Source organism: Arachis hypogaea, chromosome 18, assembly GCF_003086295.3.
Source record: "Arachis hypogaea cultivar Tifrunner chromosome 18, arahy.Tifrunner.gnm2.J5K5, whole genome shotgun sequence".
Classification (NCBI taxonomy): domain Eukaryota; kingdom Viridiplantae; phylum Streptophyta; class Magnoliopsida; order Fabales; family Fabaceae; genus Arachis; species Arachis hypogaea.
The window spans coordinates 9,339,131-9,483,309 of NC_092053.1; the positions used below are offsets into that span (position 1 = coordinate 9,339,131).

Consider the following 144,179-nt stretch of genomic DNA (forward strand, 5'->3'; position numbering starts at 1 on the left):
CAAACCACCATATCTCCTTCATCCGAGCTCCGATCGCCGTACCGTTTACGGCCACGCGTCCAACGTATCGAGCTCTACAAACCTATCAGAACAATTCCATTGGTAAGTTTTTCTATCATCCATGTTCTTTCACCCCTTTAATTTTCAAAAATTTTGAGTGCCCAAGTTGAAGAATTTGTTAATTTTGGTTCTTTAGGTTCGAATTAGCTTGCGAAATTCGTTGAGCTTGGCTCTCTTGATCTGTGGGTACAGTGCGGTCTCTAACCCTATCCAATCCTTGTTCTTAGTATGTTAAATTCTGAGTTTGAAGTATATATGTATGAAATATGTGAATTAGGCTTGTATAGGTGTATATTGAAGTTGTTTGAGAACATTGGGATCTTGGTGGAGTTTGGGAGACTTTGCCTTGGAGAATTTGAACTTTGAGGATTGCTTTTGGTGCCTTGGGGATGTCTCGGTAAATACGTGGAAATCGGCCAAGGTATGGATCAGGTTTCTTGTATTTAATATATAATGTTTTGTGAAAACTTAGGCTAGACGACCCTAGGATAGGTTGGAATGTAAAGGAATGCTTAATGCTTAGTATCCTTATTGTTGAATTGTACTATGAGTTGTGTATTGGATTGGGTAATTGCTATAGATGATAATAATAGGATGTGAATTGATGAATTCATAATTATGGACTTGTTGACAAGAATATATGAATGCCTAAGATAGGTGGATGACAAATTTGTTGATATATTTGAAAGATTTATGCATGATATTGTGGAATTGAGATATGGTAGTCATGGAAGGATTATTGTGGTGATAGCAAGCTGATGTTGTATTGATTTTGGTGTATGGTATATTAGGTTTGAATTGGATTCTTTAAGGAAATTGAGGTTTTGAACTTTGTGAGAAATTTGGTTTTTTTTTTGCCGAACTTCGGCGAGCCATAACTCGGCTTCCGGACCCCAAAATTATTTCAAATTTATTTTATATGAAAATTGGGTTCGTGAAGTGTACGCCATTTAAAGAACAGGTGAAAAATGTTTTAAGACGAAAAAGTTATGCGCGTCGGAAGTTTGGGGTTTAAAGTGACAAATCTGCAGATTTCAGACTTAGTAAAATTTTTGGAAAAGCCTACACCCACGCGTACGCGTGACATGGGACTTTTGCATACGCGTAACCTTCATTCGCATATGGTAGCTACTGCCTCGCGTGCAGGCGTGCGCGAACGAGTCTATGCGTACGCGTAAAGTGCCAAATTGCATGCCCACGCGTACGCATGGCCGACACGTGACTTGGAGTATATGCGTATGCAAGTTCCTCCTACGCAACCATGCGCTACTATCTGGCAAATATGCGTGCACGTAATCAGGGAAAGCGTACGCGTGACTCCTGTTTTCTGCAAAACTGGATTTGGTGTTTTTAAACCAAGTTTCAAACTTCTAAACCTCTATTTTCATTCTTTTAGTCATAAAATATAATAGTAAACCTAATAATAATTAGCTGGAGCTAGAAATTTGAGATGACTTGGGAGTGAAGTAAAGTGATAAAAATGATGAATTAAACATGGAAATGAGTATATTTGGAGTATATATATGATATTTGGCTTATATGATATGATTATGCAAAGATTGCAAAGATTATGAATATTATTTGGCTTATATACTCGATTGATCTGAGATACGAGTTTTTCCTGGGTAAAGTACCGTGGTTGCCACCACGTGTACTAGGTTGAGATTCAATACTCTGTTGACCCTACGACGTAAGTGTGACCGGGCACTTATAAATTCCCGGGAATGTTGACCACCATTGAGTAATTTTATATATTTGAGAAAAAGCTATGCATAGACTCTTGGGGATGCGCGTCGGGGGACAGTCCAAAGGTTTTAGACTTGTCGAGTTGGCTTGATAACCGACAGATGAGCCTCATCAGCCATAAGACAGGCATACATCATGTACATTTTGTTTGTTTGTTTGCTATGCCTTATTTGGGAATGCCTAACTGAATATATTATGTTAATTATAATAATTGCTACTTGCGCTACTTGTTTCCTACCTGTGCTTGCAATTGTTTATTTGTCTGTCTTTGTAAATTCTCCGGAGATGGAGGAACAGAGGAAAGGGGGACAGGTTGGGTATTAAGTTTAAGTTTAAGTTGAGTTTAGAATTCCCTAGATACCAACCCTCTGTTTATGGTTTCTGTTAAATATTTTTAAGCTTTTCAATCTGAGTGTCGACATTCTAGGATTGCCTCTAGCATTCCCAGGACCTTATATATTATGTGTGTGGCACCTTTACCATGCTGAGAACCTCTGGTTCTCACCCCATACTGTGTTGCTGTTTTTCAGATGCAGGTCGGGAAGCTCCTCGGTAGCCATCTGGACTTCTGAAGCGGAATAGTTTCTGGGTTTCTTTTGCTATATAGTTTATGTATATATGTATGCACTTAGCTTTCTTTCCGAATAACTTGTTTATTTTGTTCCTCTTAGAGGTTTAAGGAGAGTTAAGGTTTTATCTTTGTATTTTGGGTTGATGGGAGATGTATATATGTATGTAAATATTCTCTGGCCAGCCTTGGCTTCACAAGCTGAGTTAGGAGCTAGATATTCTGCATCCTTGACTCTCTATTCTCTCTTTTTGTCTATTTATACCTATGATCTTTAGGTTTCTTCGCATGCAAGTTATCTCGTTCCCTGAGCGTTGCGCTTTTTATTTTGCGAACTTTGTTTCACCTGTTTTTTAAGGCTCCTAGTTATTATATTCTTTCTATTACTATATGTATATATTTTATTTTAGAGGTCGTAATACCACACCACCTCTATTTTACTACTTAAGAGTAAAACTCTGTGTGGTAAGGTGTTACAGATAGCGGGTTGCTGAGCGGTTGGAGTCATCACCGTAGACGGAGGGACGTAGTTGGGGTTAAAGACCCTGATGAATGGCTGGTCCGCTAAATCCATAATCTGTGACGTCACCAGGATAGTCAGAGTGGAGGGAGAGGATCCAAAATTCCCAAGAGTACTGGAAACCCCCCCCCCTCTATCACGACTACGACCACGTCCACGACTAGTAGCCTGATCCGTTGAACCTCCACTTATCGTCATGTCTGCAAATAGCATACCAATTAACTATGTTAAACTTAGTTCAGAAATCTAACAAAGAGAACTAAATTAACAATAATCAACACAAATTAACAACAAATAACACAATGATAAACAATAATAAAAGATTCAGAACAACAAATTAACTTTATAAATTATAATAATTAGTTCAAAGCAAATCAACAATAATCAAATCATCTTTTAATTAGAATTGGAATAAATTAGAAATAAGAAACAAAAATCAGAACATGTTCTAATTAAAATTGAAACTAAACAAGTTCAGTAACCTAACTTTAGAATTTTAGAAAATTCTAAGTCTAAAACAAGTTCAGTACCCTAAGTTCAGAACTAAATAAAGAACAAAAATTAGAACCAATTCATTTCAATATTTGAAATTCATTCCTAATATAATCCAAAACCAATTAAAAATACAAAGTTAAGCTAATCAGGTTAAAAAGAACCAACTTAATTAACCTTGTACTATTAAATAAACGCCTCAATCATTCAAAAATTTAAAAGTTTTGATCAATTAAAAATAAATCAAATTCCATTATCAATGCATAATAACAATCATAACATGCAAACGAGCATTGATTTTCAAGAATTAAACCAAAAATTGCATTAAAAGCTCTGAGGCATATTGACGAATACTTGGCATGCACAAATAGTAAACATGCAAAATTAAGATCAAATAGTATAATCTAAATAATCCAAACATTTTTCAACAATTATTCAGAACCTAATAACCTAATCTAACTTATCCTAACCATTTAACATCTACTAAAAAAATAATTCTAACTAACTAACTAACTAGAAATAAGATTAATGAAATTAAAATTAACTGAAACAGAAATTAAAAAATGAGTTGTAACTTGGGTTGCAAAAACGGAGTGAAACGAAGAAGATGAAAGGAGTTGCAGTGACACTATATGATGTAGCCAGTGTGAGAAGCAACAAATGAACGGTCCACGGAGTTGGAAGCTAGACGGAACGAGCTAGGAACAGGGGCTCTGTGACAAGTGCCGAGTTAGATTGGGTTAGAGAGAGAAGGGGGAGGGGGCAGCTTAGGGTGGACAGTGGCAACAGGAAAGGCTAGAGGGTTAGAGAGAGAAGGGGCAGAGGGGCAAAGGAGTAGAGAGAGAGAGAGAGAGAGAGATAGATAGATAGAGAGAGAGAGAGAGAGAGAGAGAGAGAGAGAGAGAGAGTTCACGCTTTGAAGTTGCCGTCGGATTTATTGTCGAAAAAATTTGACGGTAAATCATTGCGGGTCACCAAAACACAGCATTTCACTAAGTGAGTTTACCGTCAGATTTTTCCGACGGTAAATCCGACCCTAAAGGACGTGCCAATTTATTTTTTGTTTCCCTCCAAATATTATTGGCGAATTTATCATTGAAAACGTAAATTTGCCAGTAATTACTTAACTTTACGAATTCGATGCCATTATTGCCAGTAAATCCGACGGTAACTTCGCTACTACTCCGCGACGTTAAATCCGACGATAAATCTGTCGGTATTCAATATTTTTCTTGTTGTGAAAAAAATTTGCAGGTCATATAGTAGTGCTCTAATAAATTATCTAAACTCTAAAACACTAGTTCACAAGAAAAAAAAATTATATAACAAGAGAGACTTTATATACCAAAAAAAAATCAGATAAGCCAATTTGTGTCTACTTGATCCAAACCTATTTAATACACAAGTTATTGAGTCGAGCAAAATTGATCCGCTTTTAAATAAGTCATGATTTATAGTTCGACTTGCCCATTTTTATGAGTGATCCGAACCGACTCATAAGCGACGACTTTTGTGACCTACACTGCACACATAAAAAAATTATTTAATCAAATTAAATTTAATAATTTAATTATTTTGATAGCCAAATTTAATCGGATTAATGTAATGATTTATTGATACAATAAAAATTAATTAAAAAATACATAAAAAATTTTTTATTCAATTTGATTACAAAAATAATTTTCTTTACCCAAAATTTCTCAACAAGGCAATAACTCTTGGGCACGACCTCATGTGTTAAATGTGTTTTATACGTAGATATATAGGGCAGTCATATAGTTTAGATGTCACATATGAGACATCGGATTGACCATAGCAATTTTGATAGATTCGTTTGCTATGCATGTATGTGGACTCATGCATTAATTAACATGGCAAGGTTTTCAATGGGTAGATCGTGTTATGATATAGTTTAGAGAGAATGTGATTGGGATGTGTTTGAAATTTTTTAATTTTTATTTTTTACTCAATTTTTTTATATTAATAAAATTTTATTGACTAAATATGGTATGGTATGCAGTGATATAATAGTTATTATTAAGAAATAATATATAAAAAAAATTTAAACAAGAAAAATAGATTCGAAACTAATTATTTATAATTAATTCTAATTACCAAAAAATAAACAAGTATTTTTCGTAAAGAAAAATATTAAGTGATTAACATTTCTTTTAATCGTTATTTAATCTTGTATTTGAACAAACATTAGTAAAGTCTTTACTTTTTATTACTAAAAGTGTTGATTCACTAATAATTTTTTTAATAAATATTATTAAAAATCAATAAGTAGTTTTATAAATCTGATGAGAGGTCATCAAATCATAATTTATCAATTCCAATAAATCTTCATTTTAAGTGAAGACGTTAGAAATATTTCTCAATCTAGCTATGATAGAAAATATTACTTTAACAACCGAAGGCAAACCTAATTAGCATACATGGTGACATGATTATTGTTTTGGGGTTGTGATGTGATGTAAGTGCTTGTATCATGACCTAGTATGAATAGCCATGGGTTTTAAGTCCTAATATTCATGGTCATTTTTGAAGAGTATTTACAAATTTAGAGTATTAATATTATTAATATTAAGTTCATTTTTTTTATTTTTAAATTTATTGGCGCTTGATTTTACTGTTTCTTTTAATATGTGTAGTCTAAATCATTGGATTGTGAGGCGATGATAGCAGAAATCTTCAAGTATATTCACACGCTGAAGGAGAATAATAAGAGATTTGTCGATCAACGATCTGCATATTATTATGTGAGTAATCGTCATAATTTATTTCATAACTTATAATCATTTTCAATTAATTGTCGTCCTAATAACATTTGCATATCATGTGGCAGGAATCATACATGCACAATTTGGAGGCCGCGACCCAGCAATCTCAACAGAGTTGGGAGGACGGCAACAACTCCTCTACTTTCGTCATCGATCCTAATGCGGTGTGGCATGAGACCGCATCCAAGCCGTACAAGAATCGTGTCTACGAGTTGGGGTTGTTCTTCGCCAGCAACTTTTGCACCTCCACTTTAATGTCTTCGTCCACCTCAACCACCAACCTTATAGATCTCGACGACGTCGATTTACGTGAGCAAGCTCATAGCCTGACCCAGAGCCTTTAGGACCAGAGTCACCAGCTGCATTTAGTTGAAGAGATGTATAATGAACTCCTCGCATGCATGGCAGAGAGGGAGATGCTTGTGATGTCGATGCAGAGACAGGATCCCTGAGGCAGGAGCTTAGACAAGAACTGGAGCATATCTAGCGGATGCGACATCAAATGGTGGTCTACTATGATCAGATGTGCGCTGGTGGCACCACCGCTACTGGAAAAGGCTGCTCGTCCTACGCACAAGCATCAACACAAGCACCAACACAACTATCTAGACCACCGACTCAGCAGTACCAGGAGGATGACGATGACGATTATATCAGGCGGACTTGTAGTGATTATGATATAGTTTTGCTTTGTTTGATAGTACTAGTAGTTTATTTGTTTGATTTATTCTTCTGCACATTTGTTATTACATATTATAGTTGTATATGTTTAAAATACTATTAAATTTTTATTAATTGTGATTAGACTATTAATTTTTGACATATTGATAATGATATATCAGGTTATTTCATGTATTCTGTATAAACATTCAAAAATAAAAAAAATAAAATTTGCCACTGAATTTACAGTCGGTTGAATTCACTGATAGCTATTAATTTAATTATTAATAAAAAATATATTACCGTCAGATTTACCAGAGATAAATCCGATGGTAGTAAACGTGTGAAAACCTAATCTATAGTGCCAAAATTACTGCTGAAAACTTTTTTATGGTAACAACTTCCAGAATTTCGGTAATTAAAAGTTTATATCCATCGATAATTAGCAGGAGACAAAAATTTCCGCCGATAAATAATTACTGACAAAGTTTTTATCATCTGATTTACTCTTTCACTAACTTCGGTAGAAAATAATTTACTGACAAATATTTTTGATAATTTCCCAAGTAAATTTGATGGTATTTGATAACTTTCTTGTAGTATGATGGATATATCATTCTTGGCATGATTTAATATTCAATGGTCACATTTAGTAATGAACCATTACAACCTTTGAAAAACTAGAGAATCAGCGCATTCAGAAAAAAGTCACAGACATTAATGGATTGTGTATGTTGTTCAACATGAAGGGTTGTGTATGTTCAACCTTATATATATATATATATATATATGAAAAAGTCAAGGGAACTAACTATGCGTTCAATCAACTTGAACAACTTTTTAAAATTATTTCTTTTTTTAAATTCTGAAAATTAGGATTACACATGCCAGTGAAAAAATTAACCCGTAGAAGGACTTCTCCCATCGGCGACTCCACATAATCCCTCTGGTATTCATCTTGAGTGCCCTCAACGTGAATCGACTGTCATCCGCCGTCGCGTCCTCCCCAAACTGCTTTCTCCGCTGCGTCATTTCCCTTCGCATCCAATCGTGTTCGCTCCAACGCGGCGCGGCTCTTTGTGTAGCACCTCTCCTCACGTTGCCGCATCACTGTTCAGTTCCGCATCCAATCCTGATCACCACGTCACGCGCGGGTCTTTGGGTCGTACCTCTTATCGTGCCGCCAAACGCTCAACGTCGGTCGCGACTAACTGCTAGACCTACGAACTGAGCAATTTACGAGGTCCTAGAAAAGAAACATCCCCCAATACAGAAAAGAAACATCCGAATGAGAAAAAAACATCCACTAAAGCACAAAAGAAACATCTACTAAAGCACAAAAAAAATTCCAATGAGCCACAAATGAACACCCGATTCCATCTCAACCTAGAAATATCTGATAACGAAAAAAATCATCTGAAAAGGACACAGGCGACATTAGCTTGTTGTTGCAATCAGCGGCAAGGGAGTTTTTGTGCACCTTTCACGGAAAACGAGAATTGCATGGGTGGGGGTGGATGAGGGGTAGATCGAGGGTATGGGTGGAGTGCGATGCAGTGACAACGCTCCAGAGCTCCCATCGTAGGGGTTGGAGTCTTCATCTTCAGCGGGAGGAAACATGCCTCCTTGTTGTGATGGAGAGTGATTGGCACCGGTTGGGAGGGGGGACGGCGTGATTAAAGCGGAAGAGGAAGGAGAGGATGAACAGTGGGAATGGGAGTGGGAGAGGGAGAAGAGAAAAGGTAAACCACATGAAAATAGTGTTAGATTTGGGTAAGGTCGTGGGATGTTTTTTACCTTTTGTTACGGCTCACATTGTAGTTGCATTGGTTGGAGTTGGCTGATGCCCTACTAAATTACCTAACAAAATTCTTATCCACTATTTCAAGTGCAATAACAAAAAATATGATTCTAATTAATTTTACTTGTTAAATAAAGTAGATAATTTGTTGTTATTGTTAAGTAAAAAATTTGTAAGTTTCATTTGTATTTCTAGAAAATATTATCCTCAATTTAATAATAATTAAGTATAGGGATAAACTTATCTCTCTAAAAATAACAATGTAATTGTGTCTTGAAATCACAATAATTAAAGAATTTTATATTCGCAAACATTTAACGAATAATACCTATGCTCACTGTCCTATCTTCATTTATTCATGAGACCGAATTTTCATTTAATCTCCTGTCACGAGGGTAATTTTGGATTTTTTTCATCTCTAGTCCAAAGAAAGTCCTAACCTCATTCTCTTTCACCCAAATGCTTTTCCAGAAATGATGTTGGGGTGCTCCTTCTAATAAATAAACTTTAAAAGTGACCCAGTCATCTATTAGATTCTATATACAAGTCTATGTTAGATTCAATTTATGAAATTCAAGCATGTGGAAGCTAATAAGTTAAATAGGTATACATGCGGCTAAAGAATTTTAATATGGAAAAAAGAGGTGAGTTTTTGTTGGAAATGGATCTTTTTGGTGTATATACAGGTGGATAAACATTGCAAAAATAGCAGCACAACACACAGGTCACGTGCTGACTCAGCACGCATGCTGCGTGTGGACACGTAGCGTAATCTGAAGCAACACGCACCCTGCATGTTGGACAGGTGTCATGCATACAGGCAACACGCATCATGCATGTTGGACACGTGGCAAACGCTGATTGGATGGCTTTGCAACACGAAACTTGCAAAGTGAGTCCTCTGCCTATAAAAACCAGAACTCGTTATTATTTTATTGCATTGTGAGAGAGGTGAGTCCTCTACTGTTGGTATCATGGAGGGCACTGCAAATATAGTGGTTTACTGCAACGGTGAGGTTATACGTAATACATATGAGGGCGTGAGCTTTTCTTGTGAGAGTACGTTTTTATTTGTGGTTCCATACACTATAACGTTCGCAAAACTATACTACGAGCTTTGTCAGAGCATAAAGAGTGAGGGTGAGCAACATTCTCTACCGGAGTCTAGTTGTCGTATTTGGCGGCTTGATATAATTTGAGGTTATGCCGATCGTTGACGAAACAAGTATTTAATGGATGTTTCATATTCACTAGCAAACTTAGGCGCAATATCCAAGGATTGAGTTGTATGTTGAGTTTGAACATATAACGGCAGATGAGGTTCAACATAACCCAGACGTGCAAGATGATAGAACTGAAGTGTACGAAGGAATGAACAATGATAGCGACGAGGAATTTGAAGCTACGTATGAAGCCAATGATGAGGATGAGGATGACGATGGGGGGAGGTGAGATAGTTACCAAAACTTTAGTGGTTTCACCCACAGTTCGTTAACTGATAGACATTCCACCTTTTATGAGTAGTTTGGATCTTGATGCCATGCATGCATCGGAATTTTCCGAATATGCGAACATAGGTATATGAGCAGTGGGTAGTATGTTTCCTTAATTTTGTTTTGACGGATCGATGAGCGACAATTTATTCTTATTATAGGTGTTGTTGACCCTGAGGACAGGAAGTTTAGGATTGGAATAGAATACGGTTCTAGAAAATCAGTCTTTACGGCAATTCGGCACTTACAGTCATGGATAATGACTCTACCTGCAATACACAATGATATAATAGAGTTTAAATTACATCTTTTTAGTAAAACATAAATAAAACACAAGTCAAACTCCAATAAACTATGTATTATTACAGTGTTAGTATATCAGCAAGTGCAAGCCACTGTCTTGGAATGGGCACAAGAAAGGGCATTCGCTCCCACGCCCAAACAAACAACAAATCAAGTGTGTCGTCCATCTCCTTGTAATCGTACTGCGATGCACAGCACTGTGCCCTGTAAAAATGTGCAAGAGTTGCTGATCCCCAATTGTAAGTGCTGATCTGCTCAAAATATTGGAGTAGTTGTAGGTACCTTGCGTGGGCATACGCTATCGACTTATCCGCGAAGAGGGTGGTTCCTAGCAGATAGAAGATGTGACACCTAACGCTGAACAGACTCCCAAGTGTCTAGAGGTTGTGTGTCTCTAATATGGAGAACCCAGGCCTGCTTTATGTAACTTTTATATGAACTACTCACGACAGGTTCGCTGCCAAAAATTGCCATGCTCTGGTTGACCAAGAAGTCCTGACTACTATCGGTCCAACCGGTCACAACCTCTCCATCAATCGGTAGGCCAAATATGTGTAACACATCCTCCAGTTTTACTGTAACATTACCGATTGACAATACGAAAGAATGAGTCTACAGCCTCCACCTTTCCACAAGAGCAGATAGTAAGGCAGAATGCGGTTCATAAGTTCAGGATTGGAATAGAATACGGTTCTAGAAAATCAGTCTTTACGGCAATTTGGCACTTACAGTCATGGATAATGACTCTACCTGCAATACACAATGATATAATAGAGTTTAAATTACATCTTTTTAGTAAAACATAAATAAAACACAAGTCAAACTCCAATAAACTATGTATTATTACAGTGTTAGTATATCAGCAGGTGCAAGCCGCTGTCTTGGAATGGGCACAAGAAAGGGCATTCGCTCCCACGCCCAAACAAACAACAAATCAAGTTTGTCGTCCATCTCCTTGTAATCGTACTGCAATGCACAGCACTGTGCCCTGTAAAAATGTGCAAGAGTTGCTGATCCCCAACTGTAAGTGCTGATCTGCTCAAAATATTGGAGTAGTTGTAGGTACCTTGTGTGGGCATACGCTATCGACTTATCCGCGAAGAGGGTGGTTCCTAGCAGATAGAAGATGTGACACCTAACGCTGAACAGACTCCCAAGTGTCTAGAGGTTGTGTGTCTCTAATATGGAGAACCCAGGCCTGTTTTATGTAACTTTTATATGAACTACTCACGACAGGTTCGCTGCCAAAAATTGCCATGCTCTGGTTGACCAAGAAGTCCTGACTGCTATCGGTCCAACCGGTCACAACCTCTCCATCAATCGGTAGGCCAAATATGTGTAACACATCCTCCAGTTTTACTGTAACATTACCGATTGACAATACGAAAGAATGAGTCTACAACCTCCACCTTTCCACAAGAGCAGATAGTAAGGCAGAATGCCCTCTTATATGTCCCACTCTCGATACATGGTAGAATCCTGTTGTTTGTAAAGCCTGGTCAACCGTCGGATGCTATTGTTCCGGTAGATTAAGCTTACGCGGAAGAATATTCCTATTAGCCTGAATACAAGACAACCGAAATACAAATTACAAATTATTAAAATTAAAAAATAAAAATTACAATAAAATAAAAATAACATTACAACATAAATTAAAAATAATAATATAAAATCCAAAAAATTACATTTATTATATTTATATTATTTATTAAAATTAATAACTACGAATTCGTACAAAATAAAAATATTATAAAAAAATAAAAAGTAATAACAGAAATATCGTATACGTATGATTTATTAATCTTAGTAATTAATAAAATTATAAAATATCATATTATAACCAAAAAAATAAGAAAAATAATACTATAAAAAATTATACATGCTAACAACAGGAAAACAAAAAAAAAATATATAATCATTTTATTTTCAAAAAATCACAAAATATTATTAATTATATTACACATTCATATTAACAGAAATAACAGTACAACTATACTAATATAAATCTAATACATAAACTACTAAATTAATATTAATCAAATAAACACTAATAAATTAACAAAAAATTAAAAACTTACAAATTAGAATGTCCTAAATAATTAATAATATGATTTTCTGGAGACGTATAATCACGTACTAATTTCACTTTTAATTAAAACCAACTTATTACTCACTCACTCTCCAAACCCTTGCATTCAACCCTTACACTCAATCCTCTCTAAACCCTCACTTACTCTCCAAAATCCTTCACCACAAACCCTCACCCACTCTCCAAAAACCTTCACCACCAACCCTCACTCACACTCTCCAAAACCCCACCAGCCTACCTTTTATATCCGCCAACCCTTCATCAACCCTCGCAACATTACTCCTCCTCTCTTTCCATTGTATGCGATGTCTGATCTCTTGTATGGAGACACCTCGGGAGGAGCAGCACTACAAAAAATTAAGTTTAAAATGGCATTGATATTACGGCGGTTTTAAAAAACCGCCGTAATACCCGGTTATTATGGTATTTTTGGTTGCTGCCATAATTAATTTTGTGTTTGGTGGCGGTTCTGGTGATTATGGCGGTTTTGAACCGCCATTTTCACACATATATAAAAGAAAACAACTGCAACCATAGCTAGCTCATTAAAACGAAACATTACGGCGCTCTCGTTCTCCCTTCTCTCTCTCCTTCGTCTCCTCCGACAACGCCGTTCTTCCCTCTCGGCTTCTCCTCTCTCTGCCTGTTAAGATTTCTCTAGGTACTTCTCCCTCTTCCAAGGCTTCCCGATCTTCGCATAGAATTCTTTGCTGTTCTTGAAAGTAGTAAGATCGTCAATTATCTCCTTCTTCTTCTCTGGATCCATGGCAACCGTCTCGAACGTTGCAGGGTGCTCGAAAATCATGTGACTCCACTTGCCAATCTTGTCCGAATATTCTCCACCGCCATTGGTGTAAAGTTTCCTCTGCCTCTTCCCCATGTAAATAGCCTTTCCTTCATCAAGAACATACTTGAAGGAGAAACCGAAACTGAAATTACATAATTTTTTCGTTTTTGCTCGGGTTATGGTTTCAAAATTGTTTTTGTTGCTGATTTTTGGGGGGTTTTTGTTTCTCTGCAGCTCTGCGATCGGGTCTTGTGTTGAAGCATTCGATTGACGTTGGTGCGGGGGTGATTGACGCCGATCGGGTCTTGTGTTCAACCAGTCGACGATCTCAGATCTTAGATCTTGGATCTTCCTTCCTTACATCTGCCGCCGACACTGCTTGCAAAGCCGGCAAGGTTGTTTTCATAACCTCTCTCTCTCTCTCTCTCTCTCTCTCTCTCTCTCTCTCTCTCTCTCTCTCTCTCTCTCTCTCTCTCTCTCTCTCTCTCTCTCTCTCTCTCTCAGATCTAGTGCCAATGTCTAGTGTTCTGAACTGGTTATGTTGATTAAAGACCACTTGTTATCTAAACTGGTTTTGTTATGTTGATTCAAGTATCTAGTGTTTTGACTTGTTTAAATTTACATTTGTATCCATTTCTGATTTAAACAAGTTTGGGTTTGTTAATTGAGATGTATTAAATTTTATATATCTTCCAATTTAGGTTATCATAGCAACTTGTATTTCAGGCTACACCAAGACTTAGCGAGGATAAAGTCAAGCAGTGTGTTGATCCGAAACTTGGAGCAGAATATCCACCCAAAGCAATTGCTAAGGTGTTACTCTTATTGCTGAATGATTTTTATTTATTTATTTTATTGGTTTTGGAAGTAGGGGTGTCATTTTCTTGTGTGGATTGAGCATGAGTTTGAATCTGAAAGCTTCGTATGATGGTATATGCTTCTTGTCATTCTTCTTTTAGTTGGTTTGAAAGATTTGTGGTGGCTTGTCTAGGTTTTAGGTTTATGAATTGTTATGCTTCTCTTGCTGTTGCGTGAAATTTTTATTTGTTTATTGTGTGATTGTACAGTTTTTCTTATATGACTATTAATGGGAGAAGGGTTAGTGAAGCTTGTGGGTACGATGATTATTTGTTCTGGAGGTAGGAAATTGTTCTGGGTACAGTTTAATTTGGACTTGTGCGCTTATGGTGTGCAATAAAATATTTTTGATATACAGCTGGTTATTCTTATTATCTTATAGAAGAAATTTACTAACTACTCTCTGCATAGAAACTGTATATAAAAAGCTTTTTCACAAGCCTCACTCACATCCTGAATTATCTGCGGATTTCAATGTCAAATTCAACATGAGCTGCATTCATGATGGCTGAATTTATCTTTGCTGCAGTTTTTGAGCTTATTAACTAGTTAAAAATTGACATTGATTATAGTTGTTGCTGTTGCACTTAATTGCAAACTGATTTTAATAACTCACTGCAACTTGAATGCTTTCAAATGACATATTGTAAAAAGGAAAAAAGAAAAATGAAATAACTAACTTATTTTTTTTATCTCTAGAGTCAATTTTAAAGTGCATTCTATTTAATTTGAGCATCTCTCTACCTAATTAGCTTCACAACAACAACAACACACACACACCCTGTGTTTTGTGTCTTGGAGATGGCAATGGCAATGGCGCTTCTTCGCAGGCTTTCAACTTCCATGGACAAGCCTTTACGTCCTCTCTTTAGTGCAGGCACAATTGTTTACTACAAGGTCTTCTTTAATCAAATTTCCAACCATATATGCTTTATATTATATTATTATCTTTATAATAACAAATATTCATATTCATAATGTTCTATGCTCCCCTACCTTAACCAATTAACTACTTGCCATTCCTTTTCCTTGCTTTTGAATGTAGTCCTCTTTACTTGATGAAGTTGTTTACGACAAAGAAAAATCCAGAGTTTCAGTAAGCTTATTATATAATTACAGTTAATATTATGCATATCTAGATATACATATTGTTTCAACTTTCAAGCAGAAAGGAAGAAAAATCAGACTTTTATCGTAATATATTGATTTGCCTTTGCAGTGGCCAAAGCAATTGAATGCTTCACTTGAGGAAGTTGATCCTGAGATTGCTGATATAATTGAGCTAGAGAAAGCTAGACAATGGAAGGTAATATATTAGTTTATTATTACTTGCATCTTTTCCAGGGATATAGAAAATCTTGAAAAAAATTATCCAACTATCTGAGTTTATGCAAAACATTTGATATTGCTGAGTTTATGCTGCATGATATGATTCTTCCTAGCCAGGGGAAATATTGGATTGAATGTTTTATTGCCTATCATATATGATGATTGATGAGATGATGGTAGAGTTTTGCTTTTCAGTTTTCACCACACATATGGATTGACTTCTTGTTTTTGTTTTTGTGAAGGGGCTGGAACTCATACCCTCAAAAAATTTCTGATCTTTCTTATTTCAAGTATATTGACATGGCTGAAACACTATGCCAAAAGCGTGCCTTGGAAGCATTCCGGTTGGATCCAGCGAAATGGGGAGGTAATCACACAATACTAACATAGTACCTGATTTGTTTTTCATTGTATATGGACAAATTTGTTATTCTGTAGTCTCTATATTTTTTGAGACAATGCCATACTGACTGAATGAAAGCACAAGATATATTGACTATGACCAGGTACTTTTGCACATTGCAGTCTTGTATCATGGTCTCTGTATAACCTTCAATTATACTTTTCACTTGCTGAGTGATTGAACATTTTCCAATCCCCATTTGCCTCAAATTAGTCTACTCTCGATTTAAATATTTGTATACCACTTGTGTTAATAAGAGTTTATTTAAAGGACTATGACATTAATTACTTTTTTCCTGTGGAAAAAAATAAAAAGAATTAAATAGTAAGAAATGCAGTAATTGCTTCTGTTGGTTTCTATTAATTCTTTTATTTGTGCTAATATGATCTTTCTAATAGGAAATACCTGCAGAGGGAACTTCTTCAACAGGTGAATGATTTGGAATATATTTGTTTTTTATTTAAGAAAAAAAAGTTGAATTTTAGTGAGTAAAAACTAAAAAGCAATGGTTAATTTTAGCTTTAGGTTGATTAACTTTATTATTCAGCTTTGGATATTGATCACTGCATAATATCAGGTCATGTTGTTAACGGAGTCCCTGCACCAAGCAACTATCATTCAATTAGGACAAATTCTGCAAATGGGTGAGAACTCATTCAACTCCACGTGCTTCTTTTCTTATTTAATCAATCCATAAGGGTTTTTACTTTTTATTTGTACTCTAGTTTATTGAAGATCAATAAATCACTGTTAGTCAATTTATAATGTGTTTGGTGGCTTGACTCATACCTTGTTTCTAAAGTTTTTGTTCTATACAATTATCTTCCTGCCATTATAAGTTTTCTATTGTAGTATACCGCACAACATCCTGTGAAAAATTTCCTCCATCTAAATTTATTACTTATAAAGATATAAAACAAATCATATGCCTTTAGCTAATAGCTTGAGCTTTAAGGAAATTAGGCCAAATAAAAGCATAATGGCTCAATGGCTTAGTTGTGGCTCTTTCAAGTTTTTCTCCTCTTTGTGCATTATGCTTGGAGTATCATGGTTTTCTTGTGCTTAAATGGTAGTTAAATTGGTGGAAAATTGAGCAGCATGTTCCTATTCCTCTATTTTAGTAATTTCCTTGATAGAATTTTTGCAAATAAGAGCTGTTTTTGTCGAACTTGGGAGGTAATGGCTTATTTTACTATGTGATCAATCCTTAGATAGATATTACTATTGTTATCACGTCAAAGTTAAGCTTGTTGGAGGTCTCGAGCAAAATGTTGGTGTAAATATCTCATATGTTATATACATGGATATATAAACAAGATTACTCTTTGGTTGTTTTTAATTCTCATTTTTTGTTTAAATTTATTTTGTGTTGTCCAAGTTAATGGTTTATCTATTTATTCTTTTTATTTTGTTTTTAAATTATATTTTTGTTGTAGGAATTGGATCAAGAGAGTGAGATTCCATCGCCAAAAGAATTAGAAAGTAGATCTTTTGAAGCGAATAATAGAGCAGGGTGATTTTTTTTTATGATAGAGACTTGATGTATTAAGAGTTACATATTAAGACTTCCAATACTTTATTTGTATAGGAGTTATTATTTTTTATTTCTAATACTAAAAAATTATATACTATGTTTAATATTTTATTTATGATTTATGTAATATTTTGTTGATGAGTTATGATTTCTTGTTATTCTGAAATTTTAAACAAAAAAATTATTTGTTTAACACGATAAAAACTATCTTTTTAAACGATAAATTTTTTTTAACAGGGTAAAAATGGCGGTTTCAAATGCCATTTTAACCAATAAAAATGACACTGTCAGGGTAAAAACGGCGGTTCAAAAATGCCATTTTAACCAACGAAAAGTCACTCTGTCAGGGTAAAAATGGCGGTTCAAAAACGCCGTTTTAACCAACAAAAACACCACTCTGTCAGGGTAATAATGGCGGTTCAAACCGCCATTTTAACCTAGCCAAAAACCGCCGTTTTAACCCAGGAAATAATGGCAACCGCCGTTTTAACCAACAAGAAAATGTTTTTATTTGGAAACAATGGCGGTTTGAACCGCCGTTTTAACCGATTCAAAAACCGCCGTTTTAACCTAGGAAATTGTGGCGGTTTTCAGAAAACCGCCGTAATAACCAGAATGGCGCCCAGAATTACGTCACTTTACAAAACCGCCATTCTTGGTAATAATGGCGGTTCAAACCGCCGTAAATACAAAAAAAAAACCGCCGTTTTTACCAGATTTTTTTGTAGTGCAGTCAACACGCACTTTGTTTACTACATGCTGGGGTTGCCACGTGGCCTAGAGACACTACTCAAGCCTCTAGAGAAACAACGAGGACCAATGAACACGCACTTTGCATTTTGCTAGGGAGTTATCACGTGGCTTGGAGACAAGAATCACACACCATGCGTGTTACTGTGTAGCTGCTATGTATCGAATCTCTGCTGAGAATTTCTGGTAAAATTGTCTCAGAAATGCATACGAAATTCCTGCAAAAGTAACACGCAGGGTGCGTATTGAACGAGGATACGATACGTGACGAATTTCTGTTGAGAATCTCTGGTAAAGTTGTTTCGAATCTCTGTAAAGATATCACGCAGGTTGCATGTTGGATCAGTATTTCTAATGCATTCACATTTCTGTAAAGCACTTCAAACATCAATGTTCAATAAAAATACCAATTTTTTTTATATCTAAAATAATTTTTGTATATATGCATGCTTTAAAATTATTTAATCAAACTGTATCTAGTTTGTGATTGGAGTTCTAGCTAGAAGCTAGGGCCGCGTGTTGCATGCAACTAATTTTCTAAGGGTATTTCGTGAAACGCATTGAATTGTTAGTCCAATTGGCCTCTGGGGATCGGAAATTAAAGGAGCATTTTCTTCTTGTTCAAACTCATTTTAATTTTATCGTTAGCAAGTAAAGGAAAAAGCAGACATACACTCTTTTTGTGGTTGAAATTAAAGAATTTTCGAAGAAATCAAAACATGACCCACCCCCGGCCCGTCCCCAAATCACTTTTGTTTTTTGAGTTTACGCATCTATTATATCTATTATCTATTACATATATAAAGAGGATACAATGCAAGAGGAATTCAGTATACAAATTTTATTTTCTAAACTGTTTTTCATTATATAATACTTATAAAAAATATTTTTGTTATTTCAAAAACTCAAACTCAAAACCTCCTAGTTAGAATATATATAAGATATTTATCATTTTGATTAATTTTATATTTTTTATTATTATTTTTATTATTTAATTTATAAAAAAATTAGATTAATAAACATATTAGTGCCTATTACATTAGTGTAATATAAATAAGGTAATACGAAGTTGTATTTTTTTTTATGAGGAATAATAGAAAATTGGTGCAAACCTATTTATAAATAGGATAGTCATATATATATAAATCCGTAAAAATAGGAGTGGATATGATCGTCATAATGTTTTAATTTAACATAAAACTCGTCTACGAATATTTACTATTATTTTATTAATTTCAAGTTATAGCTTAATATTTCGTATTATGTAACAGATTATATTTCAGATGTGAATACAAGATTGTTAAAAATAAAATAGAAAAGATAAAAAAATATTTATTCTTTAATTACTACTAAAGAATTTATTTTAGAAAAACACAGATCTAGACTTTTAGTCAAAGTGCCTTTTTCGTAAATATTTACATTGCATGAAAAATTTGACCGAATTATCGAGAGATCAGACTGTAAATTGCCGAAGTTGCAATGACAGGAGTAAAATTATTTTTATTAATCGAAGCTTAAACAAGAATTAACGTGTTTCTCATCGAGTCGTTTTTATTCGGAGTGATAGAGGCAGTTGTTAATTAAAAGGCGGATGTGGTCATTATTAAAAATGAAAACATATTAAATATTATTATACGTAGTATTGTGGTTGGTGGACTTAGACACTAATATTAATATATGGTTCTCGCTCTAGAGTAGGGCTGGCAATTCATACTCTACCCGCGGGTATTCAACCCGGTCCAACCCGTTCGGGTAGGGTAGGGTACGGTCCGGGTATGCCTGCGGGTAGGGTACACCCTAAATTACCCTACCCACACTTCATATATAACACATATTTTATTAAAAAATAAGTATATAATGAAAGAAGTGAAAGTTGAACCCACAACCTTCCTTATGTAATGACTTACAATAAGTGATCAACCACTAAATTAGGTAGTTAATTTAGTAATTTAGAGCATTAGTTTTTTATTTTTTATGTTATTAATACGTATAAAATTTGAAATGATTGAATTTTATATTTACTTTGAAAAATTTTGATATTTCTACGGGTAGGGTAGGATAGGGTAGGGTAGGATAGGGTTTAGAACTTTAGGGTGCAGGTAGGGTTAGGGTTGCTCAACCCGCAAATAGGATAGGGTAGAGTTTTAATAAAATTTTCAACCCGCGGGTAGGATTCGGATAGAGTCCAAACCCTACCCTATCCTACCCATTGCCAGCCCTACTCTAGAGGTTAAGTTATGAATGCATCAAATACGTTCAAAGTTAGGTATAAATATTTGATATTTCGGTTTCATAGAAGGCTAACTAGTAGTGAAGCCAATTTTAATTAATTAGTTAAAAAATAAGTTTATTATAAAAAAAAATTTACCGTCTTAATTTTTAGAATTTTAAAATAAAAAATAAAAGAAAATATGAGGAACTAATGTAATTAGTGTATAATAGGAGTATTTTTAAAATTAACATTAAATGATAATTAAATTAATTAATTACAAAATTATTTTCAATTTCAAATACAAAGCAAATAAGGATTACAAACAGTTACGAACACCTCCAACCGATCTCTCTCTCCCTCTCCATCCTCTCTCATCGGTGCCGCGTCGGCACAGACGCCAGCCGTCGTAGCCCATAACTTCGGCTGACGCCGACGTGCGCACCACGAACGCCCATCAGCACTGTCGTCGTTCTCCGCTAATGTCGTTCAGATGCAGTCGAAACCTCGCTGCCTGTGCACGCTGCCGCATCCGCACCTTGCGTCGCTGTCCACCCCGCAACTGAAGCCGACGCCGCCACATCCGCATCCCACCCCGCATCCGCATTTGATTGGATCATGCATGAATCTCGTCTTGAAACCGATCAAACTGTGGCTGCTACTCCTCACGAAGAAGAAGGATGGGTTGTGTGTATTGTTCAAGAATAGAGTAACTTCCATTATGCGTAAAATTAGTTATCATGATTCCCTTTCCTGCACTTAGTATGATGACTCCTCTTTCATGCACCAACAACCAGATCACTTTAACAACTCTTGTTCTTCTTCATCAAAGCACCAACTAATCCCTAATAGTAATAATAATAAGGGATAAATATTATTTTGATCCCTAACGTTAAGGGTCAGAATCGAAACTGTCCCCGATGTAATTTTTTTATTTAGAATCGTCCTTAATGTTGCATTTCATTTTAAAATCATTCTTTCTAATAAATTTTTTTCTAAATGACAAAAATACCCTTTTTTCACTATTTCATTCTTCTTGTTCTTCTTCTTGCAGAAGAACAAATTCTTCTTCCATTAACAAATTAAAAATACAGATTCAACAAAAAAAAGAACAAACAACTCAAAATCAGAAATTAGGAAAATCCAAAAATAAATCAACAATAAATCCAAAAACAAAAAAAGCAACAGCAATTCAGAAATCAAAACAAGAACAAAACCAACAATAAAAATTAGGAAATTAGGGATTATGATGAATAAATCCATTATTCAAATCTAGATTCAACAAATCAAAATTAGATTCAACAAATTAAATCTAGATTCAACAAATCAACATACAACAATGATAAAATCAGAAAGTAAAAAATTCAAATCAGATTAGAAGTAGAAGCAGAAGCAGACCCAGAAGATGTAGAAGCAGAAGCACTCAAGCAGAAGCAGAAAGTAGAAGACGAAGCAGAAGATACAGAAGTAGAAAGTAGAAGACGAAGCAGAAGATGCATAAGCAGAAGCACTCAAGCAGAAGCAGAAGTAGAAGCCGAAGCAGAAGATACAGAAGCAGACGATGCAGAAACAGAAAGCAGAAGACGAAGACGAAGATGGAGAAGCAGAAGCACTCAAGCAGACCCAGAAGAAGCAGAAGACGAAGCAGAAACAAAGATTGAAGCAAGAAGCAGAAGCGGCGAGGTGGCGAGGAGCAGCGGCGAGGCGGCGAGAAACAGTGGCGAGAACGCGGCGGTGAGCCAGTGAGGAACAGCGGTGCAGAAGCCGAGGCTCTCTCCCTGGCTCGCGATGGTGACGGCGACGACAGCTCCAAGCTTCGCCGGCGCCACCGTCCCCTCCCCCTTCCCCTTCCTGCGTCCTTTCCCCTTTCCCCCTTGTGTCTCCCCTCCCCCTAGTGTCTTTTCTTCTTTTTTTTTTTAATTTTATATATTTTTTATTTAAAAGAACTATTTATAAAAAAAAGGGTATTTTTGTCATTTATAAACAAAATTTATTAAAAAGGACGATTTTAAAATGAAATGTAACATTAAAGATGATTCTAAATAAAAAATTACATCAGGACGGTTTCAATTTTGACCCTCAACGTTAGGGACCAAAACAATACTTATCCCTAATAATAACAACTCTTTGCTAAGGGAGCTTGGTCATGGTTATTTCTTCTGTTCATTTATTTCTTTTTTTTATTTTAATGGTCAATTTATGATGATTATTTTAGTAGGTATACGGATGATTATTTTAATTTTCATGTAGATGATTATTTTGACTAAATTGAGTTTAGTTATATATAATTAAAATAAGTTGGATGTTCAATTCATTAGATATGCGGATGATTTATTTTTATTATTAAGTGGATGGTTATTTTTTATAAGGGTTAATAGCGTGTGACAAGTCAAACAGCGAATGTGAAGTGGGATGATTATTGATGAAGGTGGGGTGACCGCCGGTTAAAAAAAAAGAGGGTATTAGAGTGAAATATTTTGGTAAATTAAAATTTTTAGATAGTTATTTTTTGAAATAATTAATTGAATTTTTTGAAAATTTAAAATTTAAAATTGAGAAATTTGAAATTTAAAATTTGATAAAAAATAACTAAATGAGAGTTTTTAAATTTAGAGTAATCTGTGAAGTGATTTTTATTATTTATCCTTAATGGGCTAAATAAACAGCCCATTATACATATTGTACAGATATTTATTAGAATCTTAAAGAGAGTTGACTTATATTGTAATGGAAAAGTATAGGTAACCAACAACATTTTTGAATAATGTGTGAATAATGTGAATTAATAGGGTTAAAAAAAGTAAATTTAAATTAGTAGCATTAAATTAGAGTATAATGTATTTTTATTTGATTGGTAGTTGTTCATATTGTTCAAAATAATCATTGTTTACCTAGCATTCCCATTTGTAATTGACCCCTAAATTTTTTCTTAATATTTGTATCGTGGTAAGTATTTTTTTGTGGTTATAGTTTGGCTATGAATATTGCTTTCATCCAGTGTATTTAATTGACGAGGTCAGCCAAAACGTAACAAGTTCGTCAGCCAAAACGTAACAAGTTCTAGTGTTCTACTAGGATTGTTTTCCTTCGGACCTCAAGTTTTAGATTTTGGGTAGTTTTTCAAGATTTTTCTGGTTGAGCCAGGATCCCATATCCTATGTATTCACATCTTTGAAGTTTCATTATTTGAAGCCAGACAAGCAACATTTCAAAATCACTGGACACTGGGTGCCAAGTGCCAACCTAATTGAATGATGTGATATGTGAATAAGTTAAGTGGTCATCCAGCTTATAGTTTTCTTAGTGTGTTCATGTTAAAGGAAATAAAATAGACAAAGAAAAAAAGAAGATCGTTTACTTAACAAAGGATATGAAATTAAACTATATAGTATGTGTTTGGATTCATGTTGGCCAAACTGAAGTTTGAATAAAAGTGATTTTGTAGAATTGATTTTGAGTAGAAGTGAGTTTATGCCAACAAGATTTATGTTTGACAATTTTTACTAAAATTGATTTTGATAAAATAAATATTATTTAGATAATATTAGTTAAAATTATTTTTAGATAAATAATTAATTAATTACAAAAAAATATAATATTAAATTATAATATTATTTTTTTAAATATATTTAATCTTTTTATATTTTTTTAGTATTTTTTATATAGTATTTTTTTAATAGTACTCTATTTTAATATATTATAATTTTTTATTATTATAATAAAAATTAATATTTATTTATGAAATTAAAAATAACATATAAAAATAACCAATTTTTTAAGTATTTTTTTTTAGTAAAAATTAATATTCTTTTTAAGTATTCTTATTAATCTTATTTTTATTATTATTTTAGGTTCTAATTTTATAAGTTATATTTTTATTATTTATAATTAATTTTTTATTTAACTTATCATTTTTAATAGGAACAATAATATGTATTATAAAAAATTAAAATAATAAACAGTGCACCAAAATTAGAATAATTATTTTAATATTTTTAGTATTTTTTATTTAGAAAAAAATTATAGAAAAATCAATAATAGCTAGCAACAAACCTAAACTTACGTTAAGTAAATGGAGAAGCTATAATTTCTTGCTTTTAGTGAACGAGCTTTTGGAATGTAAAATCACGTTGGCGTTCAGAAAAAAAAAAAAATGTCAAACATCAAAGAACAGTATTCAAAGCACTTAAACGCACTTTTATCCTCTTCAACGTGTTTCACATACACACCCATAGTAGTTCAATAAAAGTTACGTACATTCTTAGCAAACTGTCATTTTGATGACTATATATCAAATAGCTAATACACCAAAAAAATGTCCCTCGAAATCCAAAATATTAGTTCCATATACTTGACAAGTTTAACCCACCCAAAAAAAAAAAAATTGTAAGCAAACTAATATTTTGAAAATGAAATTGCTGTTTACTATTTTGTTTATAATAGTTTATAGCTAGCTTATTATAAATTTAAACATAGTATCAATTCAAGTTTTTTAAGAGAAATAATATTATATCATAGTATCAACTATCAAATTTAAACTTTTTAAAAAAATGTTATTATAACTAAGGTAGAGAAAATCGAGATTTTACGTGAAATCGAACAAGTAAATAAAAAACGTAAAACGTAAAATCTTAACAAGATTTAAATCGTAAAATCGTCAGACTTAGTATAAATTTCGTAAAATCGATAAACTCATTTAAAATCGTAATATCGGAAGATTTTAAGAGTTAAATCGAGATTCTAGCTACTATAATTATAACAAATCTTATTTAGCTTTAAGGGACTATTTCATAAATGAATAAATCTTTCATCATCAAGAAAATTAAAAATGGTAGTAATTATTAACTCAAATGTTAAACTTTTTTTAATCATCTCAATTAATCTTGTCTAGTTTTCCGCACCATTAAATGTTAAAGTAGGACAAAAAATAAAAAATGTAAAAAATATTTTATATGATAAGAAATTACACTTAACAAGATTAATTAAAAAATCAATCAAGAGAATTTATTTTCCAAAGTTAATACGTTTATTTTTTTGGTGTAGTCCAGAGTTAATACTTAATAGTTAATACCAACTTTTGCATCATGTTAATTCAAGAATATATTTAGCCTTGAATATCTTTGCAGGTTAACCTGATTTGGGTTCGTACTTTGTGCTTGGGCCTGGCCTAGTAGCATTGTTTCAAAATTTGTGGATGAACTTCGTTCGCCGACTTGGGTCCTCACAAAAACAGCTACTACTAATAAGAACCACCTAAAAAAACAAAGCACAACTCTTTCTATTATTGTCCGAAAACTTTTTTTTTTGTTTTTCTTTTTTTAAATTTAGCTGAGAATAACACATGTTAACATTATTATTAAGAAATCAAGTTGGGTTAGTCCAGTTGTTAGTTCACCTATCTACTTAAACAAGTGTTGAGAGTTTAAATTTTGCTTTATATATCACTATAACAAAAATGAAATTTAGCAACAATTTTTTAAAGGATTTGCAACGATTTTAAATCGTTGCTAAGCAGATCAATGACGCTTACAAAACTGCCATCCTTTAAAGTGCTGATAAATAGATTTACAACCATTTCTAATAACTACTGCTAAATAAGGAGTTATTTTGCAGCGATTTTTAAGCGTCGCAAAATTATGCGAGCTTTTTAAAAAATTACAGTTTCACATGAGATTTAAAAAAAAGTTTGATAAGCTATAGAGTTTAGGATCATATTTTTTACTACTATAACCTATTTTTTTTATATCATAATTTATTAAACTTGAAATATTTGCATTAAAAAACACTAAATAAACAATACTAATTAATAATAAACTCATAGGAAGTTAAAAAATGTTAAAGTACATGTTAACTATTTTCTCCCTTAAGATTCTAGGATATATTGGCACAATAATCTCATTTTCCAGATTATTATCTATCTTCTCTCCTTGCAAAATAACGTTGCATGTACCTCATTATTGTTAACAATAATGTTATTTATAAAGTTTATTGTCAACAAATAAAGAGATTTTTCATCAAAATTATTCATATTCTTTCTATTCATCTCTCGTAATTTGACCTTACATATCTATGACCGATATATTGGATTTCTATGCTCATCAAGGTCATTGTGAATATTACAAAACCCCTATATTATCAGTCAATAATTCATATATAATAAACTCTTATTCCCCCAATTAATTTCCCACTACGAATAATGTAATATCTACACGGAGATCGATTACTTAGGGCTTGATGCGTATATAGCTTATGAAACTTGTGCAACGAAAAATTCGATCATACCATTCTAACTAAACAAAATTAGTGCAATATGGCCATGTTTTTTTATAGTGGTTTTGTTATATTATGTGTATTACACACACATATATATAATGTCAAACATTGGACGAATTCACATGTATCTATCTCGTTGCATATATATATACATAAACAAAACATTTTTTTCCTGGGTCTTAATAAGCGCTGATGATAATCATGGTTGAGCACAACATGCATGGAGACAAGGATAGAACACAGCTCGTATTTATTGAGGTTGGAGGCTTATCATAATGTGGCCACGATATCAAGTGTCAAATATATATATATATAGTCTTGCGGTTCATGTGACTTGAGGCAGGTGCTGGGTTCCACGACTTTAATTGCCACTGAATTTTTGCATGCATGTTGCCCTAGCAAGACAACTCAATACCAACAAATGCTAAAAAGCTTATACATATATACAAATAAACTTTTCATCACCCATATGCATATGCTTCTGCCACTGCATTCATTTTATATCTATATATGCGTGTATATGCTTCCGAATTGACCAATGGATTTCTAGTTTTACCTTCTAATAATAATAGGTTGACTCAGACTGTAAAGAGATGTAATATTAGTCAACTCAATTATGATAAGTTAGTTATTTTGGATTCCGGTTAGTTAGGTAGTTTTTCCTTTCTCTAATTAACTCTAGTTTGTTATAGATATTAACCCTAGTTTTTATTTTTCATACATTGTTCATCACTCACTTGAGTTTGTTGTAGAAACCTTTACACACATATATGTGAAATAATGTTGGCATGGTGTTTGGTAGAAATTAAATGCACCGTAATAATTAAAAATAATTAGTTAAAAACTTATAAATTTAACTAACACCTAATATGTATTTTAAGGACACATATTAAAATTATTAATTAAAAAAATTATATAAAAATTTATAATAAAATTTAAATCTTCAATATATTTGTTTTGTATTTATTATTAGAATAATTATCTAAATCAGTCTTCAAAAATTTTAAAAGTGAACATTTTAGTCTCTAAAAAAATTAATATACAGATCAATTTCTATAGTTTTACAGCAGACAAATTAGTCTCCAGTTCATTTTTCGACAGAGTAATTATCCAAATCAGCCCCAAGAATTCTAAAAGCAAACGTTTTAATCCCAAAAAAATTAAAATACAGATCAATCCCCAAAATTTTATTTCGACAGATAAATCAATCCTCATATAGCATATTTGGTATTACTTTTTAAACTTTCAAAGTTTTATAATTTAAATTATATTTATTTATATTTTAGTGCGGATCAAATCGAAAATTTAATTATCCAATCCACAATGACCCTCTATTTCCATCTAATACAATTCTTATCTATTTAATAATAAATCCTCTTTTTACCTTATTAAAAATTGTCAAAAATAAACTTCACAAAAACATAAACTCTTATAGTGGTTTATGCATTGCCACACTTTTTCAGAAACCCCTGCTTGCATAAACTACTGTTGTCTATATCAATTTCTATATGCACCATTTTAATTTGAACGTAAATCGTAGTTATTAGTAGCAATTTATATTGATTTTGAAACCGCTAATACCAATGATTTACGTAAATATGTAAAAGGTTACAATTGCGTCTTGAATTTGAGAAAATTATAATTTGATAATATTAATTTGTAATTATTTTATTTGAGTAACTATCAAATACATATCTCATATATATCCTTCTTTTAGAACGGGAAAGTTGAAGAGACTAGCAAAGCCACTACTTGTCCCTCTTTAGATCCATCTCTGGCATAGCAATTAAATAATAAAATCTTTCAAAATTTTTACTTTAATAATAACCTTAACATATATTTTTAAACCTGTGTTAACTAAATTCAAAACATAATTAGATCCGTTAATAATTTAATTTAAAAAGTTAATTAGTATGCAGGCCCATGGACGTGAACATGTCTATTTGTTAAAAGCTAATCAATCCCATCATATCCCTATGTCGTCTAGTAGCTACTATTCTTTCTTGCTTTTGTTGGTTGGTGCTTATACAACACAAATTTATGTTGGTTTGGGCTTGTTGAAAAATAGTGTGTACTTAGTGAAAGTCCTTTCCTATGTACCGAATCCTTAATTATGGATTAGTCACAATCTATATGTTACGTTGGTGGGAGTCCAGAAAATTATTGACACATATATAGGCCTCCAAGATTGGATTGATGGCCTTTGCCTTCAACCGTTTTCAAGTTTGTTGTCCTTTAAGATAGGATAGGACAGGAAATGACTCAAATGAGTGAATCAGTTTAAGGTATCACTTTTTACATTATTCTTGCGAGTTCTTTAGCTCTTTTCATGTCTAGATATGCTTGTACCTCACATCGTAGTTTGTAAATCAGTAAATCCTATAGCTTGTTATGTTTCACCAAACAATATATATCGTGTGTTATATATTTATTGTCTACTTAGCAAAATTCCTTTTAAAAATTTCAGTTTTTAATTGTGCATTAAAGACTCTTATTGGACTAGTGATAAAAAGAAATAAAAAACGTATAAACAAAAGATAAAAATTACAAAATTTTAAATAGAAAAGATATAAGAAAAACGAAATAAATGACTAAATTTAAAGAAAGCAATAAATCACTTTTGACATTATCAAAGGACTTTAAAATTTAAATACAAATGCAGGAATGTTAAAAGTAAGAACAGAAAAATTTGATAGAAAAGTAATAAATTTGCAGAAAGAAAAATATTACAAAAAATTAAAAAAAAAAGCGTAAAAGACATGGAAGAAATTCAAAAGAAAAGAAAACTCTTTGCAAATTTAGAAAGTCGTTGGGGGATATGAGTGCGCGTGAGTGTTTTTTAAAAACAAATTCCAACCCTTATTCTTTTTAAGCTATGTCTATTTAGCCATTTTCAACCAATCAAAATTCCTTCACGTGCTCCACATACAAAAAAACCAAACATAACTGCTCTCCCAATAATAATAGTGTGATAATCGTCTTCAACTACCTTGATTACTGGTCTCCCCGTTACTTCGATCATAGATCCTCATTTTCGATATGCATGTTCGATCATTCTAACTGGTTCATTGATGACCCTCATATAAGTTTTTTAACATATTTTTATTATATTTAGCGGGTATATTTGATATTTGATCCGATCTGATTCGAGAATACGCGGATCAGATAGAATCCAAATTTAAAAAAATACGGATAATAGATCCGATAAATTTAATGTAGAACGGATCAAAATTTTGACCATATTCGATCCGCGTTCACCCTGATCGATCAAGACTTAATTGAATCTAAAAAAACCTTTATGTTAAGAAACTAAATTTAATCACCCTATTATAAAGTTCTTATCTAAAAGAAAGAACAGTTGTCGCTATCAGTTATACATATTTTACTTGGACAACCCAATAAAAAAAGTTCCTTGTTATCTTGACTCAAATAATTCCTATTAGAGATATAATTATTCATGTTATTTTTTTTATTAGTTTAAATTTTTAAAAGAAATAATTTTATAATATAATATTAGAATGATATATTTGAGGTTTAAAATTCAATTATTGGTGAATCTTAAAAGTGAAAAAAATAATATAATATAAATAGAAAAAAATCTATATAAAAATTAAACAAACACAAAAAAAAATTCTTACTTAAAAAAAATATTAAAAATATAACTATTTATACTATATCTTCTCCTTTTATATTCTCATCTCTTTGCATTTTTTTGTACAACTTAAACTTTTAATCTTGGTTTACAACTTTTTTTAATATGATAATATTAATGATATATACTCATCATACAATGAGTTCTTTGAGTTAGAAACTTTAGTAAGGTCAGTTGCATGCAAGGTACTACGTAGTTTCATTTAATAGAGTGGGTGAAAATTTAGCTACAACCTAACGACGATAAAAACAAGGTTTTGATGAGATAAGAATGCATTGACCTAATAATTTGGATTATCCATATATATATCTTCGTTCTCCAAAAAAGAAGAATTAATTTCCTTTCTTTACGTGATATAATTATAACAAATTGAATAATTGGTGAAGCTAATGATAACACCAAACTACTCTTGACTATTTTGGTGAAGCAAGTACAGAGAGGGAGGGAAAAAAAACAGAAGTGTGTGTGAAACATACATCAATAATGTTATTACCCGCGAACCCCAGCTTTTAATAAATACACATGCTGAATCAAAAAACTTTACCTTCATTAGTCAAACTAGGATTTCAATTCAACAAACACCGCTTTCATGTTAGCTAGGAACCTGACAATGGTATTCAAAAGTAGAAAAAGTATGGCATTATAATCATCAAACTTTTTCTTTTTTTAAATTTTCCAGGGCAGGGGATACCTAATTTAAGTAGTAGTAACAGGTAAGAAAACTGCGCCAACAGTAAGAATCTTTTCGGTGAGAGCAGTTTTATTTTTAATTTCTTTCATCATTTGAATTGAGAAAGCTGCTAGCTAGCTACTACATATATAGGTGAAAGTGATAAAATAACCTGAGACCGAAAATGAAACTCATGTCGACATTTCTCTGAATTCGTTCTCCCCTTGTTGATAGGATTCTTTCTAAATAATACCATATTATTAATAGGTGAAAACTCAGGTACAGTCGACTTTACATAAAGTTGATAAACGAGAGCCGTTCAATGAAAATTTAGTCAAATCAGTCAAATCATTAAACGGTTTTCAACTATCAACTTCACGTGAAGTTGACTGCACCTGAATTTCCAACTTATTAATATGCACTTATCTTGTTTATAACCTTTCATGTGCAAACGAGATGTTTAGAAGGATTTCTTTTTTTAAAATCTCGTTAACATAGTAGAAGTGATATACATATAGTTTTTGTGTGCAATGTAAAAATGAATTAAATTAGGTATAACATGTATATAGTTAAAACTTAAAAGTGCGTGTAATTTAATTTAGCCATAGACAAAATAAAAGCAAGAGAGAACAAAACTTTTATTAAAGGGCAAAATTATTCGGTAGAAACCAACGCACAGTGGTCCCTTATGGTCTATGTGAAGTTGCTATCAACTCGCAGGTACTATAACAGAGTTCTCATAAAAGAAAAGGTCCGAAACAAATATGTTTGACAAAAAAAAAAAAGTTGAGTCCCCGGGACCATCCAAGTTATCACTAACACCTAATTCTCATAAATGAAACGGTCCTAATCTCTTGTTAATCACCTGCATAATTAATTAATTAATAACGGTTTTGGTCTCTCAAAATAATAATATTTATATAGGCAAGTAGGAATAACATAAATAGTAATACTATATAGTATTAATTAATTAAGGTACTACTACATATACATTTTTATTTTGTTCCTTCACTATGATACTGTATATTATTTATTTATTCCTTTACCAGAAGCAAATAGACAGAACCACCACCACACTTAACTACAAAACAGACACACAAAAATTCAACCCCTACAATTCAAAGTTATGTTTTGTCTTTTTGTTTGGTCTCCAAGAAAAACCCAAAAAAAAAAAAATAAAAGAAGAAAAAAAGAAACTTAGATATCTTATCTTCCCATAGCTCTCCTTTTTGTTTGAAGCAGCAGAGATTTAAATGAAGGGCCGTACCAAGATCACGTTACAGTGATTCTGTCCATCAAACTATTTACTCATGGATCAGTACATTGCTCTCTCAATATCTCACCCTATTATATATCTTGTCCTTAAAGACATTAATTAATCACTCTCAGAATGGACCAGAAAGAGGAGGATTAATTAATAAGTGATGATGTTATCTTCTTGTTGTGTTATAATTTCTCAGCTAGCATTGATGGTGAGAATGGAGGGAGTGGTTGTTGTTGTTGTTGTTGTTACCATAAGCAGTGAACTTTGATCTTCTTTTGAGGTCCTTATTGTGTGTGGTGGGAGCAATGTTGGTTTTTTCACTTTCTTCCAAGCTCAGAAAATGTTCATCCAATACATTAACCGGTGTGTCTGAGCTTGAATTCACATTCAACACAGATGATTCGTACTCCTCTCTACCCATTTCCTGTATCACATTATAGCACTGCAACATGCTTTCCTGCATTTTCAGTAAATTCAACAGTATCATACCATTTAATGTTACATTTGATTCTAAACTAATCACACACAACATGTTATGTCTCATGCCACATTATTATTGATTGACGAGTCAGAAAAAAAATTTTGACTTTAAAATTTTGCTTGCAATTCATTTAAGTGAACAAACAGAAACTTTTATAAAAGAAAGCAAAGAAACATTCTTTTTACTCCACTGATATTAACCCCGGGTGATTCCATTAATAATAATATAAAAAAGAACATAGAGAAACTAAAAGTAAAAGGAGCATTAAGTAGTAGAGAATGTACTTTATTTACATATGAAGAATCAGATATTGCTCTAAAGAAGCATGGATACTGAAAGGGAAACAACTCATGTGAAGCAGACAGTAGAGCTGATGCTGCAATTACAGATGGCTTGAATTCTAAAACCTTTATCTCTGCCAATCACACACAAAAACATTCATTCATTCACTAATTGTTTAAACAATAATTAATTAAGTTAATTATATGATTATGTACCTGTTTGTGACTTCAATATGATCTGGGAGGCCCTATCTTTGAGTACCTGGTTGAATGAAGGGTCATTGATGCCCAACAAGTTGATGAAGAAAGGGATGAATGAGAATGGTGTTATGGAACGCATGCGCCATTGTAGTGTCCCCAACACAATGGCCTCCATTCTTTGTATTGTTTGTGCCTCAAATATGACACCACCATCACCATGATTGTTCACAAGAACCTAGTATGTAACACAATGCAATGTAACTAATCTCACTACTCTTTGGCTCTCATAATTAATAAGTATTTACCTGAACATCAGTGGGAGAATACTCTATCTTTAGCATCTTAGCAGCTAGAGAGAAGCAAGAGATTGCAAGAAGCTTGTTGGTCCATGGCTTTGGTTGCTATATGTCCACAAATACATAGTCTAATGTTAGTTAAAATATTGTTCATATAACATAAGAGTAGTAATTTAACTACTAACTGAGGCCAATGCCATTGTTTTTGAATAGAAAAAGATATATAGTATTAAGTAGTAATTAAATAATTTAGTGTGTGGTTACCAATATGGGTTGGTTGGCGAGATAGCGATCTAGATAGTTGGTAGCAAGGTAAGGCAGAACCGGATCAAAGGTGCAGGACAACTGAAACAGAACATAAGCAAGCAATTGTTTCAAAGAAAGAAGAGAGAAAAGAGAGTAATAAAGTGATGAATTAGTGGTTGGTTACCTGTGATATGAAGGAAATGAGATGTGTTCTAAGAGAGATATCAAAATCAGTGGCCTTGAGAGTGTGGAAGTAATTGGAGGGAGGGATGTGTTCAGATTCAATGTGGAAGAGGGAGGAGACAGCTTCAAAGGGAAGGTTATGGTAGTTCTCATCAAAGGGGTTCTCAAGCTCAAACTCCATTATTAAAACAAATAAAACAAAGCCTTAATTTGTGTGAAGAAGGAAGTTGTTAAGGAGCAAGAAGGACATGCATCAGTGTATGTAGAGACAAAGAAACAAAGAGAGATGACAATTTTTCTACTTGAAATCAAAGGTATATAATGTATGAATGCAGGGGACTTGTTTCTCTGTTTAGTTGTCTGTGTGTGATTGGTAAATAAAAGATAGAAAAATGGAGGGGGTTGGTCCCTACTCTTCTCTCTGTGCAGTGGTCACTGCTCAGGGCTGCATGAGATGAGAGCAATAGCACTACCATACCATGTCTCTAATAATCAAATCAATGCCTTGCCATCAAGTTAGGTTAGGGAGTTATTACTCAAACCCCCAACACCTCTTATATATACACATATTAGTATTTTTTTTTTAACAAATTAACTCAACACAGCAAAGCGGAACAAAAAATTCAAACACATAAAATTATTACAAGAATAAAAGAAAATCTACACAAAAATCAAACAAACTCAGAAAAAATTCCTATTTGAGGAAGAATGTTAAGAATATAATTATTTATATTGACTCTCCTGTTGACTTAAACTTTTGGAATGAATAATTTCATGATAACTATAAAAAAAAAGAGGAGTGTTAGAGGACCAGCAGATTATGTGATTTGTAGCCATCAATTAGTCATCATCAGTATTTTTAATGGTGTGAGATTATTCACTTTTCTTTTGATGGTTAAGTGTAGGCCAAATTTTAATAAAAGTGCTGGTCTCCTAGACTTTCTCTGAAAAAAACATAAATAAAAAACAATACCACTTTATTCCCTAAATAATTGTTTTAAAAAATCATTTCATTTTTTACTAATTAAATATTTTAAATAAAAAAAATAATCAACCACTTTTTTACCTTTTTTTTTATAAATAATTATTGTGCAAGTCTGAAAACGTTGCTTTATTGTACTTGAATAAACAAATGTTGAACACTCAATATTTTCTATAATTCTTTTCTTTATATTAATTACTTGTTTGATGCTCGCCATTTTATTATTCTAGAATGCAGGGGAAGCTAGCGCTACACTCCAATGATACGAAATACGAGTATACATTATTCCGTATTGGTAATAGTAGTAATACGTGTATATATTATTTCTTAGTATCATATTTGACTTTTTATTTTCTCCCTCGTGTGTTTTTTCTTTTCGATGGTGAGTATGTGAGTCGACACACCAAACATGGTGGCCTTGGTTGGTATCCGTAACAGCGCGACATATTTATTAATTTGAGTCTTTGAAACAATCTTATTTCATATAAAGTTAACAGTAATTTATTACACATACTACTCATGAAGATTGCCCTTTTAGAATAAGGTTCTAGGTCTCCTCGTCTAGATTCGTGTTCCATATTTCTACCTCATTCTCCTTAATGGATCCAGCAAGTGTATTTGCAACCCTCTTACAATGTTTTGGGATACAGTTACAAACAGAATTATATCGAAATGAAAAAGTCTAGGAGACAGCAATTTTATTAAATTCTGGTCAGCATGTAACCAGTAAAGAAAAGTGAATAATTATCTAAAAAATAGATATGATTGGATTATTGTATAAAATATTTTATATTGTTAATATATCAAAATTAAATTTATGTGAATAATTTAACAAACACTACATTTTAATAATGTGATACTTCATAGTTTAAAAAAGTTATATTAATAAATAAATAATCAAATTAATTTTTAAAAGATTATTTAATTTTTAAATTAATTTAAAAAAAATTAATCAAATTTATCCTAAAAATTTTTTTTTAACTGTTTTAATGCATTCGAACAGTTAAATTAGCTTTTATAATGCCTACAAGATATGATACTTTTCTTGTTAGAGCATTGTCCCCACCTCTGTCAATGGTTAGTAATTAGTATAACACCGTCGATCTTTCATTATTATGTGATTTCATATTGTCAATTCTACGGAAGTAGTTTACTTTATTTATTTATTTATTATTTGCTTTGGCTAATTTTCCATCTCACTTTAAGATTGGTCAATTCCCTACATAGGACTCACGTATAGGCCTGTTCTGTAAGAAATAGACCAATGATCATTAAAATCGTATTAATAACAAACCAAAATAATGTAACAATAAGATTACCAAAAGAAGAATAGGAGTTAATAATAATGACACTCTTTTAATTAATCAGAACTTTGAATACATACAACAAATGATCCCAATATTCCAATTTGTCAGGAAGCATATAGCCAAACTTAATGAGCAATAAACGGGTGTAATGGGATTTGAATTTCAATGATTAGAAATAATGAAGCATTATATATATGTTTCCAGCATAAAGTAGTGGGTAGAGATGGGAATTGATCCGTTTCATTCTCGAAATCTGTCTACGACAGTCTGAGGATTGAGCAGAAAAATAACAAGTCAAATTCTTATCATGATTCATGAAGTAGTAGGCATGTTCTATTCTGTTTTAGCCTAGTTTATTCATGGTCCACGGTAATCATTACCATATTGCAAAAACAAAAAAAAATGTCTTAATAAGTAAGGTTATTATTTTCATGTTTGATCCTTTGACTTACATTACAATTTTACAAATATATTCAAAGTTTGGAGTTACATCCACCCATCCTCTATTTAAAAAATTCTTTCTTTTTTCGCTAATAGATTATTTTTATGTCGTGGTTAGATTAATTAAACTATAATAAAAATTGATATGTAGTTATTTTTATATAAAATTATTAAATAATTTAATGTTTGACTAAATTACATAGGGCTGCATACGGATCGGATCAGATATAGCTTAAAATTCTATTCGATTTGCACTGCACTTATCGGATCGAATCGGATATAATATCCGTATTTTTTAGGCCTGATCCGATCCGATTCGATCCACATACTTACGGATCGGATCGGATATCGAATATCGGGTATATCCGTATAATTCAAAAAAAAACTATTTTAACATTCTATTTGGTTGTTTTTACAAAAAAATATTTAGAAAATTCATTTTTTATCTGTTTAAGTCTATTTACTCTTAAAATATTATCAATAATAGTTCTCTTGAATAACAAAAACAAAATAATAACACAAGATTTAAGTTTAATTATTCTAAGTTGAAGTACAATATAAAAAATTAAAAACAAAATATCATAAAATTCATAAAATAATACACTAAAATTCATATCATATTAGAGTTTACTTTCTTAAACTATGCTATTTATATGTGATGTGCGAATATACGGATTTGCGAATCGGATCCGCGGATATCACTGCCGAATCCGTCATCTGATCCTACCATAGTGTGGATCGGATAATATCCGCAAAATTCAGATTGAATGCAAATAATTACCGCGGATATTATCCGATCCATGTGCAGCCCTAAAATTACATATGTTAGTTATTAATTATAACTTTATATAAAAATAATTATATTTAAATTTTCAGCTTAAGTTATATATAGACTATTATTGTCTTATAAAGTTATTTAGTTGAAACAAATGGGATAAATTATTAATAATGCATGCTTATATGTATTAGTTCCATCTTAATATATATATAGTTTTTTTATAATTCGTGTATGTCGTTTGTGATTGTCACTTATTTTCAGGCCTGTGCACAGTGCAGGGCAATTATATATAATTTTAAGGTTTAATACCGCCACATGGTGGCTAATTAAGTAGTCTCCAATAAAAAGATAAATTAAAATATAATGTTCATGATCTTGGGGACTGAACGAAGTTTTCAATTATGATGTTTAACTGGATTTCCGGGTACTAATTAGATCAAGGTCAAACATATATATCTTCCTATATATACGAGTCACACAACAATATGAGGACAGGTAAGCATTGAAATCTTTTCCATGCATTCATTATTCATATGCTTTTGTCATCCACGAAAGAGTCTGAAACTCATGAGAATTAAAAGTGGTCATGTTTTTTATGCTAGGTTGGTAGGTTTTGGATTTGGTAGTATTCTCTAAGAAAAAAGTTATTTGTAATTCATTTTAAAATAATCATAAAATGAATCTTATTTCTTTTTTTTTTTTTTAAAGTTTCTTGTATTTTTTTTAACACTTTTTTTCATTGATCCATTTGTTTGTTGGATAATTTGGTGCATACTTTCAACATTTTTTATAGATCCCCTTTTTATTGTTGTTTAAAATTTTGTTCTATCCTTCTTAATTTGAGAAGAAAATAAGGTTCATATTAGAATTGAAAATATCGAAACTAGTTTTATCTGAAAAAGAACATTGTGGGTGAAAATGAAGAAACTACCAAAATAATAACACGATAAAGATATGAAATGCATGTAACATATTCTGTATTTAGAAAATTAAACTGTTGTTTGACATTGAAGGACAACAATTCTTGTTATGTTTGAATTAGAATATACTTATTAGGTATCCTAGTAGAGAACTTGCCCCGATGTGATTTGTGTTTAACGATAATTTTGATTTATGGTAATTAATTTGGATTGATTGAAGAAGTATTTGAATTTGAGTAGGGGTGTTTATGGATAAGATTCGATATGCATATTCGCAGTATTTATTCCAATCCGATTAAAAAATTGCTGATATGGATCCAATCCGCACATTTATAGGATCGAATGCGGATTTTATGTAGGTATCCGCATATACGTGGATTTGCAAAAATAAATAAATAAATAAATATTCTTGTTATGTTTTATTTCAATTAATAATTATTATATATGTTGTATTATTTTAATTTTATTATTTAAAAAAAAAAGTATATTTAATATTATTTTAAGAGTATACATATTTAAAAGGGTAGAAAAAAATAATTTTATTAATATTTTTTAATAAAAATAAATTTTTAAAAATATTTGTGTTTTGTGGATATATCCGATATCCAATCCGTAAATGTGCAGATCGGATCCAAACTTAAAAACTACAGATATTGGATCCGATTCGATCCGACAATTTTAGTGTAGATTGGATCGAAATTTTGACCATATCTAATTTTGATCTAATCCAATACGCGTTCACCCTAAATTTGAGGATACATAGAATGTGCTTGAATTATATATTTTATTTTTTATTTTTAAAATTTTTATTTTTAAGAATTAATAAAAAAATAAAGAATATAAAAATAAATTATATTTTTTTCTTTAACGTTTGTAATTTTTTAAATATCTCTATATTTAATTAAATTCAATTTTATTTTTAACGTTTTTACTTTACATTAAAATTACTCCTAAATGTTATATTTATCTAAAAATTTTAAAGATAAATTAAAAATATTTAAAAATATTTTTAAAATAAATTAAAAACGTTAAAAATAAAATTAAATCAATAAAAATATTAAAAATAAAATTAAATATTAAAACTATTTTAAAAAATTAAAAATTTTAAAAATAAAAAATAAAAATACAAACCAAATACACGCTTGCAACTGTACTAATAATTCTAACTTCTAAGTCAACATTATTGTAACAGGTAGTAGGGGTGTGCATGGCCCGGCCCGGCCCGAAGACTCGGCCCGGCCCCGAACACTTTAGGGGCTAATTTGATATGATTTCATCGGGTCTAGGGTCGGGTATGGGTCTCAAAAGTAGACCCGGTCATTATTTCGGGTCGGGTCCGGGCCATAGCTCGGGTCACCCGAAATCGGCCCGGTGGCCCGGTCATCATACACAATTAATATTTTGTGTTATTAGTGATGGATGATAGCTATTATTATGTGAAATTTAAGTATTATAAACCTTAATATTTTGTGTTATTAGTCATTATATATAAGACTATAAGTTAATGTTTTATGTTTAAAATGCATAAGACTTTAGACTAATGCATAATCTTATGTTATTTGTATTGATTTAAATATTTGGTGTTATTAGACAATATTAGTATTGATTATGGTTATACTTTAATTTTAGAGAAGAGTTAGTTCTTATTATATTTTTCTAAGTGAATTTTATCATGTCAAATAATGGTTGGAGTCTTGGAAATTTGGATATTTTTACATGCTAACTTTCAAGAAGGTATCAAGGTAATATAATGTTAACGGCCCGGTTTTCACCCGGTTTTTACCCGGTATAATCGTGGCCCGAAAGTGTATAGATTTCATCGGGTATAGGGTCGGGTTCGGGTCTAACAAATAGACCCGGTATATATTTCGAGCCGGATCTGGGTCATATCAAACTCGGTTTCACCCGACCCATGCACACCCCTAACAGGTAGTGTGTGAACCTAAGTCATTAAATAGCCATTAAATACGCGGATAGATTAAATAACTATGGGATAATTAAGTGAAGTGCTACAGTACCGTGATACTCCCCTATACTTACAGCTGTGCAAAATTGAAAACTTTAAATTATTACATGAACCCTATTTTTAGCCCAAACATGAAACATGGAACCATCCCGTGAGACCCTTATTACTAAACCTACTCGTGTCCAACAGATACGACGTATGTATATGTCTCTTTATGCGCCATTCATTCCAAGTTTCCAACTCATATTCTACTATCCCCGTATCCCATACACATACATCCATACATACACTTCCGATTTTGCACATATTCAATCTGTGTTAAAAATATTTGGCTAGTTTAACACATTTATTTTAGTGCAGATTTTCACTAAGTACTTAATAAGTTTTAAAATTAACATAGTCTAAATACTTTAAATAATCTTAAAGTATATTCTTGTGAAAAGTTACCTATATTTATGAACACACACAAATATATACAATAATGAATTATTACACACATATAGGATTATTCTAATATATGTCTATGTTACGTTACAATAGTAACAATAATTATAATATTTTAAAAAATATTATTAAAATTAAAGTAACGTTTTTTTATTATTTAATAATATAACTTTAATTTTAATAATACTTACATAGTTATTATAGCCACCATAAATATAAATATTCTAGAATCTCCAATATATATATATAATAGCTTTAAAAAAGAAAAAGAAATTGGCTATCAATAAGAGAATGGGGACACCGTGCAGCTTTAAAAAGTTTCCAGTATAATAAAAGCCAGAAAAAAATTTTCTTGTTCTGTCCAAATCTTGGTAATTTTTTAAAATTTTATATAGTAATTATTTGTGGGGACATATTTGGTGTTCTCCCCCTCAATACACCTGTGTGGTAAAAGGTGTTGGAAAAACCAAAAATGCAAAGTCCCATTCTGAACCCTGAAGAAAGAGCAAAAACTATCATATGGTCAAGTCATTGTTAAGGGAAAAAAAAAATGGCACAACCTACTACGGTTCTCAAATCAATTACACCTTCTTTTGAGAAGAACCATTCATTTATCACTTTGGGGGCCTAAATCTGAAACCCACATGGAGGCATGCAGGTCCTTCTTTTATTCACACTATGTGCGACCTGAGGGGTGCAACAACAACAACTAACAATAATAATAGTTACTATATTAAGAAGCATACAAAGATATTAATGACAAAACTTTATTCCCAAGATCTCTCCAAGCATTGGAACAAGTAGAGACAATATTAAAATTAAGACACATTGTATCTCTGCCATGCATCCATAAAAGTAAATAACGATCGGAATAGTGTATGTATCTCATGGTTGCCACTCGTGAACTCTTGGTGTGATGAGTGGTGACTTTGGGGTGCTCGGTCCTCGATCAAACAAACTTATTAATATATGATATAGGCTTATGAGATGTGCTAAATCTTCAAATATACATATATATCCACACACAATGAGTTTAAGAAATATTTCTCCATAATGTAATTTGAGACATCTGTCTCTGTGTGTGGCTCATAATTTGTAGTGTCAATGCATACATTGGTCAAAGGAACATATAATTGTCATTGTGGTTTTTAAGATGTGGGAAAGCTAGCGAGCTAGTTCTTGGGAGGCTTTGGGATCCTGGCTTCACTCACTTGATTAATTTCATCAAGTCTTTAGGCGATAAATAAATAAGGAAGACAACAAGGTAATTAGCATCTCTTAAACTCTCAAAAACATAAATTGTACAGTAGAAATACACAAATTTATTTTTATCTTATGTTAAAATTTTTATTGGACCGTCTTCTCAAAATTTTTATTTTATTTTAATTTAAATTTTGACTGACTTTTTTTAGACATGAAAAAAACATTGTGTTAATATATTGTAATGACAATTTGGTGTTTTTTTTAACATGGATGTTAATTTTTTTTTATTTTAATTAATAAATCTTATCCTTAGATTTGACGATAATAGAATTTGTTAAGAAATCTAATGGTTAAATTATTTTTGAAATTTAAATTCAAAATTTTGTGGTGCACAAATAAAAAATTCCAATTTGTATTGATGTAATTTTTTTTTACTATAAATTAAATCGAAAAATCAGATTAAAATATTTAAATATAAAATAATAAATTTGAGAATTAGATTTGCGAAAAATATATGAAAAGCATTAAAGAATCCGTCTAATATCTTTGGCCGTTGGTCCACAAAAATGCATTACACCCCTCAATACAATGTTGGCTCAATAGACTTAAGGTAGCGTTTGGTGGAGAGACAGAGACGGAAAAACTGAGACTGAGAGACAGAGACTAAGAGACAGGGATTGAAATAAATCTCAGTATTCTGTTTGGTGCAAAATGAGAGACAGGAATTAAAACAAGAATGAAACTCTAATTTAATTTGCACGAAGGGTAAAATTGGAATTAATTAATTAAAATGAAAGTATTTTAGGTATGAAATGTTATTAAAGTTTCAGTCTCCATCTCTAAAAATTTCAGTCCCCTGTGTCCCTACTTTTTGGAGGTACTGAAATACTGAAATTTTAGAGACAGAGACAGAAATTTTAGTACCAGTCTCTGAACTAACAAACACAATACTGAGTCTCAGTCTCTCAGTCTCTGTCTCAGTACCTCAAAACAAACGCTACCTTAAAGAGTTTTAATTGAGTTAAGTTGGAGACATAAAAAGGTTCGAGACATTACTAGATGCAAAACGGCTTTTTCATGTGATTTCATCACTTCGAAAAAGACTTTAAAGAACGTTCTATTTCTTTGTGGTTGCTTCAATCTTGCTCTATCTATATCCCCTGTGGTACACCTTTCCTTCCTTTTATAATATATATATCTACTTACATGAAATAGCTGAGGACTCTCCTTTTGCTTTGCTTGTTTGGTTTTATCTCCTTTGACGAAACCCTTAGATTCTCCTCTTTCGCTGCATTGATGCAAGAGAAAGCCTAAAGACACCTAATGTGTATTCATTCCTTTTTCTCTCTCGTTTCAACACTATTACCCGCCCCTTTTCCTCTTTCTCTTATCTCACTTACTCTCAACAATTATATATCATATAAAAAAAAAAAGTAAATTTAATCAAAGGACTATAAAATATTTCTTATAGCTAGTAATTAGATGAAGAATTCCAAGTTGTAACATTATAAAATACATTTGAAGGCAACTCTTATATTGGCACGCTTAATATAAAATGAAAATACTTTATGGAAGAAAAAAGAGAGCAATATTATAGAACAACACAAGGGTAGTGAGTAGTGAGAGAAGCGCATGATGGATTGATAATAAGTGCACGAGGCACGCCATACCCCCCATGCAGATAACAACATCATTCTATGCCTTTGTGTTTGCAATGGAGGACGTAGACAACGCAAGCTAGTGGGCCTTTTCCTACCTACTTATTTGGGATACAATAATCTGCAAATTGCAATCAAAACCCTACACATCTATCAATAACTTGTGTTTCTTTTCTCAATAGGTTTGATCATGCTGTTTTCTTCTTTTTCATAATTCTTTGGTATCTACTTGCATGACGTTACCTGAATATGAGTCACTTTTTTGGACTGGACCTAATTTATTCTTTTTCGGTAACGGTCTGCAAGCAGAGAAAAGGGCCGAAGCCCAAGATAAAGAGGGTTAGGCCCAATATTGATTAGAGTAGGCCCACATGAAGCCTTATCCGAAATTGGCAAATGAAGATGTGGCGATGTGGCAGCCACGTGGCAAGAGCACCTTATCCAAGAAAGACCGTTGCCTCTCGTTTAAGATTTTTAACCCATCATCATATCATCTTATCATCCTCCATTCATCTTCCTCTTACTGTTTGTGTAAGCATGGCTTCCACCACACTGCCCTCTATAGCCCCTTCGCAGGTAAACCTACACACGGTGTTTTGAGTTTGAATAAGGAATCATAATTAGCATAACATGTTGGTTGGTTGTGTTGATTTCAGCTATGTTCTAGGAGGAGTGGGGTACTGTGCCCCTCATCGTCATGTTCAAGGAAAGAGGTGAAGATTGGGAAGGGAAAAGGGATGAGAGTGGTATGCATGGCGACGAGTATTCCAGCTGACAGAGTACCTGACATGGGGAAGAGACAGCTCATGAATCTTCTCCTCCTTGGAGCTGTTGCACTCCCCTCTACTGGAATGCTCATTCCTTATACCTATTTCTTCGTCCCTCCTGGGTAATTCATCTTTTCTTTCTTTCTTCCTTCCTTCCTTTATAGAGAGTGAGTTTCATGCAAATGATTCATTACAGTTCAGGATCTGCTACTGGTGGTACTGTTGCAAAGGATGCACTTGGAAATGATGTGCTTGCAGAGCAATGGCTCAAGGCGCATGGACCTGGTGACCGTACACTTACACAAGGATTGAAGGTATACACTATACATAGATAGTTTTTCAAATTTTCATAATATGAATGTCGTTCATGACTGCCATAACGTGTATTTTACAGGGAGATCCAACGTACCTTGTGGTGGAGAAAGACAGAACACTGGCAACATATGGGATTAATGCGGTGTGCACTCACCTTGGTTGTGTGGTGCCGTGGAATGCAGCGGAGAACAAGTTCATCTGCCCTTGCCATGGATCTCAGTATAATGACCAAGGAAGAGTTGTCAGAGGACCTGCTCCTTTGGTAAGCAAATTTTCAAAAATTCTTCACTTTTCTATCTGTGACTAGAAACAACGCTAGTGAATAATTTTCTTGTTATTGGTGGACAGTCTCTGGCATTGGCGCATTGTGATGTGGATGATGGGAAGGTGGTGTTTGTTCCATGGGTTGAGACTGATTTCAGAACCGGTGACGCTCCCTGGTGGGCTTAGACTACTCTCCTTTCATTCTCACACCTGCCACATACACATATCATATGTAATCTATAATTCAAACTCTATCTCTTCTTCTATTCATATATAAACATGTTTTGTAATCAATATGTATTTTCTGAATCGGAGCTAGTATATATAACATAAGAAGGAACCTCATAATTCTTCTCTTGCATGTCTTCTTCACTTCTCCTGGATGCCATTTCCGTCTCTGAATTTCTCCCAATTTATATATTAAACTTTGTCTAAATACAAACTCGCTTAATCTCTAATACTTTCTTCCGTAACAATTGGGATTCAAATGAAGAGATAGATTCAAATCTATTAAAAAACCAAGTTCATTTGACTCAAGTGTGAATGAATGAAGTGCTTATACTAAAAGCTTAGAATAATATAATGCTGTGAGGTTTGGAAGTGGCAGGGGAATGAAATTTTAAATTGAATTAGTATTAATTTAGATTGTCTTATTTGAGTAAAGTTTTTTTTATTAAAAATAAAATATTTTTATTAAATCTTAAATATATTTGAATATATTTTTTAAGATAAATATTTTTTTTTAAATTTATCCAAATATAAAATAATTTTTATTTATTAAAAAAACTTTTTAAAAATATAAAAAAATAATATCTTTTTAAAAACTAGTATAAACTAGTTCTTATTAAAGTTTTATTTGAATATTTGCTATTACTACGTACCAAGATTTGCATCGATAGCCGTTTTGTCTAGAATCGCGTCCTAGGTTTTGTAGCGATTGTCGTGCCTTGTACTCGTCACGGCAGTCTTTGTTCTAACGGTCAGGTATAGATCACGTGCGCGCTATTCATTTTTGGGGTTAGTTGATTCAGCAGATAGTCAAATTTGGACAAAAGAAATTATTAAGTAGAAAGTTTAATTAGAGTAATACAATTGTTAAAAGATAACGTAAGTATTTTAAGATAAGCTCAACAAAAATAAAAATTTCGTGTGAAATAAAATGATAAAAACTCGTTTGATTCTGATTTTCAGTAAAATAAAAAATGTAAAAACGTGATCTATGGATCCTTTAGACTTTCAGATTTTTACTGAAAATAGGAGAGTGCATTGGTGGGAAAATTTTGAATAGGATATATGAAGTTAGGTAGTAGTTTCCACGCTTTTGATTTGTCGTGTGGGAGAGAGAAACCTGTACGACAATATGGTGTGAGGAGAAAGGTATTTTATTTGGCTATGGGATGACACAAATCAGAAGTACCGATTTATTTGCATTGTTTTGTTTTTTAAACCAACAATCACAAATCGGACGGTACGATTTGTGATTTCGAAAATAAAAAAAAAATTTAATGTTAAAATCGGACTGTCCAATTTTTATTTTAACAAATAAAAAGAATAAAAAATACAAATCGGACCCTCCGATTTGGAGTTTAATTTTTTCTTCAAGCAAATCGGACCCTCCGATTTAAAGTTTAATTTTTTCTTCAAATTTGTAATTTATTTTTTCATCAAACAAATTGGACCGTCCGATTTGAATAAAACACCATATAAAAAAAATACCTAATTTTTCAATAATAATATATTACATATATATTTAATCAATATAATAGTTTCCACCTTCACAACCTCATTGTCGTTGACATTCATAAAGACAAACAGATTCCTCAATGTTGAAGTAATAGCCATGTGAATCCAACGAAGGGACTAATAAATGATTTTGCAATAAAAGAAAATTGAGGGATTTGAAAATTAACCAACTTCTGTGGCATCTTGTACGTCATTGTAAATGTTGACTTATAATGGACACAATCACACAAATGAATTACTAGTACTATTATTAGCAGTAGTAATATATGTAACGGATGTGGATACATGGAAGAATAATGATGCATATGCCAGCCGATTGATTTGAATAACACTAAGTGTGAGCATGATGGCAAAGTCAACGGTCCCATCCCAGCTGCGAAATATGAAGTATGAACGCAAACCATGAGCCATTGAATTCCACGCAGCATTCATATTGATCGATTTGAGTTAGTTGAATGACTATTTAAATAAATATTGGAGTCTGAGTCTTAATTTATATGTATAATATATAATAATTTATTAATTAACGATAAATTTTTTAATAGAATTCAAATTCGTAATAAATTAATTTTTGATTTATCGAATTAAAAAATATTTATTTTATATTAATAATTAAATAATGACTGATTTGTAGTATAAATATAGCTTGATTATTTAATTTATTATGGTAATCATCGTCATCGATATGACAACTATTAGCATAATATTCAAAATGCTACTAAATGAAGAAAAAACTTGAATTAAGAAAATGCTCCTATAAAAAGAAAGAAATCGAATAAGAAAGAATTAATAGGATAAGAGAGAAATTAAAAAAAAAATATTAGATAAGAGAAAAATAAAAAAAAAAGAGATAATTTGAATTATTAATTTTATACTTATCAATTATATTATTATTATTATCTCTATTTATAATAAATAACACTAACTAATAGAACTATTCAAATTTAAACTTTGGACTCACTTTTACTCATTATGGTCAAATGTTGTCCACCAACATGGTACGAGAATAGATTAAGATTCTGGTTTATCCTAGCTAGAATGCGGAATCATATTTCTCCCACTTCCATATGCTTCTCGGTTGAGTTGTAGAGTAAGCTTTTCCTTCATTAGTTAATCTGCTTTGCTTTCAAGCCAAATTAAAGCTTCACTACATCACACAAACACAATTGATATTTGATTTTCTACTTTTTAAATGGCACTATATGGAATTGCTGGTAACTTAGCTTGGTCTGCCCCCTTTTCTGCATATAATATATGTGTATATGTATATGTATGCCGACATAAATTTTGTTTATTCTTGTTGATTGTTATTATCTTCAAAGAAAAATGCATATTTTTCATATATGTGTATATCACCATTATGGCGCTTAGATTCCACTGGTAAGATGCCACCAATTCTCTATATACTAATTAATTACTCTTATTTTATATATATAGGTTCCGTGCCCTCAGCTATTATTGATTAAGAAATACTTAGTATATATTCCAATCAAAATGTTTATAATTATTATCAATTTATGACCCCTTTTTTTTAGCATTTTCAACGTTTTCTGTTAATCAAAAGCCATGCTATTTCTTATTTTTTATTTTCTGGGGTGATGAGAGTTATATGAGTTGCACATGGTCCCAGGACTGTTAAAGAATTCAATTTACAGATATTATATGTGGTGATGGCTCATTATTATATAGTAGATAGTAGATATTATAAACAGATTATATAAGGCTTCTCCATAGTATAAATTTTCCTTCTTGTAGATTGAATAGAATCATCCACTGTCGCCATGGATAACAGTAGTGATGTTCCAGCACGTGTTCAGGTTTGTGTAGGATCTACTACTAATTATATTGGATCTTAGGAACACTAAGGCAAACGAAATTGTAATTTCCATTTTTCTTTTTTATTTGGTATTAACAGGGAAAATATCTTGCAATATTTGTCTGCTGGCTTCTTGGCAATGGATGTCTTTTTTCATGGAACAGCATGCTGACAATTGAAGATTACTACGTTTATTTGTTTCCGGTAACAATTTTTTCATGTATTTTTCTGTTGATGGTGCTTCTCATACATCTTAATAAAAATTTATAGCAAACTTTGATAGTTAAGTTATTAAACTTTCAACAAATCTATAAAAATAGCCACGTATCTTTGTTGTGTGATTCTCATATTCATTTGGTTATGCAGAAATACCATCCCCCTAGGGTGCTTACTCTTGTGTATCAACCATTTGCAGTTGGAACACTTGCAATACTGGCTTATAATGAGGCCAAAATCAACACAAGAATCCGGAACCTATTTGGATACACTCTCTTTTTCATAAGCACTTTGTTGGTCTTAATTGTAGGTCCTCTTAAATTAACTTGTTTGTGAGTTTTGATTTCTTTTTAGGATGGTTTTGATTAAAATCTTCCTGTCAATCTCCATTAGTTGGATTTAGCAACATCTGGCAAAGGAGGTCTTGGAACTTACATTGGTATATGCGCAATTAGCGGCACTTTCGGGGTTGCGGATGCTCATGTTCAAGGTGGAATGGTGGGAGATTTGTCTTACATGAGACAAGAATTCATTCAGGTTAACATGGGTAACATAATTAGTAATTTAGAGTTTAAACATGTAATGCATTTTTTTAAATCTGGTTTAAATATCTTGTTGCAGTCTTTCCTTGCTGGTTTGGCAGCATCTGGTGCATTAACCTCTGCTTTGAGGCTAATCACAAAAGCTGCATTTGAGAATTCTAAGGATGGTCTTCGGAAAGGAGCAAGTAGGTTCTAGTTCTACTCATCAACACTCAAATTACAGCTTCTTGTCATCATAATCTTCTGTTTCTCTTATTGTTTTTTTACCTTTCCTTGCAGTTCTATTCTTTGCCATATCAACATTCTTTGAGCTTGTTTGTGTTCTTCTCTATGCCTTTGTTTTCCCCAAAATACCAATTGTGAAGTATTACCGTTCAAAAGCAGCATCTGAAGGATCCAAAACTGTTTCAGCTGACCTTGCAGCTGGTGGCATAGAAACATTATCTGAAGAAGTAATAGCCTTTTATTACTTTCCATTGTGCTACACAAATTTCTTATTTTTCAAGATTGAACTTAATGCAAATTCCCCCCCTAGGTTGAGGGATATGAAAAACAATCAGAGAGGAAGGGAATCCAGCAATTGTTACTAGAAAACATGGATTATGCACTTGACATGTTCCTAATATATACTCTCACACTATCTATCTTCCCTGGGTTCCTATCAGAAGATACTGGATCACACAGCCTAGGCACATGGTAACTTCATAAACAAGTTCTTCCATCCATTTTCGTCTGCCTTCATAACTAGACATGAACTCAGTATCATCTGACATTTCCAAATATCATACTAGGTATGCTCTTGTTTTGATTGCAATGTACAATGTGTGTGATCTGATTGGAAGATACATTCCACTAGTGAAGAAGTTGAAGTTGGAGTCCAGGAAGTTGATAACAATAATGATTCTTTGTCGGTTCCTACTTGTTCCAGCATTTTATTTCACTGCAAAGTATGGTGACCAAGGTTGGATGATATTCTTGACATCCTTCTTGGGCTTGTCCAATGGTTACCTCACTGTATGTGTTCTTACATCTGCACCAAAAGGTTACAAGGTGAGTTTTAATTTTAATATTAAAAACAAGTATACATCATACAGACAAGTTGTGAATGTGACACATTAATTTTATTATGCTTTGGAACTTTTGTTGTAGGGTCCTGAACAAAATGCATTGGGGAACTTGTTGGTGTTGTTTCTCCTTGGAGGCATTTTTGCTGGGGTGACACTTGACTGGCTGTGGTTAATAGGAAAAGACTGGTGAAAATCAAAGCATAATAAAGTCATGTGAATTTTTCTGATGAAAGGATTAGTTTCGCCTATTCTTTCTATTGGAAACAAGTGTTCTTTTTTTTTTTTTTTTTTTTTGGTCTTGGAAACAACTGTTTATAGTTTTATTTATTGTGGTGTAAGGCTAAAATGCATGCAACCTTTTGGGTCATGCCCATTCGTGAATTATCATCAATTTGGGTTTATTGCTCTACTTGGGTCTAAGGCTAATGAAAGATGGACAGCTTGACAAGCAAAGGAATTTAATTTGAGCCCACATCAACAAAAGCTTTGTGAATTTTTTTCTAACCGTGGTTCGATTTATATATATTTTTTATTTTATTATTTATGTGATGGACTTATGGTAACGTTTGAATTGAAGAAACATAAATTGTGACATGTGCCTCAATTGATAGTTTAATCCAGAATCAGCCAAGAGAAGATATAAGTCTTAAAATAGTATTTGAAGTTGCATTCGAGCCTCAAAATAATTCTTAAAGTTAATAATTTTTCAAATTTGTCCCTGACATTGCACTCCAGGACTCATAATACTCTTTGAGGGATTTTTCGTTCGTCGAAATCTTAAAATGACGTCGTTTTGAGAAGTAAAAAAAAAATTGAAAACGACGTAGTTTTATGTTTATTAAAAAAAAAAAAGAAAAAAAAACACACTTTAACACCCCCCTTCCCCAACTCTTCCCGCTCTCCAACCTACCCTTTCCTCTTCCCCTTCTCTCACTCACAAGCAAGCTTTTCTCAACCCTCTTTGTCGTCGACCTCCGTTTTAGTACCGCGCCGATCGTTCCTCCCTAATCTACCCTTTTCCCTTCCTCTTCTCTCACGCTCCCAATCTGTTTCTCCGCACTACCACGAGATCCAAGTGCTTTCCGACCTCGCCGTCCAGATTTCACACTTTCTCACTATTTTCAAGCGCTCTATCAACCACCCCAACCCTCCGTCGCCACCGTCATCGCTATCGAGCCCGCCGCACTCGCCGGCGACTCCAAAGCCCACCAACAACTCCACAACGAGGCAGGTGCTCCAGGCCACAAACAGAATGTCACTCACGGTCAGCTCCAGGCGCTCTCCATTGTCTCGACTGGCAGCCCCTCCCTACTTGTCGACGTCTGCTCTCTGTTCTCTTCTTTGTCTCCCTCTGCATTTTTCTTCTCTTCTCTGCAGTAAAGGTGAGTTTTTTTTAGTTATTTAATCATTATTGTTTAATATTTTGGATGATTATTACTGTTCGTGATTGTGTTTTAATGTAGTTGTCAAGGTTGATTTTTTGTTGTTTTTGATTCTGTAATTGTTGATGTTTTTTTGTGATTGTTGCTATTTAGGTTGATTGATGCTTGTTATTTAGGTTAATTGATCTTTGTTGATTTTTTTGTGATTTTTTGTAATTGTTAGTTTTCTTAACTCTGTAATTTTTGTTTTTTGTTGGTTCTGATGATGTTGTTCTTGTTGCTACTATGAAATTGAAGAAGAAGAACAGGAAAAAAGAGAATTGGTGAAGATAAGGATTATTTTTTTTTATATAAATATAAAACGACGTCGTATTGGAGATTAGGTTTTTTTTTTTAATAAATAACAAAACGACATCGTTTTAGTCCAGCTCAGTTTTTCAGTAGCAAGGATGGATGGAAATTATTTTAAGGACTACTATGAATCTCGGAGTGTAATTTCAGGGACGAATTTGAGGAATTATTAACTTCAGAGATTACTTTGAGACTCGAATGCAACTTCAAGGACTACTTTAAGCCTTATATCACCAAGAGAAAGATCCACAGAAAAAAAAAAAAGATAATCTCTAAGAATTTACGTAACCACCGTTTTCTTAGATTGTACAAAATTCAATATCTTGGAGTCCGTTTGTGTATTAAAAATATGAATCTTAGCTTTGTTTTCATATACCCTACTCGACCAACATACTCAGTAATCAGTTCTATTCTAGGAAGCTGCTCCTCCCTCCCTACAAAAGTACTTTAGGAATATACTATATAAAAAGACCAACATTGTACAAATCAATTAATCAAGTAATTAACCAAATCATATGAACGATATAAATCAAGTATTACTAAATCATCTGTATAAATTTAAATAATTTCTTTGAAATCAAATTTGATAAATAAAAAATAGAGTTATGCTACGTGTACACCAAAATCAGCTACTAATATAAAATACATGCTAGAATATAAATACACATTGAAAATAAATTAAACTACATATGTATTTATACACAAATACATTAGTAGCTGATTTTGGTGTACAAATAGCAATTCTCTAAAAAATAATATAACTAAATTGATCAATTTATATTTGTATTTGTAAGTACAATATAAATAAGATTGAAGGAATAATTGATTTCAAACGTTGGAATATTTTCGTTAATCAATTAAGATAGTAAAAAACCCTCTCTAACTAGTAACAACCATGGGAGCTGAGAAGCAGAAATGTAAAAATTGTATGCATCTCATGGTGTCACAGCACAAGCAGCACGTAGTGACGAAAAAAAAAACGTGAATGAAGATCCAAAATGTACGAGCATAAAAGACAAAAAGTCAGAATGAATCCCTATTGTATGTTTTTTGTCCAATAGCTTCACGGGACGAGAACCTGAAAGCGTTGATTTCAAACTGAGATAATGAGGACGATGGTTACAACAATATTAAGTACGAGTATCCAAAATGGTTTCACGGGGTGATATGAGGCGTGGTCCTTTTCTAGTTGGAGGGAATCAACGGCTAAGGGCATGTTTTCCTGATCAGGGCTGCATTTTGATTGGTGCGGATGAGCACTGTACATGATGGCGCGCAACACCGCAGACACCGTTGGTATGTATGCGGTTTTGTTCTTCCTCAGCAGCCACGTCAGACCCATTAGCTGGCAGTCTCGCTTCAACATCTTCCGCCCCCTCTCATCGTTCTCCTTATTCTTCCCTTTTAACTGCCTCCCAATTACCAAAATAATATTAACATTTTAAATATTTTTATGTCAATATTTAAAAAAATATTATTTAGAAATGTATAGTGACCTTTTGAAGGGAAGAAAGGCATTTGGTGCAACCAGCGTAGGAAGAGTTTTGGCAATTCTTCTCCAAGTTGACAACAGCAGAGGTAGGGACAAGACCACCACCGTGACTGCTTCCACCGGAAAAGTTAAACGCCGCGGGGCAACTCAACGAACTTATCCGGTGAATCCTGATACCGCAGAAGCACGTTATGGCGTCGCAACTCGCGTTTGGTTGCGGAATCAACACGCTCCTGTTCTTCAGTGACTCCTGCAGCGTCTCCACGCACTTCTGAGAGTCGTCGTCCGGCATCATGGGTAGGTCTCCGGCAGAGGCCGGAGGAGGAGAGGGGGGAAGCTCGAGGGCGGACCTGGCGTGAGCGGCGAAGAGCCAGGCGGCGAGAACAGGGCAGCAGCGGCTGCGGTCGAGGGTGTCGCCGGCGCAGGCTTGGTTGACGCCGCCGAAGAGTTCGTCGGAGAGGTCGAGGTGGCAGATTTGGGTGTCAGGTTGAAGGGGGAATGAAGGGACGGTGGTGGAGGAAGCGAGAAGCGGTAGTGAAGAAGTGATGAAGAAGAGAATGATGGGAGTGAATGATTGCATCTTTTTAGCGTGTTTGAGTGAAACTGTGAAAGTGGTTCTTCTTTGGTGAGAGTAGTAACTTAGTAGGGCTGTAGGGACATAATATTATGATAGTAAGACCTATGGAAAAGTCTCTCACAAAATTTGGCTGCTTCTCTCCAGATATTTGGATTATCTTCCTTTATTCTTCTAACAATCAATTGAATAGGAAATTCGTTTTCAACTTTAGTTAATTTTAATACATACAATATGATGATCAATAACACTATCAGATCATCCAAATTAGTGAAAGATGTATGTATTTGCCTCCTGTCAAATGGGTGGGTTTTCACATTTTACCCTCAAAATCAGGTTAGTAAAAATGACTAAAAGATATATATTTTTTAAGGTTAAATATATTCTTTTTTATATAAATTTTGTTAAAAATATTTTTAAATTTTAATTTATTTTAATTTTATTTAATTTACATCAAATATATCTTAATAGTTAAATTTTAAAAAAATTTTAATTAAGATTAATTTAGCATGCAACAACTTTATAAAAATAATCTCTAACATAATTTAATAATTCTTAGTTATCAAGCGTATTACTGGATATTAGTCCTAAATTTTTTAAAATAAAACTTAATTGCAGGAATACATTTAATGTAAATTGAAAATTTTTAAAATAAAATAAAATTTAGCAATATTTTTAAAATATTTGATAAATTTCACGAAAAAAAAAATTATTTTACTTATCTTTTATTTAAAATATATTTTCTAATAAAATTAATAATAAAAAATAAACGGGTTTGATCTCGTTCTTTATTAGAGAAGAGCCTTTCCCATCTATTTAACTCCTTGGTTCATAAAGAAAACCAAATAATATGAATCAGGCCTTCTGATCATTTCAATTGAAGATTATGAAAAAAAATATGTATTATTTTGTGCATTAAAAAAATATAGTTTTTACTACTATTTTGTGTATTAAAAAGATATAGTTTTTGCTACCTAAACATGATATATTATTTTTTATATACACAAAATCAAAATTAATTCATATATATATATATATATATGATGATGATGATGATGATGATGATGATTATAAAGCGAAAATTTAAATGTAAAAGGATGCCCTTTAAGACGTTCATCACTTGTGTGCTTCACCTTGCGCGGGCATAGAAGAACGATATTATAGTAATAGAATAACAAAGATGATGAAGAACGTAACTACGTAAGATTCCACGATGTTAACTGTTATGGATTAGTATTAATATCACGTGTTATTTGCTATTGTATGAACAAAATGTAGAAGACTATATATTGTTGTTTTTTGACATGCGACGAGTCTCTCTCTCTATGGAACTGATGGTCCAAAATATGAGAAGGCTCCACATTGATGCCACTTTTTCTGTTTTCCTTTTTGGACAAATGATGATAACTTTTTCTAATTGTCAACATAAAAAGTTTACTTTTGGACTAAGCTATGGTGCAACATATATACACACACAAAATGAGAAAATTAATTATTAATGCAAAATAGATGAATTTTCCTTCATTTTATAGCAAATTAAAAGTGTTTAATGTAATAGGAAAAGTATAGGGTACCAATATATTATCTGCCAATTTATTGTCAATAATAATTAGTTATTATATTATATTTTAAATACATGTATAAAGAGATACATCTAGAAAATACATCTATATATAAAGATATTTCCATTAGATACAATCATAAAAAATATATTTTTATTAGACACATCTACAAAAACACTTCCATTAAATACAATCATAAACAAGAGTTGGTAAAAGTTGGCAGAAATACTGTTGGTAATGTAGCGGGATTGAATGTAATAAGATTATAAGACTATAATTAAGGAAAAATTAATAAACATATTATGAAAGAAACAAATTAATCATTTAATTTTAAGGATGTAAACCTTAATTAAACCTTGAACACTAAATATTTATTTGGCCTTTTGATAATTAAGTTGATTATTGATATGATAGATTGTTGCCCCAATTTTTCTGGAAGCTAAGACGCGTTCCGTGTTTGAAATCTCTCCAACAGGAAGCACAAAAGGAAACTACTTTTGGAGCTTAAGAGTTGTGTTTCAATCGTGGGTGAGTGAGGAACAAATCCACCTTATCGCAATGTCTCATATCTAAATGTGAAAGTAAAAAGATACCCTATAAAATACAACCTTCTCCGCTTGCATTCTTTGTTCATACACATGAAGTTATGGACACAAATATGCCAACACCACAATCTCCACAAAATGGCAAGTTCTTTCGTTTCCCACTTCTCGTTGAAGCAATTCCTACAGAATTTTTTAGAATAATTGAGCATGTAATGACAAGAATTCACTTTTATCGCCGCATTCATAAGCATAATCATAATCATAAATAATGTCAAAGATCAACTTTGAAATAATGGCACACGACAACTCACACTCCCTGTGTGCCGAAAGGCAAATAGAAGAAGGATAATATAAGCTAGCTAGCGATGATGATTGAAGACTATAGATACGAAATTATTAAAGCGCATGAAATAGAGGTAATTAAAGCTCGCGTTTTCGTTGGTCTAAAGCATCATCATTATTCACGATCTTCAAAAGTCTGTGGTGTACTGTGTACACACACATGTACAACTTTGAAGCAACTTTGGATAAGAATCTGGCATGTGATGGAAAATGATGTTTCGTGCCAATTAAAATTAACCTCTATGAGAACCTTCATCACCACACACTGTGCAATCTCTCTATTTTTTGAAACGGTTCTGCTACGTTACCAACACTATATCTGCCAACTTCTGCCAACTCTTATTTATAATTGTATTTCATAGAAGTATCTTCGTGGATGTGTCTAATAAAAATGTCTTTTTATAGTTGTGTTTAATAGAAGTTTCTTTATAGATATATTTTCTAGATGTGTCTCTTTATATATGTATTTAAAATATAATAATTAATTATTGTTGGCAATAAGTTGGCAGATAATATGTTAGTATCTTATATGAAATGGTCTTACATCTAACCGGGACGAGAAAATAGGCTGAATCCGTCAAACCTGACTCGTCAAATTTACCAAAAAAGCAAGTCAAACTAGTATTTTAAATCCGCTAAATTAAAAAATTATCAAATTTGCGAATTTTAATAGAACGGGACGGCCAATCTACTGACCCAAAGTTTTTTTTTTTAAAATAAAAAAGTGATTATTAGTGCTACAAAAATTATAAATTATATCATTTTTAAATATTTTTTTATTTTATTATTAACTTTAGTTATTTTATTTTACACTTTCATATATATATTCAAATTATATAATTTTTTTTAAAAATAAAAATAATTTTATTGATAGATATTATTTTAAATAATTATATTAAAGTTAAAAATAAAAAAAAATAAAAAAATATATTATAATTTGACTATTTTTTATTTATATTTATTTTTTAATTATTATTTTTTAATTAATTTTTTAAAAGAGAATGTTAAACGCGATAATCCGACCCGTTGATCCGTCAATTTGTCATAAAACAGAATGAGATAATATTTTAAATCCACTTTATTTAATAGGGCAGAGTAGTCTACCTCATATTTAGTTAAACTTTGATAGAATAGAACAAAATGAAAAAAGAAAGAGGACTATACCCACTTTATCACCTCTACATCTAAGTTGCTTCTATTTTCTATGAGTATATGAAGTAATTATGAAAAACTTCAAGAAAATTAAATTGTAAATTGTCTGTTTGTTGTCTTTATATTGAAACAAAGTTTAATTTTGGGTTCAAATAATTATTCCTCCAACTAATGGTGGAGCAAGATTGTTGATAGTTTTCTTTGATAATAAGTTGTATTATATAAATTTTTATCAAAAACACTATTTATATATTAAAATTAATCATTATATATTTGTGTATAAATATATATTATTTAATTTATTTTTAATATATATTTTATATTATAACATATATTTTATATTAATAATTAATTTTAGTGGCTAATTTTAATATCCACCTAGTATTGTTAATAATTTATAACATTCCCTTATACAAGATTCCGTTACCATCTAATATACCTTTTTTCTCCTTTATTAGGTGAGAAAAGTTTAACTTAGAAATTGACTCATAAAAAGAAAGTGCTTATTATGAAAATTGCAAAGATACAATAATAATAACTATTATTCTATTATATACATAATTAGTAACTAGCTAGGGAAAATCTATGGGGGAAAAAAAACTAGAGATTGCAAAAAAGAGAAGCTGTTTATAAAATAAAGACATTTGTTATCAACACAGGTATTGACAACTGGAAATTGAAGAAAACAAAGAATTAAAATAACAACCAAAGTACAAATTCTGTATGGTCCAAAATCAAATATTACAACAAAAGGAAAAAGAAAATTGCAAACTACTTTAAAGTAGATATATATATTTACAAGAAGTCATTAATATCAAGACTCTCTGGAATCTCTAATTTGAAAAGCTCACTGCAATAGGTGTCCCTCTCTTCCTGTTCTGTGTTGCTGCTATTCACATAAGTTGATGATGAAGTCAAAGGCGTTGTTGTTGGGGTCGACAGAGGCGTCGACATAACCGATTCATACCCCATGTTTTGATCACTACTACCATTGTTTATGTACTGTAACAATTCATTCTCTAACAAATCAACTTGGTTTTGCTGAGACACATTCAAATTCTCCCCAAGATATGAAGAAGGAGTAGTAGCAAATGAATTATTCATCGCGTTACAATTATTATTACTCACCAAGTCAATCACATTGGTGGTTTGATTTGGTATCTGAAACTGATGATTCAGTAGTTGTTGAGAATCGGAATTCGCCCCAGCATTGATCAGTTGTGGTAGATTCTGAGTCTGATGAGATAATAGGGATGCAGTGGCTACAAGCTTCAGCAATTCAGGGTTGACCAACAAGCCTTGCAGATTCAGAATTGATGAGGGGTTCCCTAAAGCTGATCTTAATACAGAGGACATGTCCAGTAGATCGAGTCGCGGCGCATGAGTAACCGGATCAATCCCCATTCTTAGCAGCCTTTTCCTTATGTGTGTGTTCCAGTAGTTCTTTATCTCATTGTCCGTTCTTCCTGGCAATCGCGCAGCTATTGCAGACCACCTAAACGCAGAAACATTATTACTGTCTGATATATTTGACTAAACTGTTTAACATAATACGTGTTGTTCTAAGGCTTACTTGTTCCCCATGAAGCTGTGAAGCTGGATGATGGTTTCTTCTTCTTCAAAGGAGAATCTTCCTCTCTTGATATCAGGTCTTAGGTAATTTGTCCATCTAAGGCGGCAACTCTTGCCACATCTTTGCAGACCTATGATTATGATTTTTTTAATCTACATGAATTAAAAGAAAGTGAAATAAAAGAATATTATAATAAATAAACTTACCGGCATTCTTGGGGAGGGATCTCCAGTTTCCAGGTCCATGTTTCTGGATGTAGTGGACAAGCTTGAGATCTTCCTCTGGTGTCCATGGACCTCTCTTGAGTCCATTATTCTTGTCACAACAAGGTACTCTTCCCATTGTGGTAGCTAACAAGCACAAGAATATTAATTTAGTATTTCAAAAGGGTATGTAGGGTGTGTGGAATAATGAAGATTCTAGTGAAAAGGAACACTTGGCTATGTGTTTTTATAGCACAAGAGGAAAAAGCAGGGGTTTCTTTTATGTTTGAAGTCAACATGATTTGGCGCCGCCCTACTGCCACGTACTCTCTAGTCTCTATACATTCATTTTGCGTTTCTACGTATATGCTATATCCATACGTATATGCATATATTCAGTGGCGAACTAATTTTTCAAAGTCATTAATTTAACTCATCAAACACCCTACTAATGATGACAAAATATATGCACTGGCTAATTAATTCGATCTTATCTTGTAATTTTACCGTATTAATTAGTAATTGGTAAATATATTTTTGTAAGTGTTAAAAAGGGTAGTAAAGACGTACATATATACTAATACCTATAGAATAATTGGAATAAAATCTACCTAAAGTAGTCTTGTTCAGTATATTAGTAATTAATTAATCATTCATATTATATACACACTAAAATCAGTTATCAAAATTAATTATTAATATAAAATATATGTTAAAATATAAATATATATTAAAAAATAAATTAAACTATACATGTATTTATAAATAAATATATTAATAATTAATTTTAATATATAAATAATATTTTTTTAATGAATATATAGTATACATATACGAATGTAAACTTGAACAATCAACATTGGTTGTATATAAAACAAGGAATGAAGACAAGGGATGGAGCTGACTCTTCTTGCATGATGAGAAAGTTTTTGAGTTTGACCTTGGTTTTAGTCTTTTAGATTCATCCTGTGCTGCAATGGACGGTAAGGTTGTTAAGTTCCCTTATCAACATTGGAGAAAATGTGTTTTTCTGTTACATAACTTACTACTTGGTTTTAGTAGGGTTACATTTTTCACCCTTCTGAGCTTTCATTTTGAATTTCTCTACACGCTAATGTCACGTCTTATAAGTTGTAAGGTTCTAACTTATCCTATACATTACCGTTACCTCTTCTTTGATTGCCAAGTTTTTACATTACACCAGTCGGTCACTCAAGATAGGAAACTTCTTAAATAGGTATCATATGCGCATTAAAGTATAAATTTCAATCATAATAGATAAATGTTTATATGATTTAAATCTATGCTATCAAATTATTTTATTAATTGCATAATACCAAGCCTAATAGGTTGTATCATAGTATATCATTCTTGAATAGATTTGAAATTTTACCCTTTTCTTTTTTTTCATAGGCCAAATCATTGACATATAATCTATAAACATATGGGTTTAGATCCTAATGATATCCTAATCGCGATCGGAGCACATTAACTTATTTGGTGTCAAAATAAGAATTATATTTTTAATTTCACTGCGATTTATAAATTTATCATCTCATTTCGTTTTATGCATATTTTATAGCTTATGCGTGTTATTAAAATTAGTTATTAGTATAAAATATATATTAAAATATAAAATATATATTAAAAATAAATTAAATAATATATGTATTTATATATAAATACATAAAAATTAATTTTAATAGCTAAATTTAATATATAAATAATATTTTTATAAAAATAAATATCTTCTATATCAATTATTTAAAAAGTTATTTAAATAATAAATTAGTAATAACTGATGATAGTGTAAAATTGAGTCATATTACATAGCGGACAGTTTTATAGGCAATTTAAAAAATAAAAATATTAACTAACTAAAAATATTTTATATTCCTTTTCTTGTTAAAAAACAAGTACGGGTAAAAATATATTATTAACTACATATTAACAACTTAAAAAAACTTTTGATTACTCTAATAATTTTTTTAAAAAAAACTTTTACATCACTAGCTAATATATTAAAATTAAATTTATAAAAAATATAAAAAGCCCGCGGTGTTTTAGAAATGATTAAAACTTTTTTTTTCCAAACAAATCATTGGGCTGATAACTAAATGATGTGTCACTTCTTATACAAATGTCGAGGAATGTGTGGCCAATATTTCTTGGAAGAGAGCTTGTTACCAAAATGGATCATCTCCAATTTTTTTAACATGTGAGAAAATGGAGTGTAATTTCTCATTATTAACTTTATAAGTAGGGCCAGAATTAAATATGAGAGAAAGTATTAAAGAGTGAGAGATCACAATTGACACCATCTAATTTTTTTTTACTGGAGAGGATCCACTCCCGCTTGTTAGAGAGCAAATATATTATATATGAGACAGGTGTCTTTCTGATTCCAAAGAGTGAAGTCAACGCTTCTATAAACTGTTGACATCTGTGTTCTGCGGTTTGCAACAAGCAAGGTGAAGATTATTGATCCATGATGAGTTTATGCTTCGTGACCACACATTCAAAAAAGCCATTTGAAAATCAGGTGCAAAAATCCATCAACCTTTCATCTAACTTAATGTGGGATTTGCAAGTCAAATGCTATGTGTTAGTTTCATTATTTTCTTCTCACTTTTTTCTTTTTCTTTATTTTTCTTCCTAAAAAAGATGACATTATTATATTAACAGTCGGAGATCTCATACGATCTATTAATTGCTTGCTCGTTGTGAAGTCCTTTTGATGTGCTTCATTACTGGAGAAATGGTGGCTTCTTTTTGGCCTTGCTTGCACAGAATAATAATCTATATAGAACAGCCATTATTATTGATTATCTGTTCTCATGTTGAAGAATGCATAATAGCGTCAAGTATAAACGAAAAAATATAAAATTTTTAAGTTAATAAGATCGTCCATAAGTCATAGGTGATAATTGGTACCTGTACATAATATTATATGCTCCGTTTAAGTAACTTGAAATTCTAAATGCAAATTTGTTTTAATAATAGTGAGTCTTCTATTATTGCATTGCTTATACTATATTTTAAACAGAAAGGGCTTTTTTCCCCTTTAACTAATCACCTTTTCTCCTTAAAAATAATCCTAAATTCAGGCTTTGCAAAGGCTTTAACTTGAGCCATACATATTATTATTAGTTGCAATTATTAGTGAAATAATTATTTATCACACATAGTCTTTTGACTTTGCATGAATTTTTATATAATTTTTTGTTTATGTTTTATGCTGAATTTTTTTTAGAATTCAATAAAGATCGAATTTTAGATTTTTTGATTATAAAAACTGTGATATCGTGTTATAAAATCACTTGTTCCAAAATTTAAAAAATATACATAAATAATTATATATTTATATATATCTAACAGATTTTTTTATTAGTTTAAAATTTTTGGATATGTAATTTCATAACATTGTAAGCTTCTATGATTTAATAAAATTTAATATTGATTGTTCCAAAAAAATTTCAACATAATTACATAAAGCAAATTAGAAAAAAATATTTATGCACAAGATTTAAACCCAAAGAAGTTCTTATTAGGTGAGTTCATTTGTCTTTCTTGTTATAAACTTAATTACAGGATTAGTTTGAGAGAGAATCTATGTATGTCCAAAAAAGAGCTGAAATAACCACACATAGCTTATAAAATAGAGTAGTCAATAACAAAGTGTTATAGCCTCATAGACATAGGGTATATACTATATAGACCTCGCAACAGTACGCCTTCGCTGGAGTTTGTAACTAACATATATATATTACATTGAATTTTGTACACACAATACGCCACTGCTGAACTAAATTTATAATTGTATACATATTTAAAATAAATAAATAAAAAAAGAGGAATGCTAGGGGACCAGCAATTTTGGTGTTTTGTAACCATCAATTGGTTATCAATAGTGTTTTTAATGGTGTGAGATTACATCTAATGGTGGAGATCATTCACTTTTGTTTTGATGGTTAAGTGCTGGCCAGAAAACACAAAAGTTACTGGCCACTAGACTTTTTCATAAAATAATTACGTCCTTGTTGATGTAATAGAAAGCGTAGCATATATTGATATATATAGTTTACTCTATTTTACACTTAGTTGTATCATTTAGCAATCAGAAAGATTGATATCTTGCATTCTCTAAACATTATAATATATAATAAGCAAATTATTATATATGCATGTTTCCGATCCCTTTGTGTTTCCAACATGTGGTTATCAACCGTATCTATATCTATACCGAAGAATCCGAAATCTGAGTGAGCGTGTGTGGGCTAGAAAACAATCATGCGTCACCATTATACCTATATATATGTTTTAAATTTGTGCCCTTATAGATTTTAATCACATATATATATGATCACGTAACGCCTTAACATGTCATAAAATTAGATGTTTTTGGTGGCGAATGCATATGGTTTATGCCTTATACCTAAAATAGTAGTGTGATAATTCATTGAACAATAGGTGTGTTTATAATGTGAATGTTGTGTGATATATTCAAAATCCCAACAAACTTTGAATTTAATTGGGTTAATATATATTTTGGCGTTGTGTTGGTGGTGTTGGGTGGTGTATGTGGTGCATGGTAAAGGTACCACGTAGAGGAGGATCACGCTGCTCTCTAGAGGTTCACAACATTTTTTTAGTTACGGGTGGGAGCTTTAAAGATACGATGACGCACTTATTTTACTAATTGGGAATTATTCGGAACTTAATTAACAGAGATTATTGAAGCCTTGTTGCCACAACAACTGCACACGTGTTCTGTATTCTTTTTTTTTTTTGGTAAAAAAAAAAATAGACCGAACCTGTTGCTCAAACTAACAGTTTTATTTGATCCATTGGGCTTTCAAGCAATGACCCAAAAAATAAAAGCTAGATATGTGCTGGCCCACTACAGCTTTCTTAAAAAGTTGCTCTATATCATCTCTTCATTTTATTAATTTTTTTTATACTGAATTATTTCACCTAAAAAAACTAGTTAAATTTTTAATGATCATCTTTAACTACTTAGCTTGTCTTTAAGCAAAGACTTGAAGTCCTTGTTGAAGCTTATCTTGAAAACTCTGGAATTCAGCTTTTCTAAACACCATCCCAAACTCAATCCCTCCTTTTTCAGTGTCACCAGTCTCCGCAATGGACATAACTCTGAATGAATGCAGCATTTCCACTTTAACAGGCCTTCCAAACCCAAAATCAGTGTCATACACACCGAACTTGTGGGACCCAGCCACAAGCAACCCACTATTCCCCAACACAAACAACTTGATAAACGTTGACTTCCAATTCTCCGCACCCCAAAACGGCTCCTCCTTCATGTCGTTTACAGCCTTGTCAATAACCCTTGCCGCATTCACAAACCCACCTTCCCCTTTCAGCTCCTTCCTCTTCAGCGTTGCATGGCATCTCGTTATGCAGTTTCCGAAGTAATTCTCCGCAATCGGATACTCTAGACGCTCTCTAACATCAGCTGGGAAACGAATACAATCCTCTTCTTCCTCTTCCTCTTCCTCTTCATCTCTGTGTTTTGTTTTAACCAGGGTACTCCATAAAAAAGCACATGTCACAACGAAAGATGATAAATATTGCGGCGCTTCGCTTCTGTTGCTTTTCTTTAACTCATTCAGCGCAAACCTTTTCATTCCCTCTGTCTCTTTTCTACCAAATATGATTGTTGCTTTAACGTATTCCTCTTCCTCTTCTGCTCGAAGACTTCCAGTTTGACTTTGACTAACAACTTTGTCCTTGAAAGTTTGCCACTCACCGAAATAATCATTCAAGAAAATGGACTCGAGTCCCTTCGGATCCTTCAACACTCCCCTATCAATTATTCAAAAAAGATCATATAATGCTATATGTATAATATTAAATTTGAAGTTAAATAATTTTATCCTAATGTAAAGTCGAATTAATATAACTGAAAGGACCTAAGTTTCCGATTGCTACCTATCGAAGCATGGCGGTGGTGGTAGGTACTTGTCTAGAAGCGTTGATTCAACTTCTTCACCGTTTCTTATTATTGTTCCACAAAGAGAAGACCAAGATTTCATGAATTGGCCACAAGACCTATCATCCATCACGTGACAATAATTTATGGCAATGCAAACGCCACGGTTTGCAAAAACCGTGGCTTTCAAGGCCAAAATTGGAAACACGAGTGTGTCGTCACCACTATCATGATCATGATGCATGGCTTTGCCTACCAGATTGGGAGCCAAGGTACGCAAATCATTGATGCTTTTTGGGTTGTTGCTTGCTAAAAGGTTGAAATCCAAGGAAGACTCGACGACGGTGAAGGCCACGGAGTCTTCATTTGTGCATTGAATGAAGGGCTTGTGTGGCGGTGGTGGACAAAGGAGGTTACCGGCAAGAGGAAAGAAACTTTGGAGGGTGAGTGAGAGAGAACGCTTGAGATATGGAAGGGTAGTTTGGTAAAAATGGCTGGTGGAAAAAGGGAATTTGTAGAAGAATAAGCGTTTGACATAGATTGGACCAGCTAAGGGTATGTCAAGGAATGTGAGGGGAAAAGACTTATTATTGATTTTGGCATCATTTTCAATGGATGCTACTACACCAACTTGAAATTGATGCTCAACTAGCTTATTAATATTATCGCTAGAATTTTCCATTTGTGCCATTCTTAATTGGTTCAAATTTAAAAGTAAGCTATTGATATACATACACATATATATACACACACATTTACTCCAATATCTTGCTTGCTTTCGTGCTTGATCAATTCCAAGTTCAAAGCTGACGTTAGTTCGTGGAACGTAATGCTTCATTTTGCGGTGACGAATATGAACATGGAATACTTATTTAAGTGTAAAATATTATTTTTCTTTATTTTATCAACCCATGCTATACGAAACCCAATTTATGATTCTTTTACACAGCAGACAAGAAAGAAAAAAGAAACTCAGAAAAATGTGACATTGAGTAGTCTATTAAGTGATGAGCGACTCTACTCTATGACATTGGCTCCCTATATTTTTTCATTATATATTATTGAAAACATTTCAAGTGTATTGGGGAGTATCGGTGCATCAGTTGTTTTAACCGTTGATTTCAATTAATATATATTATATAAATTTTTTATAATTCAGATCAACGGTTAAAATAACTAATGCACCGGTACTCTCAGTGCACTTAAAATGTTTCCTATATTATTAAAAATCAAATTTAATTTCTTTCATTGATAGTATAACTAATGTAATATATTTTTAAAATATTTTTTATTTATTTTATTTAATTCATTTAAATATATTAATTAATTATTTATTTAATTTTATTAAAATAAATATCAAATTACTTAATATTTTGTTTCACTATATTAAGTATAACTAATTTATTACATTAATTATTTGATTTAACTAGAACAAATAAATTGATCTTATTTTTAATTTGTATTAATTTTTTGTCTTTTATATTTTAATTAATTATGTTTTAAAATATTATAATTAACTATTTATTTTATTTGACTAAAATAAATATTAAATTATTTAATATTTTGTTTGACCACCTAATTATAACTAATTTAGAAATTAAGTGATCAAATAATACTTATGAAAACTATTGCATGTCTTTTTTTTTTGTCTTTTTAGCTTATTTCATTTTTTGTAGGGATCATGAGTAATTATTATATATAATGGTATTTATGCATAAAGAGTAAATGTAAATAATATCCTATATTTTTTTAGTAAAATTTCTATTATTTATCTTGAAATAGAAAAAATATTATAAATTACTTTGAACCAATAAATCTGTTATCATTGTGAACAACTATAAAATTTTGAAACAAAAATATAATTATTTGATAATTACTTCATTTAGTCTAATATATTAGTTCTTTTAGTCAAATATTACCTTTTAGATTTGTGTTGGATTCGAACATTTCAATAAAAAACATTTAAAAGGGTGCAACCATCTTAATTAAAGAATGAATAAATTTATATGTTTATTACAATCGTTAATGACTTAGATTAAGATAAAGAAATAGATTAAAAAATAGCATTTTAGAAGAGTTTAAAAATGATGTATCTTAAATATTGGATAAATTTTTATCGTATTTGTTCTCATTATTTTATATTTTACTTTTTTTTTTTTGAAATTTTTTAATATTGTTCTTTTGTATCTTGGTATTTAAAAAAAGTTAGTTTAATATATTTATTTTTTGGTCTAATAGTTATTTTTTATAGAGAAAACGATACTAATAAATTGAATATAAGTTAATTCTAAATTAAAATAAAGTTATATTGATTAGTATAAGTATTACAGTATTTAATTTAATTTATTTGTACATTAATATAATTGATTGAAAATAAATGATAAATAAAATTAGAAAATAATTAAAAAAATAGAATTTTTGTAATTATTTTAAAATAGATAGTGAAATAAGTTCTAGAGTATTATTTTATTTGGATTCTTATTAATAATTACAAAAATAGAAGGTTAGTAATTATATTAAAAATAGGCAGTAAAATAAGTTTGATGATGCTAAATTTATTTGAATTGTTAATATAATATATAATAATAAATGGCAACTTTGCACAAGGAGATTTTTAATAAAATATATACACATATTTAATTTATATATTTTATTTTATTTTATTTTGTACAAAAAGTTGAAATTCTTGAATAATCAATATCACTTCTATTTCTATTGTAACAAAAATTTTTATTATTGAAAGATCTGCGTCAATAATTATTATCTTATGTATGAGTAATTTAAAATTTTAGACACAATTTTTTTTATCAACATTCAACAAGAGCTAAGATAAAATATTATGCATTCATATTTCATCTTATCTTTAATGGTTTTGATAAGTGTTTTTAAGTTAACAAAAAAAATATAAAACCGTTCTACTTTAACTAAAAAATAAATAAAATATATTGATAAGTTTTAACAGCTAACAAACCTTAGTTGTCATATTATTGTGATTTTAAAAATGAATATGATACTAAAATACAAAACACTTTTAGATAGATTTTAACAAAAATAATTCTCTATATATATATATATATATATATATATATATATATATTTGCTATGAGAATAAAAAAGATAATTCAAGAATAGATTTTTTGTTCAAATATATTTTAACATAAGAATAAAAGAGTTAAAAATGTTACTCATAAATAATGAAAAAATGTCTACAAATTTAACTACTAATGTTATTTAAAAAAAAAAACTTATGTAGATATTTTAATTTAATTACAAACTATATATTATTACTACTAATGAGTAATTATTATACTTTAAAAATAAGTAAAATTATTACTCATGAATTTTATTATTTTCAATATTAAAAATAGTTAAATTTTAAATTTAATTAATTTTATAAAATTTTTATAACAAAAATTACTATGTGTATTTTCAATTGAAAAATTTTAAAAAATATTTTATATATTTGCATATATTATACGTATCATAATTATGCTAAGGGTTAAGTACGATTTTATTGGTTCCTAAGGTATAGGCAAAAATTTTTTTGTCTTTAATCTTTTTTATATACAAAATCGTCCATAAGGTTTAAAACAAAGTTTTAAAATCATCCTTTTTACTTAAATCTTAAAATTTTGTACCAAATTATCCATAATAAAAAAATTATAAAATTTATAAAAAAAATAAGAGAAGGAGAGTGTTTCTGCTCTTACGAAGGAAAGAAGGGAAGAAGAAGGGAGAAGGAAAGAAGAAGAAGAAGAAACTGTCCACGATCCACCTCTGTATCCGCGTCTGCTGCCAAAAATTTAAAATCAAGTTAAACCTTAGGGACCATCTTGTATACAAAAAAAGGTTGAAAACAAAAAATAAATTCGACCTATACCTTAAGAACCAAAATCGTACTTAACCCTATCCTAAAAAAGCCATATTTACTAATACAGTAATTAAGAGTTGTTACATTTAAAAATTAGTATATTAATATTTATATATTTAAAATAATACATATGTAATAAATAATGAATTATTAAATATGTTCAACTTCTATAAAATATTATGTTGACTCCTATCTTATAAAATTGAGTATACTAAACGTTTTCCTATCTAACATAATTGTAGAAAGAGTCTTCTCTTTACAATACTTCCATGGAAATTTTTAAGCCCGTTGTATACTGCATTTTCAAGGAAAAGAAAGTTAGCTTTTACTTGGCATTTTCCCTTGCATTATTATTTCTAAGTATGTCACTACACAGCGTCACAGCATCTGATCTGTCATGCATATGTGATCAATTTAAACGAACATTGGAATTTCCGAGTAGGATCTAAATTTCTACAAATTACGACAAGAAACAATAAATGAAAGATCGACGGAACGTTTACTTGATCTCTTGTAATGTTCTGCGAAAGGGATAGGAGGAAACTACGAAATTTCCAGCTAGCGCGGTAGAGAGAAAGAGACATGTTAATATATTATTTTCTTTAAACCAACAATTGAGCTAAAAAAATGGAAAGGAATTACACTAATTTTTCTTCAAACGAGTAATTATTTTTTGACGAGTACATTTGGATAATATTTTACAAGAAAAATAAATATTTTATCAAACGAAAACTTGTTTAGAAATATAAAAGTGCAAGTAATACATAATATTTATTTTAATATAATTATATAAAATTATTTTGTCATAATAAAAAATGTTAAATTACTTAAAGATAGGAAACAATTAATTATATATGCATGTGCACACAGAAAATATTATTCTACGAACATTTATATATAACAATTTTTAATTAAATATATCCTAATTGATTAATTATTATAGAAAATCTTGATTAACTTTAATAAATAGAAAATTATACATTCTTAATTAGGTTAAGCTAACTTATTATGAAATAAGACTTTATGTAATGCTTTTTTAGTATTATTAAAAACCTTTGAAGTTAATTTTATCCTTAAAAAATATAACATAATTTAAACGACACTGCAATAAAAATTATTTTTAGTAATAATAACATAATGGTTGCTAGCTATTTAATCTATATTTTTACAGCAATTATATATTTATCATTATTACTACATATTATAATGACAATTATATACTTTTTGTAATAACTAAAAAAATATTTATCAATAATTGTATAATTATCACTAAATTTTTTTAGTGACAAAGTACAAGACGGTCAAGTACAAATCCAAAAAGAAGATATAATAGACATCTTGAAAAAAAAAATATAAATGTTCGGTTTTATAATAAAAAATTATAGTTATTTTATTAAATTTGATTTTTGGTATAGAAATTAAAAATTAAAAAAATAAATTAACTCAATAAGAAATAATAAATAGTTATAGTTAATTTTTAGGTTTAATTACTCTGTTGGTCCCTATAGTTTCACCAAATTTTTAATTAGGTCCCTATACTTTTTTTCCTTTCAATTGGATCCCTACACTACTATAATTTTGTAATTAAGTCCTTCCTAGTGTAAAAAATATTAGAGTTAACTGAATATTTATTCGCAAATTGAAGGTATTTATAATTAAAAACTTAATTAAATCTTTGACCGCATGCATTCTAGTAAAAATATTATGTTAATTTTAACATTTTTAACATGAAAAGGACGTAATTACAAAATTAAAAGCAGTGTAGGGACCCAATTAAATGGAAAAAAAGTATAAGGACCTAATTAAGAATTTGGTGAAACTATAGGGACCAACAGAGTAATTAAACCTAATTTTTAATACTAGATAAGCAGTTAATAATTAAATTAAAATTTAATTTTCTAAATATAATTAAAATTATTAGTGTTTTTTAAAAAAATTAATTAAGATAAAAACGCATATTATCTATATATTAATATATTGAGATTCTCTATTAAAATAATCTTGTCTATGTTGATAATTGTTTAGGTTAAAAAAATATTTATACCATAAATATTATAATAACTAAAATTTTCAAGTGAATAAGAAATAATAAATAATTAAATAATTATTTAAGAATATATAAAAAATAAAAATATTTAATTATGTTAAAAATAAAAAGAGAATAATTATAGTTTATTTATTTTTTTATTATTCTATCCTTTTATCAGATAATTAATTTATTTGAAAATTTAAATTTAATTTATACATATGTATGTTTATGTATATAATTCTAGTTTATTCTTGATAAATATAAATAGCTTTAATTTCAAATTATAAATATATTTATACTAAAATTTTATTTTTATATATTTTTGTTTTTATTATTAAATTTTTTTAGGTCTGTCATTAAAAATGGATAATATTCAATTGCTGATAAATATATTAACAACTATTTTTATTATTATTATCAGTAAGTGTAAAATAAATAACCGCTAAAAGTAATTTCTTTATAATGTGAGTATTATAACAAAATAACGTATCATGTGGTGGTAAGAGAGTGAAACTCTAGTTTTACTTGGAGATAGTAACGGATATTTATTGGGACGAATACTCTTCTTTTGTCATCTATTCTCGTTTAAAAAATATCTCCTTTTCTTTTTTATCCTTATCGTAGATTTTTATTTAGTTGTTCTCGTAGAAAAGACAGATTCTTATAGGTATCTATTGATATTATTTTCTTTAAAAAATTAAAAAAATAACATATCAATTATATATAAAATAAATCAATTCAATATAATACAATATAATAAAATACAACATGATCCAACTTAAAAAGTAAAAATTCATAATATATCCATTATAAAAAATATAGTTAAAAATTAATATAAAAATCCTCCAATACAATAAGATAACATAATTTTTAGTGGTAGAGACAAAATTCAAATTGGAGACAAACATTAGAATTATTCACTTCATTCATATAAATTTAATTTAGGCGCATATAAATTGGGATAATTTGCTAATTTCATATTCGCAGGGATTATACGAAGTGAATCTCTATGGCGCTAAGATCTATGCCTTATTTCTATTTCTATTTATTCGTAGCGATGAGTCTCCAACCTCATAAAAATTTTGCAGGTCTTTATTTAATTAGGATTAGTAACATGTCCCCTTAGGAATAGGGACACACTATCCCCCTTTCAAAAAGTACCCCGTCTCAGACCTTGTATCTACGACAGGTAACAGGTACCCAATATCCATCTGATACTCATTTCCGAAGATATCTCCATGAATTTTCTTAAGAAAACGAAAAACAAAAATGAAAAAATAAATAGAAAAATCAACCAATTGAACTTCTTATTTTAAAACAATGTAAATATCATAATAATTTTGAAGAACACAGATCTCTGGACAGTGAGGTAGGTGCAGTTAGCGGCAACGAGGAGCAGATAGCAATGGAAAGACAGTGATGAGCAAACAGCAATGAGCAAATCTGTGACGCCAACGATTTCACGATGAGGTGGACTGGCGCATGAGAAGGTGCTCTGACAACGACACTGTCTGGCAGGCTGGTGACGATCTGACAACGACGAGGAGGCTGGATATGACGATGACGATGAGGCGACACCGCAACAGGCAGTTTGACGACAGAAGAACATAACTCAAGGAGCAAAAAGAAAAAGGGGGAGGTGGAAGGTGAGGTGTACGACCTTGCTGAGGGAGTTTTTAAAGTGAGTAACAGAAATGGTAATAAAGAGCATGAGAAAATGAAAGTGAGGTGTTACGGCAGAGAGCAAAGACTATGAGCCTGTATTTTGCTGCCATATTCAATTATTTACAACTTTCCAGAGACCTTAATCCTCTCTCTTTTCTAACCGTACCATGCTCTGCTAGGGTTTGAAGGAGTGTAACGTAAGTATCCGTTCATCGTGCATCCTCATCCCTAGGGCTGCTCACATTAGTCATATCCTGGTCACAGACAAACATAAAAACTATGTCAAACACAACTATACTCAATGAAACAGTAATACACCTAACAGATACTGAAGACGAGGAACCACTGATAGTATATAACGATGAGGATGTAAAGGAAGGCTTGGAAGGGTGCCTTAACAGCCTCATCGGAAAATTACTAAGAGATAAAACTATTAACAGTGCGTGGATTCAATCGGGGATGCATAACATATGGAGGAATTCACAAGGCCTGAGAATCATGGAGCTAAAACTCAAGATATACCAGATATTTTTCAAATAGGAGATGGACCTTGAAAGGATACTCAAAAGTAGCCCTTGACTTTTCCAAAACTCATGGTTGATCTTGAAGAAGTGGGACAGAAGTGAAGACCCAACATAAAAGGATATAGACAAAGCAGATATCAAGGTGCAACTATGAAACCTACCAGAACATTGCAAAACCACCAGGTTAGGAAGGAAGATTGCATCAACCCTGGGAAAAGTCAAGGAGTGTGAGATCTTTGAAAATACCAGGGACCAAATGAGATTTACCAAGGCAACTGTAACACTAGACATAAACAGACCAATTTTGAAGGAGGGCAACATAGATAGCAAAGAGGATGGGCTAATATAGGTGGACTTTAGGTATGAAAAACTACCAAATTTCGCTACTACTGTGGAAATAGGTCACGAAGAGGGAAGCTGTATGAGATCTACGGAAGAAGTGGGGGGGGGGGACACCAAATCCCAAGGGTTAAGGCCATGGATAAAAGCGGAAATCATAAGGGCTGTTGTCACAAAAGAAAAAGAGCAACTACTAGATGAAATGAAAAAGAAGAAAAAAATGGCCAAATGTCACAAACAAAACTTACTGAAAAACTACAAGAGGCAAATTATCCATAGAAAAATAAAGGAAAATATGGAAGTACTAGAGGAGGCCAAGGGGCTTGGGATTAAGGAAGGAGATAGGGAGCTGAGTGGAATAGAAGAAGAAGGAAGCAAGGAGGTGAATCACATGGCAACCCAAGAATAGCAACCTGAACAAAACAACACTAATGACCCACAACCCCTAAGTCTGATTTAAAGGGGAACAACGAAAAAAGGTAAGAAAAAAGGAAATGGAAGTAAGAAGGAGAAGATGGAAGAGAAAGAGGAAAAGACAGAGAAAATAAAGATAAGAGTGTTAGAGAACACCACAAACATAAAGAAGGAAGCAACAAAGAATGGAGGCAGAATGTGGAAAAGGCTAGTAAGACAAAGAGTAGATAGAGAAAGAGGGGAGAAAGAAAACACAGGGAGGGAAGGGAATAAAATAAAAATGCAAGACTTGGTTGAGATGGAGGTAGATGTACCAAAACCAAAGCCAAAGAAGTCCATCTTAGAACCTGATTACACAACGGCAGTGGCTGTGAAACAAACCTACTGAGAGCCATGAAGATCATCAGTTGAAATTGTCACGGGCTTGAGAACCCATGAAAAGTTAGAGCTCTTTTGAAGCTCATAAATCACCAAGGACCCAACCTTGTATTCCTAATGGAAACAAGGTGTTCAGAAGCAGAGATAATGAGACTTAGATATAAAGGTGGAATGTCGAATATAGTGGCAGTGAGTTGTGAGGGGGAAAGGAGGAAAAGGGCAGGAGGACTAGCAATCATGTGAGATAGATCGATAAAGGTGGAAATTAAATCACTATCAATCAATCATATTGATATGGAGATAGAGATAAAAGACTCAAACCACAGATGGAGAGCGACCGGCTTTTATGGATACCCAGAAAATGAAAAAAAGTAAATGACTTTGGAGTTACTCAAAGGCCTCGGGAAGAATCAGAACTTTCTTGGATTGTCTTCGGTGATTTCAACCAGATTCTGGGACAAAAAAAAATGCAAGGTGGTAACCTGGTGACTTACTCACAAGTGGAAGGGTTTAGAGAGGCTATTCAATCAAGTGAACTATTAGATCTTGGCTTTGTGTGGGCACTTTTTTACATGGAGCAATGGGCAAGCGGGAGTGGACAACATCCAAGAAAGACAAATCAGACCAAAACCCGATACTGGTGGACATGCTCGGGGAAAAAAAGAAAAGAAGAAAAATCTCTCACAGGTTTGGATTCGAAGAATGCTGGCTGGGCAGCGGTGAGTGTGAAAAGACAGTGATGAAAGCATGGAATGGTAGCTCAGAGCAACTTCAGCAGAGGATAGCAGTCTATGGCAGCGAGCTAGACAAGTAAAGATCAAAGAACTTCAAAGATATCCCTAAAAAGATCAGAGGATTGCAAAATAAGCTCCAACACCTATACTTTATCAAACAAGAGGAGGAGATTCTGCTACAAATCAAATAAGTGGAGTATAATTTGGATGAAGTTCTCAAGTCAGAGGAGACATGGTGGGCCTAGAGATCAAGAATAAATTGGTTAAAGTATGGAAATAAAAATTCAAAATTTTTTCATCAAAAAGCATCCCAGAGAAAACAAAGAAAATGGATCAAGTCCATAAGAGATGACTCAGGGTATTCCATGAGGAAGAAGAGAGGATCGAAGAGACAATGGTGGAATATTTTTGGAAAATTTTCAAGACGAAAAGGGTAGAGAATGAAAAAGAAGCCATTGCATTAGTCAAAGACCGAATCAGTGAAGAGAAAAGAGAATTCCTAGATCAAGAATTAACGGACAGAAGAAGTATCCCAAGCCCTCAATCAAATGCAACCGGCAAAAGCTCCAGGCCCCAATGGGATGTCGGCACTTTTCTACCGGAAAATGTAAAAAATAGTAGGTAAGGATGTTACAAATTGTATGCTTAATATACTGAATAGTGCGGCTGACCCATCCCTTTTTAATTCAACCCACATTTGTTTGATTCCAAAAGTAAAAAAATTATATGCACACTAAGGAATTTAGGTCTATTTTTTTATGTAATGTAATTTTCAAATTAGTCACTAAGACCATAGCAAATAGATTCAAACAAATTCTTTCGGATATTATTAGAGAATATCAAAGTGCTTTCATGCAGAATCGACTTATTACTGATAATGGACTAGTGACTTTTGAAATGTTCCACTACATGAAGAAAAAGACCACATGACAAAAGGGTTTTATCGGAGTCAAATTGGATATGGCCAAAGCATATGATTGCATTGCTTCCTAGATGAGGTGATGAGATCTATGGGATTCTCATCTAAATTGGTGAATTTGATCATGAGGTGTGTGTCAACGGTAACATCCTCCATCCTTATAAATGGCATTCCTAGCAAGAGTATAACCCTTATAGAGGCCTTAGACAGGGGGATCCCCTATCCCCCTACTCTTTGTGCTACGTGCCGAGGTCCTTTCAACTCTTTTTATCCAAGCACAAGAAAACAACTTGATCAAAGGAATCTAAATTGCTAGGATTGCTCCACAAGTTAACCTCATATTCTTCGCAAATGATAGTATCTTTTTTGCTAGAGCAACGATCAAAATATTCAGGAAATTAAAGATGTATTGACCTACTACCAAAAAACTTCAGGACAATGTATCAACCTAGATAAATCAGAAATTTCGTTCAGCCGAAACGTACCTACTATCAGACAAAATCTAATCCAAGATTGGTTAGGGATAAAAACAGTGGAACAACATTCTAAGTATTTGGGCTTACCTACCTTTGTGGGAAGGTCCAAAAATTTTTATCCAAGAGAGAGTTTAAAAGAAGTTGTATGGCTGGAAGAAAATGTACCTATCAAGAGTTGGGAAAAAAATGCTAATAAAGGCGGTAGCTCAAGCAATTCCAACATATGTCATGGGCTGTTTTCAAATCTCCAAAGGCCTCTGTGACCATTTGGATGCCATGATCAGGAAGTTCTACTGGGATGGCAAAAGGGGAGATAGGAAAATTTATTGGGTCAAATGGAACAAACTTTGCAAGAGCAAATTAGAGGGTAGTTTGGGTTTTAGGAGTTTTGAGGCATTCAATCTAGCATTACTAGCAAAGCAGGGTTGGAGACTAATGACCAAGACAGATTCACTAGTGTCTAGGGTGATTAAAGCAAGCTACTTTCTAAGATCAACTTTTCTAAAAGCTACCATAGACTTCACACCGAACTACACATGGGAGAAGTATCTGAAATACAAAAGAAGTCCTAGAATTAGGGGGTCTGTGGAAGATAGAAACAGTACAAGTTCAATGGTAGCAGCTCTAGTCAGTCCCAGCTGGAAGCGACTTTGGAAGTCAAATGCACACCCACGAGCAATCAATTGCGTGTGGAGAATCCTCAACAAATCTCTTCCAACCAGACTGAATCTACAAAGGAGAGGAGTGAATTGCCTAACCATGTGTCCGAAATGTTGGATGAAGGAAGAATCAGAAGACTCACCTGTTCAAGACCTGTGAGTACGCTCGAAGTTTCTGGTTCAATTCTCCCCTAGCAATCCAATCCTCAGAGGAACTAGAAAATAATGTTGAAGAATGGATTGAGGAGATGCTTCACCACCTTGATCCCCAATTGCATGGCCTGTTCTGCTATTACTTGTTGGAGATTTGGATTTCAAAGAACATGTTATTATTTGAAGGGAAACAAATTCCCTCTTTAGAAGTGGCGTGGATGACAAAGAGAAGCTATGATGAATACCTTAGCACTGCCCAAGTAAGCCAATTGGGATTGCAAATTCCTTCCCCCAAGGTTCGGGTAGCTCGGTGAAGTAGGAGAGACCACCCAACAACTTCATCAAAATAAATGTTGACTCTGCATTAACTGAGAAAGAAGAAGTTAGAATAGGAGTAGTTTCAAGAAATGAATGTAGAAAGATCCTTATGGCAGCTACTTGGAGAGGACAAAGCACAATCCAAGTCTATGAACCTGAAGCCCAAGCATGCCAAATTGGACTTAAGAAAGCCCGTGAATATTGCTTCTTGGATGTCATCATAAAAGGTAATAATATTGAGGTCATCCAATGCTTGAAAGATAAGAATATTTATAGTAATTATTTTAGTTCTATTATAGCTGATTGTTTACAAGCTGTCTTTTATTAAATCAATAGTTTTTTCACATGTTAAGAGGAGTGGTAATAGGATAGCTCATGAATTAGTTCAATTGGCTTTTACTAATTCAAATTCAGTGTGGATAGAAGGTGTTCTAAACCATATCGATAATCTTGCTATGTTGGATATTTCAAATCCTATTCATGAATAGATGCTACCTTATTTACACTGTAAAAAAAAAAATACTATGAGCCTGTGATGTGAATGGGGTGATCGTGTGAGAAAAATGATAATAGGGCTTATCAAATGTATGTATATGAAACATTTTTGTAATTTTTCATTTACATGTATTAAATGGGTATTTCTATTAGAGGTGTTCAACTTTAAATCGATCCAAATCAAACTACTCATCTAATCCAATCTAAATCGAAAACGAATTAAAATTGGATCTACTTTTTATAACCGATCCAATCTAATCCAAACCGTACAATGTGCTATAATATTATTATTTTATTATTATATTTATAATTATACTTATAACATGTTCAATTTGTTATACATTTTTATATTATTCATGTATTATTATTTAATAATTGTTTTATGTTCAAAATGTGTGATTTATTTATTTATTTTAACTAACCTATAATTTTATTTCTATTGTTATGTTATCGTTGGTTTTTTGAGATATTGTTAAGACTTGTTATATCATTGTTGGTTATTTAAAATTTGAAGTTGAGACTTGTTATATATATTTAATTTTTTTAATTTATAAAATCACAAATTCAATCCAATCCAGATCGCTTGAAATTGGATCGGATCGAATCAGATTTTTTTTTTTTAAAACCATTCAATCCAAACTGCACCGTAAATAAAATTAGTATTCAGATCGGATGAATTTTTGACTGAAAATCGATTCAAACTGCACCACAAACACCCCTAATTTCCACCCTGTCCTGCATTCCTGCCGATTTATTTAAAGGACCCCATCTTCCGTCCTTGTGGGAAAAAAATAGCCTTTACACTTATCACTAGTGAATAAATTTTCACAGATGTCCGCTCTACTAAAAAAGATTGTTATTCTCACATTTAACTTTTCATTACAAATAATTCCTACAGATATTTATTTCAACATTTTTTCCTCCTCAATTTAACTCATTTCAACATTTTTTCCTCCTCAATTTAACTCGTACATCTTGTGCAGTTTTGTGTATGTTAAAAAAGTTGCTTCATAGTAGTTAAAGTAGAAAATAATAGTTCATAAAAAATAATAAATTTTCTTTTGATAAAAAATTCCTAAAACTTTTATAAGGATACTGAAAAAACTAACACACACATATATTAGCAATTATTACTTCAAAGAGAGAGTTGGGAAAACACAGGTTGGGGTAGGTCTAGGCAGTCACGATCCAAAGTCAAGGATCCAAGGATTTGGAACCGAGAGGAGTACGTCTATTTGGAGAAGGAATCTTTTAGTATTTTTGTGGATTGGTTACCAGAAGATATATCGAAACGTGAATTGTTTAGATTATTTTCATGGACAGGGCAGATCATTAACATATATCTATCAAGAAAGATGAGAAATGGTGCGGTATACCTTTTTGCGTTCGTACGATACACCACAAAGGGAGGAGCTTTGAAAGCAATTTCAGAAATAAATCGAATGCTATTGCGAGGTCAGGAAATTTTTGTGGGAGAGTCGAGGTATAGATATGATACTGACCAGGGGAAGAAGGCGGTAGTTGTGGACACTACGATTAGGCGGACTAATGATGGGATTGTGGAACGTCGGAAAACTAGTGCTTTGGGAAGGGAACAATTGGAAGAACTGAAAACATGGACACTGGGAAGGATTTGCATGGAAAGTGTGGGACGAAGAAGATAGACGTCTCGGTGGCACAACCTAATTTGAGCTGGTTATAGAATAGTGTTATCGGTACCATAATGACAGTTATAGACTTTAGTTTGTTAAATGCGACAGCTCATAAGGAGTGGCCTCACGTGGTCAAGGTTTCTGAGATGGGAGCATACAAAGCCTTACTGACCTTTGATAGCATTTGCAGTATGGAAGCGGCGCTCGCACTTAATGGAAACGGCCTGTTGAAGTTTTTCCATAGGATGTGGAGGTGGGAGGAGAATGAATGATGCGAAACTAGAAGGGTATGATTCGAGTGCTTCGGAGTACCGTTACATGTTTGGTCAGAAGCTGCATTCCGTACAATCGGTGAACAGTGGGGTGAGATGGTGAATTGAGACGCTGCAACAAAATCATGTCAGTCATTTAGTGTTGGACGAGTGCAGATTGACACATGCATGTTCGAGGTCATTCATGAATGGGTACACATTACTGTAGGCACGATTGGATTCGATGTGTTCGTAAAGGAAGTGGGAACTGAAGTCGATGGCTTACTGCCTTGTGTGATGAAGTATGTGTTGGGAGGCACTTATAGGTTCTCTATGGGAGAAAAATGTGCTATGGGAGATCCTGAAAATCACAACGGTGGTAATAACAGTAATACGCGTCTGTTGGAATGGGATGCAGCAGCAAATTTGATGGCGACGACGGTTAGGGAGGAGGATCAATGACAGGGTAAAGTTGTAATTCAACATGAGGATTTGAATGGGTGGAGAAACAATTTTTTAAATTTGAAAACAGCAAGAACAACAATTAGCTCAATCAATTCTGGTGTGATGAGGGCTGATCAATCGGGTTTTGCAGCAAGTAATGAGGATGCTAATTTGGATAGAACTGAATCATGGGATTATGGTAGGATCGGGATGATGGCTGAGGTGGAAATTAATAGCAATAGTAGGAGGGGCGGACGCGGACTTTTGACGCTAATTCTCTGGGGGCAACCGGAGCTTTGGTAGAAGACAGATTAGGAATGGGTTTTACAACTGAGTATGATGCTTATGATGCTATTGAAGGAAGGCATATGGGAGAAGGGTGTTGTGCAGGAGTTTGGGTAAGGAATAATGGGGATGAACATTCGAAGGAAAGTTGTCCAGGTTGTTGTTCAAAAAATGTTGAATTGGCTAATAAGATAAAAGATGATGGCCAAGAGGTAGATGCAACACAAGGACAGCTTGATATGGTGGAGGGAGGGACTGGTGAGACTGGGAGGGTTGTAGAGGACTTGGAAGATGCAAGAATATCTGAAGCAGCGAAGCTAAGACTGAATCCTCTGAAACCAAATGGGATAGTGAAATGCAGGAAAACAGGAAGGCATGGGAGTTGGCAGTGGAATCTGGAGCAGTTCAATATAATGAGGAAGATGATATTATGGCTATACTCCAAGCACATAATGAGGCAATTACGCAAAAGAAAAAGCAAGCTAAACAGAAGAAAAAGGCAAGAAGAAGTCGGTCAAAAAATCACAAAAAAGTGTGAATAATTGGTTTAAATGTTTTTTAGTTCTTGGAATGTTAGGGGTTTGGGGGGAGTTGGAAAATTGAGTATGGTGAAGAGTTTTAGGAGAAAATTTTAGTTGAATATGTTAGGTTTAATAGAGACAAAGAAAGAGGTAGTGACCAAATATGATGTAGTGCAACTGTGGGAAAATAATGTGGTAGGATGGGAGTACGTAGGGTCTGAAGGTGCTTCCGGTGGGCCGTTGTTAATGTGGGATGAAACGATTTTTCAGAGGAGCAATTGTTATAAAGGGGAGAGATGGTTGTGTGTGGATGGCGTGGTGCTAAAAAATAATTTTAAGTGTGCTTTCTGTTTAGTGTATGGTGCGTACCAAAGGAAAGAGAAGCTTGTTGTGTGGGAAGAGCTAAGTTTTTTATCTGGGCTTTGTCAAGTAACTTTTTGTTATTTTGGGGACTTTAACGGGGTTGTTCAAGTGGAAGAGAGGAAATGAGCTATCACTTTGACAGTGACTACAGCTGAGTTTAAATATCGGATTCAGGATATGGAGCTTTTGGACCTTGCACTTGTTGATCGTATGGTCACATGGTTTAGGGGTCAGTCGTGTAGCCGTATTGATAGAGTTCTGGTTAGTTTGGAGTGGTTGGAAGAGTTTCCTGAAACAAGGCCTAGAGGAGGTCCGAGAGGTTTATCAGACCACTGTCCATTGATTGTGGATATCACAAGATTGGGAGGGGGACGAGACCTTTTCAGAGTCTGGATGATTGGTTTACTCATGAGGGGTTCTTGAGGATGGTGAAGGAGGAGTGGAGGAATTTGGGTGACGTACAATTCATTGACAAACTGAAGGCTTTGACGATCCCGCTGGGTAAATGGCATAAGGAGAATTTTAGGGACAGAGATATGAAAATTATGAAGTTTGAAGAAGAGATAAATGAAGTTGATGATATGGTTAGTAATGGGGTTGTTGATGGAATTGTGGAAGCAAGAAGGAGAGCACTAGTGAGTTCTTGTAAGAAACGGTATATCAGAAAAGAGTTACATTGGAAGCAGATGTCGTAATCTAGGCATGCCAAGGAAATGGATAAGAACACTCGCTATTTTCACAATCTAGCCTCAACTCGAATGAGAAACAATCGGATTGAGTCCTTACTGATTCATGGGAGGATAGTGAGAAATCAAGTAAGGATTAAGGTTGCTATCAGAGACTTTTATAAGAATTTATATCATCAGGAGATCTCGTCGGTGATAGGTTCTGTGATGGGCTGGTTAACCGGATAACTGAGGAGGAGGCAACAGAGTTGGAATGGATGCCGTCTAATGCGGAAATTAAGGATGTGGTTTGGGATTGTGAGTCAACTAAGGCACCAGACAGTGATAAGTATAATATGAATTTTATTAAGAAGTGTTGGGAGGATGTTGGTGGGGAGTTCACTACAACCGTGATGGGATTCTTTCAGTCAACTGTTTTACCTAGGGATGCGAATGTTATTTGGGTGGCTTTGGTGCCAAAGTTTGTCGGAGCTAAAGAAATCAAGGACCTTAGGCCGGTTAGTATGGTGGGTTGTGTTTATAAGGTTATATCAAAGATCCTGGTTCAGAGGATGCGGAAGATAATGTCAGGGTTGGTAGGAGAAACACAGAGTACTTTTGTGCAGGGTAGGAAGATACATGATGGGATTTTGATTGCATGTGAAACTGTGTAGTGGCTGAAGCTGAGGAAAAAGAGCTTAGCAATTATTAAACTAGACTTCCAAAAGGCTTATGATCGAGTCAAGTGGAGTTTTGTGGATATTGTTTTGCAGAAGATGGGGTTTGGCCGTAGATGGAGGGAGTGGATAAAAGAGTGTGTGTGTGTGTGTGTTCTGCGTCTATGTCGGTCCTAATAAATAACTCTCCCTCTAAGCCCTTCAAAATGGAAAGGTGTCTACGACAAAGGGATCCTCTTTCTCCCTTTCTTTTTGTGCTTGTTGTGGATGTTCTACATAGGATGATTAGAGAGGTGGTGCGGAATGGACGCATTACTCTGTTGTTGGTTGGAAGGAATAACATTGAGTTGTCACATTTGTAGTTTGCGGATAATACTATACTTTTTTGCCCTTCTGAAGAAGAGACGATTAGAAACTATAAGCGATTGCTACACTGTTTTGAGATGATATCAGAGTTGAGTATTAATTTTGACAAGTTCAGCTTGATCCCGGTTAATTGTGAGCAGAGTTGGACACGACAAATGTATCGACTGTTGGGGTGTAAAGAGGCATATTTACCTGTCAGATATCTTGGCATTTTTCTGGGGACGAATCCAAGGCTGGTCAAGACATGGAAACCAATTATTGACAAGGTAGAAAAAAAATTAAGTCTGTGGAAAGCAAAGTCTTTGAATAAAGAGGGTAAGCTGGTTCTCATTAAATCTATTCTCAATAGCCTGCCTATTTACTATCTCAGCTTGTACAAAATGTTGAAGGTAGTATCAGAAAAAATAATATCCTTACAGAGATGCTTTTTGTGGAGTAAGGAGGATGGAAGGGACGGGATACCTCTAGTGAAATGGAAAGTTGTACAGGCCCCCAAAAAGGCAGGAGGTTTGGGAGTTGGTGATACGATAATTTGGAATACAGCGCTCATGTTCAAGTGGTGATGGAGGTTTTCGAAAGAGGATTGTCTACTTTGGAAAAAAATTGTATGTTTCTGTAATAACATGAATCCTTCTAAGATGATTTGTGATAAGCCTGTACCTACAAGAGGGGGTCATTGGAAGGATATTTGTCAACTACAAATCAGGGAGTCACAAGTGAGAGAGAAGATGTTCAGAGGCTTGGCTATGGAATTAAGGGATGGCAGGATAATCCGCTTTTGGGAGGATAGCTGGTTACCTTGTGGTACTCTGAAAGTTACTTTTCCAAGACTTTTCTCGGTCTCAAATCTTCAAGGATATGTTATAGGAAATTGTGGGTTCTGGGATGGGTTAGAGTGGTTTGGAATTTCCAGTGGCGACGAGAGTTATTTCAATGGGAACTGGAACTAGTAAACAAGTTTCATGCGGTTCTGCAATCAGTGAAATTGACAACTAAGAGAGAGGACAGAGTGGTATGGAAATTTAATAAAAAAAAGGTATTTATTCTACTAACTCCTTTGTGTAGGTATTGCAGGCAGAGGTACTTCTGACAGATATCACAAGCTATAGCTTCACTAGTACTATTTGGAGATGATTCGTCCCACCAAAGGTTGAGTTGTTTACTTGGTTTGCACTGGTTGGTAGGGTGAATACAAGGAAAGACTGCATAGATTAGGTGTTATTGGCCAGAATGATAAGATGTGTGTTTTATGTCATAAGTCTGTTGAAACTGCTTTTCACTTGTTCATTGGTTGTGAGCTCATTTAGCAGGTGTGGTGTGCTTAGTTATTCACTCTTGGAAGGATATGGACTATTCCAGGTACGCTCAAACAACACTATGAAAGTTAGACGGATATATCAGCGAGAAAAATGGAATGGAAGCGGTGGTTGGTTGACTTTTTCGTAGTCATCTGAACAATTTGGCTAGAAAGAAATGATAGAATCTTCAAAAATGAAAGTTCAAGTGTGGTGGACATTATTAATAGATCCTTTACAAGTTACGATGAGTAGATTGGTGGTGAATCCTGTAGTTGTTGATGGCAATATCAAAAATGGCTAGGAATTATTATTTTTAGCATTATAAGTTTTTATTTCTTTTCTTTTGCTCCACCTTATTGTGTTGAGCTTTTTTATTTAAAAAAAAAAACATCAGTAGGGATTTGATGACAACAAATATGATTACGAAATCTTAATAATCATCCAGCATTATATCTCAAATAGCTATATCATCATTCACGACTTATTACACGGTCTCATCGCATCAAGACTTATTAATTAGTACACGAAATCTAACCAGCAATGCATGTCATCAACACAATAACACACACACATTATGGCATGCACAACAACAATAATTCTTATTATTAAACCTACTATTTCAGTTATTCATCAGGATTTGAAATCAAATCAAATCTCGAAACCCTTGTTTAAGAACATGAACAAATCTTTGATAATGGACCCTCTTTAACACCAATCCAACCTCAACCCCTCCCTCCACGTGTCCACTTTCAGCAAGAGATATAGCCTTTGATGAATGCACCATTTCAACTTTCTTAGGCCTTCCAAATCCAAAGTCAGTCTCATACACACCCAACTTGTGCGAAGCCATCACATGAAACGCACTATTCCCCAACACAAACAACTTCATGAACAATGCCTTCCAATTTTCCGCACCCTGAAACGGCGAACTCTTCATGTCGTTTATACCCTTTTCTATTACCTTAACCGCATTCACAAAACCGTCTTCTCCTTTAAGTTCCATCCTCTTAAGCTTTGTTTGGCACTGTGTTATGCAATTCCCAAAATAAGTAATTGGAATTGGATATCCGAGTAGATTGTTATTCCTACAATCAGCTGGAAAATGAAAATGCTCTTCTTCTTCTTCTCCTCCTTCATTGTTATCGTTATGTCTTGTAGTTTTAATTAAACTACTCCATACAAAACCACATATCACCATAAAGGTTGATAGATATTGCGGCGCTTTGTATCCGTTGCTTTTTTTCAATTTGTTCATCGCAAACCTTTTCATTGCTTCAATGTCTTCTTTACCAAACACAATTGTTGTTTTAACATAGTCCTCTTCCAATATTGATTCACCATTTTGACTTTGAGCTACGAGTTTGTCCTTCCATAATGTCCTCTCGTTAAAATAGTCTTTCAACAAAACGGCCTCGAGCTCATTAGGATCCTTCAATATTTCCCTATCAAAACAGGGTAGTAATGAATAGTGCTTCTCTAAGAGTGTTGAGTCAATAATTTCTTCCAAATTTATTATTCCACAAAGAGAAGACCAAAATTTCATAAAATGGCCACAACACCTACCGTCCATCACGTGACAATAGGTGATGGCGATGCAAAGACCACGGTTTGGAAAAACCGTGACCTGCAAGGCCACAAGTGGTGACACGATCGTGTCATCATTCTTGTCATGCGTGGCCTTGTCCATTAATGTTGGAACCAAGTGATCCAAATCTTTGACACTTTTGGGGTCATTGCTTGAAATATGATCGAAATTCGAAGCCGACTCGACGATGGTGAAGGTGACGGTGTCTTCATTGGTACATTGAATGAAGGGCTTGTGGGGTGGTGGAGGACATAGGAGGTTCCCGGCTAGAGGGAAGAAACGTTGTAGAGTAAGAGACAGAGAGAGTTTGAGGGTTGGGAGGGTATTTTGGTAAAAATGGTTGGTGGAAAAAGGGAAGTTATAGAAAAATTGGCGTCTAACGTAAATTGGACCTGTAAAAGGTAGGTCAAGGAATGTAAGGGGGAGGGATTTGATTTTTGGATCATCATTATCATGGTATGCTTTTGCAAGACCAACTTGTGTTTGTTCCACAAGCTTATGCTTGCTATGATGATTTTCCATTTTTTTTTTTTGGTGGTGCAACTTTGTTAGTTAAAATTGATAGGTGATGATGAGATAGCTATTATTCGAACATGTGGAAATTAGCAGAGAGGGTGTATGTACTTATATACTGGCTGATCATATCAATTTCCTGTTCAAAATTGAAGCTAAAAGCTTGTGGAAAGTATACGATTTTCCCCTAAATAATGGAGAAAAAACATAATGACTCCAAAGTGTTTCAATTGTCGTATGATGTAGCTCGTGTAGTGGATGACTTATTCAAAAATATATGGACTAGCTATTAACTTTTATTTAGAGATAGAAAAAATAATTATTCATGTATTTTTTTATTAGTTTAATTTTTTTAAAAAAAAATATGATATCAAAATTTTTATAATTGAAAAGTTTAGAATTTTATCATTGTTGAACCAAAATAAAAAAACAACATAAGACAAAAATAATAAAAAAAAAAAACTTATGTCACATTCACGCAAATTCAAAAAAAAAAATCGTACATAAAAAAATATATTAAAAATATAATCATTTATATATCTCTTTTTAACAATTTAAATTATTAGAAAAAAGAAATTTTATCACAGGAAAAATATGAAAAAATATTAAAGAATCATCATAATTTATTATTTATTTTGACCATCAATTTTAACTATTAATTCAATTTCTTTTAATAATAATTTAACAACAATATATTTTATCCTATATTTTTAAATACTAATAGCTAATTAATATATTTTATCTTACATTTTAAATATTAATCTATTTGTTTCGTATTACGAGTAAATAGCCAAAATCGTCCCTGAAAGATATCTCGATATCCATTTTGGTCCTCAAAAATTATTGTTAATTACATTTCTATTAAAATTAGTAGTATCAAAAAATATTTTAAATTTAATATTATCAAGAAAAAATTTAAAAAAATTATATAAGGACTAATTTGATTAATTTTTAAAATTTTAGGAATGAAAATGACTTACGTCTGAACTTTCAAGGACTATTTTGATTATAAATAACTTTTTTACATCTCAAGTGTCACGTGTCGCTGATCTAATGCCACATGTCACTGACCGACACGTCAACCAATCATCTTGTGATACGTGGCATTAGCCCTCTACGTCATTATATGCCACGTGGCACTTAACGTGACACATCATCATCCAATTGACGGAAGGACTAACGTGACCAATCGTGTATCTTTCGAGAATGATTTTGATTAACTTTATTTTTTGAGGACCAAAATGAAGATCGAAATATTTTTCAAGGACGATTTTGACTATTTACTCCTCGTATTACCGTAAAAAATAAATAAGAGCATACACTTGGATATATAGTTATACAGTCAACAATATATATAATAAATTGATTTTCTGAGTAACAACTCGGTCATATCACAAATAGACAAATAGTGTTTTCGAAAGAAAGTGAGGGGAAATTGCTAAGAGTTGATTTTCATTTTCCACCAAGCTAAGCAAAATGGATCGGAGTATTCAACGTCATTGCAAATTTTTTCTTCTTTTTATAACAATAACTATACGGCACATATTTTTGAGAACATTAATGTTAGAAAAAAAAAAGTCCAAATTTATCTTATTTAATATTTATTAATTATTGTAATAATTAATAAATATTAAATAAAATAAATTATGGTTATTTTTTGTTAATTTTTTTTTATTATCAAATATTTTCGTATTTTTTATAATGGGACATCAATGTCGCAAATTATCTTTAATACTGTGCAGCTATGTGTGTACGATAAAAATGTGTCTATCAACATGTGTATCACACTTTTTACTCAATAATATATTAATTAGGAGGTTCCAATGAAATTAACTATTATCCACGTGAAGTTGCAAGGAAAAGTTATCAAACGTAACGATATGTTGTAACTGAGTTACGTACGTCATCAAGCTTATCGCTATTGAGGTAACGTATTAAGTAATTAATTTTGAGTTAATATTTAAATTATTCTCAGCATCAATTTAGTCTTCAAAAATTTAATTTATTTAATTTAATCCTTCACTTAACATTTGTTGTTCATATTGGTCTCTACTCTCTAGCTTAACTTTATTTTTGTTACATGACCCTTAATAACATATTGAGATGAATTGCCGATTATTATGTTTAGGACTGCACATGAATCGGATAATATTCGCATATTCGCGGTAATTATTCGCATTCGATTCGAATTTTGCGGATATTATTCGATCCGCAGAGCCATCGGATCGGATCAGATCTGATTCGCACTATGGTAAGATCGGATTACGGATTTAGCAATGATATCCATGAATTCGATCCGCAAATCCGCATATCTGCACTACGTCTCATATAAATAGCATAATTTAAGAAAGTAAACCCTAATGTAATATGAATTTTAGTGTGTTGTTTTATAAATTTTATGATATCTTGTTTTTAATTTTTTATGTTGTACTTCAACTTAGAATAATTAAACTTAAATCTTGTGTTATTATGTCTTTTTGTTATTCAAGAGAACTTTTATTGATAATATTTTAAGAGTAAATAAGCTCAAACAGGTGAAAAATGAATTTTATGGATATTTTTTTGTAAAAATAGAGAAATAGAATCTTAAAATAGTTTTTTTTAATTATGCGGATATACCCAATATCCGATCCGATCCGATCTGCATGTATGCGGATCGGATCGGATCTGGCCTGAAAAAAATGCAGATATTGTATCCGATCCGATGAGTACAGTGCGGATCGGATAAAATTTTAGACTATATCCGATCCGATCCGATCCGTGTGCAGCCTTAATTACATTAGACTTCTAAATAATTATTTATTATGATAATTGAATTTTTTTATCTTAATTTTTTTCTTATAAAATCTTTAACATTTTAATTTTAATTTCACTTAAGAATTTTAAAATCTTCTTAAAAAATAAATTAAGATAAAAAAATTTTAATTGTCATATTAAATAGCTATTAAAAAATCTGCGTAACAAACGTTAAGTTTATTTTAGTTGTCGTTACTGTTTTAGAACAAAAATGGCAAAAAATTAATTTGAGTCAGGAATATAAAGTTAGAAAATCCAATTAAATAAATTAAAATTTTAAAAATCATATTAAGATGAAAAAGTACATATAGTAATAGAGAAATGTTAAAGGAGAGAATTATCAGAATTTATTATTTTTGTTTTATTTTTAATGATTAAAGATAATAAATTCTAATGAATTTCAAACATTTTTCATAATAATATTTACATGTAATGGATATAATATCGAACATGGAAGAATTCTTCGTATTAGAGGAAAATAAGAACAAATTAATTAAATCTAAAAGAAATAGGAAATAATTAATTTCATGGAAGTAAAATCTTAAAGAAGAAATTATTCTAATGACTAATTTTTTACATGATTGATTACATTACTGTTATTTCTGTTTATAGTATATATATTCTATTACTAATGAGAATTATCTAATTGAGTACAATTTTTAAAGACAATCTTACTCTTATGGTTGTGAAAAAATTCACAATGAACATTTAATTACAATCAATAGAAGAATACTTTATCGTAAAAATAATATTTCTATTTTATTTCTATTCTACTTTCAAAAAATAAAAAATTATCACCAAAATTCCATTGATAAAGATTAAGTTCATCAATCCAAAAAAAAAAAACTTATTTGATGCATAAATAATTTTAAATTAGTCCACTACTAGATATTACTAGATTACCGACGAAAGCTCCAATGGCCATTTCGGCAATGAGGTTACCGTTGGAAAAACTCAACAAAAATTTAAAACAAGAACCTATCTAACAGCGGAAGTATCAAAAATAATTTTTTCACAATCTGTGCAATTAAATAGGTAATACTAAAGATACTCCAAGCAACAAATATAATGTCAGAAATTAGATAATCAGACACTAGAATTTTAACGTGGAAAAACTCCCCAAAAGAGGGACAAAAAACCCATGAAACCTAATCCAGTAAAATCTTTCACTATCAGAATAATGGGTACACAAACAGTCTTCTTAGTGACACCAGGGCATCTCAACAATCAACAAAATATATCACCAAAACTGGTGGAATCAACATAAAATCTCCACAAAATAAGTATCTCAAATCAGACAAAAGAGAAGGCCATACAACTAGCAAGTTATATCCTAATGTTCATCTCTACACCAGGAATAACATACTAAAATTTCATAAGAAATGAAGCGAATTTACCAGGTCAATGTGATCAAAATGGCAATGCTCTTTTCCCCCCAATTTTCTTCTTCTCTTGATGCCAAAGAACTCTCTCTTCCCTCTGTTTTCTTTGTTTCAAACATGAGAGGCTTAATTCTCTCTCTCTCCTTGCCGTGGTTTATTAGCCACTCTTCTTTCTTTATTTATTTATTTTTTGTTTTAAAAAACTTGTGGGCCCCACTTAGTTGGGGACCCACTAACAAATCTCCCCCTCACCAATTCAAGTGGGGATAGGCTGCTCCACTAAGCCCGCCTTCTCTTTGCAGGAATCAAATTTTACTGCAGGTAAACTCTTAGTCATCATATCTGAACCATTATCCTCAGTATGGTTCTTCTCAAGTGCATATGACTTCATCTCAAGCACTTGACGTATCCAATGATACCTCACCTCTATGTGCTTCGATATGGAATGAAACGTCAGATTTTTGCTGAGATGGATAACACTCTGACTGTCACAAAATAACATAAACTTCTCTTGATTGATGCCTAACTCGTGTAGAAATTTTTTCATCCAAAAGAGTTCCTTAGAAGCTTCAACAACAGCAATATATTATGCCTCTGTAGTAGACAAAGCAACACATTTCTGAAGTCGAGATTGCCACAACACAGCTCCCTCTGCAAAAGTCATCATATAACCAGAAGTAGACTTCCTTGAATTAAGATCCCCACCCATATATACATCTGTGTAACCATCCAACACAGGTTGGCCACTCCCAAAGCATAAACAAACTCTGAAAGTACCATTAAGGTATCTGAGAATCTACTTCACTGCTTGCCAGTGTTCCTTGCCAAGATTAGAGAGAAACCGGCTAACAACTCCAACGGCATGAGCAATATCCGGCCTGGTGCAAACCATCGCATACATCAAACTACCAACTGCAGATGCATATAGAATCTTCTTTATTTCTGCTTTCTCTTTCTCACTTGTAGGACATTGCTGTGAACTCAGCTTGAAATGACTAGCAAGTGGAGATTAACAGGTTTGGAATTACTCATGCTAAACCTCTCTAAAACCTTCTCAATATACTTCTGCTGCGACAACCACAGTTTCCCATTCTTCCTGTCACGAGTGATACTCATGTCAAGGATTTTCTTTGCAGGATCCAAATCCTTGATAGAAAAGGATCTGTTAAAGTCTTTCTTAAGACTTTCAATTTTCTTAGTGTCATGACCAACAATCAACATGTCATCAACATAAAGCAAGAGAATTATAAAATCACCATCAGAGAATTTCTTAACATATACACAATGATCAGACGATGTCTTACTATACCCATGACCTTCCATGAAGGAATCAAATTTCGTGTAGCACTGCCTTGGCGCTTGCTTCAACCCATATAAGCTCTTCTTCAACTTGCATACAAGGTGCTTATTTCCTTTAACCTCGAAACCCTCTGGTTGTTCCATATAGATTTCTTTATCTATATCACCGTGAAGGAATGCAATCTTCACATCAAGTTGCTCAACCTCTAAATTCAAGCTAGCTGCCAATCCAAGCACAACTCGAATAGAGGACATCTTCACAATTGGAGAGAAAATATCCTCAAAATCAATACCTTTATTTTGCTCAAAGCCTTTCACAACCAATCGAGTTTTGTACCTTGGCCGTGAGACATTTTTATCCGCTTTTAATTTGAACACCCATTTATTCTTGAATGCTCTCTTACCCTTCGGCAACTTCACAAATTCAAATGTATGATTCTCATGCAAGGATTTCATTTCTTCTTATATGGCCTTCAACCAATCTTCCTTATGCTCATCAGACATAGCTTCCTGGTAATTCTTTGGCTCCCCAGTCTCAGTGTTCATCACATACTCATGAGAAGAGTATTTCTGAGAAAGATGACGCTCTCTAGTAGATCTTCTCAATTCAGGCACAACTGGTGGTTCAGGTGGAACTTCAACATCTGGCACCGCAGGTTGAGGTGTAGGTTCATCATGCAAATCATCACCATCATTATCAACTTGTACATCTCCCCCATCAACAGGAGGTCTAGTGGAAGGACCAGGTTCATCATCAGTAGAACGTCTAACAGTTATTGTTGGCTTATCTGTCTTCTCAAGATCTTCAATAGTTTGGTCTTCAAGAAAAATCACATCTTGACTTCTAATTATCTTCTTACTCACCAGATCCCGTAATCTGTAACCAAAGTCTTCGTGACCATAACCCATGAAAATACACTGCTTCATCAAGTTTAGACTTTTCATCTCTTGGAATATGAACAAAAGCCCTACAGCCGAACACTCGCAAGTGACTATAGGAGACATCTTTCCCTCTCCAAACTTTCTCTGGAACATCACCATTAAGTGGAACTAAAGGGAGAAAGGTTGATCAGATCTATTGCAGTCCTCATCGCTTCACCCCAAAAGGATTTAGACAACTTTGCATGAGAGAGCATACACCTAACTCTATCATTGATAGTGCGATTCATTCTCTCTACAACTCCATTATGTTGAGGAGTCTTAGGAACTGTCTTCTCAAACTTGATCCCATGTCCTTTACAATACTCTTAAAACGAACCCCTGTATTCACCACCATTAGCTGCTCGAACACATTTCAATTTCCTCCCTATTTCTCTTTCAACACTTGGATGAAAGTGTTTGAAGATACTGAGCACCTGGTCTTTAGATTTCAAAAAAAAAAACCCACACTTTTCGAGAATAATCATCAATAAAAGTAACAAAGTATGATGCACCACCTAGTGTCTTAGTATCCATAGTGCAAACATCAGTGTGAACTAAATCTAGAACATGTGATCTCCTATGAGGTTCAGAACTATGAAATGATACTCTAGCATGCTTTCCAACAAAACAATGAGTACAAGTATTTAAAGTTGTACTTTTCAAGGGAAGTGAGTGCTTCTTGGCTAAGACGCTTAGTCCTTTCTCGCTAAAGTGACCAAGAAGTATATGCGACAAATCAGAAGAGGAATCATCAGCTACATTCACATCTTCTTTGCACAAATTTGCTTGCAACCGGTAGAGAGTAGTGAGACTATTGTCTTCTCTAGCAACAATGAGAGCCTCTTTGGTAACCTTGCATTTTTCACTTCCAAAGGAAGTGCAATACCCCTCTTGATCCAATGCCTTCACTGAAATAAGATTGAACCGCATGTCTAGCGCATGCCTAACATTCTTCAACTGCAACTTGCATCCCATGTTAATTTCAAGCCACATATCAACCATACTAATGATATCACACACTCCTTTATCTCCCAATTTGATCTCGCCAAAATTTCCAGCAGTATAGGAAGTAAAAAATTCATGCCTCAGAGTGACATGACATGAGGCACCAGAGTCCATAATCCTAGTGGAATCATCACAGATAAGATTCACATAATTTTCATTATATGTGATAAGAACATCTTCATAAACAATAGCAGCATTTTCTTTATCACTATCTTTACCTTTGTCTTCGTTTCTTCCCCTTGATTGTTCTCTTTTCAAGAACCTACAATACCTCTTGATATACCCCGACTTGCCACAATGGTGACAAATGAACTTCTTTCTTGGCTTGTACTTTTCTCTTGACTTGCTTCGACTCTCTGACTTGTCGGAATTGTGAGGTTTTCTACTTTGACTTCTCCCCCGTGACTCTGAAACAAGTGCTTCTGACTAAGAGGAGGCATTAGTCAAACTTTGCTCTTTTCTTCTGGCTTCTTCATTCAACATGCTCTCTTTAACCATTACTAACATCAACTTTCCATTTGGACCTGAGTTAGTCAATGTCACAACTAGAACTTTCCAACTATCAGGCAAAGAGCTCAACAACAACAAGGCTTGCAATTCATCATTCAAAGTGATTTTATTATTTGTCAGTTGGTTCACCGTCTACTGAAAAATGCTCAAATGCTCCGGCATTGATTTACCTTTAGTGTACTTCATATTGACAAGCTTCCTAATCAAGAATGCTTTGTTTTGCACAATTTTCCTCTCATATAACTCTTTCAATTTGTTTCACATCTTCTTGGCATTCATTTCGGTGTCAACATGTGGATACACGCTAAGATCAAGCCATTACCTAATCAAAGCAATTGCATTCCGATTCAATTTCTTCCATTCAGCATCGGATTTGGTACCTTTAGATTTATCCCCCTCCACCGGATCATACAAGTCCTTGCTATACAACATGTCTTCTATGAGGGTCTTCCAAATCGAGTAATTTTGGGAATTCAATTTGACCATATTTGGCCCATGAGTATTTTCCTCCATTTAATCAGCACACAGATAAACAACCAAAATTCTGATACCACTTTGTTGGGAAAACTCAACAAAGGTTCAAAACAAGAACCTGTCTAACAGCGGAAGCACCAAAAATAATTTTTTCACAACCTGTGCGATTAAATAGGCAATACCAAAGATACTTCAAGCAGCAAATATAATGACAGAAATTAAATAATCAGACACCAGAATTTTAACGGGGAAAACTCCCAAAAGAGGGACAAAAAATCCATGGGACCTAGTCCAGTAAAATCTTCTACTATCAGAATAATGGATACACAAACAGTCTTCCTAGTGACACTAGGGCATCTCAACAATCAACAAAATACATCACTAAAACTCGTGGAATTAACGTAAAACCTTCACAAAATGGGTATCTCAAATCAGGCAAAAGAGAAGGCAATACAACTAGCAAGTTATATCCTAATGTTCATTTCTACACCAGAAATAACATACTAAAATTTCATAAGAAATAGAGCGAATTTAGTAGGTCAATGTGATCAAAATGGCAATGCTCTTTTCCCCCAATTTTCTTCTTCTCTCGACGCCGAAGAACTCTCTCTTCCCCTGTTTTCTTTGTTTCAAACATGAGAGGCTTAATTCTCTCTCTCTCCTTGTCGTGGCTTATTAGCTAGTCTTCTTTTTTTATTTATTTTTTTTTGTTTTAAAAAACTTGTGGATCCCACTTAGTTGGGGACCTACTAACAGTTACCAATAACTAAGCCGTAAAGAAACCCCAAAGACGTCAGTAATATTAGCAGGTTATTATTTTTTTTGTGGATTTTATTTGCCAAACCATTGGTAAGTCTTGGCACGACCTTGGCGTAATTGGACGCGCTAAAAATATTACCGACGGAAAATATTGTCGATGCTATATCTGTTGGCAAATACAGTGGGAGCGTTATTGAAAATATTATATATATATATATATATATATATATATAAAACCTAGCCATCGATAAGTTTATTTCAAGATACATAATAAAAAATCGGTAATGCTAGAGAGGCATAAAAAACGGGTAAAATTTATTTTATTTATCATTTATTAATTGTCACAACAATTAATGAATGTTAAATAAGGTAAGTTATGGTTATTTTTTACTACTTTTTTTTGTTATCAAATATTTTCAATAAAAAATTTACTAAGAAAAAATATGATATAATTTATACTTACTTTTTACACATAAACACCATTGTATATAATTATTCATGATCTCTACAAAAAAAAGTGGTAAACAAAAAAGACAAAAAAAAGACGTACAACTATTTTTATCAAATTTTATTTCATCACTCATTTTCTCAAATTAGAAATGAAATAAAGTATATAAAAAATATAATTTAAACATTGAAAAAATTCAATATGTAAAGAATTTTGATAAATTAACTTGTATAAGATAAAAATGATACAATTTATAATCAAAATTATAAAAACATCAATAAATAGGAATAGAATAAAAAAATGAAAAAGGTAGGATACAATAATGAATAATAATATTTTATAGTTTATAAAACAAATCAAAGAATAAAAATAATGCATCATAAAAAAAGTATTGAATAGAAGAATAATTAGTAAAAAAATAAGATTTTTTTAAGCATGTATAATTTTTTAACGTGAATCAATTATAAAATATAGAAATTAAAAAAATAAATAAAATTATATTTTTTTAGTAAATTGAAAAAATAGTCACGACCACATAATTAATGATAGATATATAACTATTAGATAATAAATTATAAAAAAATATTAATAGAACTAATAGATTTGATATTAAAATAAAAAAGAGAAATATAAACCATGAATAAAAGTTTAGAATTTAAAATTAAAATATTTAAGATAAAATTTTTTTTTTGATAAATAACAACTCAAACATTAATATGATAATAAATTATTTTTTGATAACATATATTTAAATTAATTAAATTAAATAATTGATATGATAAACTAATTATAATTGTTTGTATTAATAAAGTAAGTTAAATAAAAAACATCTTATAAATATATTATGTAAAAATTATAACACTTTTAAAATCATTAATCAAATATATATGAGACAAAAAATTAATGTAAATTAAAATAAAATTAATTCGTTTATTTTAGTCAAATCGAATAATTAATATAATTGATTGATTATAGTTAATATGATCAAATAAAATATTAAATAATTTAATATTTATCTCAATTAAATAAAATAAATGATTAGTTAATATAACACTTAAAATCTTTTTAATTAAAATACATAAGACAAAAAATTAATATAAATTAAAATAAAATATTATTTTAATTAAATTAAATAATTAATATTTTATTATTTATACAATCAAATAAAATATTAAATAATTTGATATTTATTTTAATTAAATTAAATAAATAATTAATTAATACATTTAACTTAATTAAATAAAATAAATTAAAAGATACTTTTAAACACATGCTGCGTCAACGATACTAAAGAAATTCGTTTTTAATAATATATAATAGATAAATTTTACCTCATTACCACGTAAACATTTAGGTTTTCGAGCATTAATTATATAATAGATAATTCTTATACTTATCACATTTTGAAGGTAACGAAAGTCCGAAAGGTGTATTACTATATTTATTACCATGAAATTTAGCATGTTCTTTCTCTCTGTTTAAGTTCTCCCTTGCTTCTTAAAATTCAAGGGTCAATAACTCAATATTATAATAAAATAAGAAATTTCACTCCATGAAAGGGAGTATTACCCGTAATTGTCAGAAGAACTCTTAATTAAACCGATAAAATTATTAATTTATTAGTTTAATTAGTAAGTTACCAATTGAACAATTTAAATTATAATTAATAAATATAAATTTAAAAATATAATTTAATTTATATATTATATATTTTTTAAGAAAAGATAAATATAGGCTAAGTTACTGTTCGCAAAAGGATTTAAATTTAAATGTAAAGAGAAATTTTTATTTTGCTAATTATTGACTTACAATTTTAACCAATTTGTATCGTTTTTTTTTAAACGGTCAAAATATTAGACGGGATTATTTTAAAATTTGATTTATCGATTTTTTAATTGAACTGATCGATTCAATTCGATTTTAACAACTATGATACATCACCACAACTAATTTGAATGTTTTAGTTTTAAAATAGTTTAATTTGGCTTTTCAATTGCTTGAAAAAGTAGTGTTTGAATTGTCACAAACTTGCATTGAATCGCAACCTGATAACTCAATTAGGGATGATAATGGATAAGATAAGATATGATTTGAATCGGACCCAACTTCCTAATCCAACACGTGGTCAACCCGCGAGTATTCAATCCTACCCGTAGGTTTTCACAAATATGAAATATTATTATAAAACCTAATAAACGGACCACGACGGCACGATGCTGAAGTCTGAACGGAGCATAGAGCACGGAGAGTGCTAAAGTCTGAATAGAGCATGCGAGTAGTCGAACACGGAGCACGACGACCAAGCTAGCAAGTGTCAGCAACGTGAACGAGTAGCGCCGGCAAGGGGAGTGAGGGCAGATGCGGAATTGCAGAGAAATTGAGATTTGAGAGTTCTTTGGGAGTTTGGGGGGTTGTGAATCTGTGATCTGAGTGTAGGTTGTGATATAATGTAATTATATATCACTAAATAGAATTAGTTTTTGTATAAATAAAAATATTAAATTATTAATTTTTTATCTTGGCCCAATGATAAAGATTTTTTACGCTAAATGAGGGGTCTTTGGTTCAACATTCACTTACACTACGAAAAAAATACTAAGTACCGTCGGATTTAGCGTCGCGCATTAGCATCAGTATTACCGACGAATTTATAGACGGTTTTCATGTAGAATTCGACAGGTCAAATCAATACCGACGGATTTTCATTTCCGACAGTAAATTCGCCGGTAATAGTTAGAGGAAAAATGGAGAAAATAGGTGCAAAACGTAGCATGGGATTTATTGGCGAAAAAATCCGCCAGTAAACTCATTTTAGTGGAACGCTGCGTTTTGATGACCGCAGTGCGTTACCGTCGGATTTATTCACCGGTAAATCCGACGGTAAGGAGTTGAGCCCTGAAATTCAAAGCGCGAACTCTCTCCTCCTTCATTTCGAAATCTCCTCTCTCTCTCTACCCCTCTTCTCGCACTTTCTCTCTACCCATCTCCTCTCCCAACTGCTCCATTATTAACATCGCTACCTCTACCCCCTGTCGCCATGCACCTCCCTCCTCTGGTCCTTTGCTTCGTTGCCTCAAGCTGCGCCTTTACTCCGTGAAAAATCTGCACAGCACTGCCTCGCCACCACGACGAGGAGTCTGCTATGCCGCCGGCCACCTCCTCCATCACAAGTAAGTTAGCCGTTTCTACCATTAATATTTGGATTTTGTTGTGAAATTGGTTTCAATATATGTTTTATGAACAAATTTCTATAGATTTAGGGTTTAGAGTTTAAATTATGTTACCGTGAAATTGGGTGTAGGATTTGAAATTAATTACTATAAAATTGGGTTTAAGGTTTGAATTTTATTATTTTAGAATTTTGTAACAACTCAATTAATTATTCAATATTATTGGTAACAGTATGATAATAAGGTATGTTATTTTATTGTATTTATATTAATTATAAATTTAATATAAGAACGGAAATAATTTGCTTCAGGAATACGACTTTAGTTATTTAAGAAAATTGATGATTTTTTGTGTAAGGATGTCAAATAAAAATAGTTATATATATTAAGAAAAAAATTATATAAGACCCGAGATATAAACATGCAAATTTGGTTATAATACTGGTATATTCATTATTTGCTGTGTGTATATTTTGATAAATTCTTTTTGTTATTTGATCTATAAATTATGAAATTAAAATGAAACTTTTTTTAACTATAATTTCTAGTTGGCCATTATCAATAAATAGTTGAATTTTTATTTTGTACAAATCTAATCTTATAACAATTCAATTATGTTTTATAATGTATTTTCATGTGATATAGATTATTACAAGTTTAAATAATAACTTGTTAGGCACATTTCTGTAGATTGAATGGCTAAGTTGCTAAGTTTAAATTAGTCATATTCAAGGATTATTTATCACTCTAAGGTATACGATTTTGGTCCTTTATCTTACATATTATGTTTCCAACCTTCATGAGATTAAGGATTATTGCTTTGCATTTGTATTATAAAGGCTCTTTGTTTAATTAAGTTTAATTGTAATGAATTTAATTGAGTTTTGAATGATACTGTGAATTGAGGTTGGTTCACTACAAAAAAATAAGATTAAAATGGCATTAATTTTAGGACGGTTTTTATAGAAACGCCATTTCTCCTGTTAATTCCGGCGGTTTTAGCTTGTGCCATAATATTTGTTATTTTTGTGGCGGTTTTTGTTTATTGTGGCGGTTTGAAACCGCCACTATCATTTTTTTTCCATCTTTTAAATTCAGATGTGTTGTATTTGACTATATCAGAGACTTAGAGTGATTAGTGTGGCTTCTCAATAAAAAAGGGAATGACGAACCCTACTCCCTTGCCACTGTCATTCATCTCTTCGCTGCCGCTCATCCCCTCATCGCAACTCATATCCTTGCCATTGCAAGAACATCGTAGTTGCCTTCAGCAAGTTTTCGATCTGGCATCGAAGGTTTGTCACTGCCGCTTATTTCACCGCCATTGTTCATCTCCTCGCCGGCACACATCCCCTCGCCATATCAAGCAACATCATGTCGTTGCCTTCAATGAGGTTCTGGCTTCGATCTGAAGGTTAGTCACCGCCACTCATTTCCTTGCCGCCTTTATTTATCACCTCGCTGCCGCAAGCAATGCCGCTATTGCTGCCTTTAGCGAGCCTCTGCGATTTGGTTCTTCCTCTTCATATTTTTAGATCTAGTTCATGCTCTAGTAGGAAGAAATAGAGAATGTATGTTCTTTTTTTTTTATTGTGTATTTTTACTTTGATTGATCTTCTGCGTTGTTGTTCTTGTTGACGAGGGTGCTAGAAGTGGTGGAATTTTACCACACGTTGATGAAGAGAGAACCATCGCAACCGTCTCGACGCGAATGCAGCTCCAACGGAATCGTGGAGAAAGTGCTGGCTCCGGCAAATGCACGGAATCACGGTAAGTGCTCTATGTTTTTCAATTTTTGCTAAATTTACAATTATGCTCCGTGATACTGTGAAAATCAACTAATTGATGAGTGGATAATTTATACCCTTTTGGCATTGTTTTTACATAGTTTTTAGTATGTTTTAATTACTTTTTATTATATTTTTATTAGTTTTTATTCAAAAATCATATTTCTGGACTTTACTATGAGTTTGTGTGTTTTTCTGTGATTTTAGGTATTTTCTGGCTGAAATTGAGGGACATGAGCAAAAATCTTATTTAGAGGCTAAAAAAGGGGCTGCAGATGCTGTTGGATTCTGACCTCCCTGCACTCGAAGTGGATTTTCTGGAGCCACAGAAGCCCAATTAGCGCGTTTTTAATTGCGTTAGAAATTAGACATTCTGGGCTTTCCGGAAATATATAATAGTTCATACTTTGCCCGAGATTTGATGGCCCAAACTGGCGTTCAAAGTCAGCCTAAAATATCTTGGCGTAAAACGCCCAAACTGGCACCAGAATTGGAGTTAAACGCCCAAACTGGCACCAAAGCTGGCGTTTAACTCCAAGAACAGCCTATGCACGAAAAAGTTTCAATGCTCAGCCCAAACACACACCAAGTGGGCCCCGGAAGTGGATTTCTGTACAATCTGCACTTAGTTACTCATTTTCTGTAAACCCTGGTTACTAGTTTAGTATAAAAACTACTTTTAGTGATTTATTTTACATCTATCTTATGTTCCTATTTTGATATTGTACATGTTTGGAGGCTGGCCTCACGGCCATGCCTAGACCTTGTTCACTTATGTATTTTCTACGGTGGAGTTTCTACACCCCATAGATTAAGGTGTGGAGCTCTACTGTTCTTCATGAATTAATGCAATTACTACTGTTTTTCTATCCAATTCATGCCTACTTCTTCTCCAAGATATACTCTCGTACTTAATTCAGTTAAGTCAGAATGAAGGGGTGACCCGTGACAATCACCCAATCTTCGTTACTCGCTTAGCCAAGGTCGCGTGCCTGACAACCGCAAAGCGATCTACATGATGTTCAACGTAGTCATTGGACGACAGCTGGAGTATATTCTCTTGGGTTTCTAATCTAAGATTAGAACCTTCGTGGTATAGGCTAGAATTCTTGGCAGCCATTCCTGGGATCCGGAAAGTCTAAACCTTGTGTGTGGTATTCCGAGTAGGATCCAGGATCCGAAAAGTCTAAACCTTATCTGTGGTATTCCGAGTAGGATCTAGGAAGGGATGACTGTGACGAGCTTTAAACCTATGAATGTGGGGCACAAGTGACAGTGTGCAAAAGGACAATGGTCCTATTCCGACGCTAGCGGAAACCGACAGATGATTAGCCCTGCGGTGACAGCGCAGATGGATTTGTTTTCATTCGAGAGGATCATACGGCTTGCCATGGAAGGAGGTAACGCATGGTTGGAAGAAAGCAATAGGAAAGCAGAAGTTCAGAAGCAACAAAGCATCTCCAGACGCTTATCTGAAATTTCTACCAATGAATTACATAAGTATCTCTATCCTATTTCATATTTTATTTATATTTTAATTATCAAAACATCATAACCATTTGAATCCACCTGACTGAGATTTACAAGGATGACCATAGCTTGCTTCAAGCCGACAATCTCCGTGGGATCGACCCTTACTCACGTAAGGTATTACTTGGATGACCCAGTACACTTGCTGGTTAGTTGTGCGGAGTTGTGAAAAAGAGTTGAGATTACAATTGTTCGTACCAAGTTGTTGGCGCCATTGAGATCACAATTTCGTGCACCACTAATCAAGTTTTAATTTCGCGGCAAGGTGTTAGGGTTTTGATTCTTTGGTGTGTGAGTATGAGGTTGAGAAAGATACTTTGAACACCTTAGTTCCTGGCATAGTTTAAATGTATGGATGGAATACACTGCATCCGTCTGAAAATAACTGTCGGTGCAGTACTTTCTAGTTATATTTAAATTATGAAAATGGCTTCTATGCAGATGTAGGAAGATCTAATTCAGAAGGCAAAATGGTTGTTGAGTCGCAGAGAGACAGTTAAGTGTTTCGACGGCATTGGGCGTAACCACCGTTCCCTTCACATACATGGTTCACGTCCTTAGTCTGGTTGCCATCATCTTGGTCCTTGTCTGGAACATTCACTTCAGGGGTGGCTTGGCCTGGGACGCTGATAACAAGAATCTCATCTTCAATGTATCTCTCTCTCTCTCTGCTATATTTTACAATATTCAGTATCTATTTGTTCATTTTACCCCAATTCTTGGAGATTCAATTTCATGGTAAGTTAAATGTAAGGTTAAGTTAGATAGTTTCTACACATTTCTCTATAATCAAAGGTTACCCCCATGTTGGATTTGTGAAAACCGTGAAGGTGGATATATGTCTAATTTTAGGAGAGGTTATGTCAAACTTTTTTTGAAATAATATAAATGTTGAAGGATTTGTGTAGTATATACGCTAATTAGTGTCAATAATATATTCTCTTTGCAGACATGACGACAGGTGGCAGATGTAGATTAAGTGGGTCTCGTGGTCGTGGTAGAGAGAGGATTTCTACCGAATTTCTAGGACTGCTTAGTCCTCGCCCTTTACCTCGACTATCCCATTGACCCCTGTGACATTACCGGTAGGTCCAGCGGACCAGCCGTTAATCATGGTCCCAAAAACATCTTTTTTTAAGGAAAAAGAATCTTTTAAAAAAAGATGTAAATTGTAGCTTCTCAAAAAAGATGTTTATTTTTTATTTTTCTAGTGTTTTTACTTTTACTGTTAGAAATTTGCCAAACACACTAAAAAATAAAAAATATCTTTTTCCGTTGAAAAAAGATCTTTTTTATCGATTTAATGGCGCCCAAACAAGCACTAAAAATTGAACAAAGAGTAAAAATTAACAAATAACATATAACAAAAAATTAACAGATAACATAAAAAAAAAACTAGATCCTTTTCTGAATAGAGAAGACCACCACAGATGAAGGAGAATGATGACGACGCTGATGGAGACATCAACCGAGAGGAAATTGTTGCTGATTCGGTTGGGTGAGTAACGGTAAGGTCGTAAGGAAGCTCTGCTAGGGTTTATACAATGGGTGCTACTAAAATATGTTTAGGTTAGGGTTTGAATGATAAAATCAATAAAATGTATATATATTTTAAATTTATATTTTTTAATTTAATTAATATAGGTTTAGGTCTACGGGTTGGTTAGGTTCTACACCACCAGAACCATTATCCGGACCATTACTAGAGAGTATCATCGGTTCAGTTCGGGTTGTACCCGATTATCCATTGGTTTTAAAACCAATTTAATTGGCTCGATTCAGGTTCGGACGTGTAATCGAGTACGCGATACCTGTGAACACCGTACCCTTAAGTTTGCTAATGTTTGTTAATTATTGCTTGAATTAGTTGTTTCTTTATTTATTTTAGGGTAAAGTATTAAATTAGTCCTCTACGTTTGGGCATAATCCTGTTTTGGTCCTTAAGGTTTAAAGTATCCTATTTGAATCTAAAAAGTTTTATTTAGCTTCAATGTAATCCCACCGTGAGGTCAAAGTTAAATAATTAATGAAATGTCCTACATGGCAACAGTACAAGAACAAGATCAATAATCTGGAGAATAAGTACAAGCTCCAGAGGCACAAAATCAATCGTGGATACATTAATATATATATTTATTATTTTTCTTACAATTTAAATAAAATATTTTCTATAGAACTAAGGAGAATGATAAATAAATGTATTGATATATTCTCGGTTGATTTTGTATCACTGGAGCTTCTACTTATTCTCCAGATTATCGACCTTATTCTTGGACTGCTGTCATGTAGGACATTTCGTTAATTATTTAATTTTGGCCTCACGGTCGGACTACATTGAAGCGAAATGAAACTTTTTTGGATTCAAATAGGACACTTTAAACCTTAATAACCAAAATAGGATTATGCCCAAACATAGAGGACCGATTTAGTACTTTACTCTTTATTTCATTAGTTGATTTCAATATGTGTAGTCTAAGTCGTTGGATTGTGAGGCGACACTGGCGGAGACCTTCAAGTATAACCATACGTTGAAGGCCAACAAGGAGAAATTTGCTAATGAGTGGTATGCGACTCATTCTGTTAGTTTCAATTAATTCTAAATTTGAAATTTATTGGGTTTAAACTCAATTAATTGTTATCTTAATCACAACGTGTGTTACACGAGAGGACTACACGCAGAGATTGGAGGTCACGACACAACAATCTCAGCTGCTTAGTACTAATGGGAACGACGATTCTGGCTCCAATACCTCAGTGGTAGATCCTGATAGGGTCTAGCGCGAGACTGACTCTAAGCCCCACAAGAATCGTCACTTCGCTTTGGGGTTGTTCTTCTCCAGCGGTCTCTGTACCTCCACATTGGCGGCTTCATCTGCCTCTGCCTCTGCCACCAACCCTACCGATCCCGAGATAGTTGTCGACTTGAAGGAGGAGATGCAGAAGCTCACACAAGAGCTTCACCAACAAGCTCAACAGTTTGAGAAGAGGTACAACGAGCTTCTTGCATGCATTGGAGACACCGTAGCCATCAACTCGCAGATGATGGAGAAGTTAGAGCGTTTGCGAGAGAATATGGAGATGTAAAACGAACATATGCGTGCTGGAGGCAGTGGCAGCGCTGCTGGTGGGGCACTGACATCAGCACCTACTCCGCCGCCTCAGCAGGTGGAAGAAGGCGACGACGACGATTACCGGAATCTGCAGGGTTTATGATTTTAATTTATTTTATGTCTATTTCATTGTATTCTACTTCTGTGACATTTTTTTATATTCAAACAATTGATATTTAATAAAATTATTAGTTGATTTCTAGTAATTTTAAATTTTTGTCCTAATTATATTAACAAAAATTTTTAATTTTACTACTAATTATGACTTAATTATCGAAAGAAATTATCGTAGGATTTACTGGCAGAAAAATTTGACAGTAATTGGGCGCCAAAACACATAATATGGCGCCAAAGTTACTGTCAGAATAATCCGACACCATCAGCAACTTAATCTCGACATAGTCATTAAAAATTCAATGAAAAATCCGCCGATAAATAATTTCTTGCGTTGTTCATACTGTCAAATTAAATTCGATGATAAATTTGACGATACTCAATCCGCAGCTTACCTGACCCGCGTTCAAATCCACTTTTTTACTTACTCATGGTTAATTTCACTGTTTATGAAAAAGATGATAAAAACTGAGATTCCTAATTAGAAATAGAAATATCCTAATTCTCATTTCATAAAAAATCTCATTTGATGGCAAATTCAGCTTTTTTTTACATATAATTTTACTGAGTTAATATTTAATTTGGTTCTTGAAATTTGAGATTTTATTCAAATTTACTTCTAAAACTACAATTAACTCAATTTGAACTTCAAAATTTACAATAATAATTTGCGTTAGTTTCTGAATTAATTTCTATAAACGACATGTTAATTTTGTACGTTAATTTTTTAAGATTTAGACTCTTCACCTACTTCTGACTGAAATTTATTAAACTTTATATAAACTTGAATGGCTCTCTAACGTCCTCACAAAGACGACAATAACAAGTTCAACTTAAAAATTTAGAATTTAAAAATAACAATTAAATTTCTGAAAATTTTAAGAAGTCTCGACACATAAAACATAAATAAAAAATTAAAATCACAGTAAATTAATATATCAATGAACATATTATTAATAAAAATTAGTTAAAAAATTAATATAAATTACGATTACAAATTTCAAAATCCAATTTAAATCTATTATAATTTGAAAGGATAAATTAAATCTAACCTCAAAGTTTAGCCAAACTAAATATTAACTCTAATTTTACTTCGCATAAAAAATAACAACTATTAGATTATCCACCATTTGATTAAATATTCTCTGTTGGTAACCACTATTAGATTATCCACCATTTGATTAAATATTCTATGTTAGGTTGTGAGTGGAATATCTACCTTCAGAGCATAGTAATCAAATAAAGGACGAAGAAGAATATATAAAATTTAATTTTGATGTAATATTAATATAAAATTATTTTATATGAGTATTAAATTATATAATATTATATTAATAAAAATAACTATTTTTTATATTACTAATGAGTTATAATTCAAATGACATAATTTTTCTATACTCATTTAAGAGGTCGCAAATTTGAGTCATCCTATTTTTAGTAAATAAAAACTATTTTTTATATTATTTATATATATAATTATCTAAAAAAATAATTATAATTATATAATTGTATAAAATATTTTACATTATTAATAAATAAAAATTAAATTCTAAAAATATCGCTGACATATTCAAATCCATCGTGGATAACAATTAAAGGCCACTAGCTATCTATAAACATACAATATTAACACCAAAGAAAAAAAAAAACTAAATCAAATGGGCGTGAAACATACGTTTCAACGGCTGATAATTATATTGAAGTCAACTTTGATTGAGTAAAATACTAAAATATAAATGGATTTAGTTTTTGAGTAACAGTGTAAGGCCAGCTAACTAATTTTTTTCAATCAAAATTTTTAAAATTATTTTATTTATTTTAAATTTTAAATTTTAAATTATAAATATTTAATTCTAAATCATAAATTATAAATCTAAACACTAAAATTAATTAATATTAATTAAAAATTAATTTTTTATATTTTTTAATTTTATACAATTTTAAGTATATTTTTTAAAATCATATATTATCACATGCATATAAATAATATTTAATTCATTTATCACAATAATTAATGAATAGTTTCGCCCTAAATTTGTTTTAAAAATAACCTATATAGTGTTGATAAGTAGTGCATAAGCACAGTATTTTTTAAAAAATAACTTATTATTAGAAATTAAGTTACCTCTATAATAACTAATTAAACAAAATTTAGAAAAAAATTATATTAACTGTGAAATACTACCTAATACAATTTTTTTTTATTTTTCGAAGAGAAATATTAGAGACATTAAAATTTATTAGTTTTGGCTATTATTTAGTTATTAATTTAATTTTTTTAATTTAATTCTATTAATTGAGTAATCTAATAATAATATATTTTATTTTATATTTTTAAAAGATAAATTTTAATGGTTTTTTAACCTTCGGATAGTGGAAATAAATAACTATATGAAAAAGTTTAGGGATCAGCAATTTTATTAAATTTTAGCCACCATGTAACCAGTAAAATAAAAATGAATAATCCCACATCATTAAATGAAATCTCACACCATTAAAAATATTATTAATTATTACTTGATGGCCATAAATCACAAAGTTGCTGGCATAACACTCCTCTAACTATATAAATTTGAAGATATACCCGGTTGAGTATTGGTGCTTGGATGCTGAAATGGAAAAACTTGGTGATGATGAGCATAAACTAGTTGAAGAATCCAAAGTAGCACCAAATAATCCCAAAGCCACATGTCTTCCCCTTACATTTCTTGATATATCATTGGCAGGTCCAATCTATGGTAGACGCCAATTCTTCTATAATTTCCCTTACTCCACCCACCATTTCCTCCAAACTACATTCCCAATTCTCAAACGCTCTCTCTCTCTCACCCTTCAACGTTTCTTCCCTCTTGCCGGTAACCTCCTATGTCCTCCACCGCCACACAAACCCTTTATCCGATGCACTGAGGAGGACTCCGTGGCCTTCACAGTCTTCCAGTCCTCATCGGATTTCAACCATCTCTCCAGCAACAACCCTCGAAGTCTAAAGAAATTGAATCAACTTGTTCCTAAATTGACTTGCAAAATAATCCATCATCATGATACACTTGTTTTTCCAAATTTGGCCCTGCAGGCCACGGTTTTTCCAAACCGTGGTGTTTGCATCGCCATTACCTACAATCACATGATAGATGGTGCGTGTTGCAGTCAGTTTATGAAGCTTTGGTCTTCCCTTTGTGCATGCGGAGGAATTGATTTAACATTTCTTGAAAAATCAACACCTCCATGTTTCAATAGGGGAATACTAAAGGATCCTAACGAGCTTGAGGCCATTTTTATAAAACATTATTTTCAAGAGAGGGAAAATTGGAAGAATAAAGTCAATCAAAGTCAACCTTTCGATTCAACCGTTGCTATGGAAGAGGATCATGTCAAGGTAACGATTGTACTTGATAAAGATGACATTGAGAGAATGAAAATCTTCTCACTGAACCAACTGAAGAAAAGAGACGGATTAAAATCGCCGCAATATGTATCCAAATTCGTGGTGGCGTGTGGTTTCGCATGGAGTAGCTTGGTTAAAGCAAGAGCAAGAGATAGCGCGTGTGAAGAAGAAGAGAACATGAAAGAAGAGTATTTTTGTTTTGCGGCGGATTGTAGAGGACGTTTAGAGTACCCGGTACCGGAAACGTACTTTGGAAACTGCATAACGCAGTGCAACGCAACGCTGAGAAGAAGTGAACTCAAGGGTGAAGGTGGTTTTGTGAACGCCGTGAAGGTCATAGATAGGGCTATAAACGACATGAAGAAGGAGCCGTTTCGAGGCATGGAAAATTGGAAAGAGAGATTTTCAGACATGTTTGGGTCGGGGAGAGTGTTGGTTGTGGGAGGGTCACCAAAGTTTAAGGTTTATGAGAACGACATGGGTTTCGGAAAGCCTTGCAAGGTGGAAATGGTGCAGTCCCTCAAGGGTTTGTCCATTGCTGAAAGTGGACAAAACGACGGAGGAGTCGAGCTTGGTGTCGTTTTGAAGAACAAGAGCCAACGTAAGACTTTTCTTAATGTCGTTAAACAGGGGCTTAAAGCTTTGAAATAATCTTCTTGAGAATTTTAGTTATCATAACTAGCTAGTAATAAGTGGATTATTTGTGTAGCAAGTCTTCATTTATAGTCATATAAGTAAACTTGCAAGTTGCAACATTATTACTATTGAGTTCAAAATATAGAGCTACACAAATCTATTATTCTATTATATATATATGAAAGTTAAATCTCAAATTAGTTTGAGATTCACGAAATGCACCAATTTAGTCTTTGACTTTTTAATTGTATTATTTATGTTCTCGAGATTGAAAAAAATGCACCTATTTAATTCCTTCCCGTTTTTCCGTCTAAACTGCTTCCCAGCGGCAATGATGTGGCAATGAATTACCACGCTAGTACTCAACGACGCCGTTCTCTCCCAAACTACTAAATTCATTCAAAGCAGCAATAACTTCGGAGAAAGAAGAAGAATGGTTACTCTTTTTCTTTATGGCCTTCATGTTCCTCTGCTGCTTCTTAGAGCGCTTTCTTTTTGCTTCCAACTTCTTCAGTCGCAACTCCTTCATCTTCCTCCACTCCTCCTATGTCTCTGTTGGAAGGGAACATGTTTTTATCAGATTTGTTGTGTAAGGTATTGGCATGTTATTAGAATAACTCCCGATATTTTGATTATTATTATTGCTGTTGTTATTATCTTCATCTCTGATGAGGGGTTTTGGGAATGAGAATGAGAATTCGAATATTGATGTTGTTCTCTTGATCTTCTTCACTGTTGGGTCCACACCAAAATGACCGTTCATTGAAAGACCAAGGCTCAGCTCAATCTGATCTCTTGTTCTGTATCTCCATCACCATGGCGATGTTGTTGTTGTTGTAGCTCATGATGGTGATGATGCTTCACGGACATGAACCTTTTTAGCAGATTTCTTAGGAAATTGCTCATGCGAGTTCTGCTGTTCTCTCTTTCCTCAACAACTTGTGCCATTGAAAAATTTGGAATTGAAACAACAAAAAAGAAGAAAAAAAGTTACCTTTTTCAGGGAAGTAAGAATACTCAGATGGCTCAAAATTCACGAGGACTTAAAAATTAAGTTTGTTTTTGGTAGGTAACCGAAATTTGGTGATGAACCAGAAGAGAAACAAGGTCAAATCAAATGGTTTTTGTACCTATGCAGTGAGTGAAAACGAACAGGAAAGAAAACGAACTAGGAAGAAGAAGAAGAGTATTTAGGGTTAAAAAGGGGCTCAGGGATCACATTGGGTTTAATACTTTCAATTGCCACATTATATGTAACCGTTAGACACTCCAGCGTGGCAATCCATTGCCACATCACTGCCGCCGGAAAGCAGTTTGGAGGGAAAAACGGGAAGGGACCAAATAGGTGCATTTTTTTCAATCTCGAGGACATAAATAATGCAATTGAAAAGTCAGGGACCAAATCGGTACATTTCGTGAATCTCAGTGACTACTTTAAGGTTTAACTCATATATATATATATATATATATATATATATATATATAACTAATGTTATAACTAAAATGTGATACATATTATTTTTTCATTACAATTACAATCAATTTTTTTTTCTAAAATTAAATAGTTTTCTCATCCACCTCTATTCTTTTGATCATTTCTCTATTTCTTTCATTTCTTCACCTATTCTATCTCTCTTATATATTATTATCTTTCATTTCTTCACCTATTCTATCTCTCTTATATATATTCTATTTCTTTAATTATAAATTTAACAATCAAAATATACAACATAATATTTTTTAATTATAATTAAATTAAATTAAAATTAAAATTAAAATTGAGATATAACTATATTATATTATTAATTTAACAACCAAAATATATTACATAACATTCTCTCATTAATATTAAGATGAGATATTTTTCTCCAAAATTAATAAATTTTATTCTTCTATATCCTCTTATCTACATCTTTCTCCTTCTCTCTCTACCCTTCACATTTTAATATTTTATATATAACTTATAATTTTTATTTTATATTACTAATTTAACAAATTAAAAGGGTATAGTGCGACTGTGCGAGATAGGATTATTATTGGTTGTTGAAGAATAAATTAAATTGAAATAAAAATAGCAACTGGAACTGACTTTAGCATTTGAATCTTCCAAAAAAGATCAAATTAACTATGCGCTTTGGTTTACATAACGCTCTTTCGACGGAGGTCTTTTGTTTTAGGAGACATCTAGCTAGTTTGATTATGTGCCACAGATGTAATGTGGCTCCGGAAACAATAGAACATTGCCTTAAAAATTGTGTAAATTTCAAAGTTATTTGGTTGATGTTAGATCCTTGGGTTATTGACTCAATTGAAGGCATCTCTATTGAAGTCTAGTTTCGAAAGGTCATGTCTGATAATGAAACTCTTTTTGGGACCGGAGTGTGGTGGTTGTAGAGGCATAAATGCAATGATATTTTCAATGTTGAAAATTATTGGACAAATCACAAAGTGGTTGCACTCATCAAAAGCACTGTCATGAATATAAGAACCGATTGTGTACTTCTTTTAGTACCTTTAAGAATCGATTGTGCTGAAAACTCCCTGTAAATAATAGTTTTAAAGTTAATTATGATGCTAATTTGTTTACTTATTTGAATTTAGTTGGATTTGATTGTCTTATTAAAAATTCTAATGGGTTGGATTGCGGGTAGTTCTGGTAGTTCTCCTTTCTGATCTATCATCCAATGTGAGCTTTCTGTAATTTGGAGGGGCTTTGTTTTAGTTTGAAATTACGGATTAAAAAACATATATAGTGTGTGAAACGGATTATCCAGACATTCTGTACCTTTTGCATGACTCTCCTAGTAGATGCAAGTCTGAAGTTGTTGATTTAGTTAATAAGATTCAGGAGCTGTTATCAGGATTTTGGTATCTGCAATTTGATTGGATATGTAGGAAAGCAAATAAAGTTGCGGATTGGATGGCTCGATATAGAGCTAGAAATAATTATTCTAATAATGTTATTTGGTCTGAGTCTTCAGCAAATCATCATAATTGATTTAGGATAGGTGTTTTGCTTTGTTTTTCATTACAATTAGAATAAAATATTTTTTTTTCAAAATTAACAAACTTCATCTCTTCTTCTTCTTTATATTTCTCTCTCTTTTTTCTCTTATTTTCTATCTATCTCTATCTTTTTATTCTACATTATTATTATTATTATTATTATTATTATTATTATTATTATTATTATTATATCTTTTTTTTATTTAATTTTAAAATTATCATTTATCTTTTTAATTTATATTTTTACTTCTCTTTCTTCAAATATTTATTACATATAATTTGAAAAAAATACTAATGTTGTGGTTAATAATTAGAATCAAGATTCAATTATTTCAAAACATTAATTTTAAATTAATTTTATAACTATTAATAAAAAATTTTAATACTAATTAATATCTAATTATATATATGTATAAAATATTATTTTTAAATAACAAGCATAAAAATTAAGTATTTTTATTTGTACAATAGATTTAACACCTAATCAAAATATAAAAGTATACATATTAAATTTTTTTAAATTTTAGATAATGAATGTTAGAATTAATTAGTAAAAAATTAAACTCTTTTATATGAAAATAATAACTAAAAAGCTTATTATTTGATTTTTTTATTTAAGGAGATCTTGGTCTCTTCTTATTAGCTTATGGGGACTTTCGTCTCTTTCGATCTTTTTGTAAAAGTAATTTGATTTTATAAATCTTTTCTATCATAATCTATAATATCAAGATAAAACCGTCGTAACTTCAAAAGATTTATATTCTCGTAATGTTATTACAAGCAAAAACACTAATTTTATTGTAAAATATATCTTTCTAACTTTTTGCTGAAATATTTCTATAAACTCAATACTAAGAACTAAGTTTAAGAATACGAGAGAATTTGTAAAGAATTTGTTTGATGTTTTTTCTGGTTCTATAAAATATGTTATAAGAAGGATATACTAACTCCTCATAACTCATTCTAATGCCTATAATAACTTAACTTTATGAGTTTAATTGTTATATTGTAAGTACTATTCTACTATTAAAGAGAATGTTATAACATATATGAACATATGATACCACAATAAAGTATTAAATAACACGGAAAAATAATAACTTATTCTCCTAGATCAAGTTAATCTAAAAGACAATTCATAGCCTCTAAAGAACATAAGAAAATGAGCTCATGACATCACAACCTTAAAATATATGCATTATTCTAAATATGTACGCTAAGGTATGATCTTTAACTTAGTTTTTCGTGCCACTCATGCTAATTTGAGCGTTAGAGTCTTTGCAGAAACATCTCCTACTATTAAAAATGACAAACTCGAGACATTAAAAATTTAAAATAGGAAGATGATGGTAATATCGTGTTTCCAATCTATTCTCTATAATTTTATTCAATTAACTCCTAAATTTAGAAGAGCAAAAACACTTCTAAATACTTCCTAAACCAATTTCAATAAAGATATATATTGGCTGGAGGGAATAAAACCATATCTATATCTACATATTAGCACAAATTAGTACTTAAAATTGGTAATGAATAGAAAAAAAATAGAATTTAGACTTTACTTTAACTCTTTCTACGAATTTAAATTCTCTATAAAATTTAATTTTATCTTATTTATAGATTGAGAATATTTTAACCTCAATTATATTCACATCTTAAACTTTTATATTCATCCTACTCATCACAAATCAATTTTTTTGAATTAAATATAATATTTAATTATTTTATATTTCATAAATAATATACTAATAAAATAGAAAATATAAAATTAAATTTACATTAAAATTAAAAATAATAAAATTATATTAAAATTTGTGTTAAATTTATAAAAAGAAAAAATGAGTTTGATCTTTCATTAATTTTATTATACATATATAATAATTTTTAATTATATACTATAATATACTAAAGATACGAATAAATCGGATTGAAATTAATATTTTCGAATAAAATTAGTATTGTCTTTCATTAGTACTCTATTAAGGGTCTATTTGAAAAGTTTTAAAAGTGATTAAGGGATAAGTACGATTTTGGTTCCTAAAGTTTTGTGCCAGAATCGAATTCGTCCCTCTTCTAATTTTGGATTTAAAATCGTCCTTAATGTTGCATTTGTATTTAACTTCGTCCTTTCTAATTAAATTTTTTTTAATGACAATTCTACCCTTTTCATTTCGCGCGAAATGCTTGATTTCTTCACTTGGATGAAAAATCCTTAACGTTTATTACAGCACCCGTTATTCACAACGCTTCATACACCAAATCCATTACATTGTGCCCTAACCCAGAATCGGAGAGGACCGTAGATGTTGATGGACTGAAATTGAAGAGAGGAGGCGAGATCAAGGAACTGGAAGGAAGGGACGTGAAGAGTCGCTGAAGCATTACTGATAGGGTTTGCGTAGGTATGATTTTCTTCCTTCTTTTCAGTATGGTAGCTCTTGCTGCAGTGGTTAGTGTCGGGTTAGATTACTTAGGGTTTGGTGGTCTGTTTATCGTTGGAATGAGGCCATGTGTGTGGAGAGTGGGGATTAGCATCGGTGTGAAATAGGAAGGTGCGTGTGTTTTATCATTTTTTATGAATGTCTATGTGTTATTGTACTCTGTTTCAGGGTGTTGTAGAAGACGATAGGTTATTTTAAAGTGAAGGTCTACCATGGAGGATGGTTTACGTATAAGAACGGTCCATTAGAGTATGTGGGAGGAGAAACAACGGTAATAGAAGAGATTGATGGTGATCGGTGGTCTGTATTTGAAGCGTATGCTGAGCTAAAACAACTTGGTTACGTCGAGGAGAATATCCCATCGTTGTGGTTTAAGGATCCAGTTGTTGACGACATGGAGAAAAATTTGAAATTGTTTAAAACTGATGCGGATTCCATTGAGATGTGTCGAATAGCAGAGTTGAGAGACCATGTAGAGTTGTATGTTGTCCATAAGGTTCAGGACGAAGAGATGTTTTCTGATGATGGCTACATTGATGTTGGGGATAAAGATGGGATGGGAGACATTAGTGAGGGGCAAGAGCTAGTTCTGTATGGTGGAGTAGATGAGGGGCGAAAGCAATCTGAACCATTTGCTGCTTACTCTAGGGCAGAGGACGACAATGAAGTTGAGTATGATAACTCTAGTGACAGTGACAGTCTCGATTCGAAGTATAATCCATCTGGGGAAGAGGACGATAGTGAAGATGATGTGCACTTTACTGATAGTGATGATGAGCTTGATCCTGAGGTAAGTGGGTTTCAACATGAGAATGTGATGAGTAAAAAACCTAGGGCTGTGAAAAAGAATGCTGGAGCAACTGAGCAGTTTGAAAATGATGAGGGAGGAGACAGTGATGACTTAGATTTCGATCAACAGGTTGGGGCTGATGGGTCTGATTTGGAGCATGAGGGTTTCAGATTTCCAGTTCACAAGCTTCAGAAAGATATGAGTCAATACAAATGGGAAGTTGGCACATTGTATGCATCTTGGGAGGAGTTCAAGGACACTGTAACTGCTTATGTTGTGCATACGGCAAGGTCAATCAGGTTTAGGAAGTGTGATTTGCAGAAGGTTAGGGCTATTTGTTCGGGTGATTGTCCTTTTGGGTGTATGCTGCAAAAATCAGAGGTGAGAAAACTTGGCAGCTACGCAGCATGAACTTGACACACACATGCACACAAGCACACAGGGTGGGTGTTATAAGAAAGAAGCTTACCCTGTGTGGCAGATGAGTGGCATACCATGAATGTTCATGTAGAATGTGGCAGATGAGTGGCATACCCTGTGTCCATGCTATCAGTTGCATCAAATTCAAGGGACTTGACTTAGAATCTTTTGTGGCTGGGTGTTATAAGAAAGAAGCTTACATGAGGTGCTATGACTCAATCATACATCCCTTGAATGGATTAGATCTTTGGAAGAGAACTGCACACTCTGATGTTATGCCTCCCCCTGTCGAAGGCCTAGTCACAGGCCAGTAAAAAAGAGGAGAGCAGCTGCTGGAGATGAATAACAGAGCAGCCGCACTCACCTATCAAGGAGGGGAGAGAAACAAAGGTGCTCTCTGTGTGGATTTGTAGGGCACAACAAAAGCAGATGCCCTAAACCTACTGAGGAGTTGGTATGATTTTTAATTTGTCTTCCTTCTATTAATTGGTCTCTCATATGTTATTGCTATCCCATTATAAAATTGTATATGTTTGTGTGGTCCAGCAGTCAAAGAACAAAGGAAAGCAGCAGAAGGAAAGCACCAAATCAAACCATCTAACTGCCAAGGGAGGAAGGAAGACTGCCTCTTCCCAGTCCAATCCCAAGCAATCTGTCAAGAGGAAAGCTGTTTCAGCAACACAGCCATCGTCTGCAGCCCAATCCAATAATGCAGCACAGCCAAAAAGGCCTAGAAGCAGGCCCAAAGGGACTACTAAGCCCAACTGCTCAACCCAACCTGCTCTACAGCCCAACAAGGTTGCCAGCCCAACAAGTTTAGCACCTCCTTCATTCTCATCACAGCCAGCCACCAGAACTCTTCCTTCATCTCAGCCTACCCTTACCACATCTTCAAGCCAACCTGTTGGTCACTTCTCTGCCAAGTTCTCTGGAGCACCTCACATTTCTCCAAAGAAACTGAAGTTAATGACAAAGTTGCCTCTAAGAAAATGGGAAATGCTTTAGAAAAGGGAAAATGGAAAAATTAGCATCCTATTGTCATGATTGTATTTTGTGCATGTTGTCTTATTTTGGGTTATGTTTTTGTGAACTTTGCTGGGAAAGTGCAGTGTGACTTGTTAGCTCTTTTTTTTTGTGATATTTTGCCTATAAGCATCTATGTGTGTTGTACTTGGTTGCTGGATTGGACCAGCCAACCCTTTTGGGATTACCTCTGTGTCTGAAACACTTTTTATTATGTATGTTACTATGACATTTACCATATTCAGTTGAGGTTGTCTTTGATTCAAGTTTGTTATATTGTTAGGAAATTAGTCAGTAGTGAAAAACAGGTATTTACCAAGCAGAAATCAAACTCACATTACAACAACCAACCATGCATACATAATTGTCATTTATACATGTTGAGAACCAATTCAACAGAACACATTCATACCAGGTACATAATTGTCACCTAATAACTTACCATCAAAACACTTTTCACCAAACCACATTCAACAAAACCAACCCTAAAAGAATTTACCAACAACAACAACAGCATCATACCCAAACACCCTTTTCATACCAGGTTCAATGGAATTACACACTTAGGCCTAGACATAGAAAAATTCTGCAGCAGCAGATACAGGAACCCAGCCCACCCAACAAACTCTAACAGAGCAATGACCATTAACTTCCACTCTGCCACTTTCGTCCTTGATTTCAAGGAGGCAACCTTCTTCTTCATCCTTGTAATTTTTGGGTTTTTCACCTCTGTCTCTGGCTCTGCCCAACGAAAGAAGTTGCATCCTTCATGCACCTACACATAATCACCATCTTCACTCTCCAGTCCTCAACCCAAATAACTCAACTCAGAAGAAAAGAAAGAAAAACAAACCACATAGTAAACAAAGCCCCAGAATCTGCGCCCATAGTTCTCCTTCGTCCCCGAGGTTCGCAGCACCGGCCTCTCACCATGGGAACAGAGCAGCAACCTACCATGCAAGGAAGATTTGCTTCGAGACGAGATCGAGCTTTCGGCAGCCATGGCGTTCTCCCTCCACGACGTGAGCGACGGTGGATGATGACAAGTCATCTTAGCCTAGTTTCACTAGCCTTTTTCTTTTGTTTTCAATTGATTTTATGCACTTTCTTGAGTCATAAGTAAGCCAATTGGGTAGAATTTCATGTTTCCTTTGATTCAATCAACCATGGATAAATTAATGCAACTTCATGAGATTTTGTGCTATAACTATCATATATTATGAAAGAATAATAATCTCATGATTTTGAGCATAGCTTTGATGTCTTTGATTGATTGATGATAGGTGAAAAGAGCTTTGAAAAAGGTTGAAGAAAGAAGGAATGGCAAAGAGCAAGAGAGAACAAAAAGCTTGAGCCAAAGCTTGCCTCAAACTTTAGCTCAAACTTTTGGAGGAGCTTGACTACACCCTGGAGGGAGCAAAAGCTTGCGCCAACGTTTGACCTCAAGCTTTCAGGAAAACGTTGGCGCCACAACAAATACACCCTGGAGAGAGCAAAAGCTTGCGCCAACGTTTGACCTCAAACTTTTAGGCAAACGTTGGCGCCACAACAAACACACCCTGGAGGGAGCAAAAGCTTGCACCAACGTTTGACCTCAAGCTTTTAGGCAAACGTTGGCCAAGAAGCATGCAAGGGAGGATCCACGTTTGGCTCAAAGTTTGACCTCAAACTTTGGCTCAAACGTGGATGACAGCACGGGAGGCAAGCTGATATGAAAAGCTTGAGTCAAAGTTTGCCTCAAACTTTGACTCAAGCTTTAATGGTTCATGGCCCGGTTCACAAGTGGGTTTCTCTCCAACTCCAAGAGCAATCAACAGAGGCTTTTGTCAACCCAATTCCATCAAGAGCAAAGGCCCAATTCAAGGCTTGAAGATCATTTGAAGAGAGTGTATAAATAGCTTAGAATTTAAGTTTTTAGGGGAGCTTTTCCGTTTTAGTTTTTACTAAGTGATTTTGGAGAGCTTTTGGTTGGGAGTTATTTGGAGATTCTGAGTCTTGGGGAAGGGAAATTGAATTCTCTTTCTTTTTATTTTCTTGTTTTCAATTTCATTTACACTTGTCTTGAATCTTGGGTTGAAGAATTAAGGAAATTCTATCTCAATCTCACCTTGAGATCTCTCTGTCTCACTTTACCGCAACTTTTGGAAATTGAATTTGGTTTTACTTCTTCTTCTGTTTGATTTTTAAATTCTCTTGCAATTGATTTCTGAATTGGATCTAGGAAGGCATTGAGATCTAGACTTGGTTATCTAGTCTCTTGAGTCCTGAGATCTGAAATTTCCTTTTGATTTCTCTGTTGAACGCTTCTTCGAGCAATTTACATTTTCTGTTTGAGATTTACTGCAATTAAATTCATCTTTTACTTCCCTATTTGTTGCAATTTACTTTTCCTTGTTTAATTTCTGCAATTCCAATTCCCAACTCCTTTTATAATTCAAGCAATTTACATTTCTTGCACTTTAAGATTCAGCCATTTACATTTCTTGCAATCTAAGTTTCTGCAATTTACATTACTTGTTCTTTAAGATTCATCTTATTTACTTTCTTTGCTCTTTAATTTCCTGCAATCTACCCCTCTCCCTTTACATTTCAAGCAATTTAATTTCTGCAATCACAAATCACTTAACTCAACACTTGATTCGCTTGACTAAATCAATCACTAAACTAAAATTGCTCAATCCTTCAATCCCTGTGGGATCGACCTCACTCACGTGAGTTATTATTACTTGATGCGACCCGGTACACTTGTCGGTTAGATTTGTGTGTTTGGAATTCATTTTTTTTTCCAAAAAATACACATAAAGTTTTTGGCGCTGTTGCCGGGGATTGAAATAGATTGACAATGATTAAGTGAAGTGGAGATCTAGATCGAGCACTTTTTCTTTTATGTTTCTTTAATTTTTGACTAACACACTAACTGTTTGAATTTTTGCTTAAGCTAACTAAAACTTCATTCTAGTAATAGATTGAAGTGTCACTGGTTTTGTGTGTTTCGTGTGTTTTGTTTGTATGTCAAGAAGAGCCATACCCACCTTTCATGAACAAGACGAACGAATTCTCAGGAGATTAAGAAGAGCTGAAAAAGGGAAAGGCATTGTTGGAGAGGAAGAATCTGAGGAAGAATATCACGAGATGGAAGGAGATCCATCTAATCCCAATCATCCAGAAGGAGGGGTTAACAATAACCCACAACAGAGGAGAGTACTGGCCTCCTATACATTTGCAAATGTTAGACATTGTGGAAGCAGCATTCTTACCCCTAATGTCAATGCAAATAACTTTGAACTGAAGTCACAACTCATCACATTGGTCCAAAACAACTGCTCTTTTGGAGGAGGACCATTGGAGGACCCGAACCAACATCTATCCACTTTCTTGAAGATTTGTGACACAGTTAAAAGCAATGGAGTACACCCTGACATATACAAGCTGCTGCTATTCCCATTCTCTCTCAGGGACAAGGCCACTCAATGGCTAGAAACATTCCCGAAGGAAAGCATCAACACTTGGGATGATTTGGTGAGCAAGTTTCTTGCCAAGTTTTACCCCCCTCAAAGGATCATTAGGTTGAAGACTGAGGTGCAGACATTCACACAAATGGATGCTGAAAATCTATATGAGGCATGGGAAAGATATAAGGCTCTGCTGAGGAAATGTCCACCAGAGATGTTCACTGAGTGGGATAAGCTGCAGAACTTCTATGAAGGGCTCACTCTAAAGGCTCAAGAGGCACTTGATCACTCAGCCGGAGGATCATTGCAACTGATGAAAACTGCAGAAGAGGCTCAAAATCTCATTGACATGGTGGCTAACAACCAGTATTTCTTTGCTCATCAAAGGCAACGCCAACCATCACAAAGAAGAGGAGTAATGGAGCTGGAAGGAGTGGATTCAATTCTGGCTCAAATGATGCAGCAGCAGATTCAGCAACAATTTGAGCAAATGGCCAAAAGAATTGATGGCCTACAAGTAGCAACAGTGAGTGCCTCAAGCCAACCAACAACTCCTTGGGGGCAGAATGAGGAGAACCAAGAAAAACAACAACAAGAGCAAGTGCAGTATATGCAAAACCAAGGATCAAATGAGGTGTATGGTGACACCTACAATCCATCCTGAAAGAACCACCCAAACCTCAGATGGGGGGATAATCACAACCAGAACCAACAACCATGGCAGAGGAACTCAAATTAAAACACTTCAAGAAACAACCAAAACCACAACCAGCAGCAAACTAACCAAAACCCTTACAGAAAATCCCAAAACAACTTTCCCAACTCCAATCATTATCCATCCAATAACCAACCCACCAACCAAAACACTTACCATCAACCATCAACACCCCATAACCAAGCAATTTCACATGACTCTCAGAGGATCACTAATATGGAAATGTTAATGGAGAAGATGATGAAGCACCAAGAAATGACAACAAGGAACCAGGAAACCTCCATGAAGAATATGGAAAGGCAAATTGGCCAGCTCTCTAAACACCTTGCAACAGAGAGACCATCAAGTTCTCTGCCAAGTGACACAATTCCAAATCCTAAGGAAGAGTGCAAGGCGATACAGTTAAGAAGTGGGAGAGCATTGATGAGTAACAATGATATTACAAAGAAGCAAGTGGAGAGTAGCAAGAGGTCAATAGAGGAGGAAAAGCCAACACACGCAGAGGAAGCCAATGATCAAGATGTGATGCCAAACAAGAGCACTGAGAAACTCAAAGAGAAGAACAACCAGCCACACAGTTCAAAGGAAGAATTTTAAGGACAGCAGCAAGTGGAGAAGAGCATTACACCTCCACTGCCATATCCTCAGAGGTTCAACAAAGAAACCAAAGATCAATATTTCCGCAATTTCCTGGAAACTTTCAAGAAGCTAGAAATCAACATTCCCTTGGCTGAGGCATTGGAACAGATGCCCTTATATGCCAAGTTCTTGAAGGAAATCATCAACAAGAAAAGAAGTTGGCTGGAGAAGGAAACTGTGCTTCTCACTGAAGAATGTAGTGCGCTCATCAGAAAAGGACTCCCTCCCAAGCTGAAAGATCCTGGAAGTTTCTTCCTACCTTGCACCATTGGAAGTCTATTTATCAACAAGGGGATGTGTGACTTAGAAGCAAGCATAAATCTAATTCCATCATCTTTAGTGAAAAAGCTTGGCATAGGGAAGGTGAAACCAATACAGATGTCCTTGGAATTGGTGAACCAGTCAGTAGTACATCCCAAAGGAGTGATTGAAAACCTTTTAGTTAAGGTTAATAAGTTCATTTTTTCTGCGGACTTTGTAATCTTGGACACTGAAGAAGAAGAAAACAATTCAATCATCTTGGGAAGGCCATTTTTGGCCACTGCTAGAGCCATCATAGATGTAGAATAGGGAGAACTAACTCTCAGGATGCACGAGGAAAGCATTATCCTGAAAGTGTTTCCAGAACCACAATTTAGTGAAGAAAGAAGCAAGGTAGTCAGCGACTGTTTTCCAAGGCAAGCAACCAACAACACAGGGGAGCAAAAGAATGAGCATGTGCAAGGAGGAGAAGGAATTCAAAAAGGAATTAGGATGATAAACAAGAAGGAAGGTACCACAACCAAAGCTGCTGTCAAGGAAGAAAGGCTAACAAGAAAAAGGAAGAAAAACAAGAAGAAGGCTCACAAAGGGTGGAAGAATAAAAAAATCCCAACTGAAGGATTTTCTAAAGGCAACAAGGTGCAATTAATATATCAACAGCTGGGAACTGAGGATCACTACACTGTTAACTAAGTACTCTCTCTTGAGCACATTGAAATTGAGCATCAAGGCACACAAAGAAGGCTTACAGTGAGGGGGGATAAGCTTCGACATTTCAGTCATCAACCATCCTAAGGGGATCGATGTCAAGCTAATGACAATAAAGAAGCGCTTGTTGGGAGGCAACCCAACCTGAGGTAGTTTTCTTTTCATAGCTTTTTCAATAAAAATGTTGAATAATTAAGTATGTATTGCAAAGAGCTAAGTTTGGTGTTGCACACCAAAACAATTTAAGGGAGAATGAAGGATTCTAAGTTTGGTGTTCCACCAAAATCTCATTTAAAAGTATACTCGCACCTCCTGCATAATGCTAGCTCCAAGCAATCAAACAAATTATTCAACCATTTAATTGCTTTTTAGTTTTGGTTCCATAACCTTTAGCAAGGCCAAAAGAATTCATAAGTGGACAACCTTTTGCATTAGAGACAGTGGCAAGGAATTAAGTTTGGTGTTTCCACACCAAATTAAATCCAAAAGCCACACTCAATTCATATATACTAACCAGTCACTTAAGGGCTTGAGAAGCAAGCAACCTTTGAAAATTGTGCAGGGAACTAACCACCAATTGAAGACATCATGCACCACAACTCAAAAGGGGCACAACAGAAGGAAGAACAAAAAGAACTGCAAACCAATAGGTTGTATCTATACTTAACTCTTGCGGTTGAGAAATGCTTCGATTTATGACTTGCTAAAGTGTTCATCTAGTGTAGGCAAAATCACTCTTTAAAATAAGTAAGCTAGTCTAAGTGTGTGCTTGTGTGTTCACTTTCACTTAACTAAAAGCATGCTTTGACCCCTGCATCTTTAATTTAATAAAAGAAATGTTTGAAATGTGAAATGAGATAGTTCTTTGTTAGCTGGAAGTACAATAAAAGTAAGTGGTGGTATGTATGTGTGATTGTATGATAGCTCACTTTTAGTGAATAAAAGAACTAGACTGTCTCCTTTTAAATAGAAGGTAGCTCACTGTCTATGAATCTCAATAAAATAAAATTCCTAGGTTAAAAAGAAAAACAAAAAGAGAAAAGAAATAGCCAAAGAGTGGCAACAGAACAAAAAAAAGAAGTAAAGCTAGACACTAATAGCTTGAACCTTAGAATATATGTCTGTGGTGTCTTTGTACTAGGATCTGCTTGGATTATTAAGTTTTTTGGAGTGCATCAACACTTGGTGACTTGGGTTAACTAACCCGGGATCATCAACTGAAAGTCCACTATCAAGAGCAACCTAATTACAAGGATTTAGTAACCCAAAGAGGTGCTGGGCATCAATATTCTAAGAAGGAATGTGAGCCAAGTGTCTATAGTGAATAATGTGTCAAGCATAAAAGAAAGAAAAGAGCTTGTTACACATGACACTGAACTAAAGCTTATAGAAAAAAAAATTATAGTCAAGGACAAAGGAATAATGAGAGGTCATAGCAGTGTGTTGCTTGATGCTTGGAGGAGACTTTCTAGGCCTAAATATCAATAAGAAGTGAGTGTTTACATATCTACATGAAACCCCATGAACCACCAATAATACTCTGCTAGCATAAACATCCTCTCCCATTTCATTCTTTCTTCTCAATAACTCCTTTCTTGCTTGGGGACAAGCAAGCTTTAAGTTTGGTGTTGTGATGACAAGTCATCTTAGCCTAGTTTCACTAGCCTTTTTCTTTTGTTTTCAATTGATTTTATGCACTTTCTTGAGCCATAAGTAAGCCAATTGGGTAGAATTTCATGTTTCCTTTGATTCAATCAACCATGGATAAATTAATGCAACTTCATGAGATTTTGTGCTATAACTATCATATATTATGAAAGAATAAAAATCTCATGATTTTGAGCATAGCTTTGATGTCTTTGATTGATTGATGATAGGTGAAAAGAGCTTTGAAAAAGGTTGAAGAAAGAAGGAATGGCAAAGAGCAAGAGAGAACAAAAAGTTTGAGCCAAAGCTTGCCTCAAACTTTAGCTCAATCTTTTGGAGGAGCTTGACTACACCCTGGAGGGAGCAAAAGCTTGCGCCAACGTTTGACCTCAAGCTTTCAGGCAAACGTTGGCGCCACAACAAATACACCCTGGAGAGAGCAAAAGCTTGCGCCAACGTTTGACCTCAAGCTTTTAGGCAAACGTTGGCGCCACAACAAACACACCCTGGAGGGAGCAAAAGCTTGCACCAACGTTTGACCTCAAGTTTTTAGGCAAACGTTGGCCAAGAAGCATGCAAGGGAGGATCCACGTTTGGCTCAAAGTTTGACCTCAAACTTTGGCTCAAACGTGGATGACAGCACGGGAGGCAAGCTGATATGAAAAGCTTGAGTCAAAGTTTGCCTCAAACTTTGACTCAAGCTTTAATGGTTCATGGCTCGGTTCACAAGTGGGTTTCTCTCCAACTCCAAGAGCAATCAACAGAGGCTTTTGTCAACCCAATTCCATCAAGAGCAAAGGCCCAATTCAAGGCTTGAAGATCATTTGAAGAGAGTGTATAAATAGCTTAGAATTTAAGTTTTTAGGGGAGCTTTTCCGTTTTAGTTTTTACTAAGTGATTTTGGAGAGCTTTTGGTTGGGAGTTATTTGGAGATTCTGAGTCTTGGGGAAGGGGAATTGAATTCTCTTCCTTTTTGTTTTCTTGTTTTCAATTTCATTTACACTTGTCTTGAATGTTGGGTTGAAGAATTGAGGAAATTCTATCTCAATCTCACCTTGAGATCTCTCTGTCTCACTTTACCGCAACTTTTGAAAATTGAATTTGGTTTTACTTCTTCTTCTGTTTGATTTTTAAATTCTCTTGCAATTGATTTCTGAATTGGATCTAGGAAGGCATTGAGATCTAGACTTGGTTATCTAGTCTCTTGAGTCCTGAGATCTGAAATTTCCTTTTGATTTCTCTGTTGAACGCTTCTTCGAGCAATTTACATTTTCTGTTTGAGATTTACTGCAATTAAATTCATCTTTTACTTCCCTATTTGTTGCAATTTACTTTTCCTTGTTTAATTTCTGCAATCCCAATTTCCAACTCCTTTTATAATTCAAGCAATTTACATTTCTTGCACTTTAAGATTCAGCCATTTACATTTCTTGCAATCTAAGTTTCTGCAATTTACATTACTTGTTCTTTAAGATTCAGCTTATTTACTTTCTTTGCTCTTTAATTTCCTGCAATCTACCCCTCTCCCTTTACATTTCAAGCAATTTAGTTTCTGCAATCACAAATCACTTAACTCAACACTTGATTCGCTTGACTAAATCAACCACTAAACTAAAATTGCTCAATCCTTCAATCCCTGTGGGATCGACCTCACTCACGTGAGTTATTATTACTTGATGCGACTCGGTACACTTGCCGGTTAGATTTGTGTGTTTGGAATTCGTTTTTTTTTTTTCCAAAAAATACACATCAGTGGTGTCGGCAGCAGTTCCAGATTCAAACAACTTGCCCTTATTTTTGGGGGTTAACATATACATTTATATTGCTATTCCCTTTATTTTTATATAATTATTCTTCTAACTACCCTAACGATGAAAAGGGCATTTATGTCCGAAAAAAATTTTAAGGATGAAGTTAAATACAAATGCAACATTAAAGACGATTTTAAATCCAAAATTAGAAGAGGGATGAATTCGATTTTGGCACAAAATTTTAGGGACCAAAATCGTACTTATTATCCTTTTTTTATTTTTTGACTTATGAAAAATAGTAATATTAATGTCTGGTGTAATTTTCAAAACTAAATTGTAGCTTTCTAAAAAGCTATTTAAGAGTTTATAGATAAGTTAAAAAAATAACTTCTCTCATAATACTACTATACTATTTTTTATTATATTTTTATAAAATAAGTACTTTTAAAACTAAAAATTTAAACATAAAATAATATATTTATAAAATACTTTAATATAGTTATTTATTGTTTTAACTATTTTTTAAAAGAATATTTAATTAAGCTGTTTACCATACTACACTTAATTATTACAAGAACATTAAATGTATTTATTGACGTCCAGATTACGTTTGAACGTTTCTCCCTAGGTAAGTCATCATAGTTTTTCATTTTCGCGTAAATATAATTAAAGAAATACTTTTTTTTAGAATTATTAAAAACTATATATGTTAAAATATAAGTCTTGTTAATATGGCATTGTTTCGTATCGTGTATGATTACGTTTGAACGTTTCTCCCTAGGTAAGTCATCATAGTTTTTTATTTTTACGAAAATATAAAAGAAAGACTGTTTTTTTTTAAGAATTATTAAAAACTATATACACTACCAGAAACACGGTAGTTTATCACGGGAAAATATTCACGAACAAGAAGCAGTGGCAAATTTTCATGATCGTCGTAATCACTTGCAACGTTTTGCTTTTCCGTGGTTAAATTGTGCGAAAGTTTTTCACGTTCTTGTTTGTCTGTGACCAATTTGAATTGGACTCTCTCAATTAGCACAGACCCAATGCTCACCGTGGCGAAATCAAACGATGTCTACTTTTAAATTACGCGCTTCTAGTGTTTCCTTCCATCCCTTTCAAAAATTTTATAGGCAGTTCCTATTTTTTTCAAATTTAAACTTTAATAATAAATTTCAATTTGTAAGGGTGCAGACTTATCTAGTTTGTCGATGTTTTTTCTCTCTCCTTTCCGGCTATTTTCAATTGATAAGATATGCATTAATTGGAATAATATAAAAAGAGTACATACTTATAACTCTAATTAATTGAGAATGAATGATAAAAATATAAAATTCATAATAAAAAGAGTACATTTTTTTTTGTCCCTAATTCACAATATGTATTAATTTTCCTAAATTTTATTTTTTTATTTTTATTTTTTTATTAATTTAATAAAAAAATATCCGACATAAGTTAACGTAGGTTTATTTTTGAAATAATTACAAAATTTTAATATTTTTTTTCTCTGGCAATCTTTTTTTATTTTTTAAAATCCAAGTCAAAATCCATAATCTTAATTAGTATGTACCGTCTTTGAAATATGATATAAAATTATAATTTTATATTTTTTTATTATAGTTAACTATTAATTTAAATTAAAAATCTAAATTACTTGACTGAAATAAATTCAAATGAACGTTTACAAGACACAAGTGAAATTTTGGGCGGAAAAAAAATAACTTTCACTTAGCACTAAAGTAAAGTCCACTCACTAGAAAATTGGAAGAACTCTCTCACATGACTATTGTTCAGTTTCTCCGTATTCAGCATTGAGTAACCGAAGATGCATTAGTTTTTTTTGTGACTAGAAGATGCATTAGTTGAAATAGTATAAAAAGAGTACATACTTATTGCTTTAATTAATTGAGAATGAATGTTAAAAGTATATATAAAATTCATGATAAAAAAGAGTACTTTTTTTTTTCTCTAATTTACAATATGCATTAGTTTTCCTAAATTTTATTTTTTTATTTTTTATTATCTTTTTATCAATTTAGTAAAAAAAATATCCAACATAAATTAACGTAAGTTTATTTTTGAAACAATAATTAGTATGTACCGTCTTTGAAATATGGTATATATTATAATTTATATATTTTTTATAGTTAACTATTAATTTAAATTAAAAATCTCAATTACTTGACTGAAATAAATTCAAATGAATTTTTACAAGTGAAATTTTGGGCGGAAAACTTAAAAGTAATTTTCACTCAGCACCAAAGTAAAGCCCACTCACTAGAAAATTGGAAGAACTCCCTCACAGGTTCACACTATTGTTCAGTTTCTCTGTATCCTTAGTAAATTCAACGTTAAGTCACCAAAGAAGGTCCCAAAATAGCGGAAATCAAGATTTTGCAGGCAATCCTAAATTACAAAGAAGAATGGAAGGAACCCTAAGCAGCCCTTTTTATGTTTATCTAATATTCTCTTGGATCTTTACTTTTTTTTTGTATTTAAAGGACTTTTTTTTTTACCATTCACTAATTCTTCCCCAATATTCCTGTGTAGGAACTAGATCTGCGTGTATCAATGCTGCAACTTTGTCTCTTGTCGATGCTGGGATCTCCATACAAGTTTGTGTTTTCTTTTAAATTGTTCAACTTTTAATTTAGCTTTGTAGTTTTGTAATTATTGAAACTTATATGAATATGGATAAATTTGAACTAAGTAGAAGACAATGTTAAAGGTCCTGATACCAACGTTGAATAAAGTTACACTTCTTTAAGTTATTATCTGTGCTCTCACAATTCCCGAATACATAGTATCTAATTATCTATTTCTTTATATTATCAATAGCATTTTTGCTTTAGTATTTGTTTCAATATTTAAGCTGCTAATGGATGAATATGTCAATAATGGTAACTTAGAGTAATGGATGCATGTTGCCATGGAACAAGGGACACTTACCTGGGAGGTCCGCATGAAAGTTTTATTCGATAGTTACCTGGTAAGCTCAACTTTCTACTTTAAAATATTGACCTTAGTAATTTCTAACACATTTTTATTTTTACTTTAAGTTCTTTTTCTCTAAATAGTTTTGATTGCAATTCAATATCTCGCTAATAGTATTCGTTTGTCTCGTTAAATAATACTATAATTAAGTTTTAATATGAGAAAATATCATTAATATCACTCTCTATTTTATCTTTATTCTTGACAGACTTGCTTATTTACTTGCATGAAGCAATTGAATTGAAAGTTGTTCACCAGGATATCAAGTCTAGCAATATATATATTGATTGATGACGAGTTCAATAAGATGTTTTATGTTGTGAAAATGAAAACTCAGCATTATTGGGTATGCATTTCTACTTTTTTTTTAACTACATTAAAATATTATTTTAAATAATGTCTTGGGACTTTTTTTTCATGAATTAAGAGATAACACAATCTTATTTGAATGTTTTTGCAGGTATTCCAATGAAGATGTTAGAGATCTAATAATGATACATTCTAATACTTGATTTTGTAATAGTTTAAACTCATTTAGTTCAGGATATTTGCTTTTCAACACTGTTACTTAAATTTCATATTTTTATTACTAAAAATATTACTTATATGGATATGGCTAATCTTTTTTAATTTTGCTCTAAGTAACATCTTTATTTTATATATATATATTTTTTAATTTATCTTTTATGATTAGCCACGGAAAAACCGTGGCTAAATAACCCAACAATGTTTAGCCACAAAAAAAATGTGGCAAAAAAGCCCAGCTTACCAATATTAGCCACGGAAAAATTGTGGCAAAGCTATACTTGTTGGTTACACTGTTATCATTTAGTCACGGTTTAGAGTGTGGCCAATAACGTAAAAACCGTGGCTATTCAGATGTCTCCACGGATCATAAAACTGTGGCTAACCGGACGAAAACCGTGACTAACTGAAAAGGCGTCGCCCTTGTTAGCCACGGAAATGTATTCGTTACTAAAACTTAATTGCTACGGAATTTCTTAATTTTAGTCACGGTTTTTTCCGTGGCTAATCACCGCATTTCTGGTAGTGATATGTTAAAATATAAGTCTTGTTAATATGGCAAATTGTTTCGTATCGTGTATCTTTGTTGTTGTGTCGTCTATAGTCTTTTTTTATTTGGTTGTTTACACGAATCCTTTTAATTTGACCTGTTAAAAATTAATTTAATATAGATTAAAATTTTATTTAAAATTATTATTAATTAATAAATTTTTATATAAATAAAATAAAATTTAAATTCTTAATATTATTTAAATTAATTAATAAATTAATTATTAGAACAATCTAAATTAGTATATATATATCGTATATAGGGACGGACCGAGGTTCACATAAAGGGAGGCATTTGCCCCCAGTAAATTTGAGAAAAAAGTAATAATTATATATATATGTATATATATTTGCCCTTAATATAACTATATTTTTTTTCAACAAAAATTTATAAAATTTTATTTCGAAATTTATATTAAAATAATTTTTGTTTAAGTTTAACATGTAACAATATTTATTTTATTAAACTTGATTTAATATCACAATTTTAAATAAGTAAATAAATTAACTCAATAAAAAATAATTAACAATGATAACATAAATTTTTAAATTAATCAATCAGTTAATTATCAAACTAAAATTTTCTAAATATAAACAAAATTATGAGTATTTTTTTATCTTCAAAAATTAGTTGAGATAAAAAAAATAGTATCTATCTATTAATTGATATTTTTTATTTTAAAATTATATAGTACTTTTATTTTATCTCTTAAAAAATTTTGTTTGTAACAACTATTTTAGATTAAAAAGTATTTTATGTTATAAATATCATAACAAAAAAACTTTCTAATTGAATAAGAGGTAATTAATATTTGAAAATTATAATGAGTAGTAGGATAATTGTTTAAAAATATAGAAGTTAATTTAATATATTAAAATATATATTTTTTTACACTGTCATTTAATTATATTTATTCTTTTAGATAACTATTTACATGATGAATGTAAAAAGTAGTTTTTTTTTAATTATAATATATAATTGCGTAAAATTTTTAATCAGACAGTATATCAAAATTAAATAAAAAATATATAAAAAATTAATTATTTAAAAAAAAGAGAAAATAATTATAAATTAAATTTTTATTATTTTATATAAATATTTTTTTCATATACAAATTTAGTTTTTTTTTTGTATTTATATATAATTCTAATTTCAAATTATAAATACTAGTATATTAATAGGCACTAATGTGCCAATTGATTCATTCTTTTATCATTAAATGTGTATAAAAATTAATAAAGATGACAAATTCTCTCTAATTTAATTAAAATATTTTAAGATCAAGATTTAAAAATAAAAAAACATAAAATTACACATAATGAATAGTATTTTAAAAATAAAAGTGTTTATTAATTTTTTTATTTCATATCTCTAATATATTTTTAGCATAATTAACAATATTTAACAAAATTTATTTTAGTATATATATTTTTGCCCCCACTCTTAAAATTTTTTGGGTCCGTCATTGATCGTATATATAGCTATCTTAACATAAATAGTTCTGGATTAAATATCGACAAATGGATGACTGAATTTTCTGAGTTGACTGACTAAGGAAACGTTCCTATTACTTGGTCAACTAATACTTGTTTAATTGTTTACGAAAGAATAAAAAAAATGTCTTTAAATTATTAAAATTTTCAAATTTATTAAAAATAAAAATATTTTTGGTATGTGACAAAAATACTCAAATTAATAATAATTGATCTCTACATTTAAGTCATTTAATTAATTAAGTCTAATCAAATAATGTTGACCTAATTCATCTCCACGCGCCACCACCTCTAACAAATTTTTGATTCAATGCGCGAATATATATATAACTGTCTTTTTCATGTGGATTTCATTTCTTTTTTTCAAATTTTTTCAGAATTTTCTGTGTCTTTACGTTCTGTTCCATCTCTGCGTTCCTGATGCAGAAAAATTATTTTTTCCGTTTTTACTACCAACAAGTGTACCGATCGTATCAAGTAGTAAAACTCACAAGAGTGAGGTCGATCCCACATGAATTAAAGGATTAAGCAATCAATAGTGAGTTGATTATGCTAGTCAAACGCACATATAGAAGTGATGAACAAGCATGAAATGTAAATGACAAAAAAGTAAATGAAGGCAATAGAGATTGGCGTTTTGCACTAAAATCGTCCCTGAGATTCCAATTGCACCAATAGAATTGAAATTAATGTATTCAAAAATATTGAGAATTTTGAATTTATAGAAAAAATGAGAAAAAATTGGTGAAGGGACTAGTTTGGTGCACGACATTTAATTTCAGGGACTAAAATGAGTCACTTAATGCAAAGTGAGGGACTAATTTGGTGCATATACAACGATGACATAATGGATGACACGTAGACGAATACTGTTGCAACACGTGGCACAACCGGACACGTGGCCAAATAACATTGTGACACGTGTCACAACAATCCACGTCAGCATGCCACGTGTCACTGGTCACCACGTCACCCTACCATTACACGTGGCCAAATCATGAAGTGACACGTGTCATTTACAGTCCACGTCATCATGCCATGTCATCACGTCGTTAATGGAAAACGGGCCAAGGACTACTATGGTGCATTTTTTTCAATCTCAGAGACGTAATTGGTGCAATTGGAATCTCAGGGACGATTTTAGTGCAAAACGCCAATCTCAGGGACCATTTTTGGGTTTAACTCGACAAAATATGTAAAGTGCAGAAAAATAAAGTGTTGGAAACTAAATCGCAAGGAGTAGGCAGTGCAAGAAAATAAAGTGCAAGGAATTAAGATGTTGACAATAAGATGCTGGAAAGTAAAAGAGCATGAAAGTAAATTACAAGGAAGAAAGTACAAAGAGAGTAAGTGTAATAAAGTAAAGTGCAATAAAATAAATGAAAAATAAAGATGGACAGCATAAGGGATTGGAGATGTTAATTCTTCATGAATCAATGGATTTCAACCTTAATCATATGAAGTAAGCGATGGCGGATTGCAATAATTGAATCTCAATTTCTTGGCAATCCAATTTCTCTTAACACAAACAATTGTCAATTCCTTGATCTAATTATTCATGAGAAGAGGTGAAGCTCTATTCTCAAATCCATAAGTCACACAAGTTCTCAGGATCTCAATTCATCCCGAATGTATTGATCAAGAGAGTTGTGAGAAATAGAGTTCCAAACTAATTTCTTGATTCCCCTTCTGAGACTCACATAAAAATTCAATGATCTAAACCCCCTTCCGAAGTGAATAGATCAATTAAGCACGGGAGTTATCTCTTGGCTACAACAAGCGAATTAGAAAGAAGAAATAAACATCAATTCAATCAAAACTTAAAACAGAGCTCCTTTCCCAAATGCATAGGGAATTAAGTGGTCATTGCTCTTAAATAAGAATTAAAGTGCATAAAAATAAAGATGAGAATTAAGGATTCAGAATTAAAATGAAAATTTAAGATTTATAAATAAAAATTAAAAATTGAAAACTAAACTATTACAAAAAAAAAGAAGAGAAAAGGGAGAAGAGTGTATTAGGGGAGGGTCCAGAGACCCCTCCCAAGATGGTGTTCCCAGTCATGAGTTCCCCCTCCCTCATTCTATGAAACTAAAGCCTTTATATAGGCTCCCCTAAATTACAAACTTAAATGAAATTAAAAGCAAATTACAATGAAATAAAAATAAACTATTCTAGATACTTCTTGTGTTCTTGATTGGTTGACAATTGTGGGCTTGCTTGCTTGAAGTTTGGAGTGAAATATTTGATCCAAATTGAGGTTTCGGATTGACTTGGTCTTGGTGTTTTTGGGGCTTAAAGATGTCTATTGTTTGTTCCCCAATTTCATGCCCACTATAAACTATTATATATCATTGAAAAGCTCTGAATGTCAGCTTATGCAACTGGAAGCACCTCAATCCGATCTTTGTAGCTCATGTTATACTCCTTTGAAGGGGACAAGGTCGCTGGCATTATTGCTGGCGTTAGTGTGTTAACGCTGCCACTAACGTCAGCGTTAACGGTGTTAACAACGCCAGGTTCTGAAGCTCAAATTTAATGTCCACCCCATACTATTATATATTGTTGGAAAGCTCTGAATGTCTACTTTCCAATGCCATTAGAAGAGCATCATTTGAAACTCTATAGCTCAAGTTATATTCCATGGAAGGTGAACAAGTCAACTGGCCTTACTACACGTTGATACTATGTTTATCTTTGCACTTTCGGGGCAAATTTTTTCTCTCAAATTTAGTGTCCACCATGTAGTGCCATATATGCTTGGAAAGCTCTAGATTCCTACTTTTCACTGCCATTGAAATTATCTCATTTGAAATTTTGTAGTTTAAGTTATTCTTATTTGAAGAAGACACAGTCAGGCTGCCAGGAGCAACGTTAGTGGGCTAACTTTGGGTAACATTAGCACACTAGCATTGGCACCCTTCTTTGTGTAGCAACGTTGGTAGGCCAACTTTGGGCCACCAATGTTGCTTGTCACCTTGGCAGTGTTAGTGGGCAACGTTAGTGAGCCAACTTTGGCCACTAACGTTGCTTCCCTTCTCCTTGAGCCAACGTTGATGGGTAACATTGGTGAGCCAACTTGGGCCACCAACGTTTCTTCCTCTTTCCTTGAGCCAACGTTGATGGGCAACGTTGGTGAGCCAACTTGGGCCACCAACGTTGCTTCCTCCTTCTTTGGCACCGTTAACCATAGCATTAGTGGGCTAACTTTGGCCACTAACGCTATGGCCTCTTCTTCTTCTCTGCTCCTCCTTTAAACTCCTTTCTTCTTTCATGATTGTTTTAATTTATGCTTTTTACTTTCTTTTACGCCAATTTCTACAAATTCAAACCAAATCAAAGAATTGAAAGTAATTTATGATTTAAGCACAAAAATTTTCAATAATTAAGCATGATTAGTAAAAATTAAAGGTGAAAAAGCATAGAAAAACATAACATGATGGTATTTATTTGTTTTTAAATTAGTTTATTCAATTATTTAATGGAATTTATTTGTTTTAAATATATAGTACACAAACAATTCAATACTTAAACATCATAAAAATTCAACTTACAGAATTTTTGTATTTCCTGATGAAATTGGTTTTTTTAATGATTTCAATATTTATTTGAATAGTTTTCGGTGTATTTGAAAAGAATTTTGGTGTATTATAGAATTTATTTTTTTCATGTATTTTTTGAATATGGATTCATTCAGATTAACAATATTTTATTACAGTATAGACAGATTTTTAGAAATTTAATTTTAAAAAGAAAATTTATGAAAAGATTGAATTGAATATTTACAAAGATATAAACTATGTGTTTGTTTGAACTATATATGTATTGCACAGACAATTCAGTACACAACTATTATAAAAATTCTTTACAATTTACAATGTTCAAACTATTTACTATTAATATCTCCTGATTTTAATATACAGTAAGGACTTAATAATGCAACATATGGCTTGGATAGTGTGATGACTTCAGATTCTTGAATAGATCTATCTCTGAGTTGATTTATTTCGTCAAATAAAATGAGTGGAGCATATTCGCTGAAATGATCAACTTGTTCCTACAATTTAAAGAAATTTCTATCTTTATTAAATTTTACTAATTTAGTAATAGAGAGTTATCTATTTTTAAAGATAGTTACATGTTTTTAATTCTTTCATAAATATTTTTTTTTCGGTTCAATTATCTCTAACCATTTCATCCCATATATTCCACAATCCCATCTAAAGACAAAGATGAAATAACACATTAAAATAGAACAGTAACAAAAAACACATAAAAGTTTATTAAATAGAAAGATTTGATACTTTATTTGCTGCCTACTAGTGTTGACGTATAGTACTTCGACACCATCATCTCTTGTCTATCAAATGTTTTCCTTTGACAAATACCCTCATTTGTGAAATTATGAAGCCCTAAAATTGCAGATATGATTCCGATCCGCAAAGTTATCGGATCAGATTATTGGATCCAATCTACACATTAATAAGATCGGATTGCGAATTTTGTGTAGATATCTGCATATCCGATCTCATATTTGCGTATTCGCAAAAATTAAGAAATAAATAAGTAAATGTTCTTTTTAAGCTTTATTTCAACTAATAATTATCATATATGTTTGTATTATTTTAATTTATAATTTAAGAAAAGTATATTTAATATTATTGTAAGAGTAAACATATTTAAAAAATAAAAAAATAATTTTATTAAAATTTTTTTAATAAAAATAAATTTTTAAAAATATTTTTGTGTTTTGCAGATATATATCCGATATCCGATATCCGATCCATAAATATACGGATCGAATCAAATCTAAACTTAAAAGTTGTGAATATTAGATCCGATCCGATCTAATGATTTTAATACGGATCAAATTAAAATTTTAGCCATATCTAATTCGATCCGCATTCACCCGTACATGTATTTATTGTCGAAAATTGAGACAAACAATAAACAAATAATACAGCTCAGATGCACTAGGTGCAATAACTTGATTAAGATCAATCTAAGTGGAGTTTTGACCTGAAACCTATAAAATTGCCATGGTGATTTGTGAGTTGGCGACGATAGTGGAGTAGATAGATCAGGATCATGTGATTTCAAAAATAAATAAATAAATAAAGCTAAGTTATTAAGTATTATTAAGGGATCATATAATAATGATCCAATTGAAATATATATATATATATATATATATATATATATATATATACAAAATTAGTTGTTATATTAATTATTTATATATTAAAATATAAAATATAAACTAAAAACAAATTATATAATATATATTTATACATAAATATAATAATTAATTTAATAGTTAATTTTTAATATGTATATAATATTTTTTATTTAAATAAAATTGACAGAAATAGAAAAAACAATAATAAATTATTAAATAAAAATATTAAAAATTATTAAAATTTATTATTTTTTATTATTACTTAATTATTAAATAAATTTTTTTAGTCTAATAATCTAATATAATATATTTGATTTTGTATTTTTAAATATTGATAATTAAATTTTGATAACCCTCTAACATTCTTCATATTATAAATTTATAATATAATCCTTTTTGAATTAACGCTAAGGTCCCTTTTTTTTTTTAGTGCCAGAAAAAGTATAAAACACCAATAATTTCAATCAACAACATAGTCAATAATTTATAATTAAAAAAATTCAAAAATAATAAAAATATAAAAAATTTAAATAAAAAATTTAAAATTTAAGATTAAAATTTAAAATTCACTATTTATAATTTATAGTTATAAAATTTAAATTTTTAAATTTAAAATTTAATATTTAAAATTTAAGATGATCAGTAGTGACTAGCCAACGATAGTTTTTAGAAAAATTGCTGGCAGTTGACTGCAGCAACGATGACTAGTGGCTTGTGGTGGTACAATGATATGCAGTGATGATCCAGAAAATTTTGATAGTGAGGGCAAAATTTATATAATATGATAATAAATTTTATAATAAAAATAATATGTTTATATAAAAAATTAAATATTAAATTATCTATTAATCATTATATATCTGTATATAAATACATGTATTGTTTAACTTATTTTTAATATATATTTTATATTTTAATATATATTTTATACAGATAATTATTTTTTATGTACATATAACATGATTATTGTTATGATTATATTTTGTTATTGTAAAATATGATTAGGCTTTAAAATATCTAATATACAAATTAAAATACTAAAATAATAATTTAAATAATAATATATAATTTAAAATTCTATTCTTTTAGGTTTTATATTTTTAAAAAATTAAATAATTTTTCTCTTAACACTACCATCAAAATTTCTCTCTTTCCATATATATTACTAAACAATTATTTGAAAATTCACTTCCCAACACAATTAGAAGCCGACTCTTATTGATATTGATAGTTAAAAAAATTCTTTCAATTAATATAGTTGTTACGCAAAAATTAAAGCTAATTTGAAAAGAAGATAAATAATATTCTTTTGAGTTAATTTTTAAAAAAGAACACTAATTTCGTTTAAATTTGAGAATTGATCATTCTAACGAATATCTAATATAAAATTTTTAAATTGACAATTAAGTACCAAAAATTGAGTAAAAAATTATTGTGGGGTCAAATTTAATAATCTAATAGGAGCAAATAAATATTATTATCATATACTACTAAAAAAAATTTCAAATTGTAGCAGGGGTGCTTGCCCCACACCATTACACTTGGAACCGTCCCTGGTGATATGTGAAATTATGTTGTTGAGAGAAGAATAAAAGTAAAAAAAGTTAAAAATAATTTTAAAAAATATAAATAGGTATTGGATTTTTTGAATTTGGATCCTCTAAATTTTGAATTTTTACTTTAGAGGGTAAAGTGTGATCTCTTATCTTTAAATAATTTTTCTCTCATATTTTCTTTTGGTCTCACCTATAAAATAAATGGTGAGAGATTATATCTTTTTCTCTAAAATAAAATTCAAAATTTAAAGAATCCAAATCCGAATTTTTTTTGGATTGTTGACTACTGTTGTCTAAGTTTTAGTTGGTTACTTACCTTAGAAAGTCTTCTTAAATCAATTTTAAATTTTAACAACTATTATAGATAACCAATAAAAAGTTAACCAACATTAGCCAATAATCTAAAAAATTCCAATGTTCAATCCCAATTTTTTTGAAATTACTTTTTTAATCATTTTTATCTGTTTTTTTTTTTCTCAACACACTTTAATTTCACTTATTATTACAAACCACCTACTTTTACTTTTACTATTAGTCTAGCTACCATTGCAGTCGTTGACAATCCTCCAACAATCATCTTTTGCTCTTGCCAGCCACTTATTACTGATTACACTAAATTCTAAAGAGCAATGCTAGGGGCCAGCAACATTTGTGATTGGTAGCCATCAACTAGCCATCAATGATGATTTGATGGTGTGAGATTGGTGTAAGATTTCATCTAATGGCTCACCTTTTTCTGCTGGTTACATGCTGGCCAAGATGCAATAAAATTGCTGGTCCCCTAGACTTTTCCAATTCTAAATTTAATATTTTAAACATTAAATTCTAATACGGGATTAACTACAATATAAGTCAATTAAGGCAATTTTTTATTTTTAATTTTAAAATTCAAAAATTAAGATAATGGATGACTATTTATTTTTTGTTTTGTAATGAACCTGTTTTTAACTAGTTAACTTGAATTAATTTTACTCCTAGTAATTTTTTAGCCAAACTCCACATTTCTAATTTTAAATATTTTATTTTATTATGAATTGTTGGCTATTTTATTGACTAAAAATTATCAATTACTAATAATTTTTTATTTTTTAATCAACATATAAGAGCAATAACCTTTAACCATAAAATTTTATTAATGTTTAATTTGTATTAATTTTATTTCTAACATTTTACATATGGTTTACTTACACTCTTATTAGGATTAACATCATCAAAAAAAATGCTAACATGACAAATACTTATGCAAGACAACTTTAAGCTTATGCTCAATGATATGTTAGGCGTAAAATGATTTTTGGGTTAATACTTAAATTCGTTCTTGAAAGATCATTTATTCTTTAAATTAGTCTTTAAATAATTTTTTTAATTATATTAGTCCCTAAAAGATAAAATGTAAGTCAAATTAGTCCTTCCGTTAGTTGGATGATGACGTGTCACGCCACGTGGCGGGTCAGTGGCAGGTCAGTAATGCCACGTGTCACTTGACATGTAAAAAAGTTTTTTATAATCAAAATAATTCTTGAAAGTCCAGACGTAAGTCATTTTCATCTCTAAAATTTTAAAAGAGTAAAGTATCGTTTTTGTCCCCAACATTTGGGGTAAGTTCTATTTGTGTCCCTAACATTTAAATCGTCCTATTTGTATCCTTAACGTTTATAAAAGTGATTCAATGTTATCCTACTATCAATTATACTAACAAATCAGATTATATTTTTCAATTATTCTCACTTGGATGTATTCATTCTCAATTAGGTCTCACTTGGATGTGTTCGATTTTAATATTATACCCACTATTTATGTTTAGATTCAATTATGTCCCTAGAAAAGTAAATTATATAAATATTGTAGGAATTAGTTTCAACATTTGATGAGCTATTTTTCGGAGTAGATCATCGATTCTATTCCAGACATTTTTATTCTAACTTCAAGAAGAGATTTTTAAAACTCAAACTAAAGCGTTCATGATGTGTAATTGACGATAGGATAACATTGAATCACTTTTACAAACGTTAGGGATACAAATAGGACGATTTAAATGTTAGAGACACAAATAGGATTTACCCAAAACGTTGGGGACAAAAACGATACTTTACTCAATTATAAAAATTAGGGTTAAGTACTGTTTTCGTCCCTAAGGTTTGGGGTGAAAATCAAATTCGTCACCAACCTTTTTTTGTTATTAAAATCATCCTCAACATTACAAGACATTATAAAATCATCATTTTGTCCATAAATAACATTTTTGGGACAATTTTGCCCTTAAATAAAAAAAAAATACTTCCCATCCTCACCACTAATCCCCTGCATCATTAATCATTACCACTACCACACCACTCTTTAATCTGAACCCATTACAACACCATCCCTTCATCCAAACAACACCAACAATGCTAACAGCAACTCAAATATCCTTCATCATCATCTTTCTCCCTTAACCTCCTCACTCTACTGTTTAACATTCTTTTGTCACATGGAATTAGACCATCAATAGCAGCACCAACAGCCGGCAGCGCCAACGGGTGTGGAGAATATTCCGGCGACGTTGAGCCACAGCGGTAGGTTCATCCAATACAACATATTTGGGAACATATTCGAAGTCACCGCCAAATACATACCCATTGAGCATTGAGTTCCAAAGTACCAAATCTCTAACAGGTAATTCCTCAAACACCTCATGTGCATCCATCACCAACCCAAATTTCATATAAGTATTAACCAGAGCACTCCCCACAAGCACATCCAACTCGAATCCAAACTTAAACAACAATCCATGAATCTTCTTAACCTCCAAATCCTCCACACAGGCTCTGATCACACACGAGAATGTGTACTTATCCGGAGTGACACCCAGATGGCGCATTTACTTGTAAACCAAGAAGCCATCAAAGGAAATTCCATTCCCAACAAATTCAGCAATGACAGCATTGTAGGCGAAGACATTCTTATCAAGATCGGTAGAGTAGTTGAAGACCTTGAAGGAATTGCTCATGAGGGTGCACTTCGAGTACTTTTGTTGTTTTTTTGTTCGTTTTAGGTGGGGTGGTTTATTTTATTTTTAATATTTTTTTATTTTTGTTTAAGGGTAAAATTGTTCAAAAGATATTATTTATGAACAAAAAGATGATTTTCTAACATTTTGTAACGTTGAGGATGATTTTAATAACAAAAAAAGGTCAGAGACGAATTTGATTTTCACCCCAGACCTTAGGGACAAAAACAGTACTTAATCATAAAAATTAATCAAACTAGTCTTTATATAATTTTTTTATAATATTAAATTTAAAATATTTTTTGATACTACTAATTTTAATATTATTTTTTAAATCTTAATAAACAAAATTCTCTTTACATAAAATAATAAAAATAATTAAATTTTTATAAAGTTATTTTGTCATTTGTATTTTAAAATTTTACATTTTAAATTATAATTTTTTTATGTAAATTTTTTATATTTAAATGAGTTATCAAATTATTGTTGATTATATATTTAAAAATTTAATATTTTAAATTTTACTAAATAATATAGTAATTATTTTAAATTTTAAATCTTATAAATTTTTAAAATTATAATTTTATTATTATTTAATTTATATAGTAAAACTCAATAATTAAAAAACTGATTTGTGGAATCACTTTTTGAATCTTAATATTCTAATATAAGTTTTTAAATAGTTTGTTTAAAACACAAGAAATTTTATTTTAATACGAAGCATATCTATTTATATAATGTACTAGCACAGAGTAGCCTGTGTTATGCATAGGTATAATGTTTCCTATTTCATTTTATCTCATTGATTTGTGAAATTAAAAAAAAAATTATATAATCTATTCAAACATATGAAACACACAAAAATTTATTATGATCTTTGCACGTATTACGCTTAAGAAGCAATTCGTTTAGCATATATAATAATAATAATAATAATAATAATTAAGCAACAAATTTTTAATATTTTGTAAAGTTTGGAATTAAAGCAAAATTTGTGGATCTTCTTGAATTTTGACTCTAAGTATCACTACCATTACTCCTATATGTAGGTAATACCATAATAAAAAAAAGATGTAGTGGTATAACTTTGTTTAGGTTAATAAATACATACATTTCAATTTTGAGTATATATATATATATATAGTCCAACAAAATGTAATAATGTAAGAAAAATGTTTTAGAATAGAAAAGAATAAGAGAAATTTTAAAAAAAATTTTTAAAGAAAAGATACAATTACTAATATTTTGTTTGTCAATTACATCTCTATTAAAATTAGTAGTATCAAAAAATATTTCAAATTTAATATTATAAAGAAAAAAATATTATATAAGGACTAGTTTGATTAATTTTTAAAATTTTAGGGATGAAAATGACTTACGTTTAGACTTTTAAGAACTATTTTGATTATAAAAAACTTTTTTACATGTCCAGTGCCACGTGCCACTGACTTGCCACGTGTAGGGTATACTATACCCTACTCTACCCGCACTCCTAATATATATATATATATATAAGTTATGTATGTAGTGAAGAAAGTGAGTGTTGAACTCACAATCTTCCTCTTATAAAAACTTGAAATAACCACTAAATTAGTTGATGATCATATTATTTGTAATTTTATGTTGA

At 32.3% G+C, this 144,179-nt stretch overlaps 9 protein-coding genes and 1 long non-coding RNA gene across 29 annotated transcripts; 4 read left to right on the top strand and 6 right to left on the bottom strand.

Annotated features, from left to right (window-relative positions):
- Positions 1-12,580: 12,580 nt before the first annotated feature.
- LOC112771201 (uncharacterized) lies at positions 12,581-17,571 on the top strand. Of its 15 annotated transcripts, none has more exons than XR_011876698.1 (11): positions 13,019-13,176; positions 13,305-13,395; positions 13,537-13,697; positions 14,029-14,115; positions 14,913-15,057; positions 15,206-15,278; positions 15,380-15,466; positions 15,732-15,856; positions 16,291-16,321; positions 16,470-16,536; positions 17,329-17,571. XR_011876698.1 is itself a non-coding variant. In XM_072225860.1 (11 exons), the coding sequence occupies exons 7-11, from the start codon at positions 15,460-15,462 to the stop codon at positions 17,369-17,371; spliced, it is 273 nt and encodes a 90-aa protein (XP_072081961.1). In that variant the 5' UTR covers positions 13,019-13,176; positions 13,305-13,395; positions 13,537-13,697; positions 14,029-14,115; positions 14,913-15,057; positions 15,206-15,256; positions 15,380-15,459; the 3' UTR covers positions 17,372-17,571. The 15 variants fall into 15 exon arrangements, 13 of the variants coding, with proteins under 13 accessions (XP_072081960.1, XP_072081971.1, XP_072081970.1 ...); XM_072225860.1 differs by having other exon boundaries at positions 15,206-15,256; XR_011876697.1 differs by having other exon boundaries at positions 12,581-13,395; positions 14,860-15,057; positions 15,206-15,256.
- Positions 17,572-31,915: 14,344 nt separating this feature from the next.
- On the bottom strand, positions 31,916-34,603 carry LOC112772397 (putative cyclin-D6-1). Of its 2 annotated transcripts, none has more exons than XM_072225649.1 (6): positions 33,934-34,603; positions 33,768-33,848; positions 33,513-33,608; positions 33,223-33,442; positions 33,019-33,140; positions 31,916-32,701 (listed from the first exon to the last, which is right to left on the bottom strand). In XM_072225649.1, exons 1-6 carry the CDS (start codon positions 34,111-34,113, stop codon positions 32,441-32,443), a joined length of 960 nt encoding a protein of 319 aa, XP_072081750.1. In that variant the 5' UTR covers positions 34,114-34,603; the 3' UTR covers positions 31,916-32,440. The 2 variants fall into 2 exon arrangements, with proteins under 2 accessions (XP_072081750.1, XP_025673118.1); XM_025817333.3 differs by having other exon boundaries at positions 33,010-33,140.
- Positions 34,604-43,602: 8,999 nt separating this feature from the next.
- On the top strand, positions 43,603-45,332 carry LOC112772680 (cytochrome b6-f complex iron-sulfur subunit, chloroplastic). Its single transcript, XM_025817649.2, has 5 exons — positions 43,603-44,207; positions 44,288-44,520; positions 44,595-44,712; positions 44,793-44,975; positions 45,062-45,332. Exons 1-5 carry the CDS (start codon positions 44,028-44,030, stop codon positions 45,161-45,163), a joined length of 816 nt encoding a protein of 271 aa, XP_025673434.2. The 5' UTR covers positions 43,603-44,027; the 3' UTR covers positions 45,164-45,332.
- A 2,337-nt stretch (positions 45,333-47,669) lies between these two features.
- On the top strand, positions 47,670-50,865 carry LOC112772950 (equilibrative nucleotide transporter 3). 3 transcript variants are annotated; one of them, XM_025817973.3, is made up of 10 exons: positions 47,670-47,810; positions 48,476-48,537; positions 48,636-48,740; positions 48,903-49,058; positions 49,146-49,289; positions 49,374-49,479; positions 49,574-49,746; positions 49,830-49,990; positions 50,086-50,344; positions 50,444-50,865. In XM_025817973.3, the coding sequence occupies exons 2-10, from the start codon at positions 48,502-48,504 to the stop codon at positions 50,549-50,551; spliced, it is 1,248 nt and encodes a 415-aa protein (XP_025673758.1). In that variant the 5' UTR covers positions 47,670-47,810; positions 48,476-48,501; the 3' UTR covers positions 50,552-50,865. The 3 variants fall into 3 exon arrangements, with proteins under 3 accessions (XP_025673758.1, XP_025673760.1, XP_072081973.1); XM_025817975.3 differs by having other exon boundaries at positions 47,806-47,934; XM_072225872.1 differs by lacking the exon at positions 47,670-47,810 and adding an exon at positions 48,082-48,100.
- Positions 50,866-52,916: 2,051 nt separating this feature from the next.
- On the bottom strand, positions 52,917-54,358 carry LOC112772939 (uncharacterized GPI-anchored protein At4g28100). Its single transcript, XM_025817962.3, has 2 exons — positions 53,591-54,358; positions 52,917-53,502 (listed from the first exon to the last, which is right to left on the bottom strand). Exons 1-2 carry the CDS (start codon positions 54,164-54,166, stop codon positions 53,188-53,190), a joined length of 891 nt encoding a protein of 296 aa, XP_025673747.1. The 5' UTR covers positions 54,167-54,358; the 3' UTR covers positions 52,917-53,187.
- Positions 54,359-58,368: 4,010 nt separating this feature from the next.
- On the bottom strand, positions 58,369-59,758 carry LOC112773233 (transcription factor MYB102). Its single transcript, XM_025818302.3, has 3 exons — positions 59,541-59,758; positions 59,335-59,464; positions 58,369-59,256 (listed from the first exon to the last, which is right to left on the bottom strand). The coding sequence occupies exons 1-3, from the start codon at positions 59,674-59,676 to the stop codon at positions 58,557-58,559; spliced, it is 966 nt and encodes a 321-aa protein (XP_025674087.1). The 5' UTR covers positions 59,677-59,758; the 3' UTR covers positions 58,369-58,556.
- A 4,596-nt stretch (positions 59,759-64,354) lies between these two features.
- LOC112772983 (coumaroyl-CoA:anthocyanidin 3-O-glucoside-6''-O-coumaroyltransferase 2) lies at positions 64,355-66,215 on the bottom strand. The gene is made up of 2 exons (XM_025818014.3): positions 65,490-66,215; positions 64,355-65,363 (listed from the first exon to the last, which is right to left on the bottom strand). The coding sequence occupies exons 1-2, from the start codon at positions 66,179-66,181 to the stop codon at positions 64,565-64,567; spliced, it is 1,491 nt and encodes a 496-aa protein (XP_025673799.1). The 5' UTR covers positions 66,182-66,215; the 3' UTR covers positions 64,355-64,564.
- Positions 66,216-72,461: 6,246 nt separating this feature from the next.
- Positions 72,462-77,901, bottom strand: LOC112772093 (uncharacterized). 2 transcript variants are annotated; one of them, XR_011876699.1, is made up of 3 exons: positions 77,642-77,901; positions 73,741-77,568; positions 72,462-73,309 (listed from the first exon to the last, which is right to left on the bottom strand). It is a non-coding gene; the product is annotated as an uncharacterized lncRNA (long non-coding RNA). The 2 variants fall into 2 exon arrangements; XR_003187358.3 differs by having other exon boundaries at positions 77,445-77,568; positions 77,642-77,880.
- Positions 77,902-85,403: 7,502 nt separating this feature from the next.
- LOC112769087 (coumaroyl-CoA:anthocyanidin 3-O-glucoside-6''-O-coumaroyltransferase 2-like) lies at positions 85,404-87,346 on the bottom strand. The gene has a single exon (XM_025813501.2). The coding sequence runs from the start codon at positions 87,091-87,093 to the stop codon at positions 85,630-85,632; it is 1,464 nt and encodes a 487-aa protein (XP_025669286.1). The 5' UTR covers positions 87,094-87,346; the 3' UTR covers positions 85,404-85,629.
- Positions 87,347-108,884: 21,538 nt separating this feature from the next.
- Positions 108,885-111,115, top strand: LOC112773022 (malonyl-coenzyme A:anthocyanin 3-O-glucoside-6''-O-malonyltransferase). Of its 2 annotated transcripts, XM_025818060.3 has the most exons (2): positions 108,965-110,375; positions 110,737-111,115. In XM_025818060.3, the coding sequence occupies exons 1-2, from the start codon at positions 109,004-109,006 to the stop codon at positions 110,754-110,756; spliced, it is 1,392 nt and encodes a 463-aa protein (XP_025673845.1). In that variant the 5' UTR covers positions 108,965-109,003; the 3' UTR covers positions 110,757-111,115. The 2 variants fall into 2 exon arrangements, with proteins under 2 accessions (XP_025673844.1, XP_025673845.1); XM_025818059.3 differs by lacking the exon at positions 110,737-111,115 and having other exon boundaries at positions 108,885-110,627.
- Positions 111,116-144,179: the final 33,064 nt, after the last annotated feature.

Excerpts from the sequence above, each read along its gene's own strand:
- LOC112772983 (XM_025818014.3), bottom strand. The coding sequence starts at position 66,181 with ATGGCACAAATGGAAAATTCTAGCGATAATATTAATAAGCTAGTTGAG. Across the intron at positions 65,364-65,489 it reads CCACCGCCATGCTTCGATAG|GGGAGTGTTGAAGGATCCGA; the intron begins GTAGCAATCGGA and ends AATAATTGATAG.
- LOC112772397 (XM_025817333.3), bottom strand. The coding sequence starts at position 34,113 with ATGGAGTTTGAGCTTGAGAACCCCTTTGATGAGAACTACCATAACCTT. Across the intron at positions 33,849-33,933 it reads TCATTTCCTTCATATCACAG|TTGTCCTGCACCTTTGATCC; the intron begins GTAACCAACCAC and ends GTTCTGTTTCAG. Across the intron at positions 32,702-33,009 it reads ATTCTTCATATGTAAATAAA|GAAAGCATGTTGCAGTGCTA; the intron begins GTACATTCTCTA and ends CTGAAAATGCAG.
- LOC112771201 (XM_072225859.1), top strand. Across the intron at positions 16,322-16,469 it reads AGAGGGAACTTCTTCAACAG|GTCATGTTGTTAACGGAGTC; the intron begins GTGAATGATTTG and ends GCATAATATCAG. Across the intron at positions 16,537-17,328 it reads AGGACAAATTCTGCAAATGG|GAATTGGATCAAGAGAGTGA; the intron begins GTGAGAACTCAT and ends TTTTTGTTGTAG.
- LOC112772950 (XM_025817973.3), top strand. The coding sequence starts at position 48,502 with ATGGATAACAGTAGTGATGTTCCAGCACGTGTTCAG. Across the intron at positions 49,059-49,145 it reads GCACTTTGTTGGTCTTAATT|TTGGATTTAGCAACATCTGG; the intron begins GTAGGTCCTCTT and ends AATCTCCATTAG. Across the intron at positions 50,345-50,443 it reads CTGCACCAAAAGGTTACAAG|GGTCCTGAACAAAATGCATT; the intron begins GTGAGTTTTAAT and ends CTTTTGTTGTAG.
- LOC112769087 (XM_025813501.2), bottom strand. The coding sequence starts at position 87,093 with ATGGAAAATCATCATAGCAAGCATAAGCTTGTGGAACAAACACAAGTT.
- LOC112773233 (XM_025818302.3), bottom strand. The coding sequence starts at position 59,676 with ATGGGAAGAGTACCTTGTTGTGACAAGAATAATGGACTCAAGAGAGGT. Across the intron at positions 59,465-59,540 it reads ATCCCTCCCCAAGAATGCCG|GTCTGCAAAGATGTGGCAAG; the intron begins GTAAGTTTATTT and ends TCATAATCATAG. Across the intron at positions 59,257-59,334 it reads CACAGCTTCATGGGGAACAA|GTGGTCTGCAATAGCTGCGC; the intron begins GTAAGCCTTAGA and ends TTCTGCGTTTAG.
- LOC112773022 (XM_025818059.3), top strand. The coding sequence starts at position 109,004 with ATGGAAAAACTTGGTGATGATGAGCATAAACTAGTTGAAGAATCCAAA.
- LOC112772680 (XM_025817649.2), top strand. The coding sequence starts at position 44,028 with ATGAAGATGTGGCGATGTGGCAGCCACGTGGCAAGAGCACCTTATCCA. Across the intron at positions 44,208-44,287 it reads CCTCTATAGCCCCTTCGCAG|CTATGTTCTAGGAGGAGTGG; the intron begins GTAAACCTACAC and ends TGTTGATTTCAG. Across the intron at positions 44,976-45,061 it reads TCAGAGGACCTGCTCCTTTG|TCTCTGGCATTGGCGCATTG; the intron begins GTAAGCAAATTT and ends ATTGGTGGACAG.
- LOC112772939 (XM_025817962.3), bottom strand. The coding sequence starts at position 54,166 with ATGCAATCATTCACTCCCATCATTCTCTTCTTCATCACTTCTTCACTA. Across the intron at positions 53,503-53,590 it reads GCCTTTCTTCCCTTCAAAAG|TTAAAAGGGAAGAATAAGGA; the intron begins GTCACTATACAT and ends ATTGGGAGGCAG.